Below are 126,551 nucleotides of genomic sequence, written 5' to 3' on the forward strand. Positions count from 1 at the left end.
ACAGAAACCAGGAGTGCGAATAGGTGTCAAAAGCAGCACCTCGTCACCAGGTTGGAAAGACACAACGCGGTGGGATTCGTCATAGGTGATCTTTCGCTCGTGCTGTCTCGCTTCAGTATTGATGCGAGCCTGATGGCGAGACTGAGCCAGGCGGGAAATGTATTCTTCGCTAGAAGACTGACACGAATTCCCATGGCTGCTAAAGAAGGAGACGTCGAGAAAGGTAGTCGGGGTGCGTCCGTACACGAGGTAAAACGGTGAGTAGCAAGTTGTTCGCTGAACGGCGGTGTTGTAAGCGAATGTCAGGAATGGTAAAAGAGTATCCCAGTTTTTGTGGTCGGGTTGGACGTAAACGGCTATCATGTCTGCAAGGGTTCGGTGAAATCTTTCTGTGAGACCATTTGTCTGAGGGTGGTAGCTTGAAGCTGTCTTGTGAGTAGTTCCAGAAGCGCGGAGTACTTCATTTACCATTTGTGACAGGAACACTTTGCCGCGATCACTAAGGAGTACACGAGGAGCCCCATGACGCAGTATTATTGCGTGAAGAATAAAGTCTGCAACTTCCTCAGCTGAGCCTGTGATAACAGAGGAAGTCTCAGCGTATCGTGTCAGGTGGTCCACGGCGGTCACTATCCATCGTTTGCCAGCAGATGTGACGGGGAGAGGCCCGTAAAGGTCAACACCTACAACCTCGAAAGGCATTGACGGGCACGGAAGTGGCTGTAGAGGTCCAGCAGGTGCAGACGTGGGGAGTTTACGACGCTGGCATGGGTAGCAGGAACCGACGTACCGCGCTACACTAGAAGAAAGGCCAGGCCAGTAATAACGACATCGAATGCGGTCAAGAGTTTTTTTAAAACCAAGATGACCAGCAGTCAAGTCGTCGTGGAAGGCTTCGAGCACCTGAAGTCGAAGAGAGCGTGGCAGTACAGGAACCCAGCGCTGACCGTCAGGGTGGTAGACGTGGCGGTAGAGAACCCCATTGTCCAGCTTAAAGTGCAGGAGTTGACGACGGAGTCGCGCGTTTGGTGGATGAGAAACTCCCGAAAGGTGGTCCATCATGCGTCTGCAGTATGAATCGGACCGCTGGTGGGAGATAAATGTTGCCTGGTCGTCCGAAAAGGGTTGCGTTATTGATGCGAGCGTATGAACTTTGGTAGATGTGGCGTTTGAGTTCTCACCAACGCTGATATGGGTAGTTGGAAGCGGGCAACGAGATAAAGCATCGGCGTCTCGATGTTTTCTGCCTGACTTGTAAGTTATGTCAAAGTCGTACTCCTGCAAGCGTAGTATCCACCGACCCAAGCGTCCGGACAAGTTTTTCAGTGTAGAAAGCCAGCATAAGGCAAAGACCTCGCAAAACGAACGGGCAGAGCCAGTACACAGACGATGACGATGATGATGAACCAGAGTGGCAATGAGGACAAAGAGACAAGCGGATGATGGTGATTGCGATCATGCAGGGATGAGGACAATGCAAGTAACAAATGCCCACAATATATATATATATATATATATATATATATATATATATATATATATATATATATATATATATATATATATATATATATATATATATATATATATATATATCAACGCGCTCAATAATTGTTGTGCTTCATGCCGATCGACTGCGATGTCGGCTGAAGCAGCGATCCTGAAATGAACTCTTAAGACACTGCTACAGTCATTCCCATCCGCCGAGATCTTTAAAACGGTGACTTTTTATCTGCAGTACCATATTATACAAGGAAAACTGTTTTGTGTATCGATTGATCTGCTAGCAAACTGACAACACCCCCGAGCAGTATAAAAGCTTTGCAGATGATTTTAGTGCGACAAAAAATTTTCCGGACCGTTCATGGCTTTCGTAGCTTGTCATCGTCACAGTCACGGTTGGCAAAAAAAAAAAAGCATAAAGCACTAACATTGCATTGCGAGGTGCTTTTTTCAACGGAGCAGTACAAAAATGCGCGCATGCCGCTGTAGACCCGTGCGGTGCGTCGAACCGGAAGCCGTAATACCCCACAGTTCCCTGCGATTGCCCATTTTACCGGTTGCCTACTCACGACCTGCTCTATAAACTTACGACCTGCTCATGCCACCACTACCCATGTGACACCCATGTCGCCAGGTTTGCTTTTGCTTGTTTAACATTTTTAGTTCTCAAAAGTGCCGCAGCACGCCGTGGCGCCACAAATAACCCTCATTTAAAGTCCCTGAAAAATAAACTAAAGTAGCGCCAACCGCACCCCTTCGCCTCTACCTCCTCTCCCAGCAGCGCCTCTAGAGTGTCCACCAGAAAACTACGAATGCGAAAGCACACGGGTGCACTGGATGTGCCAGACGCTTGGGCAGCTCGGGCACTGCTGCGCCGTGTGTTCATCGAGCGGCCGTGCCTCGGGCATGCTGAAAGGGAACGCCGGTGGCGTCTGTTAGAGGAGCGCGCGCTCTCGAAACTGGCCAAACAATATGGCGTTTTCGTTACCTTCACAAAAGCTAGTGCGTCATGCTGCAGATTTTTAGCACCGCCGAGTTTACAAGGACAGCAGCGGCGCTGCCATCGAGAGCGTCACCGCTAAGCGCGTCTGTAGAGTGTACTAGAAGCTTTTAGTCGCTCTAGCGTCTGCACGCAAACGGTGGGCTATCGCGTTGAGTATTGCGTGCTTGCGGTGATGTCTTTTGCCACTGCATGCCACTTGCTTATATACACGTCACATTGTCGTATTTAACGTTACTTTTTATATTTTTTTCTTTATCGATCACTCTTTCGGTGCATCGCCTAGAACCGCAGCGCCTAGATGCGCTTTAACGGAAACATGAGCACAAGCTCATCTTTGCAGCCAGGAGCCATACAGTCCCTCAACTAGCATCGTTTGCTATCTGCAATGCACGCGAGGGGAGAGGAGTCTGCACATTGACACGAATGGCGCTACTTTATTTTATTTTTCAGGGACTATACCCTCATTGCTGCAGCCGCCAAAGCGCTTTACTGCGCGGTGCGTGCGTGCGTTGACTCATTTTTGCGCCATTTAAAGGTTAGCGTTCATCAGGGTATTTGTTCAAAACTAGAGAGCGTTAGGGTACGACCGGTACAGCACCATTCACATAACGGCGTACTGCTGAGTTCTATTCTGCAAGTCGAGCAACCGGTGGTCAACTGGGATATCGTTTCACGAATTTCCCGTCACTTAGATTCGACAGCGCCATAAAGTTTGTGGAATGCAACAGAAACAATTCAAAGTGATTTAGCCAGTTATAACGCATGGTATAAACTGATACTTGCGTTTCTAGAAAACATTATTGCCTTTACAGAAATGGAGCGCGACAAAAGCTGTTGTCACTTAATGCGCTGTATTTTGCTGCTCCAGAGATTAAAGCTCAGTGACATCGCTGGTGAGACACACACGGAAACGCCAGCGGCGCTCGAACAGTGATGCAACGAATTGCTGCGGGTGCAAGAAATCACTGTAACAACATTGCGGTAATCCACCGGTTTTATCGCGCGCTCCTATCAATCGTCAGACATTCGCCAGACGATAGCACAACTACTCCCTTCTATTGTTATGAGTGAACAGTATCATTGAAGGACGATATACAGGGCATGAAAACTTACACGGGTCATCGCATGCGTCTTTAGTATCGTATGCGTCTTTATTGCGTCGCAGAAACACACTGATTTTAGGTTGCAACTCGTTACAAGATCGCTGCTTTGCCCATGGAAGAATTATTTCAGCACCTTCTAAACAGCGGTTAGGTGGGGCGTACTGAGCAAAACAAGATGGCGGTGTGTCGCATATTGCTCGCGTTTGTCTGCGCTTATATGACCAGGACACAAAGCGCTCACGCAGAATGAGTTCCTGCAATGAACATCCTGGAGCCAACCACTATGGTGCTTCTCACAGCTAGAATGTTGCTTCGATTCGTCTATTCTGTGGGTCGCTCGATCGGCGAGTTATAAATAAGATAAAAATTGGAGAAACGCACGCGCACGAATGCACCACTACGAAAGCACGTCGTCTGCTATGAGGGTAAGTCGTGGCGGCACCTCGCGGTATCTCCGGTCCCTACGCGCCAATTTTCGGGCCCACACGCTTTCATAGGGGTGGCGCCGATGAGCAGGTCGTAAGTTTATAGAGCACACCTTTTTCCTTCCTCCGTGATAGAGCAGGTCGTACACCTACTATAGCCCACCGTTTCTAGTTCTAGAAACGTTGGGCGAGCCACCCTACGGTCCTACGACCTTTCCTTCCTTCGTGCACCCTACCATGGCGCTGCACAAAAGTGACGTCATGCACTTTTCCGGTTAATAGTCTAAGTGTCTAGCGTTAGGTCTAGACATGAAAATAGAAGTCGTTAAAGTTAAATTCAAACGTAAAGATAAACAATGTAAAGTTGAGTTCAGTGTGGCAATACAAAACCTGATGCAGGTGTTCTGGTTCAGGTCCCCTGGTGAGTGTTTACAAAGACATGGCGGCCGTTGTGATGGCACGGCGATGCCCTCGTTATACCTTCGTGCTTCGTTATAATTCCGACCGAGAGTGTATCGCTTGAGTACAGGCACCAATCATTATCTCAAATATGGTAAGCATTCCTCTAACTTTCACAGGTGAGTCGTGCTCTTGCCTGCCACCACTGCATGGTCTTGGATGCGCGCACAGCCAGTCGACATCTGTGCCGACGTCGTCATGTGTCTGCCTGCTTAACTATCACTATTTTGGCACTGTCACAGGTTGAACCGTGTCACTGGGTCGTCAGTAACCTACGCCGTGCCGTTTCACGTCGTCCTCGCTGGGCAGTGATTCCCACTGCTTTGTCAGCGTTGGCACTACTGCCGGGGTCGACAGCGACGTGCACGGCTTGGACACCAACGTGGTTAATTGTACCTTACGAACTGACAGCAGGCTTGTGGAGCATCCGCGCAGTTCACTATTCTCGTCCGAGTGACGCGATTAAAAAATTACGCTCACTGATACAACTTCGCGTTCGTTTGGTGTTACATCGGACATTTGTTGCCTAGTCAGTTCGTACGTGTAAATGACCACCCGATCCTTGGCGTTGCAGGTTATTTACCATGCTCTATCCAGATTTATTCATTACAGCAGTTAAATTGTGGAGAATTTCGCTAGGCGGTGGATGATTTCGTACATGGTGCACCTCGAATTTTTTTTTTTTCGGCAACCATAAAAAGGTGTTCTGGCCGCAAAGGAGAGTCGCTCAAAGCCACGAGGTTCCCGTTGGGCTTTCGAATCGCGGTGTATGCTTCAGTTGTGGACACGATCAGCTTGCCATTAAACTTTTGAGCAAACTGCATACCGAGTCGCTGCCACAACAAGTTGACGTTCCTGGGGCAAACATTTTCCCCCCAGAAGACTGTACTACTTTCGTATGTGCTGCTGATGAGTGTATGGAATCATCCTCCGCATAGCGAATTTCTCGTGGATTGAACTGCTGGAGAATGCACAAAAGATAACCTGTAATACCAAGAAATGGCTTGTCAAAATTCTAGTATTCAGTAATAGGACACTAAAGAGTAAAATCATTTTTCGCACATTAGTAAAGTACAATTTCACTATTCCGAAAACTTCTCTTACGCGACACGACACTGGTAAAGGGAATGCCTGAGTGCACAGCATGTTTAGATTTGCTATCTTACGTAAGCATAGTAGCTTAGATTTGCATAAGACTACTGGTGGTTAAAAGTTCCGACCTCTTTCGACAGACTAGTGATGTGCACGAAGATTATAACCCCAAGCTGTTAGAGGGCGAGTAATATATATTATGCACATTTAAGTTTTCCATTTAACCATGGACAGTACTGTAAATTGTCATCTGTGGATGCCATATACCTAGTAATGCCATATACCTAGTCAAAACATTTCATCAAGTGAATGTTGTAAAAATGTGAAAAAAAAAATGTTTTCAAATTTTTGACCATGCACAGAGATTTCGGCTTGAAACATAAAAATGAAATTTTAACCTTGATTTTTCTGCACTAGTAATGAACTTATAATAGTAAAACATATGACATTGGACTTGTGGAAGTGCAGTTGGCCAATCTAAACCAAATTTGTGTTTCTCTTCAGTGACTTTTTAAATAAAAAAAAATATATGGAGCTGTATAGGCAGCCTACTGGTGGACAACGGCAAGACAAATGCAAACGAGAATGGCATTATAACGAAATTGAGGGTTTCACAGAGTAAACTGGAAATTATGAAGGGAGACCTTTGTACTAGTGGAGGCTGGCGATGGTGTTTGAAGTTTTATGCCAATCACTGATGTTTTCTTTTGACATTCACAAATCCAGGACAATCAGCAGCCTCCTATGCAAGGTGGTGCGGATGATGGGGCAGCAGAAGACGAACGGCACCTGATTGAGAAAGTGCGTGTGACTACAAGAGCTAAGCTTGATGCAAATAACAGAGGAAAGAAAAATTGATCAGTTGTACGTGGCAGTTCTGTTAAAAAGGGACCAATAACCGCTTTTTATGGTTTGCTTTAGCGCAACAAAATTTTTATTACGGAGAATCACTGAAGAGTAATGTAGAAAATGCCGTGAAATATTTAAATCAGAAAATGTGAAGTCGTAAAAACAAGCGACAACCCATGCTGCAAATAGCGTGGTGGTTTGCTGCGCATTTGTGCACTCAGCATGTTCCACTGGCTTGCGTGAGGTCAGTGGCACTTCTGTTTTATCCCTTAATGAGCACAAAATAGAGTTTGCATGAATAATATGCATATCTTATCTTTCAAGACGACTATCACAGCATCAGACTACGTGACCTCATATGGCAAAGTGATCAATTCCATAATGCAGCTTCAAGGCACTTTCTCTAGGCTGGGCAACATGCCAGTTTTTGTTACTTTTTAACACAATGCAAAAATATAAATTCTACTCCCAACATGAGAAGGATGCTGGAATCTGCCACTATATTTCATGGTCTTTTCATTTCTATTGGGATCTAATCACACGTTAAGATCAGTTGTTGGCTCCTTTAAACAACATCGGAAGATTAAATAGGTCAGGGAACAAACAAGGGTAGCTAGTATTTTTTAGTTGGCATTAAGCAAAATATATGAACCTGGACATGTAATGGATAGACAACTGATAGAGGGTGACTGAAGGAATACCTACAGTGAATGCAAGCATGTGAGAGGCCAGATATTAGGTAACATTAGGCATTGAGATGTGAAATGCACCCTTTAGTGCAAGCATTGTTGGCCAAGTTTTAAGGGAATACGGACTTAAGTGGGGATGAGCTAAAAGATGGATTTATGTGGATACATACAGATCATCTACAAAATATCAGCAGCTAACATAGCCTAGCACATATTTGATATAAATACCAAAGTTTGTGCTGCACTACCGCTTTGAAATGGGGCTCCTTGCAGTGTTGATGTCAACGTGGTCTCACTGGCAACAACCACCTACACCTTTGTGGGCTGCAGAGCTGCTTGCATGTGCTCATTGCCGCAGTTAACGCGGTGCTACCTCAGTACCGCACGTAATGAGCGTGCCACTGTTTCAGACATGGGGAGGTAGGCTATGTTAGAACCGACTATCCCATCATCACGATATTGAAAATACACGCACATAAAAAGCCAGCTAGAATAAGGAAAAAAAAAAGAATTAGAAGCACAATCTACATTTACAACTTTTGGCATTGCTGGCAAGTGCCTAAAATAACAGTAATACATAAAGGGGGGGAGAGGGAGATTACTGCAGATAAAATTCATGCAGATAGTTTCATATCTTCATGATTACATATGAAGCAGACGACAGGCACTAAGACAGACACTAAGGGAATGATAGGGACACCGCTGCTCATTCCTTTTGTGCTGGTCGTCGTGTGCTGCTTCATTTGTAATGATGAACTATTACCAACTCGCCCAACTTTCGACATTACTGAACTTCATATCTTCATGTAGCCAGGGGTGTTTACAAACAATGTCCCACTTTCTCAGCACTCTCGGAAAGCATAACTGCAGCTGAGCTCAATAATATTCTCTCCGAATGATTAGTTGTGCAAACGAGGTTTCCAGCTATAGTAAGTGGGTTGTTAGCTACTTATTACTATGAAAAATAAAATGAAATATATAGAATTTGTTAGTATACCTTTTGAGTTGCACATACCCTGCATTTATGACCCCTGAGGTCACTTAACATTACATGATGCCAGGGGCCTAGGCAGACATTTTAGGGGGGGAGGAAGCACCCTCTAATTTTTCGCTCTGTTGCCATGGTGAAAAAAATTTTCTGGGGGGGGGGGGGGAGGGGCTACGCTTACGCTACTGCATCACACATTTTAATAACTTTCGATCTTCGGTGCAGCTCCCGTCTTGCAGTGCACCTGTTCAGCTTTGTGACACAGTAAAGCTGCACTCGTCACTGTGCACTAGCCATTGTTGGTCTCCCCATTTCTAGTCTTCAGAGGTGCTGGAATGGGATAACCTATGTATTCTCTTTTTCTACGTAATATATATTCCATGATGCTGTCCGAAATAAGGGCTTGTATGATATTTCAAAGTGCCCGTGAGGCCATGTGCAATACATGGCTGCTTAGGTTTTGTAAGTTATTGATATATTTTTATCGTACAAAGTAGTGTGAGTAAAAATTACACAACTTGTCTTTAGGAATTATGTAAAAACGTTTAAGGCACTGAAAGCCGAAATTCGCACTTATTGGGAGTGTTTCTGGTATTTTCACAAACAATAAACCTGTTTGTAAAGCTCCATTTTCGCTTTGAAAAATAAAATTTTTCTCGCAGTGTTTTTGCTTTGCACTTGTGGAACCATTCCATATAACATTGTGTAAACTCCATCTCTTTTCCTTGCATACATTTTTTTGTTGGTGAAGAGGGTATAGTGAATAACAACGCAGGACACATCACTTACCAAGTGTTAAGTGACTCAGAACCTTAACCTTTTTAATATATATAAGGACACTAGTCCCAAACCTTACACGGGCATAGGGTATGAAACCTATGACTTCCATAGTATCAAATGGATGTCTGTCAAAGAATGCACAGTGATCATAAAAGAGATGAAGGGATATATTGATTCGTAGCAGATAAATAAATTGCTAAACACAGATATAGGCACATGTGTGGTTCAGCAATGTGCAAGAGATCGGATAGACGTTGCAGTGAAGTTGAATAATTGCTGACAAGGTTCGAATGAGGTTCAATTTAACGCAGACCAGGAATAATTATCTGATCTTGTTAGGTCTAGTGCAATAAGGTCCGATAAAAGTCTGTTGCAGTCCTGTCAATCAATGATGTCGAAAAGCAGGGGATATGATTATTCTCGTGGCGCACTTGAAATTTATGCGAGATATTACACCACAGGTGATACCTTGGGTTATGCCTCATGCATTGCGTTATATATATGCTGCCATGCTGTGGCTCAACATAAGAGAGCACGCCAATGCTTATGTATACATAGACAGCACCTTAGTCTGTATATTATCTGTTGTAGTTCAAAACGTATCAACTGTTTTTCCCAATATCCCTTTCTGTCCTGAATTTTTGTAGGGTAGTACAAAATTGTGTTCATTTCTTCTAAGAGGCAAAAAAGTTTCAGAAGTAGAATGGTGTTCATGGACAAAAGGGTTCCTTTGTTGCACACATTCTGCTGTCTTCCTTGAAAGCTCTTGGTCCTGACAGAAGGTTACTCATCTTATAAAACATGAACATAGCGTCACAAAGGTAAACAACTTAGAATGGAGCGTCCACAAGTTTTTGATGCTGCTTCCCCTTTGTGCTCTTGCTTGGATGTTTCATGTTTGATGGCTGGGTTTCAAGTTTGTCGCCTGACCCTTACTCCTAGTTTGCTTTTCTTCCTGCATGACACGATCCAATCGCATCCTGAGGTGCAGTGTACTGGACATAAAAACATTCTCGCATTGCGAGCAAACTACTGGTGGTTACAAAAGCTACCTTTTTGTATCATTGTTTCAAGAGGACATCACTCAGCTCGCACGGAATAAATTATTTGAGTTGCGCGAAGGAAGCTTCTAAAATAATTTGTTATGTTTAACGACACCGTGCACACGCTTTTCCTCGTGGATGACGCCCATATGCTGAGGCACTTCCGAAAGAAAGTGTGGCTGAGGGAGGAAAAACATTAAAATTGTATTGCTTGCCTCTTTCAGAAGCCGTGAAAATGGTTTCGGATTCGATTGTGGCACTGCTTGCTTTTCTGCACTGCGTTTTTTGGTATGTCCAGTACACTGGTCGCTGGAGCGGAAAGGGATATGTAAAACAAACTGTTGTTAATGAATGCAACTAAGATAACCATGATATTTGCCCTTTTGTTTTGGTATTATTGTAAAATTATTGTGAGTACTTAGTGGCTTGCATGTTCAACTTTCTTTGGCCCTGGGTTTGTAACAAAACAAGGAAAGCATGGTCCAAGAGGCTCAGTAACAAACATTGTGCATTTAATTCAAAGGTTTGTGCTCAGTTCATTTTTACATCAGCTTTGAATCTATGTCCCTTAATGTCAAAGTTACTGAAAGACTACAGATAATTTCTGCTATGCCTTGTTTGACTTCATTATATTGTGTTAAACGAAGGAACAAGCCTTTGGTCCATTCTTCTTATTTTGTTAACATCCAAATAGGTCTTTATATAAAGTTTCAAAGATGAAATTTTAATTTTATTTTGCCACAAATGTCCATGTTGTGGAATTGAGAGTGGTAACTCCTTTGTAAAAGTCTTAATACCACCCTTCGTATACCTAGTTTTAAAATTCGTTAGAAAATGCTTTGAATTTTGCAGTTTCTCCGAAGCCTTCCCCAAACAGATTAAAGCAGTTTTAACTGTGAAGTTGCAGTTTTTGATGCTAAGATTATGTGAAAACATCAGTTGGGACTGATTGAAATGCCTGTATATCGCAAGCAATTCCAAAGAAGCAAAGTGAGTGTCAGCTGTGTCTACTCTGGCCCTTCTAGCTGCCACTTTGCTTTAAGCAGCTTTGCTCTGTGTTGCACTACGTGTTGCAGGCCAAGCAAATTTACCTGAAAGGGGTGGCTGCCGAGCGAGCTGGACGCATGCATGATGGTGAGCGCCTTTCCTTTCTTGTGTGTCTTCAGGTGACACCCCCCCCACCGTTTTTTCAGCCATCTCACACTACAGGAGAGCTCTACAAATAGTCCCAGACATTGAATTCCGTATGGCCAGTGGCAGCGAATGGTCTGTAGGTGAGTGTAAACTGAAGGATTTTGCAACATTGTGATTTCACTCACAATCAAATCATGCTTACAGATGAGGAAAGCAGTGGCTCAGAAACGGAGTAAGTATCAACAAATTGTTATGTTATTTTAAAAGTTATGCAAGTACTGTTTTGAAAGTGACACATTTAGTGCCAGCAACATTACCAGTAATACATTGAAGCTTGCCTGCAGATATTAGCATATGAGTGCCTCACCCATGAATGTCAGGAACGAACAAGCGCTTTTCTGTGTGCTCTCTAAGTGCGTGTATTTTTAGCACTTGTTTCATCATGAACTTTTACCAACACACCCGACTGGCAGTCTTCCTAAACGAACAAGAGACTTAAGCTGGACTTGGGGGGTGATGCTCTTTTAAGGCGTTCCTCAGCAATGTGGGGCTTGTACGTGTTTACATTGGCCAGTAAGGCCATGTCCGTTTCAGCGACATGCCTGTCACACTTGGTAGTGCCTGCTCAAGCTCTTACAAGTATGTTTATTATTGTGGCAACAATGTCAATAATACGTTCAAAAGGACAAGCAACAATGGTGTGCGAGCTTCTCTATTGGGAGCTTCCAGCTCATTTCATGGGGGCTCCACCTAACGTCACAGGGCGAGTGGTATGTGGTTGTTTGACCCCTTGAAAATCAAATTGAGGGTAGACTCTTTTTTTTTTCTTCCATTTAAATTTCTCTGAATCAAATAACTTCAGGCTATGTGCTGCTGTTTTTGCTGTGCTAATCTGTTCGTTTATGACGAGTAAAGAATGGGAGCTTCTTTCAGTGTATTGTGGTATAGATGTGAAGTGGACGAAAAGCCAACATGCCACCAGCAGAGACCTTTGGATTACGCACTTGGTACTCCGCCACTCAAGCTTAAGACCATGCAATGAATGCCCCCTATACCTTTCTTGGCTTCATTATCCGCTGGTTTTCATTAGGGGAAACAAAGAAAAATTTTTCTGGCTGTTGTGTAGTATTACTTTTATTCCGCTCAAATTGTATGTTTTTTTTCATGTCTTGTTGATTGACTGTTTTTTTTTTTTTTGTTGGCCCATACATTATGATTGGGCTGTGGACTAGTCAAGCCGCTTATCAGCAGATAGACAGACAATGAACTTTATTTGATCCTGAGGAGCTTTCACGGAACCCCTCTCGGGGACCCGCGGAAGCCGCTGGCCGCGTCCAAGTCGGGGCTGGGACACCGTGATGTTCCGCCCTTTCTTGGGCCCTCTGGATTGCCTGGATTTGTGCTTGAAGCGATGGGCTCCGGAGTGTTTCTTCCCAGTCGGCTTCGCTGGATAAAGGGCCAATAGGTAACGCAGGGCATTGCCAAAGCATGTGCGCTAAGGAACAATAAATTTCATTACATTCCGGACAACTTGAGTCAAGGTCTGTGGAAATACAACTAAGAAGGCCCCGCGAGGCGAACGAGCCTGTCTGGAGCATTCTAAGTGTAATTGACTGAGACCTATCTAACTTCGGGTGAGGAAGAGGATAGGCTCTTCTACTTAGCCGATAGTGAGATGTGATTTCATTAAACGTAAGGAGTGGATCGTTATGCTGGATTTCATCCTGACCCCATAAGGCCTCCATGCCGCCGCAGCGCGTTAGATCTCGCGCGTGGTCATGGGCAAGCTCGTTGACGTTAGGTACGTGCTGATGAACGTCCGCACCCATATGGGCGGGAAACCAAGAGATTAAGTGAGTGCCAGGGTCTGTTCTTTTTTCTAGAATGGGGGCAGCTTCCCACGCTATGTTACCCGACTCAAAAGCTTTGATGGCCGCTCGTGAGTCTGTTAACCCGGTGGTGTCTGAGCGGTCAGTCATGGCCAGGGCTATGGTGACCTGTTCTGCAACTGCGCTCGTAGCTAACCTGACCGAGGCTGAGGAGCGTAATTCCCCGTTGCCGTCAATGACTGCCAGCGCGAATGTGCTAGACTTGCCGTACTGAGCCGCGTCGACAAAGACAGTCGATTCTCGATTCTCGGCGGCGTTCTGTAATATCGCCCGTGCTCGGGCTTTTCGCCTCCCTACATTCTATTGCGGGTGCATATTCCGAGGGAATGGGCTGACCACAAAGGTTTCCGGGACCTCCCGGGATAAGGTAATTTCCCGTTCAGCAAGCATTCTGGGAGCCATGCCAGCCTCGTCCAGGATGCGTCTTCCTGCCCTGGTTGACGAGAGCCTGACCACCTGGGCGGTGACCTGCGCTTCGATCACTTCATCAATCTCGTGCATACCGAGTTGTCTTAATTTGTCAGAGCATGTGGTTACTGGTAGCCCTAGCACCTTTTTGATGCTCTTACGGATGAGAGTGTCTAGCTTATTTTTTTGCGTTCTAGTCCAGGTAAGCGCCGATGCTACATAATTAATTTGGCTCATTAGGAAGGCATGATGGATCCGAAGTAGGTTGGCTTCACTTATTCCCTTTCTGCGTCCTGATACTCTAGCAACAAGTCTCAGCATGCTTTCGGTTTTGGCCGTGATGTGCGTCAGGGTTTCGGCGTTACACCCTCTCGTGTCAATCAGTAGTCCTAGGATTCTGATTGAATCTACTCGTGGAATGCGCTGTCCATTTCTTGCAAAAAGGGAGATGGAAATTTGGTCGAGGTGTGGAAGTCTCCTAACGCCTTGCCTGGCCGGCCTGTACAGTGACAGTTCTGATTTTTTTGGAGAGAGTTGGAGGCCTGTGCCTTCTAGGTAGGACTCCGTTTCGTCTAGGGCTGATTGCAGCGCGTTCTCTACTTCTGCGAGTGATCCTCCCGGGCACCAGATCGTGATATCGTCCGCGTAAAGCGAGTAGCCTATATTGGGCAAGGATCTGAGCCTCTCCGATAAGCCCTTCGTGACTATATTGAATAACAAGGGGGAGATGACCGCCCCTTGGGGAGTGCCTCTGGTTCCTAAGGCGAACTCGTCTGACTTGTGTTGAGCGATCCCTATGGTAGCCGTCCTATTCATCAAGAATGACCTAACAAAGGCCTGAAACTTTGCTCTCAGACCTAGGCTGGCCGTGGCCTTCAAGACAAAGCGATGAGATACGGTGTCAAAGGCCTTGGTCAGGTCAAGGGCTATGATCCCCCTAACATCCCTAGTGCTGTTATCGAAAATGTGCTTCTTAAGAAGTAGCATTACATCTTGTGTGGAAAGGCCAGGCCTGAAGCCGATCATGTTGTGTGGGAATAGTTCCTTGCGTTCTATGTAGTTCGAGATCCTATTGAGGATCGCATGTTCCGCTACCTTGCCTACACAGGAGGTTAGCGATATCGGCCTTAGGTTGTCAAGATTTAAGGGCTTACACGGTTTCGGAATAAGCACAATCGAGGCCGCTTTCCACTCTGCCGGCACGCTTCCACTCTCCCAAGTCTTGTTGACCTCTTTCGTTAGCATCTCAATTGATCTATCATCCAGGTTCCTTAACAGTCTGTTTGAGATGCCGTCTGGTCCTGAGGCTGACCTGCTATTCAAGTTGTGAAGGACGGCCCTAATTTCAGACTCCGTGGAGGGGTCATCGAGCTCTTTTACCGTGTCACATTCTATTTCAGGATACTCTTCTGAGCGTCCTGCATCTAGCGGGAGATATCTATTCGCTACCTCATCTAAGAGCGTTTCTTCCGTTCCACCCTCTTCGTCTGTGCTTGTGAATCAGGCAGCACAGTGCCTGTCTTTGATTGCCTTTGGTCTGCGTGTCGTCTGGCATGTGTTTAAGAAGATTCTATTTCCCCCCTGTACGCATGCGTCCATCGACTGCTGAACAGATCTCATTCCATTGTAGCCGAGCTAACTCGGTGCAGTACTGTTCGATCTCCCTATTAAGTTCCGCAACCCTCTTTCGTAACCGTCGGTTAAGCCTCTGTGTTTTCCATCGCTTCAAAATGGAGGCTTTGGCTTCCAAGAGATGTGCGAGGTGCGGATCCATCCTGGGAACATCGAGCTCGGTTTGAATAGTTTTTGTGGCCTTTTCAACGTCTGCTCTGAGTGTCTGAATGAGTTCGCTGAAGCTGTCGTATTCGCCCGTGTCCTCGTTTCTGAGCTTTCGGAAAGCATCCCAGTCCGTCACTTTAAATTCCCTGGCCTGGGTGGCTCTGACCTGAATGGTAACACTAAGGATGAAGGGATCGCTGCCCAGGTTTTTTTGCTTGTTATCCCAGGTTGTTTGCTGTAAATTTTTGATAAACGCGAGATCGGGGGTTGTGTCTCTAGCCACCGACGTGCCCAGTCTCGTGGGAAACCGGGGATCGGTGATGACTGTTAGCGTTAGGTCATCGACTGCCCACGCTAGATTTATGCCCTTAGCCGTTTGCCTGATGTACGTACCCCCATGCGTTATGTGGGGCGTTGAAGTCTCCCGCGATTACTAACGGTGACTGTCTAGCAAGTGTAGCGGCCTTCGTAAACAGGGAGTGGTAAGACTGTCTCTGATCGGATGGTGGGCTGTAAACATTTAGAATGAACACGCTTTGTTTAAGCCACCTGTTAGGAATAACCTCAATGAAAAGCGCCTCCATTCTGCCACGACCTGGCTGAATGTCATGTACAACATATGCGAGCTTTTTGCTCACCAGCGTAGCTATACCTCTCTTGGACTCCCCCCTTGCCGCCACCGATTTGTAACCAGCGAAGGTGGGTGTGTTGCACAGTGTTTCCTGTAGCAAAATTACCTGGAGCCTTTCTGCCTGAGCCGTAACGTACTGTTGCGGTGAGGTCTTGCGCCTTTGAAAGCTAGCGCAATTCCAATGCCAAATTACTAGATTATTTTGAGTGCCCGTCATTTTGCTAGTTTTAGTTTTATTGACCCTGCGGGGTCGCCCCCGCATCATCATTAACTGCAGCTTGTGTACGAACCTTTGGCCTGGTCTTAATAGCCATTTTATTCTCAAGTGCGACTACCTTATTTTCTATGGCTCCTACTTTACTCTCAAGTACTCTCATGCGCAGCGCGAGTTGATTAATGCTTAACTGGTTTTCTTCGGAAATCCTAAGTAACTCTTCTAGCATCTTGTTCTGCGAGCTTTCGACTTGCATCTCCGAGTCGCTCTCATCCTTTGGAGGTGAAGCCTTATGCTTGGCCTTGTTGACCTCGACTTTGGGTTCCTGCATGCTTTTATGCACAGCGTTATCCGCCACATTCGCGCCCTCGACTCTGCTGGAAATGGCCTGCGCGGCTGTCTGCTTGCGTAGCTCTGCTTTGAGACTAGCAATCTCCTGACGTAACTGTTCAATCTCACTCTTTTCATCATGCTCCGGCGATGCCGACCGTCTTACCTTTTTGGGCTTGGTCGTCTTCTCCTTGACTCGATCCGCTCATGTGAGTTCCTCCTGGATTCTCCTTCTAGACGCCGAACGCCCTCTGGAACGCGAGCGGCTCTTGCGCAGCTGGCGTGACGGAGCGACCTCTCCTGGGTGTGCCGGAGACGCTAGGTGAGACGCTGGAGTCGCGGGACTGCATTCCTAGGGCCATCTGCATCTTCTCGGAGCGCCGGTGGCGTTGGCGTCGTCTCCTTCTGACGATGTAGGGGACTTGAAATCTGTCTTTGCATGCTCTGTCTGCAGTAAGATGTGGACTTCCGCATAATGAACACTTTGGAGTGCAATGATGATCCTCCGTTGGTGATTTCTGTCCGCACGTGTGGCACCACTTGCTGTTTGGATTAGGGCAAACGTCAGCACGGTGTCCCAAACCTCCGCAGCCGTAGCAGACCTCCGTGTGTCTCCTGTATAGTGTGCAGCGAAACATGCTCGCACCACAGGACACATAATTGGGCACCTTCATACCCTTGAACAATACTACCACAGCTGTGGTGTTCTTAATTCTTTTGACCTCGATGGCTCCTGGGTCGCGGTGGTTCACAATTCGTGCTCGGAGCTGAGCCTCGCTGATATCCACGTCGACACCCCTTATGACACCTTTGCACGTGTCATCGGGAGGGAGCCGGGTACACAGAGACCCGGTACGTGCAATTGCCCAATCGAACTTGCTGCGTTTTTACGTACGCGCACGCATTCTTCTCATGAGGAGTACACACCACATAAATGTTTTGAGTGCCATTGGGACAAATGGTGTCCTCTTCAATTTCGGCTGGAGCCAGGGCCGCCGCCATGGCCAAGGCTTGCTCGAAACGTATTTGACTGACCTTGGTCACATTCAGACCGTCCCTCGGTCTTACGATGATGCGATACGTGTCCCTCGGAAGTTGAGGGAGCCTCGAGGTGGCGACGATGCGTTGGTACGCGTTCCGTGGGGCGGCGGTGCGGCCACTGCCCTTTCGTCCGCCACGCGTTGGGGTGCGTTCGCGGGTAGTAGTCGCCGTTCTCCTTCCCTTGCTGTTCTTGCGGCCATATGCCGTCATCCAGCCAGGGCTGCTTGCTTCGTCCTGAGAGATTTCTTCTCCCTCCACGATCTCCATCTTGGGCTAAGGCGCCCGCGGTCGCAGGGTTAGGCCTAGGCCTACTTGCGCTGCCTCGCCGAGGTTAGGCTTACCGCGTCAGGGTTAGCTGTGCCGTGGCATGGTCGAAGCAGCACACTGCATAAAGGGGAAAAAGTCACCCACCGTAGAAAGGCCGGTGTTGGTCAAGTCCTCGCAACACACTGCCTCGTTTAACACATAATGTACTTGGTTTCGACGAAAAAAACCAACCAAAACATTGAAAAAAGCAGGAGCCGAAATCAGCGCGTCCGCACTAGTCGGCGCCCCCTAGTGGTCTCCCCCCGCTTATCGGCAGTTTTTTTTTTTCATTGCCTCCATCTGTATCAACATTGTGGAAATGAAGATTTTATTGGATTTGAAATGGGCCCTAAAAAATCCCCCCTTCAGTTCATTTAGAGCGAGGGCTTTGCTCATGCAGATCTGATTCTTTTTGTTGCCCCACGTGAGTGAGTGAGTGAAATAACTTTATTAGGGCCACAATAGACGCGAGTTAACTCCGCATTACCTGGCTAGGCCCGCTCGGGGACGGTCAGGTTAAACCTGGTTGCCCTCGCGCAGGTCGTCTGGGCGGCCTGGATTTGAGAAGTGAGGTCTTGGGCCTTAATCAGCTTGGATACTGAATGAACGACATTTGGCCGCACTGAACACAAATGTTGTTTGCCAGTGACATCCTTTACACAGAGTCATCCTTGAGCAGTTGTGTCTGCTTTTACATTATGTTGCTTCGAATCTTTCCGCAAGACAGGCCCAAAAAGTGCCACAACCACTAGTTCTTGTTCAGTCCACATACGACTGTGCCCCCAAACTAAAGAAGTGTGGCTCTCTCATGCCCAGTTTGGTTGCATTGGCATCAAGGCTCTTCGTGTATGGCACTGACTATGCTGACACAGTACACAAGAAAAACATCTGAAAACACAAGATCAAACACAGACATGTGACTTGCACCCAGGGATACAGCTGATTCATAAAGGTATTGAATGCAAACACTGGACAACAGACAAGCAATATTATCTTCATACTCTCGCTAATCTGTTGTCTATTGTTTGAGCTGATTACCATTATGAAAGACATTTCTCAACTCACCCTTCAACATTGTTGGATGCACCTGAATACAGAAGTAAAACTGCTTTCATATAAAACTGCGCGTGAATGGGCCTAATTTGGCAAGTTTGAATGGACGATAGAAATAGAATTGTTACTCGGTATTCGCTACCCACGAGACTATCTGGGCTGTATGCGATTACTCTGCACAACTTTGTTTGCAGGTGTGATGATGATGATGACCCATCCTGTAGCAATGACAACAGCGCGTCCCTTCATCAGCGCATCAAGATGGAAACTTCATCAGCTAATGTCTGCTCTGTGGCCTTGGAACAAAAAGTATTGAATTTGCTTTCATGTAGTCATGGCACTTTTCTTATTATGATTATTAGTGCAAATGTGTTGTAAGCTACACTATCCTTGATGTCTTGTTGTATTGAATGCAGTAATCAGAAGTGATGGTGTTTGTGTACTTGTGCATGGTAGTTAAAAATGTTTATGTGCACTGCAGGCGACACACATCTCTGACCTTCCTCGGGAGGTATTCATGTTTATACTGCGCTGGGTGGTCTCTTCAGACTTGGACATCTTGTCGCTTGAAGCGGTGTCAAAGGTACGTGCCGTGGCTGCCTCAGACCGGAAAGTCATGCCTCAGTCTGTGCAGGTGTGCCGTGGCTTCTACCTCTGCGCGCGGGACCCTGAACTGTGGCACACCGCTTGCATCAGGTGAATGGCGTTTCACTGTTGATATCGTAGGTTGCTTCATGAAATAAATGCATTCATGCAATCAGGGGAGCATGGTACAGTTTAATCTGTTTTTGAAGGCTGCAATATGGTTGATAGTAACAAAGCAGCTGTTAGCTATCACAGAGCGAGAATAACCCTTTCAGGCATGAATTATGATGCACGGTCTGCAAATTCGTCAAATTCACATGGCACGATTATAAAGCACTCAGTATCACATTGCAGGAAATAAAATGAAAGTATATATTGTTTTGTGCGAGTTTCAGTAATTATTGTTGAAGGGCCAGTTAACGATCTCGAGGTCCACAAATTGTTAGGAAGAGAAATATGTGCACATGTAAATATGCTGTCACAAGAATTTCGCTAATATGTGTCATAATATTCTCGCTATACACAGGTTAAAACATCTTTTTCAGCTGGTTTCGAATTTGCATGTGGTCTTGCCACCCTTCTCTGTCATTAGGAGTAAGAAGACGTAGCCTGTCGTCGTAGATCCGCCTACTTTGGCAGCGTGACCTGACATCATCGATATGTCATTGGCGCGCACCGAGCAGGGCAGCCTCGACATGAACACATGTCATAGCGACGCAGGGAGGAAGAGCAGTTCGAGGAGCACCTGAGCAGTAAAGTAGCGAGATGCCTCCCAGAGGCTTTTGCTCTGGCAGTACCACTTCTCCCGGTTATCTCTGGCTCGACAGAGGGCAGCACGGGAAAATGAAAGTGCCAACTGCGCCTACCACCATGATGGGAATAGCAAGAGGTGGCAATTAAAACTTTCTTTGTCAGGCACCACTAACGTGATAATTTCTCCATGGAGCGTCACTTTTTACAATCACTGCAAAGCTCCTAAACGTTTCTTGCCTGAAAAGCGTCTGGCATTCTTAGAAATAATTACTTCATTAACTGCATTCTCACCATTTATGATGTTAAAGCAGCTTTGAAAACGCACATTCACAGAGCAACCAGACCTAGTGCAATGCCTTGTGCAAGATGGTTGCTCTCACTACGAGTGCATTACTATTACTGCTGCATGTACGTGCATTGTATTTTTTGTGGGCTTCAATACGCACATGATAAAAATAACTGAAAGAATTGCAAGAAAGTGATGTAGGTGTTTATCTAGTAGCCCTCATTTGTAGTGCATAGATGTCTAATCTAAATGCAGTACTTTATTAGAAAGTTAGCCGGCCATCGTAATTTCATTAATCAGCAAGAATGCAAAAAGACTAAAACTCTTATTCAGATTGCTATCAATGTCATGCAATCGATTTCACTTACCTGAAAGGCTCACAGTTTTTTTTTTAAAGCTTGTTAACTCAGGCACCCTATACGGCTAATGGTGAAAGGTAGTCGAACTTGCAGTCTCGCATACCTTGCTAAATATAACATTTTTAATTGCATGGTTTGAGAGGGAAACACCATCTTGCTAAGTTAAGGGGAGATGCGGGTCGAAAAACGCGAGTTTTTTTCAAAATTACCTATTTTTTATTTTCGCCTGTTTTGATTAGATTAGTACCTCTACTGTTATGAAAAAAAAATAATACAGGTCGAGACTTAACTGGAAATGCTTTAAAATTGCATCTAAAGAGCACAAGGTGCCTGTTGAAAAGTCGAAAGTGTGCAGTCTTCGAGCACCGTGCCGCTGATAATGCGCCACCGCTCGCCATTGTTGATCGCATGAGTCGAAGAGTCGAGCCTCGTTCTTCAAATAACGACAATTTCTCTCGCTGATGCAGCGCAAGTAATAATAAAAAAACAGCACTCTTCACGTTTTGCGAGCGCCGCAACTGGCTTATCACATGGTACGAATGAAGTTCCGCCATTGGCCGCTGCGCGCCTGTATTTGCTGTGAAACCTATTTGCGGGGTTTATGTCTTGTCGAGCAGCGCAGCTGAACAATGCTTTTCTCATGTAATTAACTTCGTTATGAATAAAAAAAGCCATTGCTCGCAAGTGAAAGCCGTTGTGTGGCGCGCTCTGTAGGAATAGGCTACAAGCAGCTAGTCCGATTTGCGGCAGTTGTTGACTTGCAAAAGCCAATGCATCGAAAGTCATTCACACCCGTCAGCGCCAATCTAGAGAGGTCGAAAGAGCTCGCAGTGAGAGAACTTAGCAGGGACGACATTGCCATTATGTACGACGGTATGTGACACAAACTTGGCTGCAAAATGGCATGCCACTGGATTTAGTTTCGATTTCACAGTCCTGTCGAACTTCTTCCTAGCTTGCAGTTGGCACAAGGCTCTGCCAGATGGAGCGGAAGTTTGGCAAGCGGTTCATGGCCCTGTCTGTGAGCGAAATGTCGTTGAGGAGTCGGCTCGAAAAAGCCGAGAGGTACAAACTCATGGTGCTGGCGTATTCTAGTCGCAGTGGCCACTACAAGAAGGATTGTTCTTTTTGGTGTGCAAACTTCATCTGATTTAATGATATCTTTCATAAATAAAAACTCAATTTTAACTTTCAAACTCATTTTTCTCAAAACACAAATTTTGCCATTTTTCCAATGTGCCCCTCCTTTTTTGGGCACTTCTAGTGCTCAGATCTGCATAAAATTTTGCCCAAATTTTTTCCGAAGTATGAAAAATGCAATTATCTAGTTTAAATTGCAATATTTTATTGTATAATAAAAATTGTATGTATACCTTTACTTAGGTAGGTGAAATATGGACTTTTTATGTCTATTATTTTTCACGTGTATTACATATTTTGTATGTGTTTCCTAATTACTTACTAGCACTCTACACTTTATTTGAAGTATTATGAACTATGAATGGTGAAAAATTACTGAAGTTTAGGGCTGAAAAGAGGGGGGCAAAAGGGTTAAAGTTTTCACTTTGTCATGTTACTGAGCTAAAAATGTGTAACTTGCAAGAAAACTAATTATATATTTGAAATCAGCATAAAAAGTGTCATAAACAGCTCAAGTTTCATAGCTCTAGCATGAATATTAAAAAAAAAGTGTCTTCGAGTAGCATCTCCCTTGAAGGCCATTCGGGACGGACCCATTACGTACAATGACATCTCAACACACTTTTACCTTGTATGCCGCGTTTTTCTGCCCCACATCCCAAACTTAAAGGAACGCAGGAGCTAATTCTACGCTCATCAAAAATGCACACGTACCCAAACGTTGGCAAGCTTCACGTTTTATATTCCGACGCATACCCCAGCGACACGTGCCCCTCGTGCGGGCACACGGCAACACGTGCACACATGCTGTGAGATTTCAGAGACACTCATACCGACTTTACCTCAAACGAGTAGGAAAAGTCCCTCAAAATCTCACTTCTGGCTGACCAGCAATGGGTCGTTCTGCAGGACCACCAAGCGGCCGCCAGGTATTTCCTGTCAGTCCCTACGTGGGTGACGCCCACTAAGCGCGGCGGTCAGGACAGAAGTAAAGTTTTTTCATTCATGTCAATGGAGTTTTAAATGGCAGAATCACTGTAACCTTTTATGACTGTTTTTATAGGTTTCTTGTACTGATAAGGCAGAAAAAACTATGCTATTGCATCAAAGTTGATCGAGGAATGTTGTGCTTAGTTGAACTCTGCTGATCTGTATGTCTTTCAATGCAGGACATGGGGTGAAGGTTGTGGTCAATTGAACCAGTACGACTCTTGGAGAGAAATGTACATTTGCCGACCTCGGATCTGTCACAATGGTGAGTAGCCACTGCTTTATGACATCCTTTTAACATTAGAAAGGTCAATGGTGCAACTTGTAATGCGTTGAATATGCAAATCAGCTTGTTGAAGCTGTAACCTCTACAGGTCCTCAGTAATGTTGATGAAACAGAAAAAAAATTTTTTTTGAATATGGCACCATTCCCACCTAGGAAGAAACATCTGATAGAGTAAAATTTTCATTATTATTAATATTGCCACAGTTGGACATTCGCAGAAGAGCATTGCAATAGGATGGAAAGTTGGGCTAGTTGGTAATTCATGATGGTTCAGCGAACTGGGAGCGCGGGGGTAAACACAGACACAATGCTGTTTGCCTCCTCTTTGCTTTGTGTCTGTGTTCACCCCCGCGCTCCCAGTTCGCTGAACCATCATTCGCAGAAGAGGCAGGCAACGATTTGCGTTTGTTAGTGGCAAGAAAAGTGTGCCATGAAACGCCGTCCTGCACGCGCCACGGTGCTACCCCATGTCATGAGCCTGGAGGGGTGAAGAAGAGACCGACCAAGTTTGAGGACAGCGATCGAGGGACATTTTGGCCGACCATTTAGTTTTGAGTTTACGGGCACAGGTTCGCCTTAAATAAATAGGTTTTTTAGTACCAGGTGCTATACGTATTGATGACAAGATATATGTAGAGAGTATATTTGTGGTATATTGACTCGAATACGCATATGCATCAAAGTGGCCTCAGTTCGGAATTTTAGAAGACGTTGGTGAAGTTTTCTGTTGATATGATCGTGCTAACGTTTCAAGGGTGGTTTATGTTTATTTGCTTTAAAGTCAAATTAGTAAATTGTTGTTAAATTATTATGTACCAAGAAAGGCTTCACTTATAATTACCTTGGCCAGCCAGAAAGGACCCAAAATCAGGATGGACACACCCTTTGCTGTGCCAAAATAGACCAAATATCTGTAACATCACACTAAAGCCTGGTTGTGGTATGAAATTAAAAAAAAAATGCTTTTTCCTGCTGGTTTTTTAAAATCTCCAGATTAACTTAGTTAGGGTACACTTCTGAAGTAGCGCATTTTTCTCTGTACGCAAAACATTAATTTAGCAACAAAAGCCAAGTTGATAAGTAGAGTAGCACGATGATATTAGTGCAGGTAATGTGAAAGGAGCACGGCAATGGATGCAGTGGCGATGACAATGGCTCGCGTGATGTGGACTCTAGCACAACTTGTGGGTGATTCTCGGTGGCAGTACCGGCCACGTTGGTCTGTTGAGGTTATGGGGCTCGACTGTTGGCCTCCAATGCCAGTCATGGTGGCATTTCTGATGGCGGCAAAAATGCTCGAGGCCCGTGTCCTTAGATTTAGGTGCACGCTAAAGCAGCCCATATGAAGGACCTTGCCGCAGCCCTACACTATGGCGCTTCTCTATCGTGGTTTTGGGACGATTTACTCGCGTACTGAACTCGCCGTTTTTTCAGAAAAGTTTACAACAATTTGTAGGGAGGGTACCAGCTTGTTGAATGGAAATAAAAAATTTCCTTTCAGGTAGCTTTGCATCAGGTTGCCAACCCTGAAGAGAGCTGTTTCTGTTTTCTTTTGCTTCTTTCATTTTCTTCTTTACCACATTTTCCTGTCCTTTTTTCTTTTTTCCTCTCTCTGTATTTTTCTTTCCTGCCCTTTTTTCCCTTTGTCCCTCTTTATTTCATGCTTACATCCCTTTGCTACGTTTATGCATGACTTTGCTTATTGATCATAAGAGGTGGTGGTGAAAAACTTTATTATAAAAGAGAGCGTATGAGTCCCTGAAAGGGCCTTACAGACTAGGTGACCTCCTCAGTCCAGGACGTCATTGGAATATGCCGCTTCCCTTGCTCGGGCAATCAGGGCCTGTTAGGCCCCAAGGTCGGAGCAGCTAAGCAGCGTCGCCTCCCAGTACTCTCGCGTAGGTTTGCGGAGGGGAGAAATGGCTGTGTTTAGCTGACAGGCCCACACCATGTGGTAGACATCAACTGTCTGCCCACAGTGCTTGCACCTACCAGTGACTGTGGCGTCAAAATATTGTAATATCGCCGGGCATAGCAATGTGTTTGTTTGGAGCCCGCATTTTCTGCGGTTGCGAAAGCCCCTGCAATTCCACTGGATAATTTCGAGTTGTTGGTACAATTTTTTATTGGTCTTCCACTGTGTCGATGCCATGATGCACTATTATTCTTGAAGAGTAGTGACCTGGGGGCTCTATAGAGGCGAGAAGACTGCGGATTGCCTGTTTCGAGTTCGGTGCTTCATGAGGCAAAGTCTGTATTGTATGAGCGAGCGAGTTTACTTGCACGATATGATGCCCGGAGTGAGCGCGCGCGACTAGTTGCTCGTGGGATGGCAAGGAGCCACTAGTGTAGTGACCTGGTGTGTCGCCTGCTGAGTTACCTGCTGGTTTATAGCAGAAATGTGCGCCAGCTGCTCCGTCATGACTTGAAACTGATTTTTAATGTTAGTGAGTTACAAACGAGATCGTACCCATCACGGGGCCGACTCAGCCATTATAACTCAGACATAAATTCACAGTGCCCAGATTGCACAGAAGTGTACTGTTCACTCGCGCACATGCTCTGGCAATGTCCCGCGTTACCTCAGGGACCTCTCACCAGTGAGTCCGACTGGGAGGAGGCACTCAGGAGCCCCAATCTCCGAAACCAACTTAAGGCAGTCCAGAGGGCCCAAGAACTGGCGGAACGCCACCACGTTCCCGCCCCGACTCGGGCGTCGCCTACGGTAGCGGCTGCTAGGATGTCCCACGTGGGCACCCTGGTGGCTTAAACTCCTCAGGACCATATATTAAAGTTCTTGACTGACTGAGGCGCCACTTATGATCGACGAGAGTTCTAGCACTTGTGCTTGTTTTAGGATGGGACACAGACGTGCTGGCCGAGCACTCAGAGACCGTGTCTTCAGGGTTTTACATGTTAGACTCTGGACAGGAGTTATAAGGCGTGCCTTCCTCTAGGGCCTGAATTTTTGCTGATAGTTGCGCAGTTTGCTTTTTAAGGAGCTTTATCTCTTTGCGCATTTTGAGTTCGAGAGGTGTAGGGTGGGGAAGGTTAGTAGGATGGGAGGCAACCCTTGCCCAGCCGCTCACCTGTTTGTGTTGTTGCTGTTCCAGCAGAGGGAATTCGCCTAGGTTCATAGATAGTAGCAGTTCTGGCACCCCGGTCTGAGAGGCCAGCTGCTTTCGAGGTTGTTTCGGTCTGTTCCGAGGACGGTAAAACCTGCATTGCTGTTTTCATGAGGTTATTAACCCCCTTTGCTATGTTGTGGCTGCTGGTGGTGGTCAGGTTGCTGGCGGGGTGGTCGTGCTAACTTTCGGGCAGGCCAAAATTTCCTCTTGCATGCAGCGGATCCAGTAAGATGACCGTCTCTGCAGATGAGACATATTGGCTGGCATTCGTGTTGAGCCGTGGCATTGGAAGCGTCTTCCGTAGTTTTACCGCACTGGTGACAGTGGCCAGTTTCCGGGTTGGGGCAGTGGCCAACCGTGCCGCATTTATAGCACGCGGGAAGCATCATCTTGTAGCCTCGCATCATAACGCACTCAAAGTTGTAGTTAATGTAGCGTGGTAGCTTCCTGCCAACGAAGGTGACCACCACCACAGGAGATTGCCCGAGCTTCCGAACGAATGCAATTTCACCTTTGCGCCAGTATAGTTAGGACTTGAGGGACTCCGATGTTTCATCTTCACGGACAGAAATGACGCTGCGGCAAACCTCTTCGTTGATTTTCAGATGACTTCTAATTGGGTAGGACGCCTCTCCCACTCGCAAGTCGAAGTCCTTGATGAGTTGATCAACGACACGCCTGATTAGGCTAAGTGCACACCAACACATTTTGTTCCAGACAGGCCACACATTCAAGTCCCCGGCAGTGACTCCAATGATATAGCCGGAAATTGCGGTGCCAGTGTCGCCGTGGCGGAACACTTTCCAAATGTCTAGTGTAGTACGCGGCTTGAGCACAATTATTATGTCTTCGGAGCACACGCGAGGCGTCTGAGCCGGTCGCCACCACACGAGCGTGTTGCGTTGAGACGAAGGTAAAGCACTGGCGTCCTTTGCTAAGGTGGTGTCAGTGAAACACACTTGTTGCAGGGAGGGGCTGGCATTAACTTTTGCAGAAATATTCGATCTTGTCTTGCCTGTCGTTGTTGACGAAGGCGAATCAATGCTTGGAAGCATTAATTTTCAGTAGGGGTGTCGTCTTCGGCTGCCAATACTTGAATTTCGGCCTACTGCATTGATATGGGGTCATATCTGGTGATCTTCTGAGCCGCTATCGCTGGGAGACGCCGGCGAGCAGCCGCGCCGTGCGCTTCAAGTTGGTGTGTAAATTCCAAAATTGGTCCCACCTGCATAAATGTGGTCTCCCCTGGTCTCTCATGACATTAGAAACACGATGAAACCATTTTCATTAGGCAAGGCTATGGTTCCGCGAAAATATTGAATGGTTGACGGAGCTGACGTGCCGCACGTCCACTCGCGTCGCATCCAAATCACGTCTCTCCCACTCTATAGTCTCTGATCATAAGTGATCGCCATGAGGGTGCTCCTCAAAGAGCAAGAGGAAGTAGTGTTCTCCTCAGCTACAAATGGAGCGTTACGACAACCTGGTCACCAAAGTGCTCTGCACTTATGGTATTAAATGTACCGTATAATGCGGAATATAGGTCGAGGCGGAATATAGGTCGACCCCCTTACCTTGACCAGCAAAAAAAAAAAAGAAAAACGCGGAATCGTTCACTGCTTCACTTTAGTCAGTCCTCACAGTCCTCCGAGCTGTCGGAGCTCTCCGACGACGACGACTGCTTGTCACTAGCCGCCTCCCACAGCATGTCGTCCTCGGTGCCGTCGAGAGCGTTGCTGATGCAGCACTTCTTGAATGCGCGCACCACCATCTCTTCAGGCAGAGACCTCCATGCCTCGGAGACCCAACCACAAACTGTCGCGAGAGGTGGCCTGCGCAGCCGGCCTGTCGGGGTCCGCGGGTTGTCGCCAGCCATCCATTCGGTGTACAGCGCACGCACACGGTCTTTAAAAGGTTTATTGAGGACGACGTCCAACGGTTGAAGTGTTGATGTCATTCCTCCCGGAATGACGACAAGATCCGTCCTTCCGTCGCGAAGGCTCTCCTTCACCGATGCTGTCAAATGCCCGCGAAATGCATCCAACACGAGCATGTTCCGGCGCTGCAGGAGGGCTCCGGGCCGCCGGTTCCACACTGTGCGGATCCATTCGCGCATTAGGGCCTCGTCCATATACCCCTTCTCGTTGACGCGGACGACGACATCCCGCGGGAAGGCCTCCTTCGGCATCGTCTTCCGCTTGAAGATTATGAAGGGGGGCAACTTTCTGCCGTCGGCCGTGCAGCAAAGCATAACGGTGAAGCGCGAATGCTCGCTACCGGTCGACAAAAGCCTCACCTCTTTTGCCCCGCGTTCACAAACAGTCGTGGACGACGGCATGTCAAACCACACCGGCGTTTCGTCGGCGTTGCCGATCTGGCCTAGCATGTAGCCATGCTGCCGCCGGAGGTTGTTCACATAGAGTTGAAACTCTATCAATTTGTCCTCGTACATCTCCGGCAGCTTCTGGCATATCGACGTGCGCCGTCGAAGCGCAAATCCTTTGCGTCGCATAAAGCGACGGACCCAATAAATGGATCCCTTGAAGTCTTTCTTTGACAGGCCGGCTTCACGGGCGAGCTCGACGGCTTTTGAGCGAATGAGCTCCGCATTCACGGGAAGGGATTTGGCACGGTACTCGCGGACGAAATCCGCCACTTTGTCCTCGAGTTCCGGGTGCACAGCTCGGCGACCGCGAAACGACGTCTTCCTCGCGTTACACACTGACAGTTTGGATTTTTGGTTGCGCCAGTATCTGACGCTTTTCTCGGACACTCCAAACTGCCGCTGTGCCGCCATGTTGCCATTCACTTCCGCGAATTCTATAACTTTTCTTTTAAACGCGGCGGTGAACTGGCGCCGCGTCCCGGTATTCATAGCTGGTCGCAGAGTAAAAGTCGCCACTCTCTACGAACACGAAATGAACAAGAAAAGAAAAATGGCGTCGGCAGAGGCGTCGGCCCATGGAGGCGATGTCGATGCTGATGCCCAAAAAACATGCGACACTCCCTGTTGCCAGACGATCACTTTGTTTATGCCAAGGGCCGGTATATAGGTCGAGGGGTGACTTTTTAGCGAAATTTTTTGGAAAAAATCTCGACCTATATTCCGCACTATACGGTAAGTGCTTTTATTATTAGAGTTATTTTAATGAAATTAGGTGTGTATACATGTTCTTCAAAAATTTAGTTTATATTGTACCTCAGATTATGAGAAAGTAAGGCTAATTTGCTCATTTCTTATGAACATTTTTGGTGAAATTTAAGATGCAGCTGCCGCCAAATATCTGCCATGTGGAGCTATGCTATTCATATTGATGCTGATAATCATCATATAAAAATGTTCAGTTATGTGGATGTTTCAGAATTCTGAAATGTAATTACCTTGCATTATTGTTCACTGCATTTCATATGTTCAACTTAGCCACACAGCATAACTCCACAGTTTGATTCCTTATAACTTCAATGGTATAATATTCATTAAGATTGATTTACAAAAACGACGGAAAGTTCCATCAGGTTAGTCAGGCTAGCAAAAAAGTGAAGCCAAGAAAATCGCACTGGCAGTTTTGACACTTGCTGCTGAAATTTCTAAAATGAATCTTCAATAATAAATTTTATTTAGATGTTTCCTATCTATTTCTCTGCTAAACAAAATATAAATTGTCCTATTTTATCCAAGGAGTCGTTTAAAAAATTCTAATGTGGACAGCGTGATCTAAGCCCACCCTGGCAAGTGGTAGGGGGGACCATGGGGTATGAGACTAGACTAAAGCCGCTGGTTCCTGGTAAATTAATGAGAAATTGATTCTCATTGATTAACCACCTGGATGTTAGGGTAATAAGTCGCTCTGAGCTGAGCCTCGTTTACGCTCATCCACGTCCTGAGACAGTGCAGGGAACTGCATAAACTTCGCGTTTCTGGCGAGCACGTTTTACTGAGAGGCAGTTAGATCGGGTGCAAGATTGCGGTGAAATTCAGTGGATGCACCTTTACCCTTCGCTCATTCAACTTCGTAAGCAGAGCGTGAGATGTGCTCAACATTTCTCTGCTTGTGTCATCGTTTTGCACACGCACTTAACAGTTATGTCGACATGGAGCACTGACTCCACCAAACTCTTGTCCTGACGGTTCATTTCTAGCCGGCGCCTCCTTGTTCCAAACCCGCTTTTTACCACTTCCAGAAGCTCATTGCGAGGACGGTTTGAGACAAAATTTTCTGGGCGTCTCGACCACATAGAAACTACCAGCGCAAGGCAGAAACACAGTGCATCTAGAAACAAGTACGAGCGCAAAAGCAGACGCACACGATTGGACAGCCACAGCGGTGAACGTGCAATGAAAAAAAAATAAAAAAAAAACGAGGCATTGGTCACATCAGTCAATGGGAGACTCGGTACGGCGCTTTCGAAATGCGCGCCACCGAGTGAGAGCCAATGAGCAACCCAGGAATGACCTTTTGAAAACCTGCTACGGCTGCCATTCTGCTTAGAGAACGCAATTTTGAGATGGTTCAAATTATGCACAAAGAAAATAGCTTCAAACCTAGATCAAGATGGTGGCGCTCAGCTCGCTGCAACACTCATAGAGTTTCATACAATAATACTATAGTGGCTAGAAAGTGTCACATGCGCTGCATTCTCGTCGCGGCAAAGGGGCACGCAAAATGCAGTGAAAATTCGTGGTTGCCGCAAGGGGTGCTGGTGAAAGGTGCTTGCCATGCATGCTTGGGCTCGTTTGTTTTCTCTGTGCTGAACCGTTGCCTCGTTCGGATGCTTCGCTTTCGCCGTCGTTGTTTGTCTGGCCACGTGTTCTGGCCTGTGTTCTGCGAACCAGCACATGGTCGACCACGCTCGTCAGCAAATTGACTATGCTGGTCAGGTACATGTTAATTGCCCGACTAAGTCAGGACAAACAGGAAAATGCTTTCGGAATTATTCGGCAATATTGTGGTAGTAATGATCATGTGAATCTCGCACAGTTTCTAGTGACTGTAAATTGCTTATCTTTTTATAATCTTGCGAGACGACTCAAGAGTGGGAACTCCCTGGTGGAGCTTTGTAAAAGCTCTCCTTGACACTTGGTCGCCAGCCTCAAGTGATTCGATTTTCGGCATTCGAGACGTCATAGAAGACATGTTGGAAGTTGGAGATGTTGACGACATTAGGTCTGCACTGCAATCTTCAAGTGGTGATCACAGTTGCTATATCGTTCAGAAAGGTGACAGCTATCTCAAATATTTTGTTGTGGGCTATGTTGCTAAAAAGTCCTACAAAGAAATCTCTTGTAATGAGTGCATTTATGCTTTTGCCACCAAGCAATTCGGAGCCGTTGTCACACCGAACAGTGATTTCGTAAATGTGACAAGGGACGCTTACTGTATCCTTGTGAAAACCTGGCCAGACTGATGAAAACTTTGAAGGACGCATTTACTTTGTATTTCTGTTGGAAAATCGCACTCCTTCAGCATACATGATTTCATGAAGTTCTTGGCAGAAATCAAACAGAATCAAGCGGACTGTGAAATTCACAGCAATTAAACTGGCTGCAAAAGTAGTCCAGTTTTTTCTGCTCACGCACTTCTGGGCAATATCTTTAAACAAAGATATGAGTGTTCAAAGGGAAAGCCAGAAGCACTTGGGGAGGTGCAAGTAATTTAACTTCTTAAAGTAATATATGGGGGAGTATGTGATAACTAGAGGCCGGATTTTGAGGCACTAAAAAAAGTGTGTTTTAGGCGCCAAAGAAATATCCCAAAACAACAATATTGCTACACGCATGCTGACATTTCGTGGGACGATGCGCATGTGTGCCTAACGAATAGGACAAAGGGTGGTCTCCGCTCGTTCGTCGGTGAGTCGGTCACGCCATTACTGCTGGTTTTAAGTACATCTCATCTACAGCATCGTCGATACGGCGTCGCGTCTTACCCGTAACATATTTGGTGAAGGTGGAATGTGCCCCGTCCTCACCATGCAGCTCCGCAGTGGCCGCACCGTTCAGTCCCCGGCCATGGCTTCTAAATGACAACAACTCGTCAGCGTCTCCATCTGTAGCTCCAGCCACTACATACCTGATGATGCCCTACCCCCGTGATCCCGATACATTCTCCGCACAACCTGGGCTTCACGTTAAATACTGGCTCCGTATGTACGAGCATGTTAGCCAGACACACCGATGGGACCCTACCATGGTGCTCGCCAACGTAATCTTTTACTTGTACGGCACCCCACGGGTTTGGTTCGACGCTCATGAGACCGAGATCACCAGCTGGAATATCTTCATGGAGCGACTACGCGACATCTTTGGGGACCCGCCCGGTCGCCAAATGGAAGCGCGAAAAGAACTCGCCACTCGTGTGCAGTCCTCAACTGAGTCGTATGTCTCATACATACAGGACGTGCTCGCGTTGGGCTGGAAAGCGGACGAGCAAATGACAGAGTGACAAGGTGGGTCACATACTCAAGGGCATCGCGGATGACGCCTTCAACTTGCTCGTGTACATTAACGTCACGACCGTCAATGTGATTATTAAAGAATGCCGCCACTTCGAAAGGGCCAAAAGCTGCCGTGTCCTGTCTCAATTTACGCAGCTACCAAACACGGCTGTTACATCTACCTGCACCGACCTCAGTGCCGCACCAACCATGCAGGAGAACGTGACACGTATAGTTCGATGAGAGCTTGAGGCGTCAAGTCCGGCACCATTTCCTTCACTTCCAGTCGACCATGGCGCCGCACAAACGCCTCCGGCGGTCTCTTGTTATTCAAGCCGACGTGAGGCAAGAAATTGCACAGCTCTGTTTTCTTGTGGCCTGCTCTGTCTTCCGACCCGCCTCCAGACCAATGACAATATATGCACCGCGCCATGACTCGTATTTTCTTCCGCGATCCCGCAATCCGACAGAATGGAGAACAGCAGACAGCAAGCCAATCTGCTTCCGCTGTCACCAAGCTGGCCATCTGTAACAATATCGGTGATTTGTAACAATATCGGTGATGGCAAGAAGCAAAAAAAGTGATATTGTTTAAGATAGCGAAAATGTACCAATGATTGCGAAAATGTACCAATGATGCATTTGCGGCGCAATTCGCAGTACGTGGTCTTTCATTTTGTTGTCCAGCGTTGTGTGTCAAGGGTCCACCATTAAATTAACACTCTCCTGGGTCTCTTTCGTTTCATTGTAGCTGTGAAGGACAGCGCAGGAGCAAATAACCAGACCACTGATACCCCAGAAGAGAGGGATGCTAGGTTTAATCGTGTAGGATTAACTCCTCCCCTATCGCAGAACACCTTAAAGGGCCCTTCACTAGGTTTGGGCATTTCGAGCTGACAAACGTAATGGTCCACTAGGCTCCCCGGATCGTTCTTATCAACATTTGCAAAATTACATGTTGCTTAAAAACGCTCAATTTCTAATGAATGCCACTTGCCCTTCTCGCCAGTGTGTGCCCCAAGATCTAGGGAGTGATGTAGAAACAGGACCACAGCACGAAATGGTCCTGTTTGTACGTTGCTCCTTTACGCTGACATTGGTGGGCTGACGTCGCATACCGTACGCTCTTCATGAGAACTTTGTTAAATGCTAGCCAGAAAAAATTTTTCATCTAAAAAAACAGATGAGAAATGTCCAGTTTCCTGACTGTATCCTGCATTTTAAACGGTCCCTCATTAAGAGCGTTGAACGTGACATTACCCGTTTCGCGTCTGCCTCTGTGGACCAGTTGCTATAGGGTGCTCCGCTGCTGACCCGAATGCCGTGGGTTCGATTTTGGCTGCGGCGGTCACATCTAGATGGAGGCGAAAAAGTAGATTCCCATGTACTGCGCGATGTCAGTGCATGTTACAAAACACCAGATGGTCAAAATTTGCAGAGACCTCAACTACGGCATCCCGCATATTCATATTGTGGTTTTTTATGTAAAACCACACATACTATCACTGCTATTACTACCGCATTTACTTGCATAATCCTCGCACTTTTTATTGGCGAAAAACGGATGCAAAGTTTGGGGGGGTGCGAGAATTAAGCGTGGAAAACTTTCCACAAAAACGTACAGAGCGATCAAGAAAACAAAGTGGCCGCAAATCGGGATTCTCACACCAGCAACTAACAGCTAGCTTTCAGAAGGTAATTAAAATTTACCTAAACAATAAAAGCAGACGTTCAACACAAGCAAGATTTATTTCAGGCACAAAAAGTGCAATCAAATAGTCGAGAATTGAAATACGCAAAGCTTGTGAGCGTTGCGGGCGTAGCGGTAGCGTTCATCACTCAACAAGAGCCCTCAAAACGTAAGCGTAAGATGTCAGTATTAGGCTGATGGCTATCTAACAGAATCGTCCACAGTTTCCTTCTGAAGAAATAAAGTTTACCGTCAATCCCAGTCTTAAGCACACGGCAGGCCCAACGCATCTTGGTGGCTTTCAGCTGCCGTTACCAGTAGCGAACACAAAACTTGTCGACTCCGAAGGGCCTATCGGCGGCCCTGTTGCCGTTGTTTAGTGCATGATCAATCACTTTCAACTTCAAAAGCAGCCGTGTAGCTTCAGTATCGTCCCATAACGTCACAAGATTACCGACACAACATACAAAACACGCCGCAGCGCGCACTTGCCTCTTTGGCTTGGCTTGGATTGAATCTCTGTGCAATAATACCTAGCACACTTGATGTTGAAAAGATAGCCCCAGTTGGCGTGTGCTATCATCATCAACGACTGGAACGAGCAGACGACATTATTGCGGCAATTTTCGAAGGTGCAATAATTACTCGAGGAAAAAAAATTCTTATTTTGTTTGGGCAATGTGGGGGGTGCGAGAATTAGGAAGTGCGAGAATTACGCGAGTAAATACGGTATATACTACTACAGACTAATCTCATTATTTCGAACATCCTTAATTCAAAGTTCCGGTTAATTCCAACTTACGATGAGGTTTCGACAGAGCTATGTGTATTTCAATGGGTGAAAACGCCTGGTAATTGGAACGCCCAAGCACTTCCGACGATCAATTTGAACATACCGCAATCCAAAAATGCTCTCAGCACCCTGCCCGATCCTGCCACGGCACCTGCGACACCTCAACGCTGCCCGCAAAGGAAATTAAAAGGAAAGAAAAGGCTGCGGTGGAATGTTTGCTCTCTCTCAAATGCCGATCTGCGACGCGGTTGTGTCACGCTTCTCCCTTTTCCGTACCTGCCACGTAAGGACCCTTCTCCTTTTTATGCCGCTTGTGAGCAGAGAGAAGAAAAAAAAGAAAGCCGTCGCTGGGTGGAATGATTGTGCGGTTGAAGGAAAGGAAAAAGGCACACCAGGGAGCTTTAGTGCTGGGTACCCAAGCAGCTTGCGTACCCAGGACGTTGGGGTGGTGGTATTGCGCATGCGCAAAACGCCAAACAGGTGCGTCGCAAGATCGCTGGCGCGATGGGGCCATGCGTTCGCACGGCCATAAACATCGCTGCCACCACAGGCCTCCTAGCGAAGTTAAGCTGCCATGGTGCACATGCTGGCGCATCATGATGTTACCCGTGACGTCACCCACCTTCACGGCGAGCAAAGCCTAGGCTGCCCAGTGCCACTACTTTGACTTTTAAGTTTTAAGCACAAATATTATAGTGGATAGCCACTATATCATGGCAAAAAGCATCGAATCTTGGGCAGCATGGATCGGCCGCCTTTTAAGGTCCATCTTCGCACGAACTCACGGTATCCGCACTGCGGATACTCTAGTCGTCGAGTTAAGATAAGCCAAAGTGCGAGCACCAACAGTGATTACGTTGTTTCAGCCAGATTACCAAAGCTAGAATGGCCTGGAACATAGAAACTAAAAATATGCCAGCCCCCCGACCAGCTGAATAGGTTGCGCCATCTAGCGTGGCCATAGTGAACCAGACAATCACAACGTTGTTATTGAAGAAACATTGGGCATTGTACGTCTGGTGTAAAAACCGCGCAGCGGCGTTATTACAAATGAGTAACCTTTTCATTCATTTTCACCGCAAAAACATTACGCGTGACTGTGGTTGCACGAAGTGTCGCAAGATGTCGACACTATCGTTACAGCAACCTTGTATTTTTCACTTTTTTGCGATAAAAAAGTTTCGTGATTTTGCCGCAACAGTGATTCATTCCTATATAAGTTAAACGCAGTTTAAATGTAGTTACCATCACCATTTATGGTTTACAAAAACGTAAAGGCCTACATGTTTACTTATGATGAGCTCAAAACGTTGGAAGAGGCGCGTTCCGGTATGACGGTAAACGCAAACTGGTATCCGGTAACACGTTTACGTAAAGAAGTATACGTACAAGCTAGAAGTTACACAGAGTTACATGTTACACCATTGCTCTGTCGTCGCGCTTGTCGGGGTACGACCGGCCATCTGGATTGCTTGGCATCGACGGTGCCGGCTTCAGTCCCAAGTGTAGCGCATACAAAAAAGTTTTTTTTTGTTTCGTGTTGATAACTATCATATATTTAAAAAATGATTTATTGAAATTAGTTTTTCATGTGGCTATGTAGGCTTAATTTAACATTTTTACTCGTAAACATAAATAATACTTACGCGACAATTAGGACGCTATGGCGCTGAGAGCACGTGTGGCCTTCGTGCGGCTTGCGTTTGCGTGCCCGCCTTTATAAGGCATTCCAGCTGGTTACGGGTTGGGTACGCAACGCCGCACGCCCCCAAGCCTGCAGCGCCCCAAGAGCTTGCGTACCCAGCACTAATACTCAGAGAGTTTTAGTGCTGGGTACGCAAGCTCTTGGGGCGCTGCGGAATTGGGGCGCGCGGCGTTGCGTGCCCAATCCATACCCAACTGGTATGCCTTATAGAGGCGCATGCAAACGCAAGCCGCACGAAGGTCACACGTGCTCGCAGCCCCATAGCATCTTACCGCGTAAGTGTTATTTAATTATATTTACGATTTAAAATGTTAAATTAAACATACATAGTGACATGAAGTAAACTTTCAATAAATCATTTTTAAATAGTATGACAGTCATCAACAAGAAAAAAAAAAAAAAGCTTTTTCATATGCCCCACACTTGCGACTGAAGCCGGCATCGTCGATGCCAAGCAATCCAGACGACCGGTCATAGTCCGACAACAGAGCAATGGTGTAACGTGTAACTCTGTGTAACTTTTAGCTTGTACGTATAGTTCTTTACGTTAACGTGTTACGGATACCAGTTTGCGTGTACCGTCATACCGGAACGCGCCTCTTCCAACGTTTTGAGCTTCTCATACATAAACATGTATGCCTTTACGTTTTTGCAAACCATAAATGGTGATGCTAACTGCATTTAACTTACGTAGCAATGAATCACCATTGGGTCGAAATCAGGAGACTTTTTTTATCATGTGCAGTATCCTGGTATACTCAAAAAAGTGAAAAATACAAGGTTACCGTAACGATAGTGTCGACATCTTGTGACACTTCGTGCAACCACAGTCATGAACATGTTAGCTTACGTGTCATGTTTTTGAGGTAAAAATGAATAAAAAAGGTTACTCATTTGTAATATTGTCGCTGTGCGGTTTTTGCACCAGACGTACAATGCACAATGTTTCTGCAATAACAATATAGTGATTGTCTGGTTCACTATGGCCGCGATAGATGGCACCACCTATTCAGCTAGTCTGGTGAGCTGGTATATTTTTTTAGTTTCTATGTTCCAGGCCATTCTAGCTTTTGTAATCTGGCTGAAACAGTGTAATCGCTATTAGTTGTGCCACTTTGGCTTATTTTAACTCGACGGCTAGAGTATCCGCAGTGCAAATACTGTGAGTTCTTGCGAAAGTGGACTTTACAAGGCGGCCAATCCATGCTGTCCGAGATTTCGCGCCTTTGTGCCATGCTATTTGTATAGTGGCTAGCCACTATACTATTTGCGCTTAAAACTTAAAAGTCAAAGTGGTGGCTCTGGCCAGCCTCGGCTTTGCTCGCGGTGAAGGTAACATGATGCGCCAGCATGTGCGCCAGGGCAGCTTATCTCCGCTAGGAGGCCAGTGGTGGCAGCTTTGTTTCTGGCCGTGCGCACGCATGGCCCCATCGCCCCAACGTCTTGTGTACGCAAGCCGCTTGGTACCCAGCATGGCTCTGCGCCTTGGGGGGGTCTCTCATGCGCCGGTGCCATGCTTCCCCCTTTTCCTTCCCTGCCACGTAACCCTTCTCCTTTCAACGACGCGCGCAAAGAGAGTAAAAAAAAAAGCTGCCGTGGAGTGTTGGCTTTCTCTGAATTAGCGATCTGCTTCTCTCCGCGTAGAGCCGCTCCTCCTTTTTCGTCTCATGCTGGCCATGCTGCGGCTGCGTAGCGGAGAGCGGGAGCTCTGCTACGCAGCAGTCGTTGTTGTCGTCGTCTTTGGAAAGTGTCAGCGCTAGACATTTTCGCGTGCAACTTCAGGAGAATGCTGAAGCCGAAGTAGAAAGGCTTTGCAAGCTGCGTGCGAAATTGACTCGCTGCAAGGCAAACGTGTGGAGGCGCGCATCGCCGATTACTTCAATTAATAACGGATGTCCTGTGATTTGTGAATAAATGTAAGTCTTCTTAGCTTCCCCCTCGTGTGTTAGCTCAATGCACATGCGCTACTGCATGGAGAGCCCTCCGTTTATTTAGCTTTCATTAATTCAAACTTCTTTAAATTCGAACAAACTTTCAGGCCCCTTCGGGTTCGAATTATCGACATTCGTCTGTACTACTACTACTACGACAACAACTACTACGACTAATGCTACTACTACCACCCCATTTCGCTTGCATTCGTCTTTTCATAGTTTCTGCATCGTGCCTTCGCCAACCCTGACAACGCTTAGCTTGTGTTTGGTGTGTCGTCTCTGACCGCAGTTTCAGCGGAGCGACTTGGTGTATTGCAGTCACAATACATGATCCTTGCCAGCCTCTCTAAAAGTACACGCACTGACTGATCCATCCCACAGAAACTGGTAATATACAAACGAGAAGGCTGAAACGACACAGCATGGTGTACGTGCACAAGTAAGCTGGGGCACGTCATGCGCGTGACCTTGCTTGCGCATGAGGTTCTTGGTGACAATGCATCATGTGATTCTCCAGCCCCTATAGCGAAAAGAACAGTGAAGGAATGAGGCCCGCGATGGCTACATGGGACGAGAGGCAAGAGATTCAAGCTAGCTTCTTCGCATCATGCTTTGGTGGCTCGCAGTGATCCAATTTGAAAAATTACTGTGGTAGAACGCTTTTCATTGGGCACGCAAGAGCTTCTAGTGTCTAGCTACAAGTTATTATGTCACCTAGAGAGGGATGCTTAAAAAGTAAATTACAACGATACAAAAGCCACGTGCACATCACATTTTTTACTCGAAGGCGCTGCAGCAGATAGGTTACAATGTTAAAGAAAACACACTTTCATTGACACATCTCAGTACCTTGGCGGTCTAGGCGGAGATAAATGCCTCGGATCACATCGCATCTTTGACTTTCATCGGGTGCACAGTACACCGAAATTTTGTATTGGCTGTTGTCAATCATCAGCCGCAGTACTCGTTCAGCTCGTTTGATGGCCGGGGTATAATAGGCGAATGTGTTCTGTTTGGGGTTTACTTGAATGAGGTCTTCACCACAAATTGAGGCCTTGGGGAAGTTTGCTGCAGCGTAAATGGCTTCGAGCAGTTGAAAGTTGGTAATCTTGGAGAGTAGGATTCCTCCCCTGGGGCAGACGATAAACTTTAGGGCATGGCTGGGCAGCCGAGGCTGATTAGAAGCCACCGAGTTGAGGACTAGTCGCCGCCCACGTTGACGTAGTGTGAGTGAACGATCAGTCGCTGTGGTATCATCATTCGTGGCATTTGAGGTTTTATGGGACAAAAATCGTCCGTCCTGGGTGTCAGAAGCCGGGGGGATTGTGGTCCCTGTTGATGTACGGGATTCACGGCTCTTGTTCACTTGCGTAAGCCATTCGCTGGCTTCAAATTTATTTGGGGTAATTTCCGTGCCCACAACGATCACCTTCATGGCACACCAGCAGCATGCAAGTGCGCTCGACGTCCAGTGAAGCAGGCGGCGAGGCCGCGGCGAGAGATAACGAGTGCAACACGGCGTGTTAAGTTTCATTGGCCTGGAATGTTGTGGGATGGAAAACTTGCCAAAAAAGACTTGAAATGGGTCGACTTACGTCGAAGTAGGTTTCCGAAGATTTCTGGAAACATCAGGAATCCGCTGGCATTGGTGGGAATTCACTAAGATTAGCATTCCCGGGGATGCACGTGCAAGCGTACGGAGCCCATGTAGAGCATGATCTACTCAGCTGCCGAGACAGTGGCGCCCCCCTGACCATCTGGTGTTTTTTAACATGCACTGCCATCACACATGCTACATGAGCCTCTATCAAAATGCGACCACTGCGGCTGGGATTGTACCCGCGACCATCGGATCTACAGCCGAGCACTGTAACGACTATCCCACTGCAGCGTGCAACACTGTGCATATTTGGAAACTCGCAAAAGGCAGGGGCAGGAGGATGAGATAAAGAAATGTTGCATTGCAGCAGAGTTTGAAATCTTTACAAAAAAGAAAATGAAACTAGAAGTCACTGTTGAGGTATTAACAGCTACATCAGACTCAGGAGAGGCAGAGGCAACTAGTCACCTGACGTGCATCATCAAATCAAATAGCCTTGGGAAGGCTGTCAACACCAAGCAGCAGGAGATAGTAGAAATTGGTATGAAAATTCAGGAAAAGCAGCAAGGAGTGGTGTAATAACTGTTCCCTAGTTCTGCCTGTCTGCATAAAAGTTTGCATGTTGTGTCCTACTGAAAGCGATTATCTATGCAACTCTAAAAAACTATGATTGAAAGTTGTCTAGTAAGAAAATGTTATCGTAGTCGTGTTTTCAATGTTTGCTCCAGCAATGTTACCCTTTTTCGGTGAATTCTAGTTATTTCAAGCTTCCACCCTGCACGGTAAATGTGTCAATTGGGTTTCCAACAGACAATGTGGTCCTTGAAAGTTCACACACATAGTCTTGAATGTCCTTGAAAACCCTCAACTTTTTGTCATGTAGATGAGCATGAACCCTGTTTTTTGTTCTTGTGCATTAGCTGTATGAGGTTTGTGGCAGTGCTACGGAGGCGTGGAAATTAACCGTAAAAATCTTGAAAATTGGCCATTGCCTTGGTCGTTTGTACTAAGTAAGGATGACATGAAGTGGGAGCTTGTACTTCCTTTAACAGTCATGGCAGTTTCTTTCAGTTTAACGATTAAAGGATAGTGCCACCAGGTGTTTACACTTGTGTCACACGGTCATGTTTTATCGTCATCGTTCGTGTTCCGGATCAAATTTCTTGGTTGCGATGGGCTGCTTTGAGCAAGCTGCAGAGGAGAGGGAGCCAATCACTGCAGAAATGTCGGTATTAAACTTTCTTCAGGTGTCTACATCAACCGTACCACCTATGTGAGGCATGGCGAGTCATCGTTCCAAGATTCGAGCTATCGTCCATGCTTTCTAGTGGAATACTTTAGATACCTGCGCTTCTTTACGGACGGTAAGTAGTGGTGACCAGCTCACTTATTGTGAGCTACATCTTTTGGCTACAAATCATCACATGGCTGCTATATTTGCATAGCCCTATTTGTGAAGTAGTTTTATCGGCATTGTGTCAAATCAAACTTTTTAATAGGTGAGGGTGTTGGAGCTCATGACCTTAAAGGACCCCTGACAGTAAAAGTTCTATTTGCGACTTTTGTACTGCAATTTATAGCTTTGGGTCTAGTAGTCCTGAAATTGAATTTTAAAGGATCTAACACATTGCATAATTAATGCTAGTATTATTAACTCGGGAAAACTTTGCGTCAGTTCAAAACGCCCATTTGAATATCATAATAAACAAGCGGCCCACAGCTGAGGAGCACTGAAGACTGTGTGCACTCGAGCTTTGGTGACCCTGTTTGTGAACAGGGTGACCCGCAAGGTGAGGAATAAAACGATGTGGGTGCTATGAATGTGTCCCCCTGTGAAAAAGAAAAGCATTCCTGGCATAAGCAGCCAAAACTACCTTGAGAGCAACCCGATGACAAAGCGAGAGGGATGAGGCACAACAGCCTCGCCAAGCGCCAATCAGGGTATTGTGTGCAAATGCTCTTTGATGTTAACGATACTCGCCTTACTCGGGAACGTCACATAGGGTATCGGTCAACGTTGTACTATTGGCAATGTTGCGAGGTGCGGCCAACTCAGATGAGCACTCACACCTACTTTAAAAGGCCCCTAAACCACCTCTGATATTTTTTCAAACATTTCAAATAAACACACACATTGTGCTCAGAATGCTGTCGCGATCAACGATTCCACTCGAGGCAGGGCCTGAGGGCCATTTTCTTGTCAAGAGAATGACAGCAAATGTCTCTGTGAGGCTTTTGTTAAGTGAAGCTTGACCTCAAACATGAACATGGTTGCACAAATGAAATTTCTGTACAATGGGACTTTATAATTGGACCTCATTGACCTATGTTTGATTGTAGAATTAAAGTTCTCTCACCTATATGGTATGACTGAACGGCACAAGACATAAACAGTCTCTGTCATAAAGCGAACGGATTATCTTGTCATCTGGCACCTGAGCATAAGCACCTTTGCTACATTTTAGGTCTCATAAAAATGTACATCGAAGCAGCAGCTCTCAAGTAAAATTATAGTTGTTTCTGTGCTATGCTAAGAACGAACCCGTTTAATATGCCCTTCATTAGTACAAATTTAGCCATTTTGACAAAAAGAATGCTTCTAGCCAGGTGTGTCTGCGAGTTGTCTGAGCTCTTTGTTGACACTGCCAGCCTAGATTTAACGCATACTAGCATTTCCATGCAAACAACAGAGCTGCAGTGTCAGTTTTCCCTCTAGGTAACTGTACAAAACTGTTTTTAATTGAATCACTTAATTTCAAATTTTGACACAGTGCTTTCTAGATAGAAAGAATCTGGTGACATCCCAGAGTGTATATTTCTCTTTCTTGTAGATCTTTTAATGAAGGAGAGTAACTACTGCATTTTGCGATTGGGTAACTAATGACACAAGGAATAAATTATTAGAAAAGAACTAAATAAATAGAGCACTATAAAGAGTTTAAGATTAATTCATGTTAGAACAGCTCAGCAAGGAACACAATGTCAGAAAACACGAAAGACAGTTGTAGTGTCCTTTGTGTCCTCTTGCGTTGCCATTATACGTACGTTGAGTATCAACCAACTCACACAGTATGCACTCTATTGAAATGCTGTGCAATCGTGCCATAACTCGCATCCACCACTGCTTTGGGTGCTTTGAGGCACCCATTGAGGCACCTTTGGGTGCTTTGAGGCACCCATTTGAGGCACCCATTCTCTTGGGTGCTTTGAGGCACCCAAGAGAATATGAGGGGTGCTTTGGGCACCCCTCATATTCTCTTGTCTCGTGTGCTCTCCACGCCGAGTCAGAAGGCCAGGAAAATGTGTTGTTCTTGCGAGTCCTACCTACGCTGCACTTTTTACTTCGAGCTTCGGCTTCATTCAGTTGCACTTGTAATTAGTGAATCTAGAAGCCCCATCAACTTTACATGGAGGTTGTGCGTGAATGCTGAAAACCATGCACAGGTGGTTGGAAAATTCAACCCAGTATGTAATTCTTTGGGTCAGCTGCCACAACAGCACTATACGAACATAGCTGCTTTCAGTAAAACACACACACACTGCTATCACCACACAGACACAGCTATTGATATAGCTAGCTGGCTTTGGTTGGCAAATAAAAAAAAAACAAAACACTACTATCGTGAAGTGTTGCAGGCGTCTTGGGAGTTTTGCCAGTGCCTTACGATGCGTGCCATACTTTTACGGTAGCATTCATTTGTAATCTCCGTGTATGATAATGTCCTTGAAATCGGTGGTCTTAATTCATAAGCCCTACGGGGAGTTTTCCTCCCTGCATCTGTATATGAACTCTGTGCAAGAAGCCTCTGCAAGATGGTACTTTTTTGCTGCTAGCCTTCATGATGAAAGAACAACTCAATTGTAAGCCCAGGCTGAAAACTTTTGGATGCTCATGCGATACGAGGTAGAAATCTCACGAGGTGAAACTTTAAAAGAAACCTCACATTGCATGTGGGTTTTCACAGTATTGACGTGATGCTTTTTATTGTATTATGATGGAACGAATGGTCAAAGTTGAGCACTCGAAAGAGTCGTTTATTAGTCTGGCATAAGTACAACTCCAAGTGTGTGAGTCAGCTGGCAAACTCAGGAAGAGTGCTTTTGCAGGAACTTCAAGTAGGTGTAACAATATGAATACTTAAGCTGTTGAAACTCTGTCTTCATGGGTTTTTTTAGGTGAGCTCAATTTTCGAAAGACATCAGAGTGCATCACTCTGATGTCAATAGAAGACAGCACGTACAAAATAGCTTTAGAATGTGTGCAGGAGTGGTGCTAATGCTGACAACACCAGACAACCCGTATGTCTCCCTGGGGAAGCTGCGGTCTCGCCGACCAGCTTACGCATCTGTCCTGCGAGGAAGTTTCTGGCTTGAGGGGACCAGGGTGAAAGCAGTGTTGAAAAAACCTCCTGTGAAGATACTGCGAAATTCTGGCTGTCGGCGAGGTGGCCGGCACAGTGTGGAACCAGACCAAGTCTTTCATCTGGTGGGTCTTCTGCAAGCATTTAGTATCATGTGATATCCAGCACAGGGCACGCGTTAAAGCAGGTTGTGTTTGCACATTCACATGCATGCATTCATGTGACGTCAAAAATACTTAAAGGCTCATCGGAAGTGTGTATACGTGCTTTTATCAAGAGAGTTCCCGATAATAAAAAATACTTCTTCCGAGGAAACATTTTAAAGTGAACCTACCCAGTGCACTATCAAGGAAACGACACAGAAGACACTTGTTAAAGAAAACCTGAAGGGACCAGGAAAATGTATTCCATTTAACGGGAGCTTCGTTTACTGAGAGTGAGTGAAAAAGAGTGCAGCATACAAGTATCAAACCAATCTTGTAAGAAGCACTTGTTCCGTTTAAGCAGTTCTGTTTAAAGGATTTCCATTCACTGAGATTCTGCTTAATGCTAAATTTGTATTGGACATATCATGTTTTGCATTAGTGAGCTAAAGGCAGTATATGCTGAATTAATGTAATAAGTTTTCATGCTTACAGATGCAAGTGGCTGTGAGAAAGATCAATGAACATTTAATAATGAAAGAGCTAGCTTTGAATAATTCATTCTAACTTGAGGTGTTACATCTCTTTAATCATGTGGCATGTAGGATGAGACCTGTGGACTAGACTAGAAAAGTAAACACACACGCACACACACATACACACACACGAAAACTGCTCTTTGATGTCAATTCATAGCAACATGAGTCACCCTGCTTAGAATTGTGTCAAGGAAACATGATTATACTGCTTATTTCTTTTCTATATGAAGCATGCAGCTGGTGTGCTCAGTAGGTTCAGGACCTTTTGAAGCCTTAATGTTGTTACGAGAAAGAGACTGACTCGGAAGAGTAGACACAGGTATATTTACAGCCAGTTGAGCAGGCATTGCCAGTGATACAGTTTAGCTCGCGCCAGTCTATCTTCTTTGTCCTCTTCATCGCCATGCCACTGGAACATAGCATGACCATCCCAGAGCTTTAGAGGTTGTTATCTGATGCACTCTTTTAGCTAGGACTTGATCTGCAAGACTTGGACAACATTACTGGACCACACAGCAGATGATGATGGATAGATGGGGCTGACCTCATAGGTGACAGGTGTTACTTGACACAATACACGGTAAGGTCTCGTGTAATGTGGCAAAGTAAGGGTACCAAGAGCAAAATGTACATCTCCTCATCATACTGATGCTGTTGGTTGGTCTGCAATGCCATCACCCGAGCGCAGGCGAGCTGCCGGGCATGATCGGGTCGCAGGCATACTCACCGCTGGACGAGGTGTGAGCTGAGGTGGCTGTATCCAGTGGTTAAGTTGGCTCTCCTCCGTACATGAGGTAAAACGGCGAAAAGCCTGCTGTGTCGTGACGGGATGAATTATATGTAAAAGTTGTGTAGGGTAAGGCAAGATCCTAGTCTCGGTGGTCAGGCGACAGGTACATAGCGAGCATATTTGTGAGAGTATGGGGAGTAGCGGGGTTAAATGGGCTAAATGGTCGGGGCTGGTCTCATGACGATAAAAGGGACGAGCATGGAAGGTACGAGGGGAAGCTTCTGCAAGAGGACCCCAGTGACTTCTTCAATAGCGAGAAATATGCCCGATTTGTTGACACGAGAAGCAGATGTGCTTGTCATTGTGTGTTCGCTATGCAGATGGATGACGAAACGTTGAAGGAAGACTGGTCATGAACATACATGCAGGCATGTATTGGCACTGGAAGTTGGTAAAGGGAAGCTGTGAAATAGAGCGAATTCCCAAGCTGGCGATTTTCAGCAATACAACTGCTTGAATGAGGGGCAACGTAATTGAAAGAGAGGGGTCAGGGGACGTCGGTGCCACCGTAGCTGGAGTGGCCGCTTCAAGTTCCCACCTGTGGTATTCACTGTGGTATTCGGAAGGCGCTGGAACTGATGGGAGATGCACCTGCTTTTAGCTTGTTGAAGTCGGCGGCATTCGTGAATAATGGCATGAACAGATGACACGTTGTTCAATACTAACTAATTAAATGCATCGTCGGCGATATGTTTGGGTATATGTGCAACTTTTTTAGGCTCGGACATGTTGACGTCGACCTTGTGGCATGGTTGGAGGACATCCTGAATTTAGTTAAGTAGGGCTGGGTGGAAGTTTGCACGAGTTGATAACCCATTCTTCGCAACTTGTCGACGACCGAAGGGGTTTCCAATAAGCTCACGGATCTGTTCAGTGACGCTTTCCCTGTTGATAATTTTATGCTCATGGGTGTCATACCAGACACGAGGGGTTCCGTCGAGGTAATTGGTGACATTCGCGAGCATGAGCATGGAGTCCTACCTATTAGTGGCGCTGACTTGTTGTCGACGTTGGAACCATCGCGGCCCAAGAAAACGCCAGGGTTTTTGAGGGCGGGGAGCGTCACGAAACTTGTTGCGGATGCTGGGTTGGCAGGCTGGGCAGGAGGCGTGGCTACAGGAAAGGATGAAGTCGAGTCTTGAGTGGTCATGTGGACAGCTGCGAGCAAGCTTCCGCTTCGGAGTTCTATGGACGGGGATCGCACCACTCCACCAAATGTGTTACGAAAAGGAGACCGACTCAGAAGAGTAGACACAGCTATATTTACAGCTGGTTAAGCAAGCAGCGCCCCACCGATACAGATTAGCTTGCGCCAGTCTGTCTTTTTTGTCCTCTTCATCTCAATGCTACTGGTACGTAGCAATATATTTGTAATATTTAAATTAGAAAGAGTAAAACAAGCATAACAAATTTGTTCAAATCATACTCTTCTGAGCATTTCATTGGCCTTAGAACCCCTGTTGTCTCTCTCATTGATGATTGCTGGTCAATAGAAGGCTAGGAGGCACAACACAATGCAATTGTCACTGAGTGGCCACTGATGAAAGTGCCAACTTTTTGTTTTTCCCCAATAAGGAGAACTATGAATGAAAAGTTATCTTTGAGAACTGTCAGCATACTCCACTCCAGAAAAATGTAAATGCTTGAGGAGCTTGAAAAGCCTCCTAGGAATAAGCAACTAATTCGGGTCTTTTGCCTTCCCCCAGACGGTCATGGCAGGGGAATAAGCACCAGCAACTGTGATCTGTCGTACCAAGAGATCAGCTTCACAGTGGTGCAACGTCCTTCTCTGTGGCACTTGTGAGTAACAATACCTCGGGGCACCGTCACAACAGCCTTGAAAAAAAAAAAAGGGGACCTCTGAAATGTTTGTTGCGAGAGCTTAACGACGTTGCGTGATGTAGAGAAAGTGTTAGTAGTTTGACCCCCCATTTTGCATAGATACTCAGCATCACTTTGTAGATAGACAATGTATGTAAAAATTGGTTGAGCTTTAATTCTTGTTAATCTAGTTACACACAAAAAGTATGTTCAGCGTAGTTTTTGCAGACTATGCACAAGTTATAATAAAGTTTGGCTTTGTTGCAAATATGATTGCTCATAACAAATGCGAACTATGCACATAACGAATGGCATGGTGAGAAGCTGATTTGGTCACAAGTGACACATTGCAACTTGTTAGCAAAAAAAACATTTGCAGATTCCAATGGCATAGTGAGAAGCTGATTTGGTCACAAGTGACACATTGCAACTTGTTAGCAAAAAAAAAAAAAATTTGCAGATTCCAATGGCATAGTGAGAAGCTGATTTGGTCACAAGTGACACATTGCAACTTGTTAGCAAAAAAAAAAAAAATTTGCAGATTCCAATGGCATAGTGAGAAGCTGATTTGGTCACAAGTGACACATTGCAACTTGTTAGCGAAAAAAAAAATTAGCAGATTCCACATTCTATGAGAATCGGTGTTATACGAAGCATGCAAAGGGCAGGTGTTATAAATTTTTTATTGAGTGAAAAGTTACTAAATAACGCTAAAAATAGGTACAAATGTTGTACACACAAACATGAGTTGAACTGTCTACAGCTGTGTAACTATGCCACCAGCAATGTGAAGATATATTGCCCCACTGTGGTGGTCTAGTGGCTAAGGCTGCTGACCCGCGGGTCGCAATATCGAATCCCGGCTGTGGTGGCTGCATTTTCGATAAATGTGAAAATGCTGTAGGCCTGTGGGCTCAGATTTGGGTGCACGACAAAGAACCCCAGGTGGTGGGAATGTCCGGAGCCCTCCACTAAGGCTCCTCTTATAATCATATGATGGTTTTGGGGCGTTAAACCACATATATCAATCAATCAGCATCGTGGGTATTAGGAACACCAGAAGCGGTTAGCTGATATTGTAATGGGCGGATGAGAACATTGAACAAGACAGAAAAGAGTATGAGGTGGACAGACCCTGCAAGCTGGGTGCCATCTTGCCCACCATTAAGTTTATTCTGTGCGTTTACCGAGTTAACTTATTCTTTTTGTAACATCTTTGGCGGAAGGTGCTGAATACTCACTTCACGCTAGACGAAGCTTCGTTGTGGTCACCTAATTGCCTCTTCCATGGCGACTGAAGGGAACAATGCCGACCCTTCACCGACTACCGCGCTTTCTCCCTGGCCGGTAGCCTTCGAGACATCCAGGTACCTTTTCTGGCACTGATGGCATTGACATAAAAGCATGGCTGAAGTCATACGAGCGAGTGGGCAAATGTATGCAATGGGACCCAACGCTCATGCTGGCCAACATGATTTTTTTATCTTAGAGGCGCCGCAAAGGTCTAGTACGAAACGCACAAAAAAGAGCTGACTGGCTGGGAGTTATGCAATCAAAAACTTCGGGAGCTTTACGACAGGCTTGTGGGAAATCTCGGCTGCTGACCCGCAGGTCGAGAGATCGAATTCCGGCTGCGGCGGCTGCATTTCCGATGGAGGCGGAATTGTTGTAGGCCCGTGTGCTCAGATTTGGGTGCACGTTAAAGAGCCCCAGGTGGTCGAGATTTCCAGAGCCCTTCACTACGGCGTCTCTCATAATCATATGGTGGTTTTGGGACGTTGAACCCCACATATCAATCAAGGCTTGTGGGGAATCAGTGCGCTGCCCAAAATGAGCTCATGCGTTGGGTTCAGACTTGCATTGAATCTTGCCTTAAGTACTTTCAGGACGTGCTCGCTTTGTGACGCAAGATGGAGTCTCAGATGTCTGAAACCAATAAGGTTGGCCATGTCATCGAAGGCATAGCAGATGACGCCTTTCACCTTCTTGTGTTCAAGAATTCATCTACGGACCAGGACATAATGTCTGAATGGTGGCGTTTTGAAAAAGTTGAAAGCCGCCGTGTTCTACACCAGTTCGCCCACAGCTGCGACAACCACGTGCGAAGACCCTTCCCTGCCTTCTACGGAAAGTCCCGGTGATGTTGTCCATATTGTCCGCCAGAAAGTTGAAGCCATGGCTCCTCTCGTGTCAATATCCCCCAATTTCGGCAGCTATTATTAATTCATACTGGCATGAGGCAAGAATTGGCCAACGTCTGCTTAAACAACATCTGCTCCATTCATCATTCTGACTACACCCTGCCAAATCCACCCGTCACTGTCACGCCCCACCAACATTTTTTTGCTACCCCATGTTATCGCAACCCCGGCAGAATGGTGCGCACCAGACGACCGGCCAATATGCTTCAATTGTGCTCGTATAGGCCACATTTGGCACCACTGTCGGGCTTGTTCCAAGTCGGCTCGATGGCTTTATCCTCCAGCCCATCGCCCACCTGCTGGGAATCCACGCTCGTCACCGCAGAGTCGCTAACGCCTGACAACTCCTCGCCCACTCGATTCAGCCGCACTTCTCCTGATCTCTTCCATCTTGTTGACCGCCGTCCCCAAACTCCTTCCAGCGTCTACCTCTGGAGGTGAAGCTGCAGTACCAACCCAATGCTGTAATCCTCTACTGACCCTGCCCACACATTGGAACATCATTAATGTTGACCTGGACGACTTACCAGTCACAGGCCTCATTGACACTGCCGCACGCGTGTCTGTCATGAACGCTGACCTTGGAACACCGCTGAAGGAAGTCCTTACTCTTGTGCCAACTCCTGTGGTCCAAACTGCCGATGGTGGAACAGCTGCTGTGATTGGTGTGTGCTCAGTAGTGCGATCTTGTAGGCGTTGCAGATTCGGACGAAGGTGTTCCATTCGTCACGTCAAAAAGTGGGTGGTTTGCATCGGTTGCGAGCACAAAGGGAAGCGAACAGCAAATGAAGGAAATGGAGGTCCGCATCACAATAGTGACCTCGGCTCGGGGACCGTATAGCAAGTTGAGAAGTGTTTTAACATGTTGAGGAATGTTTAACTATTATATCTAAAATAACTATTACATGCTAAAATGGGTTGGGGCTACTTTTCAAACATTAATAATTAACATGGCACAATTTAAATGTATTTTTTTGTTATCGTTTTGAAATGGCACCAAGCGGCACCGCCATTTATCGGGATGTTTAGTGGCAGTGCTAGTACAACCCCGTATCAAGCAATTACTTTCCTCATGTCTTCACTACTACTAAAATTCAAACACGGGGACTTTCGAAGCTGTTTGTTCAGTCGAGCAAAATCATGGCAGAGGGCACTTCAACCAATAGCCAAAAACAGCATCTTCTCCGCATTTCCAAGGCTCAGTGCGCGATGGTGCTCGCCTTCATGAAGGAACATCCCCAACACGCGGCGAAAGCCATCGAGCTGCGGCACGGCTTCACCGTCGCCGATTGGCAGTGGCTGTGGAAGGAGCTAATTGACGCGCTTACCCATGAAGGGCGTGCTCAAAAAAAAATTTCACAGCAAGCCGGGGGAAGCGACGCGGCGTCTGTTCGGATAAACAAAAACGAGCTGCTGGTGAATGTCGGTGCTCGGCACCTACATCAACTGGCTATGGCGGTGTTTTCCGAGAATCGCGCATTGAAGAATGCTTAGTGATGGGGCCGGAACATCTCTGTCAGCGGACTGTATGACCAGGCGGTGGGCGTAGGCCAATGCGGGGGTCTGACAGCTACGGCAGTGAGTAGCGTCTACACAAGGAGCTCGGGGCTCCAATTTACGACTTCAAGTGCTCACCACGGACTGCAACCCTGCTGCGTTAAATGGCCCGACGACTATGGCGTTGTAGACTTCGTGGGCTGGAGGCATTTCGAGCATTGTGCCCGAACTTTGGGGCGTGACTTTTGCTCGAGAACACCTCGCACGAACTTATGAAGACCCCGTGCAGCAGTGTTTACAACAGACGTGCGGGGAGGGGGTTTACAGAGATGAATTCCGAAGCGCGCCGAGTGCGCAGGGTGAATAAACCAACTGCATACAACCAGTCTAAGTCTCATTCTCAGCAGCGACATATGAGAGCTGGCTTCCTCAGTTTGCACTCGAGAAAGGGGCATACAAACGAACTTCACTGTAACGGAGTACGGGTGGCTGCTGCTGCGGGTGATAAAGTGAGACAAGACTCGGTAGACAACCCATCACATTTAATAAACCCTCACACACGGCACACCTTCTATATACAACAAATGTACAAAACCAAGAGTAATAAGTCCCACAGTAAAACTCCAAAATAATTCCGTTACAGACTAAACTGTCCCAAACGTAGTCTGCCATCTCTACCCTCCTAATTCCACTCATGACCCAGGCCTATCGTACTTGACTTAGCCGATTTGCGGCTCGTTAATGTCTGGGATCAGTCGGGTCCTCTTCGGGGATCACGATGCTTTCGATGAAAGTAATCGTCCTTGCCGCTGCTGAGGTGGTCGCCCATTGTCGTCGTCGCCTGATGTCGATGACGTGGCAATGTTTCGGTGGTTGGACCTAGTGGCTGCTGGCGATAACCGGTGCTCAACGCAGACGTGGCCACCAGGGGACTGTCTTGGGAGGCTTGCTTCAAAGGGGGCTTGCGCCAGGAACGTGGGCGCTTGCTGAGCGTGGCGGCTGCATCCCGAGTAGCCTTTCTCGAAGCGTGTCGAGGTCTCCGTATTCTTCACGGGACGCAGGCGTCACAGGTTGCCGAGTCACTGTCCTGCTGCTCCCGTCACCAGTGCGTTTGCTGGCGATGCGTCCTTCTCTTGCGAAGCCCACGTTGACGATGCCAGCTCGTCGCTGCTCGCGTGCCGATTGCCACTGGAGCTACACCCCTCGGGCCTTGCTGTATGATGCGTGTGCTCACGCTTTTTCTAATCTATCAACTTCCTCGTCGTCTTTTTTTTTCTCTGGGGGCTCCTACTCATGAAATTCGATCCATTTTCCAAGAGTTCTTTCTCAAAACACTGCTTTTTACTCACCGCCGTCACACTGTTGCCGTATGCTTGGTCCCTAATTTCCTGCATTCTCTTGTCCGGTGCTCGCTTTTACTTTCACTGATCACTGGTCAACACAATGCACTTTCGAGAAAACATCAACTACACACTGCACGTTTGAAAACCAAATCTACGAGTTCATTGTCTTTAACACTGTTCGGCTACCCTCAGAAATTCAAGTGCATAAAGCTTGCGACTTTCACTGTTCAAAAAAATGTTCACAATTTTTTTGTGTCGATCTACTTCAAAAAGAGACCTCTCGACTTTTTTTTTTAGTCCAACCTCCAGTATGAAACGTCCTTCTTCCATTGATGTTTCTTCACGTTCAGTCTTTTTTAGTTTCTTCTTACGTCTACACGCAACCCAATGTCTAAGGCGCTCGACACAGCTGCTGCCTCTTATTTCGCTATTACTCCTCCGACGCATCTTCAGAACCGCATTCCTAGGTAGCGTCCGATCTCTGGTTACTTCGCTGGTTCCTCGGCACAGTGCTTTCATAGTGGTCTTGTTCTTTCGTCTACCGCGCCTACCGCAGCCAACTTTAACGACCCTCCTTGTGTCACGATAATAACTATGACCAACTCTTTGTGCTTTTCGAACTGTCTCGTTCAGTTGTATTTCAACGCCAATGACCTCCCGCGTCTGAAGCAGATAATTCTTTCTGGAACTTTCTGTAATTATCTTTACCTTTTGCGAATGCATCTGGCTTTTTCTTGCAATGTGCATGCCCATCCGCGAGTAGCTATTTGTCTCTAGGCTACCTTTATAAGCCGCATTCGCTGCCTCCCTGCGCTTTCCATCGGCATCCCCTTACAACAAATGCAACAGCAAACAATATATAACAAATATATATAATATATAACAACAACAATATACAAGTGTGCAAGACCAAGAGTAACAAGTCTCACAGTAAACCTCCAAACTAATTCCTTTACAGACTAAACTGTCGTAAACGTAGTCTGCCATCTATACCCTCCTAATTTTGCTCATGACTCAGGCCTATCTTACTTGACTAAGCCGATTTGCGGCTCGTTAATGTCTGGGATCAGTCGGGTCCTCTTCGGGGATCCCGATGCTTTCAACGAAAGTCGTCGTCCTTGCCGCTGCCAAGGTGGTCGCCCATTGTCGTCGTCGCCTGATGTCGATGACGTGGCGATGTCTCGGTGGTTGGGCCTAGCGGCTGCTGGCGATACCCGGTGCTCAACGCTGACGTGGCCACCCGGGGACCGTTTTGGGAGGCTTGATTAAAAGGGAGCTTGCGCCTGGAACGTCGGCGCTTGCTGTGCCCGGCGGCTGCATCCCGAGTAGCCTCCCTCAAAGCGTGTCGAAGTCTGTCTTCTTTTTGGGACGCCTGCGTCACAGGCTGCCGAGTCGCTGTCCTGCCGCTCCCGTCGCCAGTGCGTTTGCTAGCGATGCGTCCTTCTCTTGCGAAGCCCACGTCGACAATGCCAGCTCGTCGCTGCTCGCGCGCCTATCGCCGCTGGGGTCATGCGCCCTCGGGCCTTGCTATATGATGCGCGTGCTCGCGCCTTTTCCAATCTTCTATCAACTTCCTCGTCGTCTTTTTTTTTTTTCTCCGAGGAGCTCCAACTCATGACATTCACTCAGCATATCCACACAGTGAGTAATGATGAGGGGGTGAAGCTTGAAAGAGTTTCATCGGTAAACCGTACATCCTCTGTACATCTGTCTGTCTACGACAACTGACACGGACAGACAGACAGGGTGGCTATGACAACAAGGAGGGACTGAGCCACAGCATGAGGTCCGCCACGACGTCGCCGCTATCTAAGAGGCACAAACGTGAGTGACCGTGGAATGGTTTGGGGGATATGTTCTTTGACGTTGGTGTATATTTTCTGGCCACTGGCTCGCTGGCATCCAGTGGAAGGGTCGACCTCTTCGCACAAGCTACTCACTGTTTGTTTCAACATACGAAAACATTGTCAGAACTCTTTTTCAGTAATTTATTTAAATGCATCATTTATCTCGCTTTGTCGTTTCTGCTGTGCTGCAGCATCCGCTCAGGCGAGACGTAAAACTGGGGCAAAGAAAGGAAACGCCATGTTCTTAATGTGCCTGGATACTGAAAAGGCGCCAATCGCTTACATTTCAATCCAGTCCATGCCATCTCGCAGCCATTTCAATCCATCCTTTTCGTTTCGGACATTCTCTCTTACGTTCCCTTCGCCTCCGTCGGAAAAAAAGGATGAAAACAGACATGTGACACCTTGGCTCCTGTGACATTGAACGTCGTGGCATTTGTCACGGCTCGAGGCCAATCTCGTGCAACTCGATCGTACGGAACGCCTCTGTCTGAATCTGAAACGCGCACAAGATCGCACCACTGCTCATGTCAGCATTGCCGAACATCGCACATCAGTTCTATGTGTTAGAACACTGCCCTCACGAGATAATTTTGGGCCATGACTTTTTGTCGGAACAATTGGCCTTGATAGACAGTTCTGCCAAAGTAGTGCAACTTGCTCCACCTACTCTTGATCCTCCCAGTTACCCTCCTAGCCAGCTCTGTTCCACAAAACACTTGCATCTCCCTCAACAAACAGTTGCTTACATAAGCATCTCTCCTGTCCCACCTGTGCGAGACGGTGTTTATACATTGTGTCCTCCAATATGGATGTCCTGCTCTCGCACAATGTTGCATTTCCTCACACTGTCATCACTATAACAGACAACTCATCCTGTCTACTAGTACTGAATTCTGGTCTATGTACACCAGTCCTCCCTCCATTCATCAGAGCAATGTGTATTAACCTAGATGATTTTATTTATTTTATTGTCAGGATATCTGCATTGCAACAAAGGCATTATCGCAGGGGAGACATGTTTGGTTTCACATTCTCCGTATTTTGCAGTGATAAACAATAAAAAGATATGAAATAGGGGCACCAGTAGTTAAACAGTACGTTAGCATGCAAAACTAACAGAAAGGTAAAGGAGAAACTAGAACAATTGTAAATTATTGTAAACACAGTCACTAATAAAAATTATGATTATCATATACAGAAACATAGTTTTCCAGTAACACATTCCAATCTCGTTCCTATTGGGCCTGACTTAAGGGCTGGTTCACGCTTGCGGAAAGTCTGCCAGAGATGCCAAAACACTCTATTAAATGCTCAAACCAAGCCTGAGAACAACACGTACGACATTCTCATTTATAGCGTGAAGGGGAGTCACCTGCTGGATTTCGAGCTGAACACGATTTTTTTGCCCGCAATCTCCGACGCCAGTGTAGCTGTCGCCGATCGGCCCACCGTACGCAATCTCTTGTCGTCGTATAGCTTTCGCCAAGTGGTGCCCCATTCTCGGGACTCCTTCGACCGTGTTGACCATGTCCTCTATTTTTAACATCCGTTCTCTATTTCTGTCGCTCCTGTGCAGCGAGTGCTCTCTCTTATTTATCTCATCTGCCTTCTCCCATCCCCTACAAAGCACTGGGCCGTGTCGCCCTATAGGCACACAGAAATTAAGTGCCTTTTTCCGTTTGCAAGAACCACGCATTCATTTATTACAGTTTCTCACCCATGTCGCTCCTCCGTCGCTGATTGGCTGTGTCACTCTCTGGCAAACGGCACAGAAATAGGTCTCAGACCAATTCTTCGAACGGCAAAAAACGGCGGACGTGCGCGAAGGAAACAGCCACGCAGGGCTGCCCGAGAACGTCAAATGGCGACGCATGCTTGCCACTAGCGTGAACCGGCCTTTACCGTCCGAACAAGCTAACCACCTGCGTTCCCTCCTTGCATCTTTCTGGGACATCTTCGACCTTGGCGACCGCCCTCTCGGCCAAACATCCGTTGTTAAGCATGGGATTGACACAGGCGACGCGAGTCCCATTCATCTCCGACACTACCTTGTTTCTCATGCTGAGCGCTGCATCATCCAACAGGAAGTCGACAAAATGTTTTCTCGAAATATCATCGAGCCATTCCTGCAGTGCATGGTTGTCGCCTGTTGTACTTGTTAAGAAGAAGGACAATAGCTGGAGATTTTGCACGGATTATCGCTATTTAACAAAGTCGTGAAGAAGGAAATCTACCTTTGCCATGCACATACGATGCCCCGGATTGCCTTCACGGCGAAAAATATTTTTCATCCATCGATCTGGCAAATTGCTGTTGTACGTACTGGCAAATTGCTGTTGATTACATGAACCGTGAGAAGATGGCGTTCATCACTTTAGACAGCCTTTACCGGTTTTTAAATTGATGACATTCAGTTTATGCAATACACCTGTCATGTTCGAATGTATGATGGACGTCCTGCTGCACAGCTTCAGGTGGTCCATCTACCTTCGCTACTGAGCAGAAATATTCCATCACTAAACACGAATGTTCAGTACTCGTCTGGGCAGTTGGCACATTTTGTGCTTATTTGTATGGCCGGCCATCCACAGTCATCATTGATCACCGCACTTTATACTGGCTTTCATCACTGAAATACCCTTCAGGCCACCTTGAACATTGGGCAAGAATTCGACTACTCAGTTCTGTACAGAACTGGCCGCTTGCATCAAGATGTTCAAAGCTTGTCTCAATATATTGTCGACTGACCAGACGGTGACTCAACTACAACCACCGAATCTGCCAATGTTCTCTCTCTGCTTTTCAGGACATTGGAATCCAACAACAGCGGGATACCTTCTTGCACGGTATTATCGCTGACGCCCAACTTTTCTCTTCTAATGTTTGAGCTCCATGATAGTGTATTGTACCCTTTGCTATTTGTGTCCTGGCGGCCCCGAAAGACTATTTATTGTTCTCTTTCACTTGCGTCAGACTGTTCTCACTAAGCTTCATGATGTACCAATAGCCGGTCACCTCGGCGTGTCACAGTTCTTCAACCAAGTTCGCTGGTGCTTCTTCTGGCCTGGCATGTACCGCGACGTCTCTCGTTATTTTGCAGCTTGCGACCTTTGTCAACGAAAAAAAAAGCCAAATACCCCTCTTGGCGGGCGCGCTCAGCCACTCGACATCCCAACAGACCCATTCTAACGTGTTGACGTTGGTCTGCTTGGTCCTTTTCCTACATCAGCAGGGGAAATCGCTGGATTGCAGTAGCAACCAATTATGCTACTCGATGCGCAATCACACGGGCTCTTTTCTCCTGGAGAATGTCATCTCTCACCACTGCGCCCCTCAGCAGCTCCTTACCGACCGAGACAGCTACTTTCTTTTCAAAGTGGTTGATGACCTTCTCCGCTCCTGCGCCACTAAACACAAGCTTTCGACTGCTTACCATTCTCAAACGAGTTTTCCTTTACAGCTAGAAAGTCTGGAAACACAGGTGTTTTGTGCAGTTTGCCATATGTGTGATTTTTTCCTCAAAAGTGATTCAACAGGTGAGAAAAATAATAGACTCATAAGATTGTATTTTACTTGCTTTTTGGCGGGAATAAATATTGTGACCAAGAAGTGCACTGTTTTTTCCCTAGGTGTACTCATAGTTGAGAAATCGCAGAATTAGCAGAAAAGTTTTTGCAGCCAAAATTTATGTATTGTACACTCCCATTAAACAGAACTCTTTGAAACGAAATTGCTGCTTAAATGGTACAACTGCCTCTAATATGATTAGTTTGTACTTGAATTATGTACACCTGTTTATCTCTCAATAAACAAAACTACTCTTAAAACGAAACACATTTTTTTGCTCCTTTTAGGTTTTGTTTAACAGGATATTGTTTTTGGCAAACAAATTTTTTTTTCCACAAGGTCAGCTTCGAAACTATTGCTCTGGGTCTAATACTTGAGCCTGCAGTAAATTTCAGCTATATTGAAAATGGTGACCTTGACGTAACCCAAGTCAACCCAACCTAACGACTAAGGTAACCTGCCGACTATAAGGTTACCGACTATAGGTTATTTTCTGCTTTCCCGATTGTGTACATGCTGAAAAGCTGTACAAATGGAAAACACATTAGCGAGATTTTGCTGTACTTATTGCTAAGATATAGTCACTTGGGTTTCCTAGTTATTGAAATCACTGTATGCATCATTCGATTTTGATGCAGGAGTTGGAGCTGAGAAGCGTGCGAGGCCGCACAAATGCACAGCTGGTGTGGAAGAGCTATGCCATTCACAGTTACTGGTTTGTAATACCCTTCATAACTATGCTCGGTGTCTTCCCAAAACGTGGTGTTCAAGGTTAAAGTTGGACATTACTCTCCAGAGGCCCCAAAGGATCCAAATGTCCCTGCAGTCTCTGAACAAATGGAAAGTAGCAGCAGGGTTCTTCAATACTTTTATTGGTCGTGAAGCTCCGCCGTAACTCTATGGGAGAGCTTTGTGCACTGCGAGCGGAGGCCAGGGGGCGGCGCTGCATCACCGCGCGGGATAAAGTGGCTCGATGCGCTCGTTCAGTGCAGGGCATTGATCAAACCATAGGGATGCTGGCTGCTAGTGCCGCTAATGTGTCAATGCATAATATCGTGGCGTCTCATCGCGTAGTTCTTCACCACATGATTGCTATTGTGCCTACTGTGGTGTGCCTGAAGATCGGGAAGGATACCGAATACCTCCTGGGTACCTAGTTGTTGATCTGGTTACGAAAAAAATGACAAAAAAGTCTCGCAAGTTCTCGCTGCCTACAGACCGTGATTGGCGGGAAAAGTGAAAGCATGTCGCAATAGCGCGACAAGAAGCTGGTGGTTTCACATTGCTTCCCCGAATGTGCACTTGTGCAAAAAGCACTTCGATGAGAGTGGAGAGTGACATCCTTTGCGTGGACCAGTGGCTACTCGGAGGTGTTGTGAAATCACCGCGCAACGTTCCGAAACTTTTGCCGACGCTGTGCCGTAGATTTTCTATGGCCTCACAGTGTATTTGTGCTGTGCAAAAAGATGCAGAGCTTGCACACCTACCAAGCATTGACGGGAATCGTCAGCGAGAAGGAGACTGTTGAGGCTGCATCAACACTGTGCATGAGCCCTTTTGACATAACTGCAATGGATAATGACGCATTTAAATGCCAACTCCGGCGATTTCTCTAGGTCAATGAATCTCACTGAAATTCGCTGGGTATGTTCCTTTGCACATTTTCGTCCTTTATGCCAAATCACAGGTTTGAGTGATGCACTGATCATTTGCAAATGAATTTTAAAGATTGCCTCAAAAAGCTCACCTCACTTGCCAGAATTATTGGCAACACTGTCTGTGTGACGTCGTGTTTGGCATGTCGACGGAAGTGACCCAGTCGATGGCATCGCTACTTTCACCGCTACAGTGTTTATTGTGCTTTCCACAAAGCGACGGCGGCGGTGTTCGGCACGGGTATAGCATGGGAATGCTTTCTTCCTTCTTCTGTGGTGTTTCGCCGGTGCTTCGCTGAACTAGCTTTCACAGTTTCCATACTCCGTGCAGGCAGAACCAGTATACAGCCGCCGGCTCTACCAAATAGTATGTCATACGCAGACAGGGCGCTCGGTTGGGTTTTGGTTTTGGTATTGCACAGTTTTGCTTACTAAAAATTATTTTCAATTTTCTTGAGCATTCCAGCTATTGGGCTCGTGACAAGAGTGTCTCAGGAACATAGAAACACTATAACCTTGACATGGTCAAGAAATCGCTGGAGTTAGCCTTTAATGATGGTTAGCATACGGCCGCCTCTTTCTCGTTCCATGCCATAAGTAATACAGAAGTCCGATAACTGAAATGCTTGCCATTTTCATTCATACAGGCATTGAGATGCCCAAAAGTGTAGAAGTGGTATGTCGAACAGGTGGAGCTACATGGAGCTCCTCATAGGTTGAAAAAATCAAGGCACTCATCCGTTGCATGCAACAAAGACTTCAGCACTACTAATGGATATTTGCTAAGGTGACTGCGCAAGAGCAGTTGCACCAGAATGCTGTACAAAACTTTCGGAAGCTGTAAAAGCGTGCAAACTTCATTTTCTATATCAATGCGTAATGAGCTCGGGAAGATAACTTCTTGCATCACATGTTGACGCCTCCAGCGGGGGACACAGTTGGTCAATTCTCATGTTTGAGGAGACATATAAGGCTTTTGCCTTTACAGTAAAAACAATAAAAAAGGACAGGGAACACACAGCATGATTAAGGTACACAGCAGAGTAAAGAACCGAGAAACTACATTGCATGGCCAACCAAACTTGGTACGTGCTACAGCACGGTAATGATAAATTAAGGCAAAACAAAACACGAAAATGTGGCAAACATCATATGAAGTATTGCTTGATCCTCATCACTTGCTAAATTAAAAGCACTGATTCATTCAAAGTGGCCATTCGTTTAGTAAGTGTGAGGCAACTTTAAGATATATATCTTCGTATATAAAAACACCGCATCTATATATAGCCTGGAAGGTTGGATACACATTCTCAAAAGCTGCAACCACTGCACTTCCGCGACGCATTAAGAACCACCAGAGTTGTTAATGAACTCTGAATAGTACGCAAATGTTCACTAGATGCTTAAGGAGAAAAAATAAGCATGCTTTCACAGTGGTGGCATATCTTACAGTGGAATCAGCATGCCATTAAATTTCTAGCTTCGAGGCCTCATTCGACGCTAAATTTCCCAAATTCCCTTGAAGCTAACATCACTCTGAAGACGACCTTCACGGCTACATTTAATGACGTTTTACAGCTCCAGCATGTGCCGTACAATTTCGATGCCCTGCCATGGGCGAGGGCGCCCTTAGTGGTTGCTCCCGTCTCTATATCAGACTTTCGCCGAAGCTTCATGACCAATGAAAGTGTTGAAGGACTCTGGTAACAGATTTAGAAACTTGCAATTGGGCCTTACATTGTGGTGCGTGGCATGCCATATTGAGCAAAATTTTTTTTATAAGTGTACAAACATGTTCAGCTTGCTTAAGCAATAGAGCTTTAGCACCAGGATTAGGGGGCACCCAGGACCTGCTAGTTCTTTTACAGTATATCACTAATACAGTGGGCCTGTATTCTTGTCAAGTTTTGTGTGAGTGCTGTATGTGTTTGATGCCTGCGTGTGTGAATGTGCCGTGTTTTGTTTGTGCTGTAATTATATTTTTAGAAATTAGCAACCGACTTGCCAAACAACAAGTTTTTATACTAATTTTTTTAGGGGTGAGGGAAATGTGAGACTTATGCGTTGTGTTTTGATTGTGCTTGCTCCAAAGAAAGAGAGGGAAGAGGGAGGCACAAATTTTATGGGGGCTGTTGCCCCTTCACACCCCCCGCAGACACTGCCTCTGACTTTAGCATTGCATTTGACATGCGTTGGAAGCAAGCAGCTTGTGACATTTGCTTCACCACTTCTTTTATAGGTAGCTTCCACAAGATTGGAATTGTGGCATTTCATTGCTCATTGTCTTTTTTTTTTTGCTTTTTTACCTAGGTTGGGCCAGGAGTCAGTGGCCACATTTGACTTGACAAGCAATGCTTTTCCACCATTGTGGTTTTCAAGAGTCAAGAGCTTTACTTTAGTTGCAGAATCCCCACTTTGACACACATAGGATAGCTGCATTGTGAGAGAGATTCTCGTGATGTGGTCAAAGTATGCTTGTCTCAGTCATTTTACAAAATATTTTCTTTCCGTATTTTAAGTATAGGTGACAAAAAACAAACCGTATTGGTGTTACAAAATGATTGTTGCATGTATAATAAAATTCTACTTGTCAGATGTTGTATAACTGTGTCTGGTGGTGTCATACTATAGGCAGTCTCTTGATATACTGACAATTTTAGATAGAATTTCGAAGACGAATTATGCTATATTATTGTGCTTGTCCTACTGCGCATGCTTTTCTGAAAAGTGATAAATGGGCTGTGGGCTACCTCAGGCCACTGAAGGTGCCTAATAAAAGGTCTCCTCGATTTGGCTGCACTTTCTAGACGTAGTTTTTCTAGTGTTAGTGCAGCATGGCGCTAGTGGTTTCAATGCAGTGGTCAAATCGAGGACAAAAGCGCAGCCACTCAGTATACTTTGCACTACTTGCCCGACACAAGAATTTGCTGGGAAGCTCATGCAGCACGACGTCAAATTGGTGCAATCTGCATTCGCCAAATTGAGGGCCAAAGTGTAGCACTCTTGGACTAGCGCAGCCAAATGGAAAGTGGCAGATTTGGTTCTGGTCATAGCAGCCATGCTTCGATGGCCAGCATTTTTAGAACCCCGACTATAGTGCATGCCTGATAATCACTATGTCGAAAATGCTGTCTGGCAAAAATGGTGCGTGGAGAGCCCACTTCGTAGGACCCACCGTCAAAGAGAGGAAGGACAAGAAGACAGAATTATTCACCTCGTATTTAGAGAACAGATGAAGGGCAGAAATATGTACAAACGTCTTCTGCTTCTGTAACCCTGTGTTTGCCCATGCCGACGCGCTCAATCTAGTGTCCTGCCACCAGAAAGGAAGTAACGGCTCATACAATACAATCGTTACAAGGGGCAAGGATGAGAACCAACTGGAGAACAGTGCACTACATGATGAACATGTCCACACCCTGATAGCTCGAATGCCGAACGTTAGTGAGGAGGATGAGTCCAAAGTAGAGCCAGACTGATGAAAGGCCGGTGATTTCGGGAGAGGTGGTTGCTGCTGTCACCAACACCTGCAACCGCTGATGGCTCCGTCCAGGAGCAGACATACCATGGCTGCATGGGAAGGCGATCGGCTGCTCTGGCCCATGTCATCAACATCGCACATGTAAGGGATTTTCGTGGAACACCCACTGGATTTCATGGAACTTGGCCAAGGTGCATGCGGGCCACTGGTGCCATCCCACCTATGGGGAGATTAGCGCCACCGAACAGCAATGACCCCAAGTAAGTTTTGGCTCTCAGGAACATCCCCAGATGTGTATGCCTTTTTTTCACCCAAACGTAAGCATTTGGAAATTTTGTATTTTTGGGTATGGGAAATTCGATTAAATAAACACGTTTGTTAGTCTGTTTTTGAACAACCATACAGTGCACTCATAAAACAGAATTAAGCTTGCAAAAAAAAAAAAACGTCTTGTGGAAATGCCTTGGTTTGCGAGACAACATAGAAATTAGAGCAGTTTTTTTCTAGATGTTACTGTTATTCCTCAAAGATCTTAGCATACAGTTTATCAGTATTTTTAAACTTTGCAGTGTTGTCAGTACCAGCAAGTTCATTGTGCTTACTTGAGACTAAGCTTCTTTATGTTTAGCTGGAAAGCATAAGCGCACGATGTCTACCCGACTGATTATTTGTATATGTTTTGTCTAGATGGGGGAAAAAATTGAGCAACTACTGTCGGTTTCGTTAAAATAAGAATTGTGTTGAAGACAATGCTTCAATAACAATTTCACCCTTCAATGTACGTCACAGTTGATGAACACTTGGGCAAGTTTTTCAACCCAGCTCATATGACGATGACTAACGATGCCTCTCCACAGTACTGGAGAGGTGGGAATGCATAATTTTATAGCAGTATGCTCACAGAGCAGTGATGCCCAACAGGAGTAAAACACGAGCGCAGGTGTGCTGTGCTGGTGAGAACTGATAAGGAGGTATTCATTGATCTCTTCCCAAGTGCCAGCAAGTGTGCTGCCATAGCTGTGGTCCATCAGTGATCTGGCATATGACAGCCTGATGTTTGGTGGCGCTGCACTTCACTAACCAGTTTTCTTTAAAAAATATCTATGTAATACATGCTGCCAAAAATTTGGGTTGTGCTACGACCATGGGCGTCGGCAGGATATTGTTTGGGGGGGGGGGTGCAAAACCGTGTTGCGTCATGGCTGGGGGAGGCAGAAAGGAAGTGCTGGAGTAATTTGAGTTAGGGGCAAGTGTTGTGGCTTCACGGGGGCAAGTGCGCCTATTGCACCCCCCTGCTGATGCCCATAGGTACGACGATGTTTGCCCGCGAAATTATAAGTATGGCAACTAGCGCCTCTCGCGGATGACATCACGTGAATAGCTCCTATATATGCTCATACTGAAACGTGTACCCTCTACGATGGCCTGGATATATAATTAATTGGTGCAATAAAGAGCACAGTTTTCCACGTTTCATTTCTTGCTGTTTCTGTCTTGGTAAGTCTGAGCAACTGTGTGCACCAAGCCATAAACACCCAGCTTTTGAGCTGAAAATTGCCTGGTGCATTGGCTGCACTGTATGGCTGTTGAAAAGCAGCTGGAAGAGTTGAGGCCCTTATATTAACCCGATGAGACCGAATTTTTGCAAGACGCCACACCTTGCAAGAATGAAGTTACATGCGTAGTTCGCTCAACATCTATAGGTACGAAAGATACTGGAAATAATGTAATTGATTCTTAAATTTCCTTCACCCACATTGCAACACTCAGCAAGCAGTTGGCTTCTCCATATGAAAGATCGTGCGAAATTTTTTTGGCCCGTTTCTGACACCTTTGGACAAAAAATTGGCAAAATAGCATCGTGCATAAATTTCCCGCTATCGCATCCGCTTTCCATAGCACGCAACACATAGAGCTTCATGCAGAAAAGGGGCATAGAGAGGTTAGTTTAATTAAAGGAACTGTGCTTATTATTGCATCAATTAATTATGCTTAGGTCATCAATGTATGCCTTGTCCACTTATTGCGTAACGAGGCTGTCCAAGCCAAATAAATCGGCACAACTTGGAAGTCGTTTTGGCACAGATGTATACAGCTACAAGAACATTTTCCACTCTGAGTGACAAGCCAATAAAAACACAATATCCGTCGGACATCCAAAACAACTCTGAACATCTGCAGACATTAACGGACCTGTGAAGGATAGCAAATAGACACTCATTGCGATTTGAGTTAAATATGACCCACAAGGGATATTCTAAACATATGTTGAAACTCAATAGTTTCGACATTTCACTGGCAGAGAAAGCTCATAACGTTAGTAAGTTGGGCAAGTTGGTTGTTCAGAAGACAAATGCCCGTTGTTCATGTGTTGTTCTTGCACTCTTTTTATGATAGAGAAAAAATCATAGTGGAAAGTTTCAAGCAAAATATGATGCATGAGACACTATATTCACAGATAACGTATTGTCTCTCTCTCTCTCTCTCTCTATATATATATATATATAGGGGAGGTTATTGCACCGTATTGCAAGGTAAATGGGAAGAAAGAAAAGTGGGCGAAAAGATAACTTGCCGTGGGTTTCTTTCTTCACATTTACCTTACAATTCGGTGTAATAACCTTATATATATATATATATATATATATATATATATATATATATATATATATTGTTACGCCTGAAGTAGGGGTACGGGGGTTTATTGAACGGAAGCTGGGATGGCGAGGCCGCACCGGATAAAACTGCCGAGAGATCTTCTTCTTCCCAAGTCCACACTTCTATTCCCTCTTATCAATCCGGCACATACACGTCGTAATATTTCCCCCTTCGCAGACGAAGCGCACCGCGCGTTTCATGCATCGTCCCGCAGTCTAAAAGCTTTGAGGCGAGCCACATGGGTAACCTCGGTCTTGGTTGATCGTCTCCCACTAGCTGTCAGTCGTGCTATTTTATAATCTACTGCACTGAGGCGCTCAAGGACAACGAATGGGCCAGTGTAGTGGGCGAGAAGTTTTGTGGACAAGCCACGCTTGCGGATAGGCTTCCACACCATTACAAGGTCTCCCGGTCGACGAACCACGGAGCCACAGCTGTTCGAACTTCGCCGGAGCCGTCGTATTGCCGGTCTGCCACCGACACCAACTGCCATGGCCGAGAGCGAAGGTCACGCCTTCTCAACCACACAAAGGTCAGTGCCAGCTGCACCTCGATATCACTATATGGAACCCCGCCCGTTCGCGGGAAGAGCAGGAGAAGATGTGGATGCGTGGCTGACACAGTACAAAAGGGTGAGCCGGTACAACTGCTGGGATGCCACCGACCAACTGGGAAATGTCGCGCTGTTTCTCACGGAAACAGCTCTGATGTGGTACGAAAACCACGAAGATTCCTTAACAACGTGGGATCGTTTCACTGAAGAGCTCAAGAAATGCTTCGGCGACTCTGATTCAAAAAAGAAGAGCGCGGAGCGCACGTTGGCTCAAAGAGCTCAGACTCCTGGAGAAACGTGTACCACCTACATAGAGGAGGTCCTGATGCTCTGCAAGATCATAGACCCGTACATGACTGAAGAGGACATGGTCGGCCACCTTCTGAAGGGTATAGCAGAGGACGTCTACAACTTTTTGATAGGCAGGGAAGACCTCACTTCCGTCTCCGCCGTCCAACGTCACTGCCGTACTTTTGAGAAGCTAAAGACCCGTCGTATTGCCCCGAAATTTGGTAGGCTGGCAAATGTAACAACGGTCGCCAGCGTCGACGTGAGCCCGCCCGCCGACCTTGCCGCTACTATCCGGACAATAGTGCGGGAAGAACTACAGCGACAAGACACACTGTTCCACGACACCATCCGCCATACGCCTACCTGTTCATCCTACTACCCGGCCCCGTTCGCTCCTCTGCCACCATCAGTATGTGTGACAGACGTTCGCGAAGCTAGGGCTTCGTGGCCACGCCGAGACTCATTCGCGTCTGACCAGCGGTATGACCAACGTCTTCGTCCCGGCCCCGCCCCACAGAGGCGCGCAGCTCCCGTTCAGCAATCTGCTCCACCCCGTTCGGTTAGGCGACCCTACACAGCCCAGCGCTCTCAGCAGTGGTTCGGCGAGCGACCCCTACCCATCTGCTACAACTGTGGCGTCGAAGGCCACATTGCCAGGTACTGTAACTACCGGCAGCCGCCGAGGTACGACTGGCCACCGAGATCCCACCTGTCCGACTTTGCACAAGCACCAACGTTCCCTGGAAGCGCATCTTACGAGACACCAAGGCCGCTGCGAAACCGTTCTCCAGCCTCTGACCGCAGTCTGACACCCCCGCCAGCCCCTCGCTCCAATCGGTCGCCGTCTCCTAGGCGCCGCTACCCTTCGCCGCCTCCGGAAAACTAGGCAGCGCGGCCGCTGGGGGTGAGGTCGCTGGTGATTCGCTGCAAGAAGAGATACCTCCACCGGTGCTTATGTTTAAAAACAAAGTGCAAGTTTTTGTTGATGGTGTACATACGATGGCTTTGGTGGACACTGGAGCCGCCGTGTCGATCATGAGTGCTGCGTTCAAAGCTCGTTTGGGAAGAAAGGTGACCTTTTTGTTGGAGAAAGCGATAACGTTCTGTGGCGTGGGCGGCAACTCGTTGTGTCCGATTGGTGTTTGTACCGCGGCAGTGTTACTGAGTGATCAAGTGTTTGTGACAGAATTCACGGTTCTTCCGCGGAGCACTCATGACATCATTCTAGGCATAGATTTCTTGCGAATGTGCGGAGCCACTGTAGACTGTCGAAATGGCGAAGTTATCATAAGTGACGCTGTTCCTCATGGACTTATCGAGAATTCGGGTACGGAAAGCGGTGCGCTCCGAGTCTATGAAGATACCGTTATCCCGGCCTTCTGTGCTGTGCGCGTTCCAGTAGCTTCTTCGCATATTAACGACAATAAGACCAGTTTCGATGCGCTAGTGGAGCCTTTCCATCTAAGTTGTATAAAGAAGAACACGTTGGTACCCCGCACCTCCACCACTCTGTTACGCCTGAAGTAGGGGTACGGGGGTTTATTGAACGGAAGCTGGGATGGCGAGGCCGCACCGGATAAAACTGCCGAGAGATCTTCTTCTTCCCAAGTCCACACTTCTATTCCCTCTTATCAATCCGGCACATACACGTCGTAATATTATATATATATATATATATATATATATATATATATATATATAATGTGTTCACTAACGAAACAAAGCCCTCTGTCCCCCATTATTTTGTTTGTGCATATACATGCATACATATATATTATGAGGTAGACGATGCGTAGAATGCAAACTTTATTGTCCTATGTTTTATCCGAGGTCAGAACTTCATCACGGACTCAATAAACAATTATATCGGGCCAGTTGGTATGAATCCATCTTGGTAGGAAGTGCAGCAACTTAAACACGGAACACATGACACAAGCACTTATGTTGTGTGTACCGAGTATAAGTTGCTGCACTTCCACCAAGATGGATTCATCAGAGAGACTACTTTTTTTGTCAGAGTAAAGTTTTTTACCCTGATGAAGGTCAGTCTCTGGCTGAAAAGTTGGAAAAAAAGTTGGATAATGTGTGTGTGTGTGTGTGTGTGTGTGTGTGCGCGCATGTGTGTGTGTGTGTGTGTGTTGTGTGTGTGTGTGTGTGTGAGAGATAGCTGTAACGGTGTACTTCACCTTTGCAGCATGCCAGGATTTTAGTGTTGTGTTGTGGTTTTCATTCTGATCTGCATACAACAGAGATGTGTTCTAGCCCTTTGTAATTACCTATTAATTGTAACCTGTAATTGTATAACCCTGGGTTCAGGAAAAAGCGGCCAAATCGACCTGCAAGGGAAGTTTGTTGCTGTTGTTTTGGAAATTCACTGGATATCCAATATTCAGTTAGGGGTGTCCTGTGGACGTCCCTAGCATGTCATTGTTGTCACTAGGAAGACGGAGAGTTTCTTGGTTGAGAGTAAAGAAAGCCCAGATATCCATTATACTATAGGTTCGTTGTCAAAATGACCTCCAAGTTGTTTGGGTTGCTCACTCTTGGACGGCTCCTTTACGTAGTAAATACACGAGGTCATGAATGGCCTGGACGTAGTTTATGTGATAATGAGCACATTTCGTTTAATAAAATTAACATTCCTACGGTTCCTTTCTTAGTGTGTCTGGATTGTGCTGAAAATTCTCCTGGTGCGTTGGCTTCTCTGCAATGAACATTGAAAAGCGGCTGGAAAAGTTAAGCCCTTAGAAGACCAAACTTTTGTGTGATACGTCGCTTCTTGCAGATGGAGTCGGCTGTGTTCACTCTGCATCTAGGTGTGGAAGATACTGTAAATAGCGTAACTGCATGATACTTAAATTTCTCACCACCTATGAGCATAAGGGGAGCTTTTCATCTAGAGTCTGTGTATAAATTCGATGGTAAGGGCTAGGTTCGAATCCCATTACTGCGATGACATGCTTTTTAAGGGCGAAGCTACCTTTGGTGGAGGCATGGCCGCTGGATAAAAAACAAGGTGCGGCTTGCTGCGTTGCGTTGCCTTCAATGGGCGAGGGCCCAGAACTGAACAGCACACCAGGACCTTATTCCTTTATCAGCATAATTGGCATGCCATCAGGGTCTGTTGATGTACTACTAGGAACCCTCTTCTCAGCCCTTTCCCACTCTCGTTGTGAAAATCTAGCCACTGCACCACTTAATTCATCCTTGTTGGTTAAGCTGCACAAGTTACTCCCTTATTGAAATTTTTCTGTCATCCTTGCCCTGATATATTCAATAGCTTCGTTCCTTCTAGCCTAATACCTTGAGCTGTAGTTATAAACCTCTGTTCTAGGCTCATCTCATTTCTTAGGGAGTTTAGATGGTTCCAAAATTTCGCAGCTCCCTTTTTGTCTTTTCTTGTACTTCTGCCCGCCACTGAGCCCCCTTTCTTCTAATCTTTTCATTTATTAGAAGGGATGCTTTCCTTCTACAGCTTAGAAAGATGTCCCATTTTCTTTCAACATCATCTGTCGGTTCACCCCGTTGCCTAGGATGTCTGTGTTTCCTAAAGTCTTCCTGACGTTTTGCTATGGCTCTCTTCACTTCCTCATCCCATCAACTTCTGGGTTCGTGTCTCCTTTTTCAGGATCACTTGACAAGTACCATAGCAAGCTATAGCTCAAACAGTCTAACTAGACGATAGTTATAGCGCGAGAACAAAACGACGACACAGAGACAAGAAGGACACGAAAGACACGAGCGCTAACTTCCAACTGAGTTTATTGCGCAGAGCACGAAAATATATAGAGGAGACAGTGACCATGGTACAAGAGCAGAACATGAGTAAGAAAACCAAAAACAAACAACACAAATACAAAGGCACTGAAAAACAGCAAAGAAAAACCTAGAAGAAACCGAACCAGAAAGGTAAAGCTACCTGCCCGCACCGAATCCTTCGAGGAACCTGCGTTCCTTCTCGGACTAAGCCACGGAGGGCTTGCTAATCCAAGGCACCTGTTCGCGTTACCTGCCCGCACCGAATCCTTCGAGGAACCTGCGCTCCTTCTCGGACAAAGCCACGGAGGGCTTGCTAACACAAGGCACCTGTTCGCGTGCCATCTGCGCAGCCTCGACAATGACCCGGGTGCTTACATCTCTGTGTTTGTACAACGTCGCTGTTTCCTCGAAGAGGGGAACACACTTGCACTCCGTGCAGTGCTGGGCAAGAAAACCATCTTTCCCGTTTTTAACATTGTTCGCGTGCTCTCTCAGCCGATCGTTCAGACACCTTCCGGTCGTTCCGACATAACAAGCACCACATGAAAGGGGGGTCCTATAGACGACTTCCCGGGAGCAGGCCGCATACCTGTTTCGATGTTGAACTCTGCAATCTGTTGATGATTTCGTTTTCAGGGGGTTGGTAGATTTGGTGAGGCTGATTAATTTGAACGGTGCTGAGAACAGGACACGAACTCCAACACGTTTTCCGATTTTTTTAGATGCGGAAGCATCTTATACTCGCGCCTTGTAGTGCGCCGTCCGCGCCGTCCGCACCGCTTCTCGAACATTCGACAGCTGACGCGCGCGCATGCGCCGTCGCGCCGTCGCCCACCATCTGTGCCGCGCGCGCTTCTCCTTCGAGAACATTCGACAGCTGACAGCGCATGCGCCGTCGCGCCGTCGCCATCTGTGCCGCGCGCGCGCTTCTCCTTCGAGAACATTCAACAGCTGACAGTGCATGCACCGTCGCGCTGTATATATACTCAAGGTCGGCGCTCGCTCGCTCAGTTGCCGCTCGTCAGTTGGTTTGTACGGCGCGTCGACGTCCAAGGTCGCGGTGAAATGAATTCCAACGAATCCACAAACACAATGACCGACGTCCCTTCGACCAGCGCCGTCCTTTCGCATACGTGTGTACGTGTTCACTCATTTAACACCCCCTCCTACAACCACGTTAACCAATTTAGCCATCGACCCAAGTAAGTCGCAATTTAACACCCCATTTCACAACCACGTTAACCAATTTAGCCATCGACCCAAGTAAATCGCACTTTAACACCCCGTTAACCAATTATATGCTCCGCATCCTCCTCAGTGTTCCCCCGAGGGAAGCTGCGGGCAATTTTTTGAGCCTATGTGATATCTGGTGTATGTATGGAATCACGGCTATCCTTTCACGTTCTGTATCCGTGTTGATCAGATTCTGTCGCGTCCTCTGCTCCGCCTTAATAGTCCGCAGGATCGTCTCCGCAACAGACGCGATAAACGCCTCGGGGAAGCCTGAAGCCTTAAGGCGGGAAACTTGAGCTTTGAAGCTCGCAGAGATATTGTGGGCGCAAGACCTATTTAAAGCATTCTCAAGGCAGGTTCGTGCTATGCCTCGCTTAACTATCTTACTGTGAGCAGAAGAAAAGGCGAGTAGAGGTTTCTGCACACGTGGTTCATAACACCAACAGATGTGCTGTGGGCTAAAAACCAGATTTAAATCCAAGAAGCGTAATTTGTCATTATCGGGCATTTCATGTGATGGGTATACTGACCTGTTGGGTCAGTATACCCATCCATGTCTATTATGTGCGCATTCATATCTCCTTGTATAATTATCTCGCACTCTCTTTCTAACTCCTGAATGTCCTTTAATATACACTCTACCATTGCCTGGTTTTCCTCTCTGGCCTTTGCTCCCGTCCACAAGTACACGAAACCAAGGAGTGTCATTTGACCTGCCACTTTCCCTTTTAGCCATAAATGTTTCTTGCACTCCTGCTTGACCCTTTGCCAGTCTGTACTTTTAGGAACGAATGCCCCAATACCACCCCCCTTTCTGCTGCCTTCTGTTCTATTACAATATTCCCACGCGTAGTCCGGATTGTGCGGAGGTTGTTCCATGTCCCTAAGATGTGTTTCTACAAAACCGTATACCATCGGCCTCTCTTCCCTTAGCTGTTCTTCTATCTCTTCCCACTTCAGCCTGTTCCTACCACCCTGCATGTTAATATACCCTATGTCTGAATTGGCTCGGCGCTCGTGGCTACGTCTATTTATGCCCCGGATTCTACCTATCTTAGATACTGGTGCCACTTTGGAATCGTATCTGTCCATACCACCTGTCAAAGAGTGTCCCTGGTTGTTTTCCTCGTTACTAGCTATCCTGCACCCCGAAGGGCCCGCTTTCCCCCCAAAAAAGCTACTGCGCGCCCTGCAAGTCGCCAACCCACCTCATGACCTAGCCACCCATCGAAGTGAATTCTGTCTCGTTGAAAACCACCCCACCTATGCACCTCTCTGTTTATTTCCACTACCTCAAAGCCTTTCTCTCGACTCATCCGCCATATCTCTTGGTTTGCATTGACAACCGCTCTTTGCAGGTTGCTATCACGCACCGGTACCTCCGGTATCGTGCACATCACTACCTGTACCTGAGGAGAAGTGGCGCACAAGTCATCGACACCTTTCGCTAGTGTGGTTGCTAGTCCTGCTGTATCTTCATTTAAACCGCCTGAAATTATCGCGAGGTTTCGTCTATCAGCTGTAGTTTTGAGTTTTGCGCTCGCTTGCCTCATGACTGCTTCCAGCTTGCGTCCTGGGAACGCCCTTACTGCAACCCTCTTGTCACCTCTTACCCTCTCTTTGATGGCTTCTGTGCATCGATTTAAATTCGAGTCCCCGGCGATTATGACATGCTGTGACTTTTCAGCTGGAGCGTCCTGCACCTGGGGGCTACTTGCACCTGTGACGCCGGCTGCTTTGTCTCCTCCCAGCCCCACTACTACCTCGCTGAAGCTGGGCCTTGCGACAATTGAATCTGCTGAACCTGTTTTTTCCAAACTTGCTTGCTCTTTCTTCTCCGCCGTTCTGGTTGCCGGTTCCCTACTGTTCTCTCGGTAGGCCGCTCCTTTGTTCAGCTTCGCTAGTGCTTCCTCGGCGGACTTCAGCCTTTCTCCCATTGCCCTCGTTTTCTCTTGCTCTGCCGCCAACGCAGTCTCTAGCTCGGCGATTCTCATCAGCAGTTCACTCTGGGCAACCATCATTTTCTCCATTTTTTCCTCAACCTCACATTGCCTATACACTTCGCGTCAGCCTCTTCTCCATCCGCTTCTACACTTTCAAGCCCACTCCATTGCGCCATAATGGTGCGCCAACATCTCCTTATATATCATATCAATAAAAAAAAAGCCCACTCCACATCCTGAACACTTTACAGTCTTTTTAACCATGTCTTTCTGACACCAATTGTACCTATACTCGATAATTACTAAACTCGAGCCCTGCACTAGGAGAAAAAAAAAGAAAGTCTAAGCTCTACTACAAAAATTCGCGTGTTCAATGTACGCGCACCTCCCCCACGTTGTGGCAAAAGAAAACAACAACAAAAAATTCAAACACACACACACGCACTAACTAATAAATACCTGGTGACTGGCCCCAGAAAAAACCGTACCATAAAATAAGTGCTACGAAGATTCCAACTGCTGCCTTATAAAGACAAGCTCAAAACATGCAAAAACACTTATCTGCGCAGTCGATCGGGAGCCATTGCATGCAGCGCCCCAAGCGTCATCGGCGCGCATTCCAAGGACCGGTTTCGGCGGCCGCTTTTCACACCTCCCCATTCTAGCCACCCTACTGCGGGTGTGGGCCACGGGCAACGTTGACGTTGTACACGTGGTGAACGGGATATGCGGCAGTTTTGATCAAGTCCTTCTTTTCTGTGGCTCGAAACCTCTGGTGGAATCCCTCGGCTGAAAGGCAGTACTTCTTGAATAAGGCAGCCTTAACCTTCTCATAATCATCTGCCTCTTGCGCACTGAGTCTAGTGATCACTTCAGCGGCTTCATATGGCAGCAGAGAAAGCAACCGCTATGGCCATGTACTCGGAGCAAAATTCAACCTTACACAGCTCTGTTCAAAACTCGCAAGGAATACTCCTATGTCATTCCCAATTGGAAATTGTTTGAGACATTTATTCATGCTGTATGATTCTATCTCGCTCGCTCATTCTGGAGCCCTCCACTCGCTTGAGCTAAACGTTTGCTGTCATTATCCAGAGTGATTTTCCGAAGCTCTCTTTTTCCCGTTCCTTTCTATTTCCTTCTCCCTATCATCTTTTTCTATTTCCTTCTTTCTTTCTACTCTTTCCTTCTCCCTCTCCTGTCTTTCGCTTTAATTCCTTCTCTTTGTTTCTTTGCCTCCCTTTTGAAAGCATTCAACGCCTTATCGATTTCCTCCTCAATGGCTTTTTGTAAAATCAGCTTTAAAATTTGTGACCTACCCAGTTTTTCCTCAACCTCTATGCCTAGGTCTTCACAAAATAGTGAAAGCTCCCACAATGCCTTGCCAGCAGAAGTGAAGCCACCTTTTGCCACTGCAAAGATGGCAGAAACATGCTCTTTTCTGATAGTGCCCGCTTAGAGATCAAGTGGCTTTGATATGTTAGTCTTAATTCTACGTTAGTTCTATTTTAAAAGACAGTTGTTCCCGACGAGATAACACACAAAACGTATGGGTGACTGAATTTCCCAAGTACTTTGCCTCCAATCGGAGGCTCACTGAGGAAAACTAGTAACACTAAAACGCACTTGGAGCACTACGTGACCCGAAAAAGATTCCATATTACACTTGTTGGGCATGCGAGGGAAACGTTCCGTTCTTAACCGCTGAACGGCGATACTTTATTATGTCTCTTGTAAGATGGCCGTCGCAGCCGCCATCTTGCCAGAGGCACGGCTTCACTCCTAGGCTATGATTCCCGCTCCAGCAATTTGTTTAATCCTCCTTGGACAGGAGGAGCTCCACGGACAGGGCCCTGGTCTGATGTGTCCCAACTGGAGTCATTGTCAGGACCACCAGTCGAGCACCAGGCCCTCTGTTAGCACGCCACGGAAACCTCCAAGGACAGCTTCTGGTCCAGCGTGTCCTTCAGCTGATGCTGATGACCTCACATGGATGGCGCTCACCCACAGAGGCGGATGGGCCAAGAACTGGGCGGCTTAAATGAAACTAGGTCTTGATCAGCTCTTTGTGCGTTTCCCACGCGCCTCTATTCGTTCTCTTCTTCGTCCCTCTTGTGTCACCGCCGCACGTGCTACTTGTTGGCACCTATCGCTGGCTCGGCTTCTTGTCATCGTCCTCCTCTTCCTCGGACGCCCGCACAAACATTTCCAAATTTCACCAATGTTTACACGCACACACATTTACGCCACACTAAATTCGTCCATTCATTACACCCCCCTCCCCCCCCAAAAAAAAAAACATGCACAGAACACATAATAAGTTCCCCAACTACCTGTCTACACTCCCCAACCCCCAATGAATTCCCTTAAAGTGGGTCCCCACTCACCCAATAAAAAATGTCTTGTCACCCCTGTAACCAATTAACCGTAATTGTTCATTCGCGTAACCTCACATGACAAGAGTTTTAGTGTAGTCCTGAGCAAATTATATTTAGTGGAGCCGAAGCCCCGCCCCTTAATAAGGTCGGTGATGCCGCCCTCGAGGAAACCAGAAAACTAATTTCTGTATACATGGAGTTGAGTGTAAACAAACAAAAAAATGGCCCCGTATCTGCATGTTACACCGCAAATGTCGTCGAAAGACGATAACTTTGCGTCTTGAGAGGGAACAAAACGTTTATCTGATGTTCTGCGCAAGAAAATTAGTGAATGGTATTCTGGAGGCGCTGCGTTAGAGTGACTCGAGTGTGCAGCGGAGGCGAACGACCACATCAAGTCACGTTACACGTGAGACATGAGCGCTATCTGGCAGTTATCCTGGAAAACGTGGCGCCCGTCTCTGAGGTGATAAGGTGTAAAACGCAAGGCGACGGGTGGGTGTCACTACTCATGTCGTCTTAGCAAAGCGTTGGAAACACTTGCCGTTAATTCGTGCAAGCGTTGCATGACCAGCGCAATGTTATAAAGGCTATGATCCTTAAAATTACTTATGTATGCCTTTTCTTGTAAAAAAATACACATACATAATATTGACACGTTGTTATGGTGCCTCAGATATGTGCAATAATTGTTTTTAATTGACGAACGCACAAGTATATTGTCACGGGGTCGTGACGTGGCAATATGAACGCTGAACCTTGAGCAATATTGGTGGGCGCTGCGGATGGGGTCGGCCGTTTAGAGTATCGTTTGGTCACTTTGGTGCCGGACCGTTAAGGGTGTACAGACAGACCAAAATTTTTGCGTCGACGGTCCCCAATAAAGTCGTCTTTAAAAATGAAATAGTGGTTCACTTTGTCGTACATATGTGCTGTACTCTGGCACCTCACTGACTTGTGAAGTGTAAGTATTCGCACTGAAATTCATTTATACTACTTTCAAGTATCGCTGTTAGCAATTGGTACAGTCTAGCACAGTTGCAGTTAATTTCTTTCATTGCATGAGAGAAACAGGTGATTTTTTGTTTGTAGCCTAGCGGTCTTAAAACCACGCGTCCGCGTATGCGGCGTGCAGATTTAGCGTCGCATCGTGTTCATATATGAAGGGACAGGGCGCACATGGCAAGCGTGCACGTCGTGCAGACACTAAAGCGTCGTAACGGGTACGTGAGACCAGCCTGCACCGTAGTAGTCGGTGCATGCCAAATATTCCAAGAAAGTACACTGGCACAGCCACTGTAACACTGGCTGATACAGCAGAGCAGGCGATCTCGCTGTGACCAATCGGGTGTAAGCGCGCGTACTTCAGATCCATAGCTTTCGAGCGAGCAATAGAGAGATGGAAACAGAGACATCCTTACCTCCCGAATACTTAAAATAATGCAGCTGAGCCAGAACGGGCAGGTATGGCCCGTGTACCAAGAAACAGGAACACTAGAACACATGGTAGGAGTATGTGACTTCAACCAAAATAACCCGCCACCGCTCCTCTCTCACCCCACTATCCCCCACTCTGTCCCGCCCCTTAGAGAGCAATAAAAGATCTTGCTTTAAAGCCCCGCCCTCAAAGACCAGCTGTTGCTCCTTACGAGGAGCACGCGGTGAGAAACTCATTTGGATTCCCGTGAAGAGGAGACCGCTTTTTTCCGGCACATTCGCCGGAGAGCCCATTAATAAAGTTTTGTATTCGTTCATTTAAATATATATGTATTCCGAACATCACACGAGCTCGCTACCGTGCCGAAGACGTAGTGTTGCGTGAAGGGGAGGCCGAGTGCCAGCCGAGGCTCTTCACGAAGCCGAGGCAACACGGTAAGAAAGGGTTCATGGTACTACTGAGGGCACCAAAGGTCGCAGCAAGGAATGCCGCAAGGTAATCATCACGCATGGACAGCTTCGGTGACAGCCACGCTGAGAATGGGCCATAGATTTTCTCCCTCTGCATCTCTCGCTTTTGAGTCATCAATAAAGGTGCAGCACGGTTAAGCTATAGCAGATCTACTGCAATTGAAAACAGTTGCAGAAACCATGATTCATCCCATCGGACCCACTCACGTCTTCCGTACAGTAACACAAGGCGCACAAAGACGCCACAGGAAGTTTTATTACTATTATAATATTAGTATTATTATTTCTATCACCGGCACGGTGCAGTTACCTGGCTTACTGGCGTTCGCACCCTGCAGGTGTTGGCGCATAGCTTAACGCTTAAGATGCTTGCCTTTAGGCTGAAGGGTTTAGGTTCGACTCCCAACATTGTATGGAAGTTTACTTTTTTGATAAACAATAAACAATAAGTTTCATAGTTTTTTTTATTATTTGCATCCGTTATAGGTGACATAAACATGGACAGGCACGCAATTTTAGTCGATTGCGTTGGGGGCTGACACTCTACACATCATAGCTGCAGAACGATAGACCATTCCACACGGTTTTCAGCGCATCGAAAGAATGCGACAATGCGCCCAGCTCGTTTTATCAAGCAAACGTCCGACCATACCCCATTGCTTAAGGTCATATCGGGGCGATGGTGTTTACAATGGGAGAAACACGAGGCAAAGGGTTCCCCTGAAGTGCTGGCTTCCCTGCAATAGATGATCGAAATTAGTAAAAAAAACAGATGAGGCCCTTATCACCCCTGATAAGGCTCAGCTTTTGTCTGACGTCATGCCTGGCCACGTGGGCATACGGTACGGTTGTTTAAACTAAAGTGTTCCCTGGGGGTTTGGCGTCGCCACAATGCATAGCCAAACTAGCAAAAATGTTGAGGCCTTTATCACTTCTGAGAAGGCTCAACTTTCGTCTGATGTCAAGCCTGGTCACGTGGGCATACTGTGCATTTGTTCCGAGATAAGGTGCCCCTGAGGCGTCAGCTTCCCCGCAATGCATGGTCGAAATTAGCGAAAAAAGTTGAGGCCCTTATGACCTTTGATAAGGCTCAAGTTTTGTCCGACATCACCCCTACTGTGGGCGTATTGTACGTTTGTTCCAAGCTAAAAGTTCCCCTGAGAAGTTAGCTTCCAAGCAATTCATGGTCGAAAACAGCGAAAAAGGTTTAGGCCCTTATCACCCCTGATAAGGCTCAACTTTTTTCTGACGTCACACCGTGCCTCGTAGTTACTGTACGTTTGTTCCGAGCTAAAAGTTCCCCTGAGAAGTTGGCTTCCAAGCAATGCATGGTCGAAACCAGCGAAAAAAGTTTAGGCCCTTATCACCCCTGATAAGGCTCAACTTTTTTCTGACGTCACACCGTGCCTCATAGTTACTGTACGTTTGTTCCGAGCTAAAAGTTCCCCTGAGAAGTTGGCTTCCAAGCAATGCATGGTCGAAACCAGCGAAAAAAGTTTAGGCCCTTATCACCCCTGATAAGGCTCAACTTTTTTCTGACGTGGATGGCGTAGGTCAACGAGCAATCTGACTGATTTGCTCATCGTGAGATGCGTGGTGATGGACCCACTTATTTACGCCACTGAAATCCACCGTGAGCTAAGCGCGTCCTGCAGGACTAAAATAAAGTTTTTTTTTTTTCATTCCATTCCATTTCAGCTAAATGTGTCCCCCAGCACGATTCGGCAGCGACTGGGAGAGGCAGGGCTGCGTGGCTGCCCATAAACCTCACTTGACAGAACGTCAGAGGCAGCTAAAGCTTGAGTTCGCACATTCTGTGGAGAACTGGACGGTGGAAGAATGGAGTGAAGTAGTCTTTCGCCTCTGGTTCCGTCTGTACTGAAGTATTTAAACTACTTGAAAATAGGACACTTACTCCACCTACTATTACCTGGTTTCCTGCACATCTCGAACCCCTACTGGACTCTCAAGTAAACCTGAATGACACTGCTCACTCCCGGGCGCGCGCACTAACCCTTCGTGCTTGGGAGGACGTAGGTCCGCAGGTTGGCAGTGAGATGTTCAGACACGCTTTACTGAGATTCAGTGAAGTGGCTAAACACTATCAGGTGAGTAGGCGGTCATTTGCTCCACCACACAACAAGTTGTCTAGACCTCAAGCCATCACGTTTAGAATGCTCCAGACCAGGTCCTATCCAAGCCCATTTTTCCTCAGCATAGTCTCCTGAGAGGCTTTTGACTCTACCTGTCCTCATTGTGGTGAGGTTAGTGACTTAGCACATATGATCTGGCAGTGCCCGTCGTTACGGGGCACAAGTCGGCTCACAGAAGATTGGGACTCTGCCTTACGAAGTTCAGAGTTGCTACCACAACTACGGGCAGTCCAGAGAGCCCACGACGCGGCGGTGAGGCTAGGCCTTCCCGTTCCTACGTGGGAGCGGCCCGCGACGTTGCTCTAAAGGAGCAGCGTTTCTCAGGACCCAATAAAGTTCTTTGTCTGTCTGTCTGTCAGTTTTCAGCGACGAATCAACCTTTGCTTCACGTGGGGACCAGCAGCGTCATGTTTGACGCCTTATGAACTGCAGGTGAGAATCACTTGCAGTTTTAAATTCATGCCAGTGAACAATTTGACCCTAACTTCAGTAATGTCATTTGTCAGGTCATCGCACTTTGTATCAAACCCACCCGTGAACTTTATTACAATGGTTGTTGCTGTCACTTTCCCAGGCCACAATTATAGATCTTTTCTCGCACTAAAAAAAAAAACTATCATATCACGCAGGCCTTGATGTTTCGCTAGGATCAGTATTATTCCGTTACGCTTGGCAGTTTACGCGAAGGTCGCGTGTTCAATCCCTGGCGACCGCATTTTGATAGAGTCGAAATGCTAAACGCCCGCGTATTGTGGAGTGCATATTAAAACAGACCCCATGGTCGAACTTTCTGGAGCCCTCTACTACGGGCTCACTTTTCATTTTTCCAATTTTTCAAAAGAATTACTACCACCCACTCGATTGGTCCAAGCAAAATCAGATCAGTGAATGGACTTGCTAGAAATTTTCGGTGGATGCCGACTACTACGACACACGCTGGCCTAAACACATAACCCCCCAAGTAAGTAAAAACGCACCTGCGTGGGGCATGCCCTCGACCTATGCGCAAATCTTCACGCCACGAACGCGTTGTAAAGGCCTGACCACGTGCGACGTTACGAGAATCAAAGCAAGTGTATATTGTTCCCAGTAGACTGCAGTAGCCACTACTATTTTGTCGTTAATAAGACTTAATTAATTTGTCATAATTACATTTATAGCTCAAAAAGTACTCGCCTAATTATCAAAATGTCAGTGAGGCAGATGCTCACATGTTGAAACTACATCTGGCTGTGCTGCTTTTAACAACGTACTTGCGTGTTTATTTTTTCCTGTAAATAAAAAAAGCCCGCAAAGAATAAAAAAAAAACGCCATGCCTACGCGGAAGGCGCAGCACTGCAGTCACAGCAAAAGGTAGAAGAGCGGCCTCTCAGGGCCTTTTCTAAACACTCATTGGGTAGCTGCTGTAAGCACACTTGCTTAATACCCACTATGGCATTAATAATAAAAAAATTGCCTGCATTTGCAATGCTATTTTTGGTCATTCTTCTTAGAAGCGTGATATCCGCCAAACACGTACTTGCAAGAAATTTTGTGCCAATTGTTCATAGAGTGCAAGACAACGAGGAATTATGCCTGAAGAGCGCATGCACTGAACAAGGACAAGCTTTTGAATGGCTTGGAGCATTGGACGACCCACTCGTTACGCTATTCGCATTGTGCGACGACTGGTTGTTCTCTCGCTGTTTTAAAACGCTCTATAGTCTTCATAACGCGATTCCTTTCCCGACACCAAGCCTGTCTAAGGCAAGTTTGCCATCCGAAGCACCGCGGCGTGGCTCAGTGGTAGAATACTGGGCTGGCACCCAGCGGACCCGGGTTCCAGCCTCACTGTCATTGGCATTAGGTTTTTCTAATTTCGTGCGATGTGGTGACGGACACCGGCGGCGGCGGACAACTACGGCTCCGCGCGTGACCAAAGTTTTGATCTCGTAACAGCTGTCAGTGTACTATATAAAAAAAAGAAGTTCGCCACTCAAGTGCAGCACGCATCAAGAATCGGCGCCTTCAGCGTTCTTTTTGAGAGAAGCAGTACCAATGAATATGAAAAGAAATATTACGGATTGCGCTATCTGCCACTTCCCGCCAGGAGAAACGCACCGCGTTGATCTTATACAGTCAGGCTGTAATCGGAACAGTGCTCCGGCCACGTTATCAATGAGAACTGTTGACCCTGATGTACAATAAAACGAAAGGAATCCCCGCCCCGACCATGTGCCAATGTGCGGAACGCTGTCTTCGGCAGCGGAAAAGAGGCAAATCTTTCAATAAGTTTATTTGAGAGCACCGTTTTTTTTTTTTTAAGGTTGGGAGCACATTTACACGTTATTTTTCAAACATCACGGGCTTTCTTTATTAAAAGAAAGAACTCAGCACCGAATTTGTGCATTATGGAATAACCTGATAATTAGGCAAGTAATTTGTGAGTTACAAATATAGTAATGACAAATTATTAGCCATTAACGAAAAAAATTGTAGTGGCGACTGTACTACGCTGGAAACAATATTGTCGCGGTTCAACGTAAGCAGATCACCGAGACGTTGATTCCGAGAACAGACGGCGTGTGTTTTTTGTGTTTTTATGCAGGAGCCAAGAGTAAGAAACCTATTTGTTTTGTTTCCCTGGGAGGTTGGCTCATACCCACTCATGGGGATTGGCCAAGAGAGTGTAGTGCAGTTTTTCTGTAATCATTTTAACTATGTGTAATGAATTGGTATTATAATAAGACTAATGTAAAAATAAAAACAACATAAAAAGAGCAAACGAAAAAAAAATCAAGTTGAGCAATTTTGAGATTTGAGGTGTTATGTTTACCACTTAGCTGCGTTTACTTCACTCTGCCCTTGGGAGTAATAAATAATTTTTTTTGTTTTTGATTGAAGATCACAAAGGTATACGCTTGGTTGCCTGAATATAATCGTTAACGGCATTGAAAGCATCCCTGTGGCAATGTCCCAAAGCTGAGGCGCCAAAGCTTAGCGCCGTTTCCGCCGTCAATGTAAGGCCTATTTTCCGAAATGGCATAACTAGTAACCTTTTTCTATGTATTTCGTAGCGGCGACAATACAAAAAATAATGATCTAGTGATTCCATTTCTCCGCAGAATGCGCAGAGGGGTGATGTTGTCTGACCAGCTCTGTGTAGATATAGGTTTAGGGGGGGGACACGACATCGAAATTTAGTGATTAAGACTTCGATTTTTCTGGACTGACTCCAGTGGGGTTGCCATGGAAACATGAGGTGGTTATAGTCTGTCCATGTAATTACTTTTTCTATCGTATCAGTGGAGATTGCTGATTTTCGATATCTTATAGCCGTGAAGCCGATATCTTATAGCCGATATCTTACAGCCGATGAAGTCGAGCGACTACGCTGGAAACAATATTGTCGCGGTTCAACGTAAGCAGATCACCGAGAAGTTGATTCCGAGAACAGACGGCGTGTGTTTTTATGCAGGAGCCAAGAGTAAGAAACCTAACAAAAGCACGTCTTCTTCTTCAGTGTCCCTTTTCACGAGACTGTTGGCGCCCACATCGTCTTCGTTCTCTGTCTATTTCGAGCGTTGCATTTGCCTCCCCTTAAAAAGCATCGCCCCGATGCTATAGCTGAGCCAGTCATTCACGTATAAAGTCACTTTGTACAAACGACGGTGCTTCGCAGAGTTATACTCGCTTACGTGTGGCTTAATGCGCATGTTCAGGTCGGTGCTAGCGACGCTTTGTACAGTTTTTGCTATCCGGGACGACTTCGTAGGTGACGTCCCTTAGTCGTCGCAGCACTCGATAAGGTTCGAAGTATCTTCTGAGCAACTTTTCGGATACTCCCCGTCTTCGTACAGGCGTCTACACCCATACCCTGTCCCCGGTTCCGTACGTTACATGTGTATGACGTAGGTTATAGCGGCCTGCGTCGTACCCTTGCTGTTGGTATATTCGCAGACGTGCGAGCTGCCTGGATTCCTCTGCGCGTTGAGTAAACGCGTCAGCACTCGTTTCGTTGTCATCGCATTCGTGTGACAGCGTCGCGTCCACGGTGTAAGAATAGTTACACTATGGTCGCGTCCAACATCATCCTTACTTCTCGTCCGTGAACAAGGCTGAATGGGGTGATCCGTGTGGTTTCTTGTTTAGCAGTATTGTATGCAAACGTCATGTAAGGGAGAACCTCGTCACAGTTTTTGTGTTCGATGTCCATACACATTGAAAGCATGTCTTCCAGAGTTTTGTTGAGCCGCTCGGTCGACCCGTCGGTTTGTGGATGGTAAGCTGTCAACTTGCGGTGAATAGTACCACTGAGCACCAACACGTACATGATCTAAAAGCACGGCCGCGAATGCGGTTCCGCGATCTGTTATAACGATCGACGGCGCACCGTGTCTCAGCACAATTTTCTCTATGAAGAATCGGGCCACCTCCTCAGCTGTGCCTCTATGAATGGCTTTTGTCTCGGCGTAGCGAGTAAGGTAGTCAGTCGCCACTTTAACCCAGTGGTTACCAGCACTAGAGGTGGGAAGTGAGCCCAAAACGTCCATTCCGATCTGGTCAAATGGCGTTGTCGGGATCTGGACAGGTTGTAGCAAGCCGGCTGGTTTCGTCAGCGGTAACTTGCGCCGCTGGCAATAGGTCCGAACATGATGCTTCACGGCAGCGGTGAGCGTAGGCCAGTAATACCTCCCTCGAACTCTGTGCGTGAGTAGGCTGAATGTCCATGTGTGACCTCGTTGTGGTACGCTTGCAATACTTCAGAATGAAGAGAGGTAGGGACGACAAGCAAGTAGGTGGACCCGTCTGACGAGGTGGACCCGTCTGACGAGAAGTTCATTTTGTAAAGGACATTGTTTCCCAGACAGAACGATGATAGTCCTCTTGCAAAGGCTTTGGGCGCGTTCTGGCTGCGTCCTTCTAAATAATTATTCGAGCCAAGTAGCTCAAGATCGTCATGCTGGTGATCTGCGATGGTTGATGTGTAGAGGATTCCGAGGAACACTGTCTCTTCATCAAGGGAAGCAGCCGACTGTATTGGTGATCGAGACCGGCAATCGGCGTCCGTGTGTCACTTTCTTGATTTATACACCATCGTTATATCAAATTCCTGTAGTCTAAGGCTCCAGCGTGGCAATCGCCCGGAAAGATCTTTCAGACTTGTTAACCAACACAACGAATGGTGATCACAGATAACGTTGAATGGGCTGCCGTACAAGCATGGGCGAAATTTCATAACTGCCCACACCACGGCGAGGCATTCCTTTTCAGTTGTCAAGTAATTTGCTTCTGTGCGTGGCACAGTTCTGCTTGCGTAAGCGATCACTCTTTCCTCGTCGTCTTGGCGCTGCACAAGCACAGAGCCGAGGCCAACATTGCTGGCGTCAGTATGGAGATCTGTAGGGGCTGTCTCATCAAAATGGGCAAGCACGAGGGTCGTATGTAGACGCTGCTGCAAGTCATTGAAAGCAGCTTCCTGTTCATCGCCCCGAACAAATGCAACGTCATCCCTGGTGAGACGAGTTTAAGGCGACGCAATACGCGCAAAATCTGGAATAAACCGCCGATAATATGCACAGAGACCCAGAAAACGCCTGACTGCATTTTTATCCGATGGCGTTGGAAACTGTGCGACGGCGGCAACTTTCTCGGGATCTGGACGAACTCCTGCGTAACTGACGACATGGCCAAGAAACTGTAGTTCCTCAAAGCAGAAGTGATACTTCTCCGGCTTGAGCGTCAGACCTGCGGCCCGTATGGTCTGCAAGACCACCTGCAATCGTTCAAGGTGTTCGCCAAACGTTGTAGAAAACACAGTGACGTCGTCAAGGTATACTAAGCAGGTTCTCCATTTAAGCCCAGAGAATTGGTATCCATGAGATGCTGGAAAGTAGCAGGCGCAGAGCACAAGCCAAATGGTAAGACCTTAAATTCGTACAGTCTGTCTGGCGTCACGAAAGCGGTTTTTTCACGATCCTTGGGGTGGACTTTAATTTTCCAATATCCACTCTTTAAGTCCATGGAAGAGAAGTAACGTGCGTTTCCAAGCCTGTCGATCGAATCATCTATGCTGGGAAGCTGTTACACGTATTTCTTGTAACCTGATTTAGCTTTCGATAGTCCACACAGAAACGCTGGCTGCCGTCCTTCTTCTTGACTAGAACAACAGGTGACGCCCAAGGGCTTTTCGACGGTTGAATCGCGTCGTCTTCAAGCATTTTTGTTACCTGCTTTTCTATCGCTCCTCGTTCTTTTGAAGCCACACGATACGGATTTTGATGGGTTGGTCTAGCCGTGTCCTCTGTGATGATTCTGTGCTTGGTCAAAGACGTCCGGCCAACTTTCGAGGTCGACGCAAAACAGTCGTTGACCTCGGCTAGCAGCCCAAGCAGGCGTTCCCGCTGTTGCTGAGTTAAAGAAGGGCTGACGTCAAGTTTAGGTGCTAGGTCACGTGGGTGTTGTGTAGGCGTTGCTTTGAGTGCTGAAAAGCAGTCACAAACATCTGCTATCTCGTCAAAATATGCCAAATTTGTGCCTTTTGGAAGGTGCCGTCGCTCAGAGGTGAAATTAGTCAACAGCAAGTTCGTTCGGCCGTCGGTGACTGACTATTCCTCGTGCTATTGAAATCCCGTGAGTGAAAAACAGCGAGGTTAGTTGGTCGGCGACTCCTTCACCGTCGAACGGTACATCACATGCTACTGAAACGAGGATACATGATCGAGGCGGCACGACTATATTGTGGTCTTTGAGACGAAAATATTTGTGCTCTAGTGATAAATCAGTGAGATGAGCACTCTCGTAAAACGAAACCACGCGGTTCGGGATGTTGATTATTGCGCCATGCTCCCTGAGAAAGTCCACTCCTATAAACAAATCTTTGCAGCACTCTGGGAGAACGATGAAAGACGCGACGAAAGAGGAATCTCCTATGCTGATTCTTGCTGTGCATCTTTCAGTAGGGAGCAGCAATTGACCACCCGCTGTTCTTATATATGGTCCTGCCCATGGCGTTTTTACTTTTCTAAGATGATCGACCAGCTTGTGACTTATGGAAAAATCAGCACCCGTATCGACGAAGGCCGTCACCTGCCCTCCATCAATAATGACATTGAGGTCGGCGCTCACCATTTCGACGTTGTTAATATTCGCCGGCGTCAAGTCGTCCTGTAGCGGCAGTACTGGGGACTTTTTATAGTCTTGTGGTCGGTCTGGCGATTGCGAAGCGACTCGTGATAGGGAGACCACATTGTTGGAGGTCCTCGAAAACCAGGGTCGTCATGGCGAACAATGTATATAGTCGGCGTTGGCACGGCGACCGTCGTAACCTGGCCAAGACGGGCGAAACAATGTGTAGCGGTACCAGCAATAGCGGCCGGCACCACCACAGTTGAAGCAGAGAGGGCGCCGATCGACAGAGCGCCAAGCGTCCGTTCTGCGAAATTGTGGGGGTCCCATGTCCTCTTGTGGTGGTGAGTAAGGCGTGGCAAGTGGTGGCTGGCGGCATGAAAATATTGGAGACATGGGCTGACGTCTGAAAGCCTCCTGCAAAGGTTGCGACGAAGGTGCGGCTGTAGGTGGCTGGTAGTATGACGTAATAGGCGGGACGGGTGGTGGACGGCGGACAGCGTCGGCGTAACTCATTTGACGCTGCTCGCGACCGAGATCAGCTGCTGAAAAAGCGTGCCTAAGTTCGTCACGAACGACTGCGGCAACGGCGGTCACTGATGTATCCCCTGGAGCAGTCCGAAGCTTCTGAATTTCTTCTCAGACAATATCTCTGATCAGGTCACGTAGGGAGCTTTGATTGTCCAGAGTCACTGAAGCGGCGTTGATAGGAATGGTAGTGGACGAGCGATCATACTGCCTCGATCTTTGGTGCAGAGCACGCTCAATGGCAGTGGCTTCTCTTATAAAATCGGCCACGGTAGTTGTGGCATTGTGCACAAGTCCGGCGAACAGAACAGAACCGCCGCACACAAGGTAGCGCAACTTCTTTTTCTCGGACATATTGGGATCAGCCCGACGACATAGGCGCGTCACGTCTTCAGCAAACATTGCCACAGTTTCGTGAGGTTTTTGAAGTCTTCTGAGCCCGCCCTCAACGGTCGACGCTTGCAAAGGTGTCAATCAGCTGCTGACGAAACTCATCCCATGTCGATGTACAGCCTTGTCGATTCTCAAGCCACGTGTGAGCGCTGTCATCGAGAGTGAAGTGCGTGTGGGCGAGCTTCCGTTGAGCATTCCACAGGTTGATGTCAGTAACGCGTTTGTATGCTCAAGCAAATCTTCCAACATCTTCATGTGGGGCGTCACTGAAGCGATCAGGTACAAGTGGCTGAAGAAGTGTTACCTAGGCTGGATTGGAAACGGGGCTGCCTTGTATCCCTTGGACCACCTGTGGCTGGCTGGCGGAGGCCATTGGCAGAGGTACGAAATGTCTTGTAGAACGTTCGTCCAAGAAGGTCAGGTTAGAAGAGACGCCTAGCAACCGCCGACTGAAGCGGTGCACTGGTGTCGTAACAGGTGGCTGCGTGTCGGGACTTGATGAACGGCTCCCACATGGGGTGTAGAGCATCGGCAGGCTTGCAGTCCAGTACCTCCACCGGTGTGGCGTTGAACCGCGACAATATGCACTAGCTTTGCTTCACGTAATGTCATTCCGCTGTTTATAAATTGTGTGCATGATAATTGGGACACCCTGTACATAGCTAATAGCAAGCATATATATGTGCTTTTTCCACTATGAACGACTAAACAAAGCATGTATTGGCTTGGAGTAAAAAAACAAAAACAAAGCCCATATACATTTGCTATTGGCCATATATACCCCTACCAAATCGTACTCCAAATGGTGTCTGTTTTTCACTTTTGGACGCCTCCTTTACGCAGTAAGTACTGTAGAGTTTTACATAAATACACTGGCAGGAGCTCTGGTGCTTGTGTTTATGGGAGCTGCGGTGCTTCAGCCAACATGGGATTGATGGGTAGTATGCAAACTTGCTCAGTCTTCATTCTTTTTGTTCCATGTGGCCTGAATCTACTTTGCCGCAGTATAAAGTTCAGCAATGGTTTAGGGGTTACACTTCACCCCCTTGAACTTTTTAGGCTCCCGAATTCAAATCGGGTCATGAAAGTTTACAACAGATCATTCTTTTATCCAAAACAGAACCAAAACACAATAACAAAGCCACAAGAGCCTTCGATGTCTGAAATCCCAAGGACAGGGCAAATTTGTGTATTTCCTATTATTCTCATGTTGGCTGAGCGATTGTAGCACCAGAGTCCCCTCTAGTTAATTTTAGAAAACTATACGGGTAATACACATGTAGGCGAATGGCCTGGACAGAACTAATTTATGGAATAAAGAGCACAGTTCCTTTAGTAAAACAAACATTTTCTTAATGTTTCTGGCTTGGCGAGTCCATCTAAGTATGTGCACCGAGCCATAAACACCAAGCTTCCGAGTTGAAAATTGCTTTGTCTCCTTCGTGCTGTGTGCACAAGTAGCACTGCAACGCTAGTATTGCAATGCAACCTACTCTGCTCTGTGAAGACTCCAGGTAGCTGGCAGCAGTGACAGTGCAATGGTGCTCAATACTTACCACCTTTCCTTTCCACTCGTAAATATGTAGCTTCCTACAAGGAGACATTCTCTCATGTTTATTAAAGACAACCTATTTGCTCTATTGGTTTCGCTTTACACAGCCATCATAAAGGACAAGAGTTCAGAATCAAGATATGAAAGTTGTTTTCAACATTGCTTTTGACACTCGCTCAAGCCTACTAAAAATATCAAAGCAGGTAGAATAATTTGTTCAAGGCAGAAGTTATTTTACAAAATGCACTGAACAATTCTAAGCCTTGGTGTGTATTAAAGGAGTGCTCTTCATTTTTCTCTTTTGTTAAAAGCTAAGGGTTTGAAAACAAGAAGACGACCTTGTTTTAACAGTAACTACATCTCAACAGCCCTAAATATGCATTCAGTCATAACTACTAGCACTGTTGGAATTCGACACCGTCTAGTTCTGAATGCATTCGGGGGCACTGGCATTGCCGAAGGTGTGATGAGCAAGGTCTATTTTAAATGATATTGGCCCTTTTCTTGGGGCATGCATAATCGGTGAAGTGACTGCTTGTAAAAAATGCCAATTCATTTTAGCTATTGATGCTAGAGATCCTATATTGAAGAACACAATGTTTTTGCTTAATTTACACCTGATTTTAAAAACCTCGAGACTTCTCAAAAACGATGCACCCTGAATCTTATTGTCAGTGAAGGGGAAGAACACGTAGAGAAGTGTGTACCAATCATGTACTAGCAGTGCCCAATTGCATCCATGCACCAAGCTGTTCCATTTCTTGCAACTTACGTGCAGAAGAACATTGCAATGTACTACGACACAGTGCATATGGCCGAGATCTGTGATATCTCACAGGCATCCAATGCACTGAAGTAAATTTAGCCTTGAAGCAAGATGTTTCTTAAAAGAGTTTAAAGTAATCACTTCGGGGGGGGGGGGGGGGGGGGGGGGAGCTCGTGTCAAGTAGTAAAAATGGTAAGCACAAGGAGACAAAAATGACACTAATCATGCTTTTTGTTCATTTACACTCACCTGCAGGAGACTAGCTTTTTAGTGTCCCTCACAATTATATTTTTGACCCATTTTAATGACAGAATAGTATCTCATTTATTGTTTCATATCTAAGACTTGCTCACCACAATTATTATTTCATGCAAACTGATTTAGAGGCTCCGAAGCTACTACAATGTTGCCAAGAAACAAACACTATACAAAATGTAAGATCAATAAACCTTAGCACTCAACTTCAACCGCTGTCTATTGCTAGTGAAGAAGCTTAAATGTGGCTCAGTACGTGTGTTGAATTGCTATAAGAAAAACATAATAAAAGGATAGAATGCAACAATTTAAATAATTAAGTCATACAATAGCATTCATGTTGCCTAAGCAGAAATAGAAGATATGCGCGTTATCCAACATCGACACATAATGTTGCAGAAAAGCCTTGTTTTGTTTGCGTCAGACGTGGCAACCAAATGGTTACTGATGAAAATTTTTTTTTATATTTAAAGCTGTGCTGCTGGTATAATTTCCTGAGTTAACTTGCTTTTTCAGTTTGCACAACACCCTCTCATTTAACACACAGCTACGATCTCTAAAATGCAAGGCAATGTGGCCCTTATTTTTCCTACAGCGGTGATAGTCGTGGTCGGGGGGAGGGGGTGATTTAAAAGAATTTAAAAGAGGAAATGAAAAGTCTATCAAGCAATTGTCTCTCTCAAAGGAGGACACCTTAGCAGTGGAGGACAAGGAAGGGATGAGGAGGAAAATAAAGATCGATTGATGTGTCGGGTTTAACGTCCCAAACCAACCATATGAGAGACGCGAGGAAAATAAAGAAATAAGGAGCATAAGAAAGATGGGAGATGGTCAGAGATTATCACGGACGGGGCCGTGACTGGCGAGCATCCTTCAAAGAGAACATTTCACGCTTGATGGAGCAACCATCAAGCGTGAAATCCACTGAGTGTCTGTCGATAGTTGTGGTCTGTAAGTCACAATGGAGACAAATGACAATAAGCGAAGATTATTAATACTGCATCACAAGGTTTGGGGGAGTTTCTCAGACATCACCTATCACAATGGAACTTCACAAAATAAAAATCACATTGTAAGAGATAACACAGAGGTGTGCAATCATGAATGGGGCAACCACCATGCGGATGTAAGGCCGATCCCAGCTTATACATCCCTAAGAACACTTGGTGCGAAGGATTTTTCATTCACCAGCATGACTAAACTTCACTCTTACAGATGTCTTCTTTTACAATGGGACAAAATCTACCCTTGCTTTAAAAAAAAAGCCAATCTCTCGGAGATTTTGTGTATCCCTCCACTGCAGCAAACACTGCGGACGTCATTGCCTGCACAGCTCTGAACTACTTCTTACGCATCTCTTTGCAACAGATGACATATCGTTGTGCCACTGCAAGTGGGGGCGAGTAGCCTTCTGGGTAAGAGGAATCTTCAAAGAGCACAAGATAGTCGTCTTGGGGACCACTGGGAGGCTCGTGGACCAGCGCCCGATAGAAGCAGGTAGTCTGCGGATACAACGCCATCACAAGTGTTCCCTTAGCAAACAGTGCCGAGGGGTCGGTCAGGGGATTGGCTCGTTGAAGCGGTAGGGGAACAACTCTGCGACGGCTGAGTGTGTGCCGTTCCTTCTGTTCTTCGTCAATATCGTCCACCTCATACTTGGCACTGCCATGACTGTAGTGAAGCACTTCTGCTAAGATCCAGTTCTCATCATCATCAGGGCCACGTGCCAAGGCTGCTACCATGTCACCAACCTGTTGTGACAACAAGAAAAGTGCATTGCTTAATTAACAACTCACCTAGATTGAAATTTTTTCTGAAAATATATCACTAGAAAGTCGCCCCTCGACCTATATACTGACCCTTGGCACAAACCGAGTGATCGTCTGGCAACAGGGAGCGTCAGGTGCTTCATGGGCCAGCGACTCTAGAGAAAAAGCTGCCCATAGGCCCCATGCATTGCAACCTGTAACCACTCAGGTAACACCATGATGGAACGATACTCAGCTTTCGTGTACGCTCACACTTGCCACTGCATGCTGCAATAACCCCTGTCATTTTTCGTTCTATTTCATGTATCTCTGTTGCATCGCAATGAGAGACTGTCACATAAAGTCGAGTTGTTGGCTCATGGCAACAAGAAACACGGACGATGAGGCGCAAGCAAGCTGGCAGAATCGACTGCACGACCCCGCTCACAAATGTTAATATGGTACAAGGATGGCGGCACCATCTAGTAATCAAACCTACAAATGCTTTTTTCGGTGCATAGAAAATTACATAAGTGAGCATTGTATATTTCGTAAAAGTAGTTGATATAAACATCACGCAATTTCAGTTTGTTTATAATGTGTGAACACACTTCTTTATGATTTACACAGGGAGAATTTGAGTGTTTTAAACTAATATATTTAGCGCTTCTTTCAAGTATTGTAATGGCAACAATGACGATGTTCCACGGTGTCAGAGCTTGAGTGGTTATAGCTTTTCCTCTAGAGTTTGTATATTAACTCTATGTCTTTGGCATCAGCATTGACATCGACACCATGAGCCCACGCCCAAGCCATTTTTCTTTTCTTGTTCAATTAGTGTTCCTAGCGAGTGGCGACCTAGCTCTGCGGCCAGCTAAGAATACCGGGACGCGGTGCCAGTTCACCACCGCATTAAAAAAAAAGTTATTGAATTCCTAGAAGTGAATGACAACATGTCGATGCAGTGGCAGTTCGGAGTGTCTGAGAAAAGCGCCAGGTACTAGTGCAACCAGAATTCGAAATTGTTGATGTGTAATGTCCGGAAGACGTTTCTTAGTTGCTGAGCTGTGTACTCAATACTCGAGGACAAAATGGCGAATTTCATCCACGAGAACCGCACCAGGTACCTGCCAGAGAGTGCGGAGCTCATTCGCACAAAAGCGGTCGAGCTCTCCTGTGAAGCCGGTCAGACGAGAAAAGAATTCAAGGGGTCTATTTTTGGGTTCTTCGCTTCATGCTAAGCAAAGGGTTTTCCCTTCGACAACGCACGTCAATCTGCCAGAAGCTGTAAGAATGTACAAGGACAAGTTGATAGAGATTCAACTCTACGTGAATAGCCTTCAACGGCAGCATGACTACATGTTAGGCCAGATAGGCAACACCGACGAAACGCCGGTGTGGTATGACATACCGTCGTCCAGAACAATGTGAAAGCGGGGCAAAGAAGGCAAAGCTGTTGTTGACTGGAAGTGGGCATTCGTGCTTCACCATGATGCTTTCCTGCACGGCCACTGAAAGTTGCCACCGTTCATTATTTCTAAGAGCATCACACTGCTGAAGGAGGCCTTCTCATGGGATGTCATCGTCTGCAGGAACGAGAAGGAGTACATGCGCGAGTGGATCCACACAATGGGGAACCAAAGCCCTCTTGCAGCACCGGAACATGCCTGTGTAGGACGTATTTCACGAGCATTTGGTGGCATTAGTAAAGAGACCGGTATTGTCGCCATTTTGGGAGGGATGACGTCCTATCAAGCCGTTTAAAGAGCGTGTCCTTGCATTTTACAATTATAATGGAGGAATGATGACAATACCAGGGAACAACAAGCATCATCACAGAGAAAGGCACCGCGAGATTGGTGCCCGAGCACCACTATCTTGCTAATATTGTGGCTATCACCAATCTTCCGCCTGTCCGTTAGACTCGCCCAATAAACCTCCTTACATTTGGTGGATCGTTCTGGGTAACCACATCGCCTACGCCCTGGAACTCCGATCTTGCACCCTGCCGTTGGCCATGCAAGTTGACGCTGCCCAACAGATAGTACCTCTCGCGGCCGCTATTTGTCCCGGCCCAGTTCACCAGTGAGACACCCCCGATCTTTGTGGGCACCGAAGACCAGGATGTCGAGGACTGGCTGTCGTCATACGAGAAAGTCAGTGGACCCAACAGGTGGGATGATGCTGCTAAGTTAGGCACTGTCAATTTTTATCTCATCAACCTGGCGAAGCTGTGGTATACGAACCATGAAACCGAGTTTGCGAACTGGTCCGCCTTCTAGGAGACGATATCTGCTGTTTTTGGTCGCCCTGCCTTAAAGAAGCTACGTGCCGAACAATGTCTGCACACACGGGCACAGGAGCCAGGTTAATCTTTCACCTCATTTATAAAATATGTCATCGATCTCTGCCGGCACGTCGATGCCTCCATGAGCGAGAGTGCCAAGATACAGCACATTATCAAGGGCGTCGACGATGATGTTTTCCAGATGTTCCTCACGAAGTCTTCTAGCACTGTGACTGGAGTGGTGAGTTTGTGTAAGAGCTATGATGAAATATATTGCAGCAAGATGGCAAGTTGGGCCAGTTGGATTACGTTCATAATTGAAAATTTTGTTGAAGCGCACTAAAAACGGACGAATTGCCTCTTCTGTCTGTTCGTTTTTTAGTGCGCTTCAACAAAATTTTCAATTATGAGCTATGATGGATTGAGGACGCAACGAGCTCAGACGTGGCGTTCATCCCAGACGATCCAGCCAGTGACCGCACTGGATGTCATGGCTGACCAGACAAACCTTCTCGCACAAATGAAAGACTTCGTGCGAGAGGAAGTGGCTCGGTAGCTTTCTCTACTGCCTTTTGCTCAACGCCAGGAGCTCTGGCAGCAGCAGCCGCAGCGACACCCACCACCATTGGCTCCCATGCTGTGACAAGTGGTCCAGGAGCAGATTTCTGAGGCTATGCTGGTGCCCTTTCAGCAGCACCCCGTCACCGTGCCTCTTACTTACGCTGAGGCACTAAAGCGCCAGCAGCTACACCAGCCCTGGTTGTTCCAGAGACTGCTGCATAATCCAGCCGCGACTCAGCCGTCCAACGCATGGGCTCTTCCTATTGCTACCCCAGCCTCAACTTACCCGTCTGCCACATGAGCTGCTCCTCTCGCCGCAAATGCCTGGAAAACGCGCGATCACCGGCCCATCTGTTTTGCATGTTGTGGTTCTGGTCATGTCGTCCAATACTACCGTCATTGCATGCCGGGATACACAGACGCCCAGACACAGAGCAGCTTCATGAACCTTCCTCCATCTCGTCTGGAAAATTCGGATTCTCAGTCAAGCGCATCTTCACAGGAATATCTGCGAACTGTGTCTAGTCGCTCACCTTCACCCCGTTGTATCTCCCTGTCAACCATGTGTCGTCGACCAGCTTCTAAACAGGGAAACTAGCCGCCACAGTTCAGGAGGCAAGAACTGCGCTGTTGAAATGCTCAAGTCCTCAAACATTGTCGTCGAATATTGTCTAAGTCTTTGTAGAAGGTACTCGTGCACATGCTCTTCTTGATGATACCGGCGGTGCCGTTTCCGTGATATATGCCAAACTTTGCCGCAAGCTCCGAAAAGTGACTACGCCTCTTGATATGATGTCCTTGCAAACAGCGAATGGGGAACCAGTTCGACCTATAGCCGCCTGTACTGCCCGACTGATCATTGCGAAGGATCACTACACTGCTGAGTTTATTGTTCTCGTATCATGCTCACATGACATCATACTTGGTATTTTTTTATCGCGTAACCACGCCGTTATTGATTGTGCAAGATCTGAACATGGACTCTTCCCGTTTTACGACCAACCAACTGACCACAATCAGCCCGCCGTACACAAACAAAAAAAGGCACTAAAATTCCTCTGACAGCAGCTGTGTTGCTACCCGTGTTATGCGACGACATTAGGGATGAAGCTGCAGTCTTAGAACCGTCAAGCCTCTTCCTTAGTCGAAAATCACTTCTTCTGCCTTATTCAACCCTCTCTATTTCTGAAGAAAACAGTGCTCTCTGCCTCATCAATCCCCTTCCGTATCTCGTAGAACTATTTTAAGGTGAATCTCTTGGACATGTACATGTCATTGACAAAAAACCAATTTTTACCATGCCGCCAGATTGTGCCGGAGACTACGACGCCATCAGTGCCCACAACTTTTCCAATTTACCATCCTCCGAGGTTTTCAATTCATCGATCGCCGACGGACTATCGCCATCTGAACCCTTCGAGCTTCTCCAGCTGCTCTACCAGTTTCGTGAATCCTTCGATGTCACTCAACCTACCATTGGCTGAACTTCCAGTTTTTTCCACTACATCGACACAGGCTCCAACAAGCCAGTACGACAACGACCATATCATGTTTTCACCCACGAATGTCACGTTATCACCGAGCAGGTCGACAATATGCTCAAGCGCGGCGTTATCCAACCTTCCCAAAGTTCATGGGCATCACCGGTCGTTCTTGTCAAGAAGAACGGTTCAGTTTGCTTCTGCGTGGATTACAGCCGCTTAAGTAAGATTGCTCGCAAAGACGTATAAGCTTTGCCCAGAATTGATGACGCCCTTAATTGCTTACAAAGTGCCGAGTTTTTTTCTTCAATAGATTTGCGTTCAGGATATCGACAGGTGCCCTTAGCAGATGCCGATCGTCCAAAAACAGCCTTTGTGATGCCGGATGGGCTATATGAGTTCAATGTCATGCCCTTCAGCCTCTGCAATGCGCCAGCCACACTCGAGTGCATGATGGACTCGGTTCTGCAAGGTTTGAAATGAAACATATGTCTCTGCTAGCTCGCAATATCGTTGTCTTTGCTCCCGATTTCGCAACACACCTTGTACGCCTGAAACATGTCCTCAGGTGTCTCAAGAATGTTCAGCTCCAACTGAATCTCAAGAAATGCCACTTTGCAGCTCGGAAGCTCACCATTCTCGGTCACGTCGTATCAAAGGACGGCATTCTTCCTGACCCGGTAAACTTAAACTACGCGCTGTCACTGAATTCCCCAAACCGAGGACTGTAAAGCAGTTACGCAGCCTCATAGCATTATGCTCCTACTTTCGTCGGTTTGTGCGCAACTTTGCCCCCATAATGGCTCCTTTGACCCAACTTTTAAGCAGCGCCAACGACGTCTCGTCATGGTCTTCCGAGTGTGATCACACATTTACCACTCTTCGCCTTCTCCTGACATCACCGCCTGTATTGCGCCACTATGATCCCACGGCTGCAACTGAGATCCATACAGACGCCAGCGGTGTCGGTCTTGGTGCAGTTCTTGCTCAACGCAAGCCTGGATCCCCTGAGTATGTCATCGCCTACGCCAGCAGAACGGTTACCAAGGCTGAGGTAAACTACAGTGTTACCGAAAAAGAGTGCTTGGCCATACTTTGGGCACTTGTCAAGTTTCCCCCATACTTATATGGCCACACGTTTGCTGTAGTTACAGACCATCATGCCTTATGTTGGTTGTCATCACTGAAGGATCTATCAGGTTGCCTTGCTCGTTGGGCTCTGCGACTTCAAGAGTATGACATCCGCGTCGTGAACCGTTCTGGCCGCCATCATGCCAATGCTAATGCGCTCTCGCAATCACCACTGTCCACTGAGGCTGCCTCCATATCCTCTATAGAATACACACTGTCAGCTTTTGACATTGACACAATGTCCTCTGCACAGCGCGACGATCCATGGATAACTTCGCTTCTGGACGTTTTATCTGGACTACCAACACGTCCAACCACTCGAGCAATGCGACGCCACGCTTCGCACTTCACCATTCGAGAAAGCCTCTTGCACCGGCGCAATTACTCACCTGACGGCAGGAAGTGGCTGCTCGTTATTTTCCGAAAGCTGCGCTCTACAATCTGTGCATCATTTCACTCTGACCCACAATGCGGTCATGCCAGTGTCTTCAAAACGTACGATTGTTTGCGGAAGCGGTACTACTGGTGTGGGCTGCTTACCTTTGTTTGACAGTTTATTTGCAGCTGCCACGAGTGTCAGCGATGAATGCAGCCACCGCATCCAGGAGCAGCTCCACTACAGTTGCTTGCATGCCCCGACCGCCCATTCAATCGCGTCAGAATTCACCTTTATGGACCACTGCCATTGACCACAACAGGTAACCGGTCGGTTATCTTTGCTGTGGATCGCTTGACACGGTATGCGGAAACTGCTGCTCTTCCTACGGCGACTGCTCAGGACGTCGCAGCTTTCATCCTCAACCGTTTTGGGCTATGTCACGGCCCTCCTCGCGAACTCCTCAGTGACTGGGGCCGTGTATTTGTCCGACGTAATTCAAGCACTTCTCCACCAGTGCCATATTGTACACTGAATGAGTACTGCTTACCACCCTCAGACGAATAGTTTCACTGAGCCCTTTAATCAGACCCTGGGTGACATGCTAGCGATGCATGTTGCATCTGACCAAACGAACTGGGACCTGGTACTTCCGTTTGCGACCTACGTGTACAGCACCGCTACCCAAGTCACCACAGGCTTTTCCCCATTCTTCCTTCTATACGGACATCAACCATCGCACACAATCGACACTTTGCTGCCATACACACCAGATGCATCTGAGTGCACGACTGTGTCCGAAGCCGCTTGTCACGCCGAAGAATGCCGCTAACTAGCAAAGCAGTTTACTACGATTGATCAGCAATGCCAAAATGAGGCCGGCGATGAAGACCACCCTCCTGCCGCGAAGTTGGCACCTGGAACACTTGTATGGCTGTATGTACCACCATGTGCACCTGGTTTGTCTACCAAGCTACTTTCAAATTACTATGGTCAATACTGCACGGTAGAGTGCACATCGCCCGTGAATAACGCCATCTAACCGCTTACGCCGCTCGGTTGACCATTGTCAGCATGGACACGATATTGTTCACGTAAACGAATTGAAGCCATCCGTACTTTGACCCGCTCATTACCAACTGTTAGATCACCAGGATGGCTTCATCTTTTTCGCCGGGGGCAATGATAATGAAGGAATGATGACAACACCAGGGAACAACAAGCATCGTCACAGAGAAAGGCACTATGAGATCGGTGCTTGAGCACCATCATCTTCCTCATCATGTGGCTATCACCAATCTTCCGCCTGTCCGTTAGACTCGCCCAATAAACCTCCTTACACAATGAATTGATGGCTGGCGACAACCAGCGTACCCCGACAGGCTGGCTGCACAGGCCACCTCTCATGATAGTTTGTGCTTGGGTCTCCAAGGCATGGAGGTCTCTGCCTAAAGAAAGAGAGGGGCACACATTTAAAAAGTGCTACATCAGCAATGCTCTCGTTGGCACCGCAGACAACCTGTTGTGGGAGTTGGCTAGTGAAAAGCAGTCGTCCTCGGTGGAAAACTACAACAGTTCGGAGGACTGAATAAAGCCTGAGGACTGAATAAAGTCGTGAAGAACAGTTCTGTGTTTTTCTTTTCTTGCTATTAAGATAAGGGGGTCGACCTATATTGCACGTTATATGGTAATTACACAAACAAAACATCTGTGGACGTGTAAAGCACCAAATTCTTGATAAGGGACCAAGAAAACGTATTTTAATCCAAAAATGCCTTTCTAAAATGCTAGGCATGTTAAATAATAACAGTTGAGCCCCGTTATGATGAAATCAAGAGTGCCACGATAACCAGTCATTATATCTGCAGTTCACTGTATATGGACTTGCCCTTTACCCATTATACACCAGTGTACTTAACAATGTACACATTCTTATTTGGGAATAAAAAGTATATAACACAATAATCTGATTTTGCTCGTTAAAATATTGGATGCCAAGGGATGCAGCAAGATAATGATAACTTGGCATATTGACTCTGTCCTGTTTTTCCATTTCTATGATTCGTTAAACATTAAAACAACAAGAGTCCATCAAACACACATGGTCAGTACTACCATTTCCTAAATTTGTTTCAGGCTTCACAATTTATACGTTGAAAAAAAAAAAAAATGATTGCTTGTGCTCAAGCAAGAACAAAATAATCCCTGCACAGCACAAGAAGTGTAAAGAGCTCATCATTTTGCTCAGAGGTGTAATCAAATATGGATGTACTTTTTATAGTATGATGAGATCGCACAAGTACCTAATGTTGTGCGGTGTCTCAGAGATTGAACCAGCTATTTTCTTTAAAAGAATTCACTTTTTATTCCAGTTATTTGAGACCCACAAGGCTGCCACACATGCTGCTGTGAATATGCGAGAGCTCGTTGAGGTTTTCATTGTCGCGTCTGACCATAACATAGACACTTAGGAGGAGAAGAGCGACGAAGGGTGCCGTCTGCCAACAATTAAAATCATGGAACGAAAGCAATGTGGGGAGTATAGTTTCTGTTTTCATACCGGAAACGATTTTGTTTCGTAAAGGCCGAAGGCAAATATGCTGCTGAACGACAACACAGTAGTTTCTATGCTCTGTAACCAAGAGTGAAATCGCGGAAAGATTCTATTCCTTTTTTTTTCTATGCTTTTTGCCGCTATTAGTTGCGGCGAATGGTTGAAGCGCGCACGAGGTGCGCTTCAACTAATGGCAGACGGCTAATGACGGCAAAAAGCATAGAAAAAAAGGAATATAATCGCTCCACGATTGCACCCTATCTTGCCATCCAATGAAAAAAAAAGTAGTGCCATTGCCAACTCTTCTCAACAGCTGTAACAATGTGTGGGAACTGAGGCTAGCCCGCCGCCATTGCACAGGCTCTGCCGCCTGTTTCTGCCGTTCTCATGTCCTGACATGACTCTCCCCTCCTCTGCGGTCTGTCGCCCTGGGGGAGCAGAGTGACGATTGGCCCCTCTCATCAGGTAGCGGATGTCGACTGTGGCGCTGAGCACAAAGTCTCTCGGGACATTTCGTGCATGCACGCCGGGAGCGAGTCAGAATCTCTCTGGGACAACATAGGGTGAGCACGCATATTTTTCCAGTCCGTCGGCTCCGATTGTTTGTGGCTCATTCGACTTCTCCAACGGCGCTTTGCGCCCGCGGTGAATGCTCACCTTGTGCCGTCTCTTTCAAATGCTAAGCCGAAGAGCGGTGCGGTGTCCTCGCGCGTGGTCGTACTACGCTGACCCGCATCTCTCGAAGCTAATGAGAGCGGAGTTTTGCCCTCGCTTAGGCGATCGAGCCCTGTTTGTCCTGGTGTCCTTGTGAATTCCCACGGAGGCGTGCTCGCAGCACCCTGTGTAGTACTTCTCGCCTGTGGCATGGATAAGCCTATTTGCTTTCTCGCCACCCCTGTTGTAACAAGCTCTGTACTGAGTTTTGGGTTGCCGCAGGCTATAAAGTGTTGCGACCTGTTGAGAGCAGTATCGTGTTCTTGCCACGCTTTCCTCGGCACCATAGCTGTCCGAACGTGCGTGTACAGAGGCAGCGGTTAACGCGAGCCCTGCGGCTCGCTAATACCGAACCCACGCTAGTGGCCATACTCCTTCAGGATACGTGTACACTACAAATAGCATGAATGGGGCTGAGCTCTATGACAATGCTGCCGAAAATTACAGATATTTCATCCTTAGACAAAGCGGTACAGGCACACATTTACCTTGGTCAGTGATGGAAGTGCCTTTTTATTTCTTGGAGCATACTTTGGAGCAGGAAAGCACTGCTTTGTTGCCGCCATCGCTGGTTTAGGTGCAGATATTAAATTTGCCATACATTAAGTGGAGTGTTAGGAACATTGTCAAAGCATATTATTATTTTTTATGAAATATATTTTAACAGGCAACAATCTGTTGGAACGCACTGCTCGGCCTAGCTGGGCGAGCAGGTCGTGAAAGTGAGATAAGCCACTTGCGTCCCAAAAAAACAAGTGAACATTTATTTCCCTTGAACGGCATGAAGTTCCTCGTGCTTGCGCTGTTGGCATACGCACACAGAAGCGCAGTTTTACGATGCTACAATACCCCCCCCCTCCCCCCGTAAATGGGCCAACACGACGTTGTGGTTCACAAGTTAATTTGTATCAAAGGTCTTGTGCGTTGTCCACCCGCGTAAACCTTTAGACGAATGGTTGGGCTGGTTCAGTCGGGTCTGCTGGTAGTCTTGCTGGCTGCGGAACTCGAGATGGAGCACGCACTTTGGAGAGCCAACAGAATAGGCACTCCCGAGTCCAACGTTGAACATCCCAGTTTATTCCGGGCCACACGAACCTAGCGGTGCAGAGAAGCTGAGTGGCTCGGATTTCCAGGCACGAGAGGCCATGCAGTGATTCATAAATGTTGCGGCAAAGATCCGGGGGTACGAATGATCTGGCCCTACCGGTGGACATGTCACAACATACAGATCCTGTCGGTCTATCCACCCATTGCAGCTTCTAGGTGCTGGTTGTGGACCTCAGTTGGTGTTTCAACTCCGGATCACTGAATTGAGCCGTCGTTAGCGCAGTGAAATCAACGCCGCTTGGTAGGCTGGCGGCGTTCACTGAGCTGCGCAAAAGAGCATCTGCTGTTGCATTGCCCTTGCCGCTGACATTGCTAATATCTGTCGTGAATTCTGCTATGTAAGACGTTTGGCGAAGCTTTTGTGCTACGTGTGCACCCGTATCCAAGTTGATCACGTGCAATGCGTAAATCAGCGCCTTGTGATCCATGAGCAATAAAAATTCTCAACCTTATACATAGTAACGCAACTGTCGTATAGCCGTGTATATGGACAGGAGCTCCCTACCAAAGGTACTGGATCTGCGTTCGGCCGGGCTCAATTTTCTGGAGAAGAAGGAAATGTGTTACCACCTTCTGCTCGACTTCTGCTGTAGTATGGCTCCAATAGCTGCATCTGAGGCGTCCACTATTACGCATTGCAGTACTTCAGGTTGCGGGTACGTGAGCAGAGAGGCATTCGCGAGAGACCCCTTAATATGCCGAAACACATCTACCGCTAGGTCGTTCCACTGAATGTCGCTTGCCTTACCGTATTTACTCGATTCTACCGCGCCCTCGATTGTAACGCGCACCCGATTTCTACCGCGAAAAAAAAAAAAAAAGTAAGACATCGATTGCAACGCGCACCCATTTTTCTCGCTGGCCCGCACGATCACACCACTCGAAAAAACGACTCCTTTCGGGAGCGTCTTCCATTTAAATATGAGGTACGGGTGAAGCTTGTGCCCATCTGACGTGTAACAGAGCGTTGCCGTCACTGTAGTTTTACCGTGGACCGATGTCAGCACGCGAACTTGCTTCGCCCCCTTCTTCTCGACGGTTGTGGTGCCAGGCATGTCGAAGTAAAGAGGCGTCTGATCGGCATTCTCGATTTCCTCAAGCAGGTAGCCGTTGTTGCGCCGCAAGTTTAGGACTAACCTCTGAAAACTGTGAAGCTTTTCATCGTACTCCTCCGCAAAACTTTTCGCATATGCATGTTCCCCTTCGGAGGGAAAAGCCTTTCCTTTTCATAGAGTTAGTTAGTCAGCACCTGCTTGCTTTGATCTGGCTCCGCATTAGACCTTTTTCTAAGACTAATTGCATAGCCCGCACTTGGAGCAGTTCTGTCGTCACGGGCCGCTGTGCTGCTCGCTGCTCAAGCACATACTCACCGAGCAGCTCTTTAATTTGCAGAAACCGACCCTGCTGTGGTCCACTGAAGCCTTTGTGTGAAACTTTGCTGTCGACAATCTTCTGCTTTTGTTTCCGCCGGTCCCGCACGCACGTTTCGGGAACTCCGAACGACCGCGATGCGGCCCGATTTCTGTCCGTTTCTGCACACGTGATGACTTTTCTTTCAAAAGCGGCATCGTGGTGCACTCGAGTTTTTGGAGTCGGCCCTTCTACACCGTCGATGCTAATGCACTACTAGATGACGAACTCCTCAGCACACGTACAATGTGCTGCACATGGGAAACACATAGGCAGAAATGGCCGACGCACCATGCCGACGCACGTTGGGGGCGGCCATTTTGGAATTGCCGATTGCAATAGATTGACCGTAATTTTTTTTTTTCGTACTAGATTCTAACGTGCATGCGATTTATGAACTCGCTTAACCAGAAAAAAGGTGCGCGTTAGATTCGAGTAATTACGGTAATATCTGGAGCTCTGGGTACCCTTGCACTATGGCGGTGAAGTCTAGTCACTGACACTCAAACAAATGTAATACGCGAATGTTTACCGATATGCAGAAAGCTTGAATAACAAGAAATTCAAAGTACATGAACGAAACACAATAAAGAAATTTGGAAGGCGTAGTATAGAATTCAAGTGAGCAGCAACGGCGGTGCAACTGAGCAACAAAAACTGGGAGAATAACAAGAACTGGGAGAACAATGGCAATAATAATAAAAAAAATCAAAGAGAAATCGGAAGGCCGAGGTGTACAACATACACACGCATTTTACAAACACACATACTGCTAGCCGTACGAAGGCGTTTACCAATATAAATTGCTTGTATGCAAAGCTGTCTCTGTGAGCCAAGAAATATCTGCACACGTTTTTTGAAGTTCTTGCACGGCTGCCAGTGATGTGGGCGTGGTAACCACTATGAGCCAATCGGTGAGCTCGGCGACGGCAGGTACTTACCTAGGTCTTTCTGCTCTGACGCCTCGACAACCAAGCCAACACTTGAAAGCAGCTTTTGCAAAAAGACTTCTTGAAACAATGCTCCGTCTAAGCTGTTTGTTGTTTTGCGGCGCATTAGTTGCATGTGCCGCAACAGTTGACTAGGAGTACGGTCGCTGAGGTTCGTGTCCTGAAGCAATTGCTGTAGTCGCTGCGATTTGTGGAACGTGAAACGGCGGATGGAATGGAATGAATGAAAAAACTTTATTTGAATTGAATGAAAAAACTTTATTTGAAACGCCGGATAAGAGTTTTTTTTAGCGTTATGTATGCCTTTTTAACAGGTTAGTCGAGTAAGAAATTCCGTATTTCACTGGCTATGAATGGCAAGAGGTTGCTTACGACCTAATGGTATTTGGTCAAATCTTATGTGATGTGTCGCACTGTGAACTGGGCTTCTACCTAAATAAACCACAGTGCGAGGTTTGCAGTCCAAAAGGTTACGCGCGTGCACTAGACGCAGATGATCGGGTACAGTCAGTGGCCGACGATGTTGGGAAATGGTCTAGTCACTCCAGGCCGGCAACGCCAACGACAGTACCAGCGATCAAAAACAGGGGAGATGGCCGACCAGTCTTCGAAAAATCGGTGCCAGTGTAAAAACACGGGCCTCGTCTGGCAATGCGGGCTGCTCAGAGTAGCGGGGGGACAAAGGACGGAGGGATGCGCGACAAAAAGCAGTCAGGAAGAGCGGCAACTAGAGGGGCGTGGAGGCAGGGTCGTCGTTTAACAATAAGAATGTATGGGCACCTCTCTGATGCCTGATCGGTGGTTGAAAGTGGTTTCCCAGAAAGTCGGCAGAGCGCCAACCCCGTTCGCTGTAACGAATCGGCGGCGCTCGGAAACGTTCGTTGTAAGTACGATTTTGTGCCATTAAACCAATGCATATTTTCACGGTCATGCGGATATTGTTCATTCTTAGCGAAAGTTCTTTTAAGTGGGGCCGTTATATGTGGGCTCAACAGTATTGCAGGAGCACATGACAGTAACCACCGAGATGCCATCTTGGCTAGAGAAAAATTAGGACTACCGTATTTACTCGAATCTAACGTGCACCTTTTTTCCCGTTAAGCGAGTTCATAAATAGCATGCGCGTTAAAATCGAGCGCGAAAAAAAACGAATACGGTCATTCTATTGCTATCGGCATTTCCAAAATAGCCGCCCCCTACGTGCTTCAGTGGGGCGCATCGGCCATTTTTGCCTATGTGTTTCCCATGTGCGGCACTTTGTACATGTGCTGAGGAGTTCGTTAGCATCGACGGCATGGAAGGGCCGACTCCAAAAACTCAACGAGTGCACCACAATGCCGCTTTTAAAAGAAAAGTCATCACATGTGCCGGTACAGACAAAAATAGGGCCGCATCGCGGTCGTTCGGAGTTCCCGAAACGTGCGTGTGGGACTGGCGGAAACAAAAGCAGAATATTGTCGACATCAAACATTCACGCAAAGGCTTCAGTGGACCACAGCAGGGTCGGTTTCTGCAAATTGAAGAGCTGCTCGTCGAGTATGTGCTTGAGCAGCGAGCGGCACAGAGGCCCGTGACAACAGAACTGCGTGACGACAGAAGTGCGGGCTATGCAGTTAGCTTTAGAAAAAGGGCTAACGCCGAGCCAATTCAAAGCGAGCAGGTGCTGGCTAACTAACTTTATGAAGAGGAAAGGCTTTTCCCTCCGAAAGCGAACGGGCGTGCGCGAAAACTTGCCGGAGGAGTACGAAGAAAAACTTCACAGTTTTCAGAGGTTCGTCCTAAACTTGCGGCACAACAACGGCTACCTGCTTGGGCAAATCGGGAATGCCGATCAGACGCCTCTTTACTTCGACATGCCAGGCACCACAACCGTCGAGAAGAAGGGGGCGAAGCAAGTTTGCATGCTGACATCGGGCCACGGTAAAACAAGAGTGACGGCAATGCTCCGTTGCATGTCAGATAGGCACAAGCTTCCCCCGTACCTCATATTAAGCTTCCCCCGTACCTCATAACGGAAGACGCTCCCGAAAGGAGTCGTTTTCTCGAGTAGTGTGATCGTGCGGGCCAACGAGAAAAATGGGTGCGCATTGCAATCAATGTCTTACTTTTTTTTTTCATCGTGAAAACGGAGTGCGCATTACAATCGAGGGTGCGGTAGAATCGAGTAAATACGGTAATAATCAAAGTTGAATTGGATCGGCATTAATTACGGTTACACGGGATAGCCAGTTGTTATGTCTATGTTCTTGTTCACGTGATTTCTAAGGGTTTGTTAATGTTTGCCATCTCGTGTAATATTAAAATGAGTTTGCCATGTTACCGCAGACTCGCGTCTCTCTCCCTATTCCATCCGCTGCAAGCGCTCCCGAGATAAATTGTGACAGATGAGGCTGTTAAAAATACAGTGGAAAGAGCAATTCTCTTCCATGAACAATTGTCACTCAAACCACATATCGGCTTTTATGATGGTTGGAATCCCACACACAGCAAAGAGCAGTACTATTTTTTATTCCCACCATCCTGTAATTTGGCTTCCTAACGTAACGCAACTTAAAACCTAACCCAACTAAACCAACCCTGACCTAAACAAACCTAACCCAACCTAACTTAACCACATATACACAACGAAGCAGATGAACAGATCAACCATGGTATTTTGCATCAAGCTACAGGCAGCAGGTTGCCACACTTCTCATCATTTTCGACCCTCACGAGCGGTTGGTGATACGGAATCTCCTTCCATTTTGTATTGACATTAGTGAGGTGAGAGTGGTTGTTAAAAGAGTGGTGACCTTCTCACATTGTTTTGGCAGCGAATTGCTGCACGTTGAATTAGAGGATATTTGCCACACGCTTGTATGTTCCTGCTCATATTGCTTACAATAATGCACACAAAGCTGACCTGACATATGTTCCCACACTACATACAAGCCATCAAACAAACAGGCACAATAAGCATTTGTAGCTGTTCTCTGCAGAGTCATGATATGCTTTGTGTATGCCTCATAGGTTCAGTAGAGCTGCAAGTTGCTTGTGTACTTGTGAAGTGAAGTATTGACTAGTATGTACAAGCAGCACTTGAACAACAACAGTTACTTAAAAACCCTTGCCAATATTTTTATTCTTTTGTGTTTCATGCCTGCTAAATATGCCTAGACAATGGTTAAAATTTACAAATTTATTTTTTTCGTCAAGTGTCCTCAAGAGCCAAGAAACCACACAGATAAATGTGAGTGTGCCCTGAAAATTACAAGATGTTTTTAAAAGCTAGATTTGATTCTAAGCGACGTGACATCTTATGAGCTTACGTGTTCATGCAAAATATTACGACTATTCCATTAGTCTGCGGCTGATGCACTAACGGCCATTTTGTATGCTTTGGCATTGGACGTGATCACAACTCGCCGTACTGGTGAGTGAAGTCACCAGAACTACCAATACTGCAGCCACTTTCTCAGAGTCGGCTATGTATACAGAAGGCCCTATTAAGCTGCTTGTCACAATTTTTCTGATGATTATGGTTTTTCATTTTTGCACTGTGCTCTTTTGTTTATAGACACAGCAATACAAATCATAAGCAAGATTATCCTTCAAGGCAGACCTAATGATTGAAAAAACGATCACAGACCAGAGCAACAATTGAGTGTTACCTTGGCAACGTAATTCGGCTCTGCTGGAATGGCTCCGCACAACGGTGGTGGCTTCTCGTCCTCTTGGCCAATGAACAATGGCAGGGTGAGTGCATTCTGCTGCAGCATCTTCATGAGGGCTCCTCGGCGCAGAGCCTCCTTAGGACGCTCTGAAAAAGATGTGCTCCGTCTGCCTACGCTGCCTGGAACACGTGAGGAGACAGTTACGCCACAGTGCAACCCAGAGTTCTTCAATCATGCCAGCAAACTGACAGACCACCTTACGTGGAGCTCACTAAAGAAATACACTCACTCACACAACCAGACTCAACAAAATATTACTCGCTCAGACCCAGACTCACAACAAGATCTAACTGTGAATTAGTCTGTGTGAGTCGATTCATGAGTGAGTTTGCCAACCTTTGTGTGAGAGCAATGACAAAAAAAATGCACACTGCATGCCACAGTAACTGTTGTATTTGCTTTCATAGCACAAAAATTAGAAGTACATTTAAGAAGGACACTATGGCTGATGCGTCATTTGCATAAGAACAGCTGGTAATGTAATTGCAATGCTCATTTCATCAATGCAACATCACTTGTCAGTCTACACAACACAAGAGACAAAAATGTTGCTCGTTAACTTGCTTATCCACATAAAGCAGAGCCACGATTGGTAGACATCTGCAACCAGCCAGGACACACTTGACACATGTCTGCAGTGTGAATCGGAGCTGACATGCTTAATGACTGAAACAATTGGTAGTACTTCACACAGTTTTGAAGTAGCCCTGGTTCACAAAATGATGACCTTGTCGGGGTACATTGATAGGTGAGTGCCATGTGCAAGTTGATTTATATTTATAATTGTAAGCCAGATCGCCAACAGGAAATACCACAAATGAGTTTAACACAGTACAGACAATAGGTACGAATTGTCCAAAGGGAACTTGGGAATTTACAGTACGTGCACAGCAACAACCAGGAAAAATGCACTAGAAACATCACAGGGGATTGTGAAGACACTAGACCCCCTTAAGACCTGCTGTGATTCCTTACATTCATAAGGTCTCACATGACCTGAAAAATGTTTCAGGCTGGTATAGAGTATACCAATTGCCTTTGTTGCGCCTGTTAAAGGGCCCCTAAACCACCTCCGATATTTTTTCGAACTTTTCAAGTAAACACATGCTTCATGTGCAGAATGCTGTCACGATGAACAATTCTACATGCCGCAGCACTATGAGTCGCCAGTGCACCGAAAATTCAGAGAAACAATCCCTCATGCTTTTTGGGCCTTTCGAGCCTGCGCGTGACACACCGTACGGATATCTCTGATGGGCCGTTCAAATATCCACACTAGCCATAAATATGCTGTGGTTGGTTGAGCAAGAGCCTGCAACTTCTGTCCGCGCTACTTGTTCTTGTTCGTCGTATTGCCCGCGCGCATGCGTTAGAGTCCATTGTGTTGGCGACCCTCGTATAAGCACAGGCCAGCACAGCAGCCGCCTTTCACCAACAAACACGCAGTTGACAGAGGTACGGAGTCGCGGCAACTGAAAGTAGATGGGGTTTAGAGCAGCGAGTCAGAGACAACGTATTCCACGCAAGATTAGGAGGAGCATGAGAGGGTTGCTCGGCAAGAGGGCAAAGCCGCTTTGGGAGAGGATGCCATGGAGGGTAGCACAGGAGAAAGCGAAAGGAGGAATCACGCAGTTTCAATTATCAAATGCATTTAAGTCCGCTATTATGGCACCGTTTTGAAAAATTTTCATGGGTCCATGTTCGTAGTACACTCGTGCACAATTTCCCCAAAACATATGGCGGGGGGTTCTTGGAGTTATTGTAAATCGCAATTCTGCCGCAGCCCACAAACACAGCAAGTCCACCGGCAGCGTCATGGTTGAGGGGCAAGCTGTCACCGAGCATCTCAATGGTGATAAACTTAACGGGATGTGCGTGTGGTGGCAGAAAGCGTGTCTCCGATTGAGACACAGTTGCTGTGCTGCGGCCGTGCACTCGGGATATCATGAACCGACGAGAAATAGTCTAGTTGGTAGTGAATTTCGCGGCAATCCTAGGCCAGTTCCTCTTTTTTTAGGTGGTAAAAGTACCAGCGAAAGCTTCGTTAAAGTGGAATTATCCAAGAAAAGTATTCATGTGAAGAAACATATTTTAAATTGTTCTCTATGGGCGGCTCACGAGAAACCGAAAATTATTCGTTGTGGCGGAATTTTCATTGTATCAGACTTTGTTATAGTGGGATTCGACTGTACAGTAAAACCTTGCTAATTCGAAGTCACTGGGGCCACGAGAAATCTTCGAATTAAGCAAGTTTTCGAATTGACAGAACATACAAAAAATAGGAGGCTAGGAACTTGCAATTATTCAAAATAATCAGGATTGATCGTTTGCTGTGCCGGCTAGTTTGCGGCTCCAACGGTTATGTTTTCCCGAAATACCTAATCTTAATTTTTGCCGCAAGCACGGAGGGCCTCACTGCTGCTCCCGAAAAAAAAAAAAAGGATATGCTGTAGTGAACAAGAAAAATATGTGCCTGCGGAAAACAAGACATGCTTCACAGCAACACAGTAGTGACACGCGATCAGCACATCATGATGTGACCATTTGCCCATTCTCTCAGGTAGAATAAAGAATTTATTAATGGTTTGTGAAACGAAATTTACAATCTGTATTGGCTGGAAAACATGATCATTCAAGCTTTTGAACTTGGTTTTCGAAGTAGGCTTTGCAGGCAAGAACTTCGCCAGCAGTGCAAGTGCGCAAATCGCTGGAGCCACCGGCAATCAGAGGTTCGCACACATCTCCAATCTCGCCAAACTGCCCTTTATTAAATTTTTTTGCGATCCAAGAAAGAATGGGTAAATCATGACATGCTGACGTTGCGAGAAACGTGTAAAATGCCGCCTGCGCGTCACCACTGTATTGTGTGTAGCACATTTTGTTTTCTGCAGGCCCACGTATCGACTGACCAAGAGACCTTTTTTTATTCCCCCCTCCCCCCCCTTTTTTTGCGCTAGAAGTTTCAGGGCTGGGGAGGGGGGTGAAGCTGCCACTCACTAGTATCACTACATTGCATTGCCTTATGGCAATGCAATGTAGTGATACTGCAACTTAAAGACCGTCGTTTCCACGAACTTAAAGTGAAATCGGGATCGGCAATTGGCAGATGGCACCCAATCTTTTTGAATGAACCGGACTTGTACTGATTGCCACTTCAAATTATCCTCTCAGATGTACATTAAAAAATACAGGACCACGGAAATATTTCAAAATCAGCAGAATTTGGAAATAACTGGCTTTGAATTAATGAAGTTTTACTGTATATCCAAGCCACTACACACTTAACGGTGATCTTTTGGCGGTGCGACCTTTTCAATGCAAACGGCCTTGGAGTATTGCAGCATGGGTAGTCTGCTGCTTCTGAGACATAGCACAATGCTGTGTAAAACGTTTTAGGCCGAGACAATAACTAAAGATAGGCTCAGATAAAAACAAGTTCACTGTGCCTCAGTAAGCTTTCAGGCCAGCACCTCGTTATGGCTGGATAAGAAACGCACGAAATTTATCCCACACAGTGACAAGAAACAATGTAGTGGTCTATAAGGACTACTGCACAGTGTGTTGTGACATGGTGCAGTGGGCCCTTGTGAACACGCACAATAGCAATTTTAAGATTGTGGCTAGCATCGTCTCCAAACAGTCTATCTTGCTGCTGGGCATTTGATGCTTATACCTATTCTCACTCACGCCAGTTTATTATTTATTAATTTGACTTTTTATTTATTTTAGATTTGGCATCACAGTTTAATGAACTACAGTATTTTCTCACATATAACCCACACCCCTAACTTTGAACTCCCCGAAAAAATTAAAAAAAAAACCTCGTGTATAACCCGCATGCTTAGCTTAAAAATACTGTTTTGGGAAGTCACAATTTCGTTTACCAAACGTCACAATCTTGTTTACACAAGAACTTCATTTAAAAGTGATGGCCGTAATGCTGACGGTGCCGATTCTCGCTCCTCGCAGGCATTGGGAAGCCGCTGGCACATAGTCGTTCACCGCCACATCGAAAATCCGTGCCTGGCCATAAATCGCTGAAGCCATCCATGGCTCACACGAAACTCGCGTGAGATGTTTAATCTCTTTGGTCAACCTCAGCGCTTCCGTTTGCGGCATCTCCTCTGACACAGCATGGCCCCGACTGCTCCGCTCCTGAATAAAGCCAACAAGCTGCGTCTCAAGCGAGGGTACGCACCAGTCCTTGGACCACGAAACGCTCGCTTCTTCTTGCATGCACTTTCGAAAGACGCCTTTTTTTTCGCCAGTCACAAATGCAGGACTCGTCCACGTTGTGCCTCCTCGCAGCAGCTCTTTTGCCTATATCTTCCGCAGCAGCAGCTATAATCTCGTTTTTTTTTTGTTTTTTTTTGCGGTGAAATATAGTCACCGAGACCCACTTATGGTGCCTCACCAGACAAGGCTGACCAACGGTGCAAACTGGCCACACCTGACCCAGAGACAGACGCTGTCAAATTGCTGTTGTGACACTGTTCACCAAATCAAGCAAAGCATGCAAAAAGTGAATAAACACGCTACGGAGGGGATCTGTCTATAGCTTGTGTTGGCTTTTATTGGCTTTGCACTAGACGATGCCGATGAAGATGCGAGCAGCACGGCTGACCACGCATTGCTGTGAAGCCAACCTCTACTTCCCGATTATTTGCATATCACTCGCACTCCCACTTTTCAGGTGATTTTTTTTTTTTTTCAGTTTTTGGTGCCGGTTATGTGTGAGAAAATATGGTATTTATTCACAACACTAAGAAACAAACACTTCTTTTCCCTCAGAAGAACACATTATTTATTTACGGAAATAACACTAGTGTAGTCAGTGAGAAACAACATGGTCTGCTGCGATGCCAGGTGTCTCTCTTGCCCCTAACACATATGTATCCCATTTTGTTGCGAAGATGACTAAGATGGAGCGTGACACTACATCTACTTGGCTTTGCTATCTTTTTGCAGTTAACTTGAACAAGTTGTGGTATGCAGTGTGTGTTGTGACACACACTGCATGCCACAGTGTGACATAATATGTGTTGTGACCTCACACATGTATTCCTGATAATTCAAACAAAATTTATAGGTCCCTTTGAGTTTGGATTAATGAGATTCGACTACTGTATTTCCATTTTTCTTGCTTCTTCTTTCTCTCCCGCTGGCTTCTTTTTTTAACTTCTATATGTGGTATCTATTGCACCTAGTCATAGCACACATTATATCATCATCAAGGTGCTCAAAGAACAAGAGGAAGACGTGGTGCAGCGAGTGTGTGCTCAATATTCCACATGCGATGTATGCAGGTGTGCCTGCATTATGCCAAGGGACAACAACATGGATCCCTAAAGTGTGCCGCACCTGAAAACAAGCTTCAAACGAAGCTCCTATTTTTCGTAATGCCTTACTGCCTCAGAAAAGAAAAAAAAAAAACAAAGTCTAGAGGAAAGAATGGATCTGCCCATACACTAGTGCAGAAGTGCCCACCTGAATTCTTAGCAGCAATGCGTCGTTCATTGCGGACAGCACGGATGTCAAAGATGATGTCGAGGGCCTTGCGAAGCAGCTCTTCCTCGCTCTCGGCATCCTGCAGTGCCGTCTTGTACTGACCTCGAAGTTTGGACTTGTAGTAGGGCGACAGCTTCTGCTCCTGCTGGATGCGCTCGTGGGTCTTGGTGATGTTGGTCAGGTTGTGCTCGCTCCGGTTTCGCTCCTCCTGCAATGAATAATAATTTATGGGGTACCAGCGATGGCGCAATGGTTAGAGCATCAACTTCGTATGCAAAAGGTCGGTAGTTCGAATCCGGGTGCCACGCAGTTCCCAACCGGATGAAAAAAAAAAAGCCGCATGATGATGAAATTGCATTAGGAGGCCAGGGGTGCGGCCTCACCAGTGACCACTGCCAGCAACGCACTCCCTCACCAGAGATGAATTGGCCACCCTGTTGCGGTACCCGGCCAATACCTCCCACATGCACACGTCAATCAGTGGCTGCGAAGCAACTGACCACAGCGGCGGTCAGATCTGCAACGCAGCAGAGGGTGCTAAGAATGTCGAGGTCCAGACAAGCTGCCATTGGAACCTGAACTTGGCAACGTTTAACGCTAGAACCTTATCTAGTGAAGCAAGTCTATCTGTACTATTCAAGGAGTAGAGAGTGTTAAATAGGATGTAATAGGGCTCAGTGAGGTTAGGAGAATAGATGAGGCCTATACAGTGCTACAGAATGGGCACGTCCTGTGCTATCGTGGCTTGGCTGACAGAAGAGAACTGGGAGTGGGATTCCTTATCCACAGAAATGTAGCTGGCAACATAGAGGAATACTATAGCATTAATAAAATGATGATAGGTATCGTAATTGAACTCAATAAGAGATGCAAGATGAAGGTGGCACAGGCTTACGTGCCTACATCCAGCCATGATGACGCTTCAGTTGAAAGCTTCTATGAAGACGTAGAATTGGCAACGAGCAAGGTAAAAACACCGTATGCTATACTGATGGAAGACTTTAATGCAAAGGCAGGGAAGAAGCAGGCTGGAGACCAGGCAGTAGGAGATTATGGCATCGGTACTATAAATGCCAGAGGGAAGCTTTTAGTAGAATTCGTAGAACGCAATAATTTACGGATCTTGAATACCTTCTACAGAAAACGAGGGAACCGTAAGTGGACACAGAGGAGCCCTAATGGCGAAAATAAAAACGAAATAGACTTTATACTGAGTGCACACCCAGGCATCGTGCAGGATGTGGAAGTGCTTGGCAAGGTACGATGCAGTGACTATACAATGGTACGGTCTCAAATTTGCCTAAACTTGAAGAAGGAATGACAGAAACTAATACGCAAGAAGCCAATCAATAAGCTAGCACTGAGAGGGAAAGTACAGGAATTCAAGGTCTCGCTTCAGAACAGGTACTTGGCTCTTATTGAGGAAACCAGCCTTAACGTTGACGCAATGACAAGCCTCGAGTACAAGAGACAAAATAGTGTTGGCTGAGCTTTCGAAGTTGATCAATAAGCGTAAAGTATCAGATGTAAGAAGGTATAACATGGAGAGAATTGAACACACTCTGAAGAATGGAGGAAGCGTCAAAGCAGTGAAGAGCAAACTTGCAATAGGCAAAAATCAGATGTTTGGACTAAACGACAAAGAAGGCAAAATACCTACCAATATGAATAGGATAGTTAAAATAGCGGAGGAGTTTTACAGAGATCTGTATAGTAGCCAAAACAAACACAACCTTACTATAAAAACTAGCAGTGACCATGATGGCACCCTACCAGTAATGATAGAAGATGTCAAAAATACCTTGGAGAGCGTGCAAAGAGGCAAAGCTGCTGGTGAGGATCAGGTAACATCAGGTCTGCTGAAAGATGAAGGACAGATTGTGTTAGAAAAACGAGCCAGCCTGTTTACAGAGTGTCTCCTGACGAGAAGAGTACCAGAATCTTGGAAGAATGCTAACATCATCATGATTCATAAGAAAGGAGATGACAAGGGCTTGAAAAATTACAGGCCAATCAGCTTGCTCTCTGTCATATACGAGCTATTTACAAAGGTAATTGCTAACAAAATTAAGGAAACATTCTAATTCAATCAACCAAAGGAACAAGGAGCACTTCGAACAGGCTACTCAACAACCGAAAACATTCATACTATCAATCAGGTAATAGAGAAATGCTTAGAATGTAACCTACCACTATACATAGCCTTCATAGATTACGAGAAGGCGTTTGATTCAGCAGAAATATCAGCCGTCATGCAGACACTGCGGAATCAGGGCATCGATGAAATATATATATAAACATCCTGGAAGAAATCTACAGGGGATCAACTGCTACCATAGTGCTTCATGAAGAAAGCAACAGAATACCAATCAAGAAGGGTGTAGGGCAGGGGGACACAACCTCCCCAATGCTATTTACCGCGTGCTTACAGGAGGTTTTCAGAAGCCTAGAGGGGGAACAGTTAGGGATAAGAGTTAATGGAGAGTACCTAGTACCTTAGTAACCTGCGCTTCGCCGATCACATTGCATTACTGAGTAACTCAGGGGACGAATTGCAACTCATGATTACGGAGTTAGACAAGGAGAGCAGAAAGGTAGGTCTTAATATTAATCTGCAGGAAACGAAAGTAATGTACAACAATCTCGGAAAAGAGCAGTGCTTCGAGATAGGTAAAAGTACACTAGAAGTTGTAAAATACTAAGTCTATTGAGGACAGGTAATAGCCACGTAGTCGAACCACGAGGTTGAAGAAACTATAAGAGTAAGAATGGGGTGGAGCACATTTGGCAAGCACTCTCAAATCTTGACAGGTAGATAGCCACTATCCCTGAAGAGAAAGGTATATAACAGCTGCATCTTGCCGGTACTTAGCTACGGAGCAGAGACCCGGAGACTTAAAAAGAGGGTTCAGCTTAAATTGAGGACCACGCAGCGAGCAATGGAAAGGAAAATGGTAGGTGTAAATTTAAGAGACAAGAAGAGAGCAGAGTGGATCTGGGAACAAACCGGGGTTAAGGATATCATAGCTGAAATCAAGAAGAGGAAACGGACATAGGCCGGGTATGTAGCACATAGGCAGGATAACCACTGGTCCTTAAGGGTAACTAACTGGACTCCCAGGGAAGGCAAGTGGGTTAGGGGAAGACAGAAAGTTAGATGGGCAGGTGAGAATAAGAAGTATGTGGGTATAAAATAGCAGTAGCAAGCACAGGACTGAGTTGACTGACGAAACATGGGAGAGGCCTTTGTCCTGCAGTGGACGTAGTCAGGCTGATGATGATGATGGTATGATTACGAGAAAAGGCATAGTTGAGGACTCCGGCATTTTTTACCCCCTGGTGTTTTTTAATGGACATCTAAATCTAACATTTTATCTACTTTCATTTTTGTCAAAATTTTGGCCACCGCAGCTGGGATTTCATCTCATGACCACTAGACCACCGGGGCAGGTCCTCCTACAACTGAAACAGCAGCTTCCATCAAATGTATCCCCCAATCCTCTTTTCCAACTTTAACCCGTGGCTTTGCCAATGACATACGACATCTCGTAAAGTGCTTATCAAGACGCCCGCACTGGACTTTTCCTTGGCTCAATGCTCTTTGGCTATAAGTGCTTTTGCATGCGTTACACCAAATGATGACGACAATAGAATACAACTTCCAAATCCATAAAGTGTTTCGCCTTTAAACCACTTTCATGTATGCCTAATCGGAGAGAAATGGAATACAATAGAGCAACAAGTTTTGGTCAGTGCTTGAGTCCTATTAAGATGTGCATTGCACAGTAGCATAGCTGACATACAGAAGCAAATGCTACACTTCTACCATTAGAAACACAGGCCTACACAGAAACATAGAAGAGAACACACATGAAGATGTCTCCCCTCTTCTTTCTTTGTGTACCAGAGTATGCTGTAAGCTATTATGGATCTTCACCAACTAGCCCGATCTAAAACATTGCTACACAGAAAGCCTAAATTCGCCAGTACGTATTCGAGAATTCTTTCTCTTGTAAATACACTTAAGAGGTTGCACTCTATCAGCAGGCTGTTACTGTTCTTCTACTTCCACAGGATTGGTCAAGAAATTGGCAATTATTAAATATGCTACAACTGAAATTTTAAGACTGCTACAGAATAAGTGATACTGATGCTGATACGTATGTGCTAGAATAACAGTGATATTAAGAGAAAGAATCAGTAATGATTTAAAATTATATGCAACATAGAACGATATTGGTTTGGAAACAGATTTCAAGAAAACAGCCCAAACATGCCAGTGGTTGATGCCTAGAGAGAAGGCCCTTAACTAAAAACTGTTTCCATTATTTCCAGGCCAATATTTTTCAAGGAGTGTTCTATTACTTCTTTATTGGAACTGCAAAGCAGTGACTACATAGACATGACTCGTTACCCCTGCTTATTTTCTTGTCGCAATAACCTTGTGATCCCTCAACCCCATTGTGCACATTGAATGCATTGATTAATATGCGGGGTTTAACGTCCCAAAGCCACCATATGATTATGAGAGACGCCGTAGTGGAGGGCTCCGGAAATTTCGACCACCTGGGGTTCTTTAACGTGCACCCGAATCTCAGCACACGGGTCTACAGCATTTTTGCCTCCATCGAAAATACAGCCGCCGCAGCCGCGATTCGATCCAGTGACCTGCGGGTCAGCAGCCAAGTACCTTAGCCCCTAGATCAACGCGACGGGGACACACTGAATGCATTGCCTCATAAAAAAGGCAAGATACCTGATCGAGACTGCCACGTTTCGGTCGTGATGCCTTTTCCCAAAGGACACCCATTGGTTGAGTGGGCTGAGCTCATTCTGAATGAAACAACACTTGACTCATTATTTTTTTCCAATGCAACAGTGTCTGTATCAACTAAGCAGTTTGGATAATTAAAAAAATTACTATGAAAGAGAGCTCCGCATTTCACATTATTGTCGAATACAGCTGTTTGTGGCTAACCTTTAATAAAACTCCTCCTGTAGTTCTGCAGCCACTGTGATGAGATTGTATTATTGCAGCCTGTGCATTATACAAATAAGCAAAAAACGTTACCCTTTGTAAGTTTGGCTATATTTTTTTACTCAATGTTATAAACACGAGCTGTATTATATATACATACAAACTACAAAGAAAAATGACAAAATCAATATAATCCAAGAGAAGACAATGGTTTGATAGAGATAAGTGGGACACATATATGTCCCACCGACTCATGAAAGTATACCCTTCTACAACGCATCATTTGGGATGAACCAGAGGAGAAACAGGCCTTCGTAGGACAGCTGTTCCTGTAAAGCCTGCTTCACTACACACCCGGCCCTTCTTCCACTACCTCGACTGGTGTTGTCTCTGAATATCTGCCCACTTTTTAAGAGGTCAAGGAAATTATTCCTTGGCACCATTATCCACAATTTGGCTTAGCAATGAGCTCGGCCCTTTCAAATGGTCTGTGCTTTGATTAATTTATTGGTTGAGTAACTTATGTTGACACCCTTGATAACGGGCCCCGCCGCGGTGGTCTAGTGGCTAAGGTACTCGGCTGCTGACCCGCAGGTCGCGGGTTCAAATCCCGGCTGCGGCGGCTGCATTTCCGATGGAGGCGGAAATGTTGTAGGCCCGTGTGCTCAGATTTGGGTGCACGTTAAAGAACCCCAGGTGGTCGAAATTTCCGGAGCCCTCCACTACGGCGTCTCTCATAATCATATCGTGGTTTTGGGACGTTAAACCCCACAAATCTATCTATCTACCCTTAATAACGGTGTTTTAAAAAAATAGTGAACTCTACTTTTTATTATTTCAACAATCCACGGACATTTACAATTGTGCTGCAGCAAAAGTGACGTCTCTATGTGGTTTTGTTCAAGAGGTGTGTTGGTTTTTACAACAACCAGTAGCCCTCCCTGCAACTGAAACTGTATTTTGTAAAAATAAAACCTACATTTTAATTAGTAAAACAAATGCATGCTTGCGCTCAACTTCGCGAGATACATTTAGATTAGTTTGTAGAGAATATGCAAACCTTAACAAGACTGAGCAATGGTAATTGCGGCCAATTTTTTTATTCCAAAAAAGATGCCCTGTGGGCACAGACGAAGTGACACTGTGATTACACTGCACCGATATGTTTAGGGGTGCAACAGCCAAAATAGAATTTGGAGCAATTTTTGGAGCAGCAAAATGCTACTTTTGAAGCCCTAAAATCCAAACTTGGAGCATTACAAAAAAGGAGGCTTATATTTAAGAAAATATATGTAGAAAACATTCAGCCTACCTAAATCGTGCATGGCGAACATGAGCCCTGCTATTTCACTAAAAATAGTATTCTGAATTACGCCACTGAGCAAACAATGAAGTCCACATTAGCATTTGCCATGCCTGCGGAATTCTTCGACAGACTCTGCGAATTCAAACGTTACTCTGCCAAAAAGAAACCAAAAAATGGCGCACAAGGTTTTTTTTTTTTTTTTTAAGGGGTGTCCTTCACTGCTCCAAATGATTAGCAGCAACATAACACCAATCACACTAGTACTCACAAATACGCCGCGCATGAGTAATTTAACAAAATCTGCTGCGTTCCGTTACTAGCGCTAACAGCCCCTTCCAAGTCACAAGAAACTTTTTCACAGGACAACAATGTACTGCGGTGAAAGTGACTTAAGCAGCGTTCTGCGCAGGTTTGAAGACGGCCAAGAAATTTTCTAACTGCTACATGCCCCCCCAACCCTTACCCCCCCTTTTTTCCATGATGATGGTGTTAGGTTTAGGGCCCAACTTCTCGACTTGCTTGCAATGCTTGTTTGACCATATAAAGCAACAACTGTGTGCTAATCCGGCAACGGATATCTATCCTCTGCACGACTCAACATGATATGTGAGGTTTAACGTCCCAAAACCACCATATGATTATGAGAGACGCCATAGTGGAAGGCTCCGGAAATTTCGACCACCTGGGGTTCTTTAACATGTCGCGGACGTTTGCCGAGTAAATCGCTGCTTTTCGCTGCAACAGGGCACACGGGAGGAATAGCGCCGACCTCGAGAAGAGGCCTCGTACTCTCAGGGAAACCCAACTGGTTCGCCAACACAGGATTTACCCTGTAGCAGCTCGTCGCAAAGTGAAGGGAGCAAACGCAGCTGTTCTTCACAGGCGTCCAGACCCTCTGTCCAACGGCGTGTACGAAGTCAACCCACCGGCTGCAATTGGGTTCGTGGCTTGGAAAAGCATTTTCTTGCTTTTCCAAGCCACGCCATGCACTTTTTTGCTTTTTTGGCACCTCGACGTGCAGGTTCTCACTACATGACTCCCTGACAATCTGGCACGTATTGTGGCTCTGAATGATCGTACTCACACACGGTGGAGCACAACGCAAATCGGTCGATGCGACACGATTAATCACACGCACGCTTCAAACAGCAATGAGAGCCACTAGAGAGAGCATGGCTGGGAGTCGGCTCCAAACACACTCAGAGATCGTCGACGTCATCGTTACTACCGTATCGCCACTCAGGATGGTATTTGTGGAATGTATCACACCAAACACGTAGCACTAGTGTCAATATCGCAGGGCAGTCTATTTTTTGTTTTTTCTCTTTAGCTTTTTTATGCTGACTTCGAAATAAAATAACTTCGATGCAATGGATGCAATTCAAATTTGGCCAAGAAGACCTATGCACACCAAGTGATCGAATGATGGGCACATCTCAATCTTGAAATTTGATGTCAGTGCTCTTTCAACAAATCTACATAAACACAGGATGACTGAGAGTTGGAATTACTTCACTATAACATCATTATGTTAGAACACTATCTGGCATATTTAATGACAGGTTTTTTATACGAATGTGACAAAAATTCAGATGCTTCTGTCAAAAAAAAATGGAGCTAATTTCAAAGATATTGTCGTAGTACCTGCCATCTTCTGAAACTACTGTAACTGTAAAACAATTTTTCTTCAGCTTAGATTGACTTAGGTGAAATAGCAGCATCTTAGTGTTGCACTGATTGCAACAGCTGATGTGGAAAAGAGATTTTCCGTAGAAGAAAAAATCGGTTAAAGTGGCATGTAGGTGTCTCGTTGTTCCACAAAGGTAAGGACATATACTTTATTCCATGGCATAAAACTACGATCCAAATGAAGTTCTGAAAGCAAACTTGCAGGTCACTGAAAAGGGTCATGATTCTCATGAATGAGAAAGAAAACTATAGCTTTGCTTATGATAAACTGGCTCTTGAAGATGACAAATGGACACACAAACTTTGCATGACAAGCTGAGTATTCTATACATGGCAGGTTTGTATTTTTGAAAGTTTGCGGCCTGTTGAATGTGTTGCAGCCTGTATACTGCTCTCATTGACCATGATGCGGCATGATCGTACGTGCACTCTGCAAATATAATGATGCACAACTTTACAGCAGTACACAGCTGTTACAGCGCACAGCTTCGGGCATCTTCGCTGCTGTGCAACAGGCCAATGCTGATTGGACATGAAAAGGTCAAAAAAGCAGGCACCAGATTGAAAAATAGCTTTTGATAGTTGTTTTTACTACTTTAAAAACATGTGATACTATAGCCAAGGCAACACCAAAAGAGCATGTGGGGTAATGTAAAAATCACAACTGTTCTTCCAAAGTGTGTGTTTTGCCGTACATCCCGATGTGCACGTTGCCTGACTGAATTTCACAAAAGTAACATGTTTTGCCAACCAGCAGCAGCTAGAACATTTACTTAGAACCTACCTGTGAAAATAATTTCTACACATTTACGCTCGAAACTAACGTTAGAAAACTTTCTACATAACCATTTCCCAATATACAGCCGATCTCTTCGAGTCACACACACACACGAACAAACTGCCACATTTCACCTGGCACTGCTGAATGACGTGCGTCAGCTCCCGTAGCTTCTCCTGTATGACAGCGTAGTCGGCTTCCTTCTGCATTGCTCTATGTGCGCTCAAGATGCTTCAGAGACGCAGCGAGTCCCGCGTAGACGGTGCACACCCACGATGCCACCACCAAGCAGGAAACGAACTGAAACAACATTAGACGGGTCTCACGACATGCATGCAAAAAGTCGACAGCAAGCAACTTTATGAGAGCAACCAGGCGTTTTCTCACGTTTCGTCGAACGTTTCGGGTCAGGGAAGTGTTCGCACATTGCATGTAATTCGATAGCTTTGCCGCTTGTTAACCACTGCAAAGACGCGCATGGACGGGGAAAACACGCTTACCGCATCAAAAGTACGCTGTGCTGCTTTTTGGCTGAGATTTCTCATCAAACTACCTGGTGAGATTACTAGCGTGTATCGTTACGCAATGTAACGTGTTTACATCAAATGTACACAAACCATACCAACGCCTCCCAGATTTCTTGTGCCTGCCGGATTACCGGCGGTCACTTAAAAAGCGGCGGTCGTCGAAACTGCAGTAGTGGCGACACTAGAGTAGGGGTGTCCTTAAATAGGTTCAGCTGGTAATAGGTTTAATAAGTTTTACGTTTTTGGAAGTTATATGCAACAAAAATAACGTAAAAAGGTTTTAAAAAGGCGTAAACATAATTATAAATAACCCTACATAAGTGAAGCCGTTATTTACCAAGCGACTTTTTTAATACAAGGCATTCTTTCAAATTAGTGGCAAACGTCAAAATTGCCGATCTCAAAGGCCATGTACAAATACCCTTATCTTTACGTAGGCAGCCCCACAGCAAGGTTCCTTTTGGCGTTGCATAAATTTGTTGCCAGACTTTAATGTGGTTGTTGCCAGACTGCCGCTAAATTTGGCTAAAAAATTTTTTTGTAGTTGTGGTTTTTTTGTAAGAGTTTGGTGCTATCCGCGGTGCATTTCGCGAGTCCAGGCGTACATAGCTGTAGCATATCCGACATACCCTAATTAACCAGCCTTGGAACGCTTATTCATCACATGTATATACGAGTCCGAACGATATGTCTTGTGCTGACACAGCTAGGGGAAGCGTAGCGTCCCCCAGTCGTAGCGCGCGTTCGACGCGACACGATCAGCTGAGAGGAAAAAAAAGAAAAGTAAGGGTGAGGGGGCAGCGCATCACCTCCTGCGACTCTATTCAGTTTTCCCCATCATCCCTAATACTGAGACGCGATATCTTAATCGCACAGCTGCGCACACAGCAAGAGAACGCGCCTCGACTTCTGTAATGGACGGTTCATTCCGTTAATTAAAACGGCCTCTTAATTGCACAGCAGCGCCGCGCTCGACTTTTGCTAGGCGCGGTTTATTCCGTTAATTAAATTGGCCTCCTAATTGCACGGCAGCCCCACGCTCGACTTCTGCTAGGCGCGGTTCATTCCTTAAATAAAACGAATTCTCTAATGCGCGGTTCATTCCGTTAATTAAAACGGAATTAAAATGGTCTCTTAATTACACGGCAGCGCCGCGCTCGACTTCTGCTAGGCTCGGTTCATTCCGTTAATTAAAAGGGCCAGCGTCGCTCATGCACTCGCAAAATGCACCACGGATAGCACCAAACTCTTACGGAGAAGCCACAACTACAAAAAAAAATGTTCAGCCAAATTTAGCAGCAATCTGGCAACAACCACCCTTCTAGTCTGGCAACCACTTATGCAACGCCAAAAGGAACCTTGCCAGCCCCACCATAGATGATCGGCGTTTCGCGCTCATCCGGCAGGCACACGAAATCTAGGCGGCGTTGACACAGCAGATGTTCCTACACCGTGGATGTGGCTAAAGAACGCCTCGACTAAACTTGGACAACGACTCATTTATTAAGATGCCTGACGAATCGCTCGTGTTGCCAGCGGAGTCACCCTGCCTTCAGTTTTGAGCAAGCGCCGCGCTGTGGCACTCGCGACCAAAACTAATATTTTGACCAACGCAATAATTTTGCCCTCCCTGTCCCTAAACCCCAGTGCTTTGAAAAACTGTGTGACATCATCCTGAACTATAGGGTGAAGCCCTCTACAGAACATTATCAAGTGTTCGGCAGTTTCCTCCTCCTTTCCACAAGCACTGCATACCACGTCTACCCCTTCGTATTTGGCCCGATATGTTTCGGTTCGCAATACTCCCGTCCTGGCCTCAAACAGCTAGTAGAGAACCACCCCGAGTATTATCATAGACCCTTTCCTTGGCAATTTCCTGTTTAAAAGTTCGATAGATCTCTAGTGCGGACATCTTAATCATGCCAATTCTCCACATATCGGTCTCAGCTTCCTTCACCTTTTTCTTGACCGATAATTCCTTTTGGTTTGGCCCCCTGCTGTTTTCTAAGTATTTATCAGTCAATATTCTGGTTCGCTTCCTCCATTTTGTATCGACATTCTTCATGTACAAGTAGCTGAATACCTTCCTAGCCCAACGCTCCTCCCCCATTTCTCTCAATCGCTTCTCAAATATAATCTTGCTGCTAGCTTCCCTGCCCTCAAATGATGTCCATCCCATGTCACCTTGTACTCCCTGATTTGGTGTATTCCCGTGAGCTCCTAAGGCAAGTCTACTTATTCCACGTTGCTTAATTTCTAAACTTGCTTGAACTTCTGATCTCATGCACAAGACCGCATTGCCGAACGTCAGACCAGGAACCATGCATGACCCCTATCCATATTCCTCTCACAACATCATGCCTATTGTATTTCCACAGTGCTTTGTTTTTCATCACCGCTGCATTCCTGTTACCTTTAGTCGTCACGTATATTTCATGTTCCCTTAGAAACTCTAGGTACTCGGCCCCAATGCTTATTCATACGCCCAGACATTTGTATTTATCTGTTATCTCTAGCGAAACCTCCTGTATTCTAAGCTCACTACTTTCATTGTCATTAAAAATCATGAATGCTGATTTTTTCCTTACTGAATCTTAAATATCA

The 126,551-nt window shown here is 46.3% G+C and overlaps 2 protein-coding genes and 1 long non-coding RNA gene across 10 annotated transcripts; 2 read left to right on the forward strand and 1 right to left on the reverse strand.

The window, feature by feature from the left end:
• The first annotated feature begins 4,086 nt into the window (after nucleotides 1-4,086).
• LOC119175078 (F-box only protein 9) lies at nucleotides 4,087-62,775 on the forward strand. 5 transcript variants are annotated; one of them, XM_075894758.1, is made up of 14 exons: nucleotides 4,087-4,128; nucleotides 4,434-4,455; nucleotides 6,312-6,386; nucleotides 11,011-11,068; nucleotides 11,128-11,208; nucleotides 11,273-11,300; nucleotides 18,914-19,028; nucleotides 19,201-19,302; nucleotides 19,354-19,415; nucleotides 23,012-23,097; nucleotides 41,651-41,767; nucleotides 44,669-44,889; nucleotides 59,154-59,230; nucleotides 62,481-62,775. In XM_075894758.1, the coding sequence occupies exons 1-14, from the start codon at nucleotides 4,118-4,120 to the stop codon at nucleotides 62,587-62,589; spliced, it is 1,164 nt and encodes a 387-aa protein (XP_075750873.1). In that variant the 5' UTR covers nucleotides 4,087-4,117; the 3' UTR covers nucleotides 62,590-62,775. The 5 variants fall into 5 exon arrangements, with proteins under 5 accessions (XP_075750873.1, XP_037282186.1, XP_075750874.1 ...); XM_075894759.1 differs by lacking the exons at nucleotides 4,087-4,128; nucleotides 4,434-4,455 and adding exons at nucleotides 4,462-4,587; nucleotides 4,736-5,067; XM_037426289.2 differs by lacking the exon at nucleotides 4,087-4,128 and having other exon boundaries at nucleotides 4,453-4,587.
• Nucleotides 23,471-31,211, forward strand: LOC142817650 (uncharacterized). Its single transcript, XR_012895277.1, has 2 exons — nucleotides 23,471-27,771; nucleotides 29,370-31,211. It is a non-coding gene; the product is annotated as an uncharacterized LOC142817650 (long non-coding RNA).
• Nucleotides 62,776-90,155: 27,380 nt separating the features above from the next.
• LOC119175075 (SAGA-associated factor 29) lies at nucleotides 90,156-124,238 on the reverse strand. Of its 4 annotated transcripts, none has more exons than XM_037426283.2 (5): nucleotides 124,043-124,238; nucleotides 123,555-123,720; nucleotides 114,649-114,877; nucleotides 109,099-109,280; nucleotides 90,156-92,880 (listed from the first exon to the last, which is right to left on the reverse strand). In XM_037426283.2, the coding sequence occupies exons 2-5, from the start codon at nucleotides 123,627-123,629 to the stop codon at nucleotides 92,470-92,472; spliced, it is 897 nt and encodes a 298-aa protein (XP_037282180.1). In that variant the 5' UTR covers nucleotides 123,630-123,720; nucleotides 124,043-124,238; the 3' UTR covers nucleotides 90,156-92,469. The 4 variants fall into 4 exon arrangements, with proteins under 4 accessions (XP_037282180.1, XP_037282181.1, XP_037282179.1 ...); XM_037426284.2 differs by having other exon boundaries at nucleotides 109,099-109,247; nucleotides 123,921-124,055; XM_037426282.2 differs by having other exon boundaries at nucleotides 123,921-124,055.
• Nucleotides 124,239-126,551: the final 2,313 nt, after the last annotated feature.

This window comes from Rhipicephalus microplus, chromosome 5 (genome assembly GCF_043290135.1).
Source record: "Rhipicephalus microplus isolate Deutch F79 chromosome 5, USDA_Rmic, whole genome shotgun sequence".
NCBI lineage: Eukaryota > Metazoa > Arthropoda > Arachnida > Ixodida > Ixodidae > Rhipicephalus > Rhipicephalus microplus.

Bases quoted from the DNA above. Each gene is read 5' to 3' on its own strand.
- LOC119175078 (XM_075894758.1), top strand. The intron at 19,029-19,200 runs GTATTGAATTTG...TGTGCACTGCAG, and splicing joins CTGTGGCCTTGGAACAAAAA to GCGACACACATCTCTGACCT. The intron at 23,098-41,650 runs GTGAGTAGCCAC...AACTTTCTTCAG, and splicing joins ACCTCGGATCTGTCACAATG to GTGTCTACATCAACCGTACC.
- LOC119175075 (XM_037426283.2), bottom strand. From the start codon at position 123,629: ATGCAGAAGGAAGCCGACTACGCTGTCATACAGGAGAAGCTACGGGAG. The intron at 114,878-123,554 runs GTGAAATGTGGC...TATTCATTGCAG, and splicing joins ACGTCATTCAGCAGTGCCAG to GAGGAGCGAAACCGGAGCGA. The intron at 92,881-109,098 runs GTAACACTCAAT...TTGTCACAACAG, and splicing joins AGCCGAATTACGTTGCCAAG to GTTGGTGACATGGTAGCAGC.